Source organism: Triturus cristatus, chromosome 8 (assembly GCF_964204655.1).
Source record: "Triturus cristatus chromosome 8, aTriCri1.1, whole genome shotgun sequence".
NCBI classification, from domain to species: domain Eukaryota; kingdom Metazoa; phylum Chordata; class Amphibia; order Caudata; family Salamandridae; genus Triturus; species Triturus cristatus.
Genome location: NC_140591.1, coordinates 1651002420 through 1651146598, shown reverse-complemented (window position 1 = coordinate 1651146598; position 144179 = coordinate 1651002420). Strand labels below are relative to the sequence as shown.

The window sequence follows — 144179 nt, the reverse complement described above, 5'->3', positions numbered from 1 at the left end:
AGTTCGGGCTGGACTGTTCCCATGAGGCACAGGGTCAAGACTGATTTGCATATGGCCATGTCTAAACTGGGGTGGTGTAGTGGGCAAAAGAACGATGGATTTAACCCAGATCTCTTGACTGGGGGAGAATGTCTGCATTGTCAGCATTCCGTCCATCAATTGTTTGTTGTAACGCTTTTCGCCCTAAGTGGGATGGGTATTCCCAGACGTGGGACCCGTGCTCACTACGCCACTGGAGTCAAGCTATCCTGGCTGATGACGGCTGATAGCCAGAAACCGGTCCTAGGATGCTTGATTCCGGTCCAGGGAAGACATGGCTTGGCAATTCGGGCTGGACTGTTCCCATGAGGCACAGGGTCAAGACTGATTTGCATATGGCCATGTCTAAACTGGGGTGGTGTAGTGGGCAAAAGAACGATGGATTTAACCCAGATCTCTTGACTGGGGGAGAATGTCTGCATTGTCAGCATTCCGTCCATCAATTGTTTGTTGTAACGCTTTTCGCCCTAAGTGGGATGGGTATTCCCAGACGTGGGACCCGTGCTCACTACGCCACTGGAGTCAAGCTATCCTGGCTGATGACGGCTGATAGCCAGAAACCGGTCCTAGGATGCTTGATTCCGGTCCAGGGAAGACATGGCTTGGCAGTTCGGGCTGGACTGTTCCCATGAGGCACAGGGTCAAGACTGATTTGCATATGGCCATGTCTAAACTTGGGTGGTGTAGTGGGCAAAAGAACGATGGATTTAACCCAGATCTCTTGACTGGGGAAGAATGTCTGCATTGTCAGCATTCCGTCCATCAATTGTTTGTTGTAACGCTTTTTGCCCTAAGTGGGATGGGTATTCCCAGACGTGGGACCCGTGCTCACTACGCCACTGGAGTCAAGCTATCCTGGCTGATGACGGCTGATAGCCAGAAACCGGTCCTAGGATGCTTGATTCCGGTCCAGGGAAGACATGGCTTGGCAGTTCGGGCTGGACTGTTCCCATGAGGCACAGGGTCAAGACTGATTTGCATATGGCCATGTCTAAACTGGGGTGGTGTAGTGGGCAAAAGAACGATGGATTTAACCCAGATCTCTTGACTGGGGGAGAATGTCTGCATTGTCAGCATTCTGTCCATCAATTGTTTGTTGTAACGCTTTTCGCCCTAAGTGGGATGGGTATTCCCAGACGTGGGACCCGTGCTCACTACGCCACTGGAGTCAAGCTATCCTGGCTGATGACGGCTGATAGCCAGAAACCGGTCCTTGGATGCTTGATTCCGGTCCAGGGAAGACATGGCTTGGCAGTTCGGGCTGGACTGTTCCCATGAGGCACAGGGTCAAGACTGATTTGCATATGGCCATGTCTAAACTGGGGTGGTGTAGTGGGCAAAAGAACGATGGATTTAACCCAGATCTCTTGACTGGGGGAGAATGTCTGCATTGTCAGCATTCCGTCCATCAATTGTTTGTTGTAACGCTTTTCGCCCTAAGTGGGATGGGTATTCCCAGACGTGGGACCCGTGCTCACTACGCCACTGGAGTCAAGCTATCCTGGCTGATGACGGCTGATAGCCAGAAACCGGTCCTAGGATGCTTGATTCCGGTCCAGGGAAGACATGGCTTGGCAGTTCGGGCTGGACTGTTCCCATGAGGCACAGGGTCAAGACTGATTTGCATATGGCCATGTCTAAACTGGGGTGGTGTAGTGGGCAAAAGAACGATGGATTTAACCCAGATCTCTTGACTGGGGGAGAATGTCTGCATTGTCAGCATTCCGTCCATCAATTGTTTGTTGTAACGCTTTTCGCCCTAAGTGGGATGGGTATTCCCAGACGTGGGACCCGTGCTCACTACGCCACTGGAGTCAAGCTATCCTGGCTGATGACGGCTGATAGCCAGAAACCGGTCCTAGGATGCTTGATTCCGGTCCAGGGAAGACATGGCTTGGCAGTTCGGGCTGGACTGTTCCCATGAGGCACAGGGTCAAGACTGATTTGCATATGGCCATGTCTAAACTTGGGTGGTGTAGTGGGCAAAAGAACGATGGATTTAACCCAGATCTCTTGACTGGGGAAGAATGTCTGCATTGTCAGCATTCCGTCCATCAATTGTTTGTTGTAACGCTTTTTGCCCTAAGTGGGATGGGTATTCCCAGACGTGGGACCCGTGCTCACTACGCCACTGGAGTCAAGCTATCCTGGCTGATGACGGCTGATAGCCAGAAACCGGTCCTAGGATGCTTGATTCCGGTCCAGGGAAGACATGGCTTGGCAGTTCGGGCTGGACTGTTCCCATGAGGCACAGGGTCAAGACTGATTTGCATATGGCCATGTCTAAACTGGGGTGGTGTAGTGGGCAAAAGAACGATGGATTTAACCCAGATCTCTTGACTGGGGGAGAATGTCTGCATTGTCAGCATTCCGTCCATCAATTGTTTGTTGTAACGCTTTTCGCCCTAAGTGGGATGGGTATTCCCAGACGTGGGACCCGTGCTCACTACGCCACTGGAGTCAAGCTATCCTGGCTGATGACGGCTGATAGCCAGAAACCGGTCCTAGGATGCTTGATTCCGGTCCAGGGAAGACATGGCTTGGCAGTTCGGGCTGGACTGTTCCCATGAGGCACAGGGTCAAGACTGATTTGCATATGGCCATGTCTAAACTGGGGTGGTGTAGTGGGCAAAAGAACGATGGATTTAACCCAGATCTCTTGACTGGGGGAGAATGTCTGCATTGTCAGCATTCCGTCCATCAATTGTTTGTTGTAACGCTTTTCGCCCTAAGTGGGATGGGTATTCCCAGACGTGGGACCCGTGCTCACTACGCCACTGGAGTCAAGCTATCCTGGCTGATGACGGCTGATAGCCAGAAACCGGTCCTTGGATGCTTGATTCCGGTCCAGGGAAGACATGGCTTGGCAGTTCGGGCTGGACTGTTCCCATGAGGCACAGGGTCAAGACTGATTTGCATATGGCCATGTCTAAACTGGGGTGGTGTAGTGGGCAAAAGAACGATGGATTTAACCCAGATCTCTTGACTGGGGGAGAATGTCTGCATTGTCAGCATTCCGTCCATCAATTGTTTGTTGTAACGCTTTTCGCCCTAAGTGGGATGGGTATTCCCAGACGTGGGACCCGTGCTCACTACGCCACTGGAGTCAAGCTATCCTGGCTGATGACGGCTGATAGCCAGAAACCGGTCCTAGGATGCTTGATTCCGGTCCAGGGAAGACATGGCTTGGCAATTCGGGCTGGACTGTTCCCATGAGGCACAGGGTCAAGACTGATTTGCATATGGCCATGTCTAAACTGGGGTGGTGTAGTGGGCAAAAGAACGATGGATTTAACCCAGATCTCTTGACTGGGGGAGAATGTCTGCATTGTCAGCATTCCGTCCATCAATTGTTTGTTGTAACGCTTTTCGCCCTAAGTGGGATGGGTATTCCCAGACGTGGGACCCGTGCTCACTACGCCACTGGAGTCAAGCTATCCTGGCTGATGACGGCTGATAGCCAGAAACCGGTCCTAGGATGCTTGATTCCGGTCCAGGGAAGACATGGCTTGGCAGTTCGGGCTGGACTGTTCCCATGAGGCACAGGGTCAAGACTGATTTGCATATGGCCATGTCTAAACTTGGGTGGTGTAGTGGGCAAAAGAACGATGGATTTAACCCAGATCTCTTGACTGGGGAAGAATGTCTGCATTGTCAGCATTCCGTCCATCAATTGTTTGTTGTAACGCTTTTTGCCCTAAGTGGGATGGGTATTCCCAGACGTGGGACCCGTGCTCACTACGCCACTGGAGTCAAGCTATCCTGGCTGATGACGGCTGATAGCCAGAAACCGGTCCTAGGATGCTTGATTCCGGTCCAGGGAAGACATGGCTTGGCAGTTCGGGCTGGACTGTTCCCATGAGGCACAGGGTCAAGACTGATTTGCATATGGCCATGTCTAAACTGGGGTGGTGTAGTGGGCAAAAGAACGATGGATTTAACCCAGATCTCTTGACTGGGGGAGAATGTCTGCATTGTCAGCATTCCGTCCATCAATTGTTTGTTGTAACGCTTTTCGCCCTAAGTGGGATGGGTATTCCCAGACGTGGGACCCGTGCTCACTACGCCACTGGAGTCAAGCTATCCTGGCTGATGACGGCTGATAGCCAGAAACCGGTCCTAGGATGCTTGATTCCGGTCCAGGGAAGACATGGCTTGGCAGTTCGGGCTGGACTGTTCCCATGAGGCACAGGGTCAAGACTGATTTGCATATGGCTATGTCTAAACTGGGGTGGTGTAGTGGGCAAAAGAACGATGGATTTAACCCAGATCTCTTGACTGGTGGAGAATGTCTGCATTGTCAGCATTCCGTCCATCAATTGTTTGTTGTAACGCTTTTCGCCCTAAGTGGGATGGGTATTCCCAGACGTGGGACCCGTGCTCACTACGCCACTGGAGTCAAGCTATCCTGGCTGATGACGGCTGATAGCCAGAAACCGGTCCTAGGATGCTTGATTCCGGTCCAGGGAAGACATGGCTTGGCAGTTCGGGCTGGACTGTTCCCATGAGGCACAGGGTCAAGACTGATTTGCATATGGCCATGTCTAAACTGGGGTGGTGTAGTGGGCAAAAGAACGATGGATTTAACCCAGATCTCTTGACTGGGGGAGAATGTCTGCATTGTCAGCATTCCGTCCATCAATTGTTTGTTGTAACGCTTTTCGCCCTAAGTGGGATGGGTATTCCCAGACGTGGGACCCGTGCTCACTACGCCACTGGAGTCAAGCTATCCTGGCTGATGACGGCTGATAGCCAGAAACCGGTCCTAGGATGCTTGATTCCGGTCCAGGGAAGACATGGCTTGGCAGTTCGGGCTGGACTGTTCCCATGAGGCACAGGGTCAAGACTGATTTGCATATGGCCATGTCTAAACTGGGGTGGTGTAGTGGGCAAAAGAACGATGGATTTAACCCAGATCTCTTGACTGGGGAGAATGTCTGCATTGTCAGCATTCCGTCCATCAATTGTTTGTTGTAACGCTTTTTGCCCTAAGTGGGATGGGTATTCCCAGACGTGGGACCCGTGCTCACTACGCCACTGGAGTCAAGCTATCCTGGCTGATGACGGCTGATAGCCAGAAACCGGTCCTAGGATGCTTGATTCCGGTCCAGGGAAGACATGTCTTGGCAGTTCGGGCTGGACTGTTCCCATGAGGCACAGGGTCAAGACTGATTTGCATATGGCCATGTCTAAACTGGGGTGGTGTAGTGGGCAAAAGAACGATGTATTTAACCCAGATCTCTTGACTGGGGGAGAATGTCTGCATTGTCAGCATTCCGTCCATCAATTGTTTGTTGTAAAACCAGCTTACAGGCCCAGCACACAGAGCCAGCACACAGGCCCAACACACAGGCCCAGAACACCCCAGCACACAGACCCAACACACTGCCCCAGCACACAGCCCCAGCACACAGACCCAGCACACAGACCCAGCATACAGGCCCAGCACACAGACCCAGCATACAGACCCAACACACTGCCCCAGCACACAAGCCCAGCACATAGACCAAGCACACAGACCCAGCACACAGACCCAGCACACAGAGTCAGCACACAGACCCAGCACAAAGACAGCACACAGACCCAACACACTGCCCCCACACACAGAACCAGCACAAAGACCCAGCACACAGACCCCACACACAGACCCAGCACACAGACCCAACACACTGCCCCAGCACACAGAGCCAGCACACAGAGCCAGCACACAAACCCCACACACAGACCCAGCACACAGACCCAGCACACAGACCCAACACACTGCCCCAGCACATAGACCCAGCATACAGATGCAGCACACAGACCCACCACACTGCCCCAGCACACAGAGCCAGCACACAGGCCCAGCACACAGACTGATTTCAGTGCCAATGGCTAAATATTAAATTATGCAAGCACCACACCAGCAAAGCACGCGCGCGGAAGGGCCAGCACACCCCGAGGCCAGAGACAAGGCCCTAGCAGAGGAGCCTTACAAGACAGAATGCCACCACAGAGAAAGTCACCAAATGGCAGCTGAGCAGGAGGTGCCACCCACAAGGATATCATCTTATTCCTGCGGGCAGGGGCTGAGGAGATGATGGAGTCGTATGGTGTGGTCAAGCCAAGTGTCTCATTCTAAAACATGTTTCATCACCCCAGAAAGATGACCAACCAATGGGGCAATCAGCTGTTAAATAGGTGCTCTTTCCTCTGTATCTTCTCAGGGATCCCTCACTAGAAAAGAGGCAAAAGAAATAAAAGTAAAACCCTTTTCTAATCTTAGCAGCAGAGGCAACCTTTCCCTTCCTGCTTGGTCGCAATCCCCCATCACTGCAGGGAGACAATATATCCACTGGAGCCTGCAGAAGAAGGTAAAGTCTGTTAGGCATCCAGGGACGTGCAACAAAAGCTGGGAAGGGCATTATGGATAGAGGTGGGTGACCATCAAATTAACAGGCAGAGCCGAGCCAGAGCCGAGCCAGGGTGTGCTTGGCTCTTAGAACCCATGCACGAGTCGAGCCCTGAAAATGTTTGCAACGTGAACCACACATCAATGATCCTATCAAGTATGATAAAGTCTCTTCAAAAGTCAAAAGTGAGTTTTCTAACACGTGGAAGCTTTGACATTTCTATGCCACATTACCGCACTGTGATAAGAAGTACGTATTAAAAGTGATAGTTTTTATACGTGAGCCATTAGTGAACTAACATGGCCAGACTGTTGTCATGTAAACCCTGTATGTGGCCCAGATTATTACAGAGCCATGTGATTAGGAGTTAAATCAAACTCACATATTTGAAAGTGCTTTCATACATGATAATGAAGAAAAACGAGTTTGGGTGGAATAAAGGTTTTGCCAACGATCACACAGTTTAAGTGGGAGTCACACATTTTTCTGCCTTTTCTGGTTTTCCTGTGTACAAATAAGCCACTAAATGGGTAACTATTTTTCTTTCCTTTTTAGGCTAATGCTTTGTTTTTACCTCTTTGTGAAATTTTCCACAGTTTTCATACAGCGTGAACTCAACCCAAAGGTATTTGAGCACTTTACATGAGCACCAGTTATATCACACAGTCATTTTAATTTTTTTTGGGACATTAAGTGATTTTCCCTGTCTGCTCTGTCAATATGCAGGTTCATGTGGTCAACGGTGGTTTCTAGGAGCGATGTCATGCACAGTGTGTGGCTGGCCATATTAACACTTTCCTCCCCTTGACCTTGCATCCTTAACACGCCGCATAGACCTACCTCCCTAGACTGCATGGATCATAGAGTGTGACTTCAGAGGCGCAGCGGGGTTAGAACTCTCACAGAACAGCCAAAACTCCCAGAAAGAGTAGGGTTGTGAGACTGCTTGCATAGCTGCCAAGTTTTCAGATGGCTCATGTGTGACATGTTCATGGTTTCAGCGTACGTGTGTGTGACATTCAGTGACCAAACGTGGTACACTGAGAATGACACTTTCTTGCGAGAAAAACCAACCAATAGAGTCCATGGGAACTGATATATATGAGGAATTACATCCTTTATAGTTCCAAGAAGCTCTAAAAAGATCTTGAAACTGCTGCCTGTAGGAGAGTAGGATCTGCTTCTTATGGTTACCCCCACTTTTTGCTGATGTTTCACTGTTTTTCGACTTTAGTCTGGCTGGGGCCCTGCTATCCATAACCCCAGCCTAGCTGCTTCCTCTCTAAATGGATTCCTAGTACCTTAGGTACACCATAGATTGGATTCTGGCGTGCCCTTATAAGTCCCTAGTATGTGGTATACTATGTACCCAGGGCATAGGTACCCCAGAGGCCTACCAGGGGCTGAAGCATGTATTATGCCACCCTTGGGAAGCACTCCAAAATGACACCACAGGTCTGCTACTGTAGCCTTGGTAAGGTGGTGCATGACCCTTTACTGAGATATGGGTCAACTATATCTCACCCTATCACTGCACATATAAACCTGTCAGTCACCCCTATGGCAGGCCTTATCAATCCTGAAGGCAGGGTGCTGGGTTTTATGTGAGAGGGTGCCCATGCATGAGCAGAGCCCCTCTGCAGCCTTCGGAATCTATTCTCCGGGGATGTCTTTGATGCAGCCTGACCATATACTCTTAAGTGCATTATAACCTCGCGGTAAATGCTAACTTTGGGATGGCTGCACGGAAACATGTCGTGTTTGGTGTCAAACACCGTGGAATCTTACTCCCACACCAGTAACTGGTAGTATGATCCCACCATTCTAGAGGGAGAGACATGACAGCACCGGTATACCCGGTACCAGCTAACAGAGCCCTGGCATCACAAAATGGATGCTGCCAGCCACAGACACAAGTCTGGCCAGCTGCTGACCGAAACTCCGGCAGGGGAGGCCTGGACAATAGGTTTCCTGTCACAGGGAGGTGTAATCACCTCCCAGACAGGCCTTAGTGGATTGGGGCTGGGTGGGTGCACTCCAAGAGTGCTTTGAAGTCCTGCCCTGGGGGCACATTTGCTGTACCTGTGCATAGTCCAGTTCAAACCGGTCGCAGGGGCTACCAGCCCCTGCTCTGGCATGAAACTGGACAAAGGAAATGGGTGTAGCCACCCCTCTTTCCAAACCCTCCCATAGGTGGGTCCCCAGAGTTAGTCCAACCCCTTCCTTGGGTATAAAGAAGGAACCCCTGACTACAGGACTTTAGATTACACCTGGACGAAACTCTGCTACAGAAATCCTGGAACTTTGACGATCTACACGACTAGATGACTGTAGAATCTCCCATGGAGTAAAGGAGTTACTCCCCAGCTTGGCAGGCACCAAAGACACATCTGCCCCGTCTGCCTCTCTGAAGCTCCCGCCGGACGCCAAAGACTTTGCAACACAGTAGGAGAGTTTCCATACTTCCAAGAGGCTGACCCGAGTCCCCGGCAAAGCTGAGACCCGTAGCCCTCGTAGGTACCATGGAACCGTAACCTCTGGACACGGTGCACATTTACAAGTGAATCAGCTTCTCGATGGCCTTTGAGGCTGTGCATTGGGTTACTTATAGCCCAGACCCGAGCACCTTTTCCACCGAAGATTGCTGGCCTACACTCCACAAGTGTTCCATGAACCTGCCCTTTGTGTGTTCGCTCGAGGCTCCTTCGCGATCCCTGGTCAGTTGACTGATGGGTCCGTGTGAAGGCAACTCTTACTTCCCTGGTTGCTCCAGATGTGTCCTGACTCTCCATTGCTTGGGAAGTCCCCTGGACCTTGCTGGTCCGCAACGTAGCATCTTTACTCTTCCTGCATGGGTTGCTGTTGCCAAGGCTTGTTGTGTCCAATCTGGGAACCGATGCTGCAGCACTCGACATCCTATATGGGACAGCTCGACTCCAGCTCCTGGTCATCGTCGATGCCTCCTGGTTCTCGTGGCTGAAGAGTCAAGCTTCCCCTCTTCTCACCTGAAGCACCCGACATCGTGGGCATTCGACTATCGTGCCCCTGGTCACTGGCAAGTGACCCAGACTCTGTCCCCTCTGCTTTCAGGTTTTTCACATCTTCGATCCAGGCTTGGATTTCTTCGGACACTTCTCATCTTTCCGACAGCAGCACTTTTCAGCAAGCTGCCATTGAAAACGACAACACGACCCAACACCATTTGACACCTATGCCCCCGGCTTCCCTGGGTGCGGTAACATGAGTACTAAGGTGTTCCATGGGTGTTGGCCCTAGAACCATCTAAGTCCAAAAGGGTTTGTTTCTAATTCACTCCTAAGTGTTCTTAAACTTTAAAATTCGAACCGCGACTTTCCCCATAGAAGCTAATGGGAGCTTGCGGCTGTGTTCTCACACTGCACACGTCACCAGTGGGTCCTTTGTGTCCCTACCTTGGGTGGTTCCTTGGGGTCCCAGCGATTCTACAGGCTCTAGGCCTTGTGTCTAGTCAAGCCGTGGTTCTTATACCACTTTCTTAATATATGGTTTAGTTCGCCCCTAGGGCCTATCATATAAATTGTGCTAATTGTCTGTGTTACTTGAAGTGTAACGTTTGTACTTTTGCCTCTAGCCTCATAAAGAGACTAGAGGGGTATGTTGAATCTTAAACACATATATTTTGAATATATACCTGGTGTGGTCTCCTTTCATTTAGCCATTCAAGAGACTATAGACTGGTAAAACAAACTGCTTAATACTCCTTAAAGACTTAGCCTGAAGGCTGCTCTCCATAGCTACCACTAGGATAGCTTTCAAAACAGGTTGTCTTAAACCTCCCATCAATAAGGGGTTGTTTAGACTGGTGCAAGTTGCCCACTATAACTAGTGGACAGCATATACCAGGCTAACGTCTCACATTGCTGAGCACCCATAATGAACGGTCACTATTAATCACAAGTCTTGTTTGTTTTTTACAACTTGGTGTACTTTGTGTGCTGGGCTTTGTGTGCCCATACTGAATTATGGGAAAAGAGAAACTACTAGTCCCAGCATGCAGCGTGTTGAGGATTAAAAAAACAAAATCCACTGTTCATTTTATTTATTCCCAACTAGCTATGATTTTAGGCCCCCATTCTACTCAAACATTTAACCATCTTTGGTAAAAGGAGCTTATCCAGATTTCTGGAAGGAAGTGTCACTCTTACCCCTGGCAAAAAGGGATGGCATGAATGCACTGATCTTCTCCAATTACTGACCAATATCTCTTCTTCCCTAAATGCCCAACATTTCTGAGAAATTAATGATTAAACAATTGACCAATTTCGTGGAGACTAATAATGTGCTGTACACGACTCAGACAGGTTTCAGAAGTAGCAACAGTGCTGAATCCACGTTGTTAGTGGTGTTAGATGATATCAGGTCAGTAGTTGATCAGGCGGGGCCGCACCCCTGATCCTACTGGACCTGTCTGCAGCATGTGGGACTATCTCTCATAGATTGCTGATCGGCAGACTTCACGAGATTGAATACATTCTTATGCTCTGAAGTAGATAAGCACCTTTTTATTGAATAGGATACAGAGAGTGTATCTGGGTGTTTGCAGATCCTGCTATTTTATGTCTAAGGGGCTGATTACGATGGCGGACGAACTGGAGTCAGTCCCCCATCGTGGTGGTGACCGGGATCATCCGCAATATATGCGGCGGTTCCGCACACCATATTAGGATGCGAATGCCACCATGGCGGTCACATCTTGCATTTTAACATTGTGGTCTGTCCTGCTGACAGCAGCACCCGCCGCCATGTTAAAAGAGCATGTTGTGCATTTCAGTGCACTACGTGGCAGGCACCACACGGTGCCTGCCACTTAGTGCACTGAAATGTATGTAGTTACCATGGGTACCACCCAAGTGCACATACACCTCCCCCCAACACATTGGAGGCCAGCAAGGTGCCTCCGAAAAGAATCTCCGCCAGCCTTTTCATGACAGTTTCGCCTTCAAGGAAAGGCTGGATCACAGCGTGCATGATAATATGGTTGACAGTGCCTGTTAGGCACCACCACCATTTTATGCATGAAGACCACCTCACCAGGCAATTGGTCCGATTGCCTGTAGCGTTTGCGTGTCAGACGGTCTTTGCGTCTGCCACGGTTGCAGTATGGATCCGCCTGCCTTCCTAATCTGGCGGGCGGTCAATCCACGTTTGATGGCGGACGGATCGCCACTGTACGGCTGGCGGTGGCGGTCCTTCCGCCATCATAATGACCCCCTAAGTGTGGAGTCCCTCAAGGCTCCTCATTGAACCCCACTCAATATTTATGTAGCCCCATCAGATCTAATTATCAGGAACTGGGTTTTGAGGCTACCTCCTATACAGATTATACTCAGTTACTGATATCACTGAGGGAAGATCACACTGAGACTCATTGTAATTTACTGATTTGCCTAATTGAAGTAGCAGGTTGGATGACGAAGCATTGTTTAAAGCTCAATGCAGGGAAAACAGAGATTCTGCTGTTCGAAGGAGCACATCGGAAGTGGGATACCTCCTGGTGCCCGGAGATACTAGGGGAGATGCCCGGGCAAAAAATCAGCAAAATGTCTAGGGGGCATCATTGATGAGCAACTTTCCATGCAAGAGTACATCAGGGCTACATGCAGTAAATGCTTTGGCACCCTTAAGCTGCTGAGAAGAATGTTGTAATGGATTCCAATAGCTTGGAGAAAAACTATAGTCCAGGCCCTAATCGCAAGTAGACTATGGCAATGCATTATTTGCTGGAATGGCTGATTACCTCTTCACAAGGTTGTAGGTGATTCAAAATGCCGCAGCCAGGTTAATCTGCTGCATGGACAGGTTTGGTTCCGCTTCAGCCTGCCCAGACTCTCTGCTTTGGCTGCTGATGCAAAAGCAGGTACATTGTAAACTATTCTGCTGTGCACATAAAGTTTTGCACAATGAAGGCTGGGAGATATTACAAGCCAGAGTGGAATTTTATCCACCTACCCGAGACTTGAGATCTTGAAATACGGCCCGAACTAAAATCAATTGAATAAGGAAAGTGAGAACTGGGGGCCGATCTTTTCATATTTGGCTGCTGACAAGTAGAATTAGCTGCCTTTGGAGCTTCAAATCATTGACAACCAAACCGGGTACAGAAATAAAATGAAATCTTGTCTCTTTCCGGGCTAATGGATGTTAAGATGTATCTTGCTTAATGTAATCTCTCAGTGGCTAGGTTAGGCAACAACTCAGTCCCATGATATCCCTTTGGGGATAAGTGTTGTGCTTTAGAAATAAATAAAAATAAATACAATAAACTGTCCCTCACACAGTCGTCACCAGCAAGATGGTCTATGGGATTACCAAGAAACTCACTAGAAGATTAAAAATGTGGGAGTTGTTAGGACAACCTAGTCTCAGTCCTCCTTTTTAAATGTGACACCACTGTATACCACATGACATGTTGCCACTGTTTATTCTCTGTCATATTAAAGGACTCACAGGCTTTGCTGTAATAGGAATTAGAACATTGGAATGTTGGGAGTGCCATTGAAGACAATGGAGTGCTCCATACTTTTACGGGCCGGTAAAGGCCCGCACAGCAACATTCCAATGTTGTTTTCAAAGGCCTCTCGGAGACTGAGGAAATTTAAACCCCTCAAACTCCAAGGGGCCTTTGTTTTATTTGTTGGAACATTGTGCCCTCTAGTGGCAGAATGTTCTAATAGCCTTATAGCCCTTCGTAGCTGGGCTATACCGGCTATTAAAGTTCCGCTCCCTTGTTAAAGTCCCTCGCCTTTGGCTCGGGCCTTTAACGATGGAGAGGGCCTTTAATAGCTGTTATAACCTGCTACGGCAGGCTTTAAGTCTATAATATATTTTCCCAGCCAAATCGGATAAAATGTACGTTTCCAAGGACACGCTAACAATCCCAGACAGAATAGCATACTGTGTAACATTTCAGGTTCTATGTGCAAAAGCTGTGATACACCTGAACCCAAGGAAGTAGTGAACCACTGAATGTATTCTGTATCAAATGTTTCTCATTGCTTCCTTCCCATTGGTTAAAAGCCTGTTAGTTATGTATTACTGCAATGAATGTATAAAATCCTATTAAAGAGTGAGATTTCTCCATGTAACAAGCAGACCCAACCCCCAATCTATGACAGTGAATTTTTGCCAGATTTGGCATTGCTAGAACTCTACTGAGTTCTTTAACTTTTCTGCTCTTGACCGAACTTGTTTGCCCTCGATAATACTGACTGATGGCCCAGCTTATGTATTTCTGTTACTACTATACTTCAAGTAAACCCTTAAACTATAGCTCCTTGTTTGCCGTTCTTAGAGCAGAAATATTTTCAGTCAGCGTTCAGTGCTTTGAGAGACAGTTCCAATGGGGAGCACCAACGTCTGATAGGGACTACACTGCTCCAGGTCCAAAAGTTAGCCAGTGTGTTTAGAAAAGTAAAACTGAGACAGGTTGGTGTGTTGACACAAACCATCTAGAAATTGCAGACTCATCCTCAACCTCTCGCACAAAACTCACACCACACCACAGGGAGCCCCACTGGCTCCTGATAAACAAACACGCTCATTTCAAATTCCTCACACACACATTCAAGACCTTACAGAATTACTCACATCTCCTTCCACAAACCTCCCAGTCACCTCCACTCAGCAGAACTCCTGCTCGCACACATCTCACGCCTACACGGAATCAGATCTTACATCACTCCTGAAGTGTGGATCGGCCTCCCACTTCGCATCAGAGTCTCCTCCTCTCTTGCGTTTCACAAGAAGCTGAAGGCCAGGCTTTTCAATGAATCAACCTGCATAGACAGGGTAAGGCACACACATCTGCTCAGTGCCTGGATACCCTCGGGGTGATAGTGTGTTTTACACATTCACATAACATAATATAACATGCCTGCCTCCATGGTACGGATCCTGTGACTTGTGAATTGTTGCCAGATGGCTGCACAGTCCCCCTCTGATCGCCTGAGGTTTCCTCCTTAACTCTGGGTAGCGTGTGCTTCAGTCCAGTCCAGCGTGCAGTTCTGAGTCAAAGCCATCCATTGTGTGACTTCAACTCAGGATTCACCCTTCCGCTCACTTCCACAGCTGTCAATATTTCAGGTTCCCCACGTGCAATATTGTTATGGTTTCTATATGGATATGAGTGACATTCTAATGTCAAATATGTAACACTTCGAGTGACACTTTCTTTGGAGTAAATCAAAGCATTACTCAATATTTGAGAGACGGTGATTTTTCGGCTTCCGGATCCAGACATCACACAGCAATGACCATATGGCTAAAACTATCCAATCCTATTGACTTTACTAATGCTTGTTAGCAGTATCAGATCAATACGTAGTAACGATTGTGTTGTAGATGAATAGAATTACAGTGAGATGAAAACTGGTAGAACTGTGAAAAGGATATTGGACTGCAGAGTGTCTCAATCACTCTGGGCCTTTCCTTCATGCCACTTATGTGTAGCTTCTCCTTTCAGAGATGCTGCATCTGCATATCTCACAGGCCATCCTCTTCCTCTTCACCACTGTCTTTTAACTCTTTTTCTGCATTATTCCCTTGTGGTATCCCTTCACCGTGATCCCACACACGCACAGGCATGCATACACTCACTCTCTCGCTGACAATCATTCTGTGCACTTTTTAAAAGGGTGAGGATTGAATGAGCATGTAGCTGAGGCAACTTATTGCCCCGTTGAGAGGGACTGTGAGAAACTTCCACTGATTTCAGCCTCAACTCCACGGTAATCAATCGTGCACTGTCATGCATGTCACCTAGTGCTTAATTTGGGTTGGGGCTTTCCGGCACTAAGCACCGGCACTTAATTGGTTTCCGGTACTCGGCACCGGCACCTAATTGTCAACACCATACTTAGAACATCAACAATTTTTGAAACCGAGCAATAGGGTTCAAAGTAAAGTCCAAGTAATGGTGCTAGTGCACATCAAAAGAAATTTCAAATAGGTTCCAATTGTTCAAGTCTTGTCTTTATTCTTTGACAGAGCTTCTTCGATGTAAGCCCCCTGTCAGCCAACACGTGTTTCGTCCTGACTATGTTACGTCATGGACTTCATCAGGGCTGCAGGCAAAAAAATATATGATAACCATAATCCATAAGTATATATTGCTAGTCAAAAAAACATTCATACATCTAAGTTAACATGATAAGCTATAGTATTGATAATACAATTTGTAGTGCTAATTAACCTAATAGGTACAAATGATGGTCGGAGCAAAGCATATGGTTTGTGTGTTCACCGAAAAGTAAAGATTATATTCTGTGATTATAGGAAAGGAAGTGAAACGCCAGAAGGGGATAATTTTGTTAGGAAAGATAAAAAAAGAGCGTACCAGTGATTTCCAAACGGTAGGCTTATTGCAAAGTCTTCACGTATAACGATCTGTGGTATTCCGCACTATTAGTCAGTCATGTACCCTAAAGTAAAAGAAGAGACCGAACTTTAACTCACTTGTCCGATAATGCCACGGACTCTAGTTAGGAAAGGCTATCGTCAATAATCAATGAGCAAAAGTTAATCTCGCCAGCAAACGGCCAAGAGAGAACCTAATATCGATGTAATATCGTTAATGTAATTAGTTAACCCGTAACGTAATCGCAAAACAAATCAATGAGCCCTGTTTAGCTCCTATGCCATATCCAACCCAACTTAATACTTTTTTTATCTAATACTAGCGCTTAATATAGGATCTCTGTTTGAACTGAATACCACTTATGTCGATAATCTCCTGTTTATTTTTAGCAAATGAATGCAACATTAGGCTTCTGGATTTAATAGTTAAAGCCCTTGATCATACTTAATATTGGTGAGTTATATTTTTTTATGATCGAACATTATAGTACTAACCTAGGTAGCAAGAATACACTTGGGTGTTTACTAATAATTCTATTGCCGTTACATAGGAGACTAGTGGTTAAGATAGTGGCTGTCGTCTTTGAGGTTTATACAGCCTTTGATCTCTTTTATCTTTGATATTCACATCTATTGGTTCTTTATTAGGTTCTTTCCTAACAAAATTATCCCCTTCTGGCGTTTCACTTCCTTTCCTATAATCACAGAATATAATCTTTACTTTTCGGTGAACACACAAACCATATGCTTTGCTCCGACCATCATTTGTACCTATTAGGTTAATTAGCACCACAAATTGTATTATCAATACTATAGCTTATCATGTTAACTTAGATGTATGAATGTTTTTTTGACTAGCAATATATACTTATGGATTATGGTTATCATATATTTTTTTGCCTGCAGCCCTGATGAAGTCCATGACGTAACATAGTCAGGACGAAACACGTGTTGGCTGACAGGGGGCTTACATCGAAGAAGCTCTGTCAAAGAATAAAGACAAGACTTGAACAATTGGAACCTATTTGAAATTTCTTTTGATGTGCACTAGCACCATTACTTGGACTTTACTTTGAACCCTATTGCTCGGTTTCAAAAATTGTTGATGCTTGGGGTAGACTTGGTTTACCTAGATTACGACATTGGTGGTTGTCGTATTGCTTACCTAGTAGCAAGGGTTCTCTTTTTATTTTTAGCACGAATATTACATTTCTCTGCGCATTTTGTCCCTACCACTGTGGTTTCTTTTCTGTCATACTTAGAACAGTCTACCACCAGGTGGCGCTGCTCATCTAATTTAGAGATGAGCAGAACAACGGTAGTTTAGGAATACAAGGCCTGGGTTGAAAGGCACTAGGACCCTGCACCGGACCACAAGAACTGGACACCACTTCTGGTCAGGAAGTGGACAGGGCAGTAAGAGCGAGGAGGGCACGAGGATGGACGTGCATGTGGGCAGGGAACCAACCGAGCTAATAAAGAAAGTAAAGTAACCCTTACCTGTGTCCTGCCTGATCACTGGGCCAAGGAGAAAACGACAACTGGCGACGAGCAAGGTGGGACATCAAAGCGCCACCAAGCGCGTGCACCGAGGTCCCTCGTGAGTCGAGAACGGAGCCAGGAGTCCACCCTGGTCCGCCTTCCACCGAAAGGAACAAAAGAAGAACAGCTGCGACGTCTGGAGCCCACCCGGTCGCAGGAAAAACAGAGCCAGGAGCCCACCCTGGTCCGGGTGCCGAGGATCGAGGCATCTGCGAGGGAGCCCGCCCAGCCGCAGCGAAGACGCGGTAAGAGGCCCCCCCAACCTGCCTGAAGGCAAGCGGTGAACTAAACTGGCCTCCGTGTGGGAGCATCGTGCACCCGACTGTGTCCTAGCCGCCGCCACACCACGAAGAGCCCGCTTCGCGCGTAGATTTAAAGATAAATATCGCGTGAGCACAGTGGCCATCTTGGGGCCAGGCGGGAGCGGCCAATCAGTGCCCAGGAAGCCCCAGTGGCCATTTTAGGGTGTCAGGCACTGGAAATTTCGGTCTTGCGAGATTGCGGCCATCTTAAGGACAGGCAAAGTAGCCAATAGAAGAACAAGAAGGCCGGGAGACCATTTTGAAGTCAGGCAAAGGTGCAAACGAGTGAAAAAAAGGGAATTGAAAGGCCAGAAGGCCGGATTAAGGTGAAGCAGTTAGATATACATACAGAAAGGCGTATCAAATGGGAAAAGCCAACAAATTAAAGGCAAAGTGAACGTGAGAACAAAGACAATAAATCAAGAGAAAGAAAAGCAAGTACAGAAAAAGGCCTGTACGGAAGCTGCACGTCCGAAAATGGTTGACACAGAAAGCGACACAAAAAATCCACAAGCGATATTTCGCAGACCATTGCCATTCAGCCTGCCAGAACCACAATCTGGCATCAGGTGGGAAAGGTGGATTAGGCAACTCGAGCACTACATGTGTGCCACGGACATCCTGGACAGCAAACAGCTAGACCTCTTTCTGAATCTCGCAGGGGATGAAGTTGAGGACCTGCTCATAACATTTCCCAGTGATCAAACAAAGCCATACAAAGGGGTGATACAGTGCCTCACAATTTGACCCGCAGCGGAACATTGACTTTGAGAGATACACCTTCAACACAGCGTGTCAGAGAACAGAGGAGTCCCTTGATGACTTTGCAACACGACTGCGCAAATTAGTCACATACTGTGAGTTTGATAAGTTTGACAATGAGCAAGCAATACGACGGTGCATCATTGAAGGCTGTCAGTCTGTAGAGTTCCGTGAACGTGTTCTAAAGGAACTAACGACGCTGGAGAAGATATTTACCATGGCCCGCGCAGAAGCGAGAGCAATGGCGCATGCTAAAGAGATGGAGCTGGGGAAAGAGAAAGAGTGGAACAAGCAAATAACATTATGGGAAACGGCAAGAAGAAAGAATACCCGGCCGCCTAGCCAATGAGAAGAGCGAACAAACGTGCTATAGATGCGGACTTGACTTTCCACATGATGGTGCATGCCCGGTGATGGGCCAGAGATGCAGGAAATGCAACAGGGACAATCACTTTGCAAGCGCCTGCATGTGCAGGCAGTTCAGAAGCGAGCGGGGCAGAGCGGCAAGACCACAGGTGACCACCAATACCACCAGCAGGTATGCCAGACACATGGAAACAGCGAATCGCAGCTCCTCCGATGAGTCGGAAGAAACGGCAGCACCTGTGAGCGTGGCATGACTGTATCTAATGTCAGATGCCCCCATGGTAGACCGGATACCAGAGCAAATTCATCTCGTGGAGAAGCATCAAATAAAGAAGACTGCAACCGTGGACATTGAGGTAGGGCGACATAATACACGGTTCGTGCTTGACAGCGGATCCACATGCAACATCATGTGCATGTTGGAGTATGAGAAAATGAAAGTGAGACCGCCGCTATCACCGTCCACTGTTGATGTGTTCACGTGGGGCTCCAAGAAGCCGGTGGAGAACATGGGGAAGTTCACAGAGACCTTAACATACAAAGACAGATCGTGCCAAGAAGAGATACATTTGCTGAAAGGTGACATCCCAGCACCATGCCTGCTAAGCAATGTCACAGCGCAGGTGATGGGTCTACTAGCGATGACATACCACATGTCGGAAAAAAAGAACATTCTACAAGAGCATCTGGCCCTACTCCAGGGCCTAGGAAAACTGAAAGGGAAGCAGAAAAGATTGCATATCAACGAGGCGATCAAGCCGGTAGCACAACATCATCGACGGGTACCAATACACCTACAACCGCAAGTTGAAGAGGAAATTCAAAGTTTACTGGCCCAGGACATCATGAGCCTGCAGAAGGGTCGACGCCATGTGTGTCTCCAATAGTGGCAGTTCCAAAAAAGAACACCTCCAAGATCCGCATATGTGTGGACATGAGGATATCGAACACAGCAATCAAGCGGGAGCGCCACCCGGGGCCACATCTCAATGAGATAATCAGCTGTCTCCCTGGGGCTTGCCGATTTTCACAGCTATACTTGTGCAAAGGGTACCACCAACTAGAGCTGGACCAGCAGTCAAGATACATTACCACATTCTAGACACACATACGTCTGTTTCGCTACAAGAGACTGAGTTTTGGCATTTCATCGGCTGCAGAGATATTTCAAGAGACCATAAGGCAAGTGATAGGGCGGTGAAGAACAGACTCAACTATAGTGATGACATTCTAGTATTCGGGCGGTCAGATGAGGAACATGATAGTGCCCTGCATCAAGTATGGCTACAGCTGAAACAAGCGGGATTAACATTGAACGCAGACAAGTGCGAGGTGGGGAGAAGTGAATTGGTATTCTTCGGATACATTTTCTCCAAGAAGGGAATGAGGCCAGATCCCAGCAAAGTAAAGACACTGAAAAATGCGAGTCCTCCGAAAGATGTCGCAGAAGTAAGGTCATTTCTGGGGCTTGCCAGCTACTGTGCTCGCTACATCAAGGACTTCGCTGCAGTGAGCACACCGCTCAGAGAGCTAACAAAGCATGGTCAGAGGTTCCTCTGGTCACATGAATGCAGTTGGGCGTTTGAAGCCATCAGAGAGGCTGTAATGACAGTAGATCATCTTGCCTATTTTGACCGTTTGCTATGCACTGGGCTGACGGTAGACACCAGCCCAGTCGGGCTAGGAGCCATATTAGCGCAGCACCTGCCGGGGAGAGACACACCAAGAAAGATTGTTGAGTATGCAGCAAAAGCTTGTCTGACATTGAGAAGACTTCCTCCCAACCAGAAAAAGAAAGCCTAGCAGTGGTATGGGCGTGTGAACACTATCACATGTTCATATATGGGAAGTCGTTTGCCATCATAACAGATCATCAGGCTCTGGTGACGATATATGGAATTCCGTCGGCAAAGATACCACCTGGGGCCCACGGTTGATGGACTATGACTGCAAAATAGTGCACAAGCCTGGAAAGGAACACAACCCGGCTGATTACATGTCGAGACACCCTCTACCACAGTCACCAGTGACCGCATCAATGGCTGAGGAATATCTCAATTTTGTACTAAAGCAAAACACTCGGGCGCCAATAACATTAGGGGAGATAGAGCAGAAGACAGCGAAAGATGCCACCCTGCAGCTGGACAAAGAAGCGACAAGGATGCAGAGATGGCGACACATCAACAACAACTACACCTGGGGAGAAGAAGCAAGCAAGGAGGAAATGCTAGCACTAAAGAAGATACATGAAGAACTGTCGGAGACAGAAACAGGAATAATGTTGCAAGGAACAAGGATAGTAATACCGAGGTCACTAAGGCGACAGACTGTAAATAGGGCACATGAGTCACACCGCGGAATGGTGGCAACAAAAAAGCTGCTAAGGGAGAAAGTCTGGTTCCCTGGCCTGGATAGAATGGTGGAAGACACCATCGTGACGTGTAACATCTGTCAAACGACAGGACAGCCAGCCAAACCGGAACCGCTATAAATGTCAGAACTCCCGAGGGCGGTGTGGACAACATTGGCAACTGATTTCTTTGGGCCACTAGACACAGGCAACTACCTGCTTGTGATCATTGACGAGTACTCACGATTCCCAATAGTGCGACACGTATCATCAACGTCAGCAGCAGCGACACTATCAATCTTGGATGACATATTTGATGCCTGGGGCTCCCCAGAAATTCTAAAGACAGACAATGGCACCCAATTCTCAGGAGAAGAGTTCTGAAAGTTCATGGCCTACCTAGGTATTCATCACAGGAAGAAAACACCACTGTGGCCACAAGCGAACGGCATGGTAGAACGATTCATGGGGAACATAAAGAAAGCTGTCCAACACGGAAACTGGTGCAGGTCTCCATCGGACAAGCTCTATGTCAGGCCCTATGAGACTATAGAAACACACCACACAGCTCCATGGGGAGATGCCCCGCTGAGTTAGTATTGGAGAGGACAAGCAGGACGAGGTTTCCACAGATAGAAGCAGCGGCGTCACCGGAGCACAGCAGCGTTTCAGTCAAAGACAAAGAAGCTAAAGGAAAGATGAAAGCCTATGCAGATGTAAGGCGTCATGCCACCCCAGCGCGCCTCAAAGAAGGAGATGATGTGTTAGTGCATCAGCGACAGTAAAGAAAGTCCGACAGTCTGTTCTCAGAGGACCCGCTAATGATCGTAAACGTGAAGAGGCCAATGATCATGGCTGCGTCAGAACATCACCGAATAACACGGAACAGTTCTCACTTCAAAGGACTGACGACACTGAATGAAGACGGCAAGATACTTCGACAGGAGGTAACAAAGTGATGGATCACAACGGAAAGGAAACGGACAAGGATGAAGGGCCAGCAGAAGGATTACAGGGAGAGACTTGTCGAGCGAGCAGAAGGCCGAAAAGACTTATTGAAGAGATGCAGTGATGGGGATATACACTCATCAGTTCTTTGTTCTGAGCTATCTCTTCTTTTCCTTTATCTCTATCTCTACAATTTCTTCTCTCTCTCTCTTCTCATCATTTCTTTGTGACAAAAGGGGGAGATGTAGTGGCCTGGGATGAAGGGCACAAGGACCCTGCACCGGACCACAAGAACTGGACACCACTTTCGGTCAGGGACTGGACAGGGCAGTAAGAGAGAGGAGGGCACGAGGACAGACGTGCATGTGGGCAGGGAAGCAACCGAGCTAATAAAGAAAGTAAAGTAACCCTGACCTGTGTCCTGCGTGATCACTGGGCCAAGGAGAACACGACAAATACCAGCCTCCCCAGCCATTCCTTTAGCTCTGGGGACCTGGAATAATCTGAACTGTCGCATTTACATGCTGATGATGGTTAGTAGTTGTTTGGCAGCGATGACAAGGGCGGTGGGTGGTGCAAGCTGCAGTGGCCTCCTGGTCAGAGCCCTGGCAGTCAATATTTTACAAATTAAGCACTGATGTCCCCACATATCCTGAGCGTATCCAGAGATCTAGAGGCAACTACAATAACTGCCTGGTAACTTCCAGAAGCTAATGGGTGAAAGAAACAGAGTACTTTAACATGAGAGAAGAAGAAGAGGGGGTTCAGCTCAGCGGCCCTAAAATATTCTGACTATTAACCCTGTATTAATCAAAAATATCTTCTTCAATTAGTTGAAAAATGGGTAATCCTGATTCTAAAAATCTATTCCTCCCTCCTTCCTCTTCTCTGCAGACCAGCCAGTCTTCGCATCCTCCCCACCATCACACACAAAGCAGCCATTGTGAGAGAGCCTGATGCATTCTGGGGCTGTTTAGGTTGGACCTGATTAGTACCTGATTCAATTAGGCATGAAGTGCTAAACTGCACGAGTAAAATCATTATTCTGTGAGTCAAAAACTGAGGACGCTTTATTTTTTTAGAAATGCCAAATCTCTGTTACGAAATCGCTAAGAAAAAAAATGCTATTCGAAGTAGCAGAATTGGTGATACGACTTCTGATGCTTTGCAAAAAAATGTGATAAAGGAGGCCGTTCGTACATCCAGAATACCTACTTTAGCGATAGGTTACCAGTTTGCGACTCATTAGTGAATCTATAACGCTTTGTACATCTGGCTCCTCCGCTCCAGACTTCATAATGGATTTGAATTGTTGAGACAAAGCCTGAGTTTCATTCCCTGCCTTGTGTTTAGCCTTGGTTCTCTCCGTTATATGGGGGCATATTATCAAGACAGACGATAAAATTATCGCCGCTTTAGCGGCAGTAAACTGCTGCTAAAACGGCGATAATGGGCTTGATAATATGCTCTATGGCATTCCAATTGAAACTCAGGTTTGATGTCCCTCATATCTAACATGGGCTTCAATTGGAATTCCATAGCGCATATTATCAAGACCATTATCGCCGTTTTATCGCCTGTCTTGATAATATGCCCCATAGTTCTCTACTTTAAGCCTCTAATGGAGGTTCTGTAAAAATGTTCATCTTTGCAGATGTGTTCTTAGCGGCCTTTGCCACAGTGAGGGGATTCGACAGGTGGGGTCTCTGTCCCATCCATTCTGAAGGGTCTTCGAGGAGAGAATAGTCTCATGTCCCCTCCAAGATGAGCTCTGCTCGTCATGGCCCAGTGGGCTGTCCTTCCTTCCTTGTGTGCAGCTCCTCGGCGGAGCCATTGATTCATCTTTGGGATGTTTTAGGGCTTTGAAGATTTAACTGGAGGAGACATCCGACCTCGGTGAGACTGGTCAGTGTTTGAAGGGCTCAGGGAGGTTGGGAGCCTTCCAAAGACTGTGAGCAGGTGTGTGAAGACAGTGGGTAATATCTGTAGCCTTTGCTGACTCCAGCGGGGCTCTGCCGAGCTCACTTCTGCTCTATTCATTTATTTATTATATTAATAATGTATTGATATCATGTACTGTTAGATTGCTACCCTAAGAAAGGCCCTGCTGGCACTTGCGGCAGGACCCACAGGCAGAGACAACATGACGCGATCAGTGAAACTGAAATATTCTGCTCCGGGGAGTTCATGTTTTTAAAGGGTGAGGTTTTGATGGTTGATGGAGGAATGACGGCAGGAGATCCCAACTGATCGCTGTTGATTAAGAAAAAGAGCCCCGATTCTGTTTTCTTTGTTTTTGGTAGATGTTTATTGAGAAGTACATGTCAGTTTATAAACAATACATTAAAAAATGAGTATAAACAAATCAATTTATGGCCACACAATAAATTACTATGAAATGTTACCTTCTCAGATTTTTAAATATAAAAAAAGATAATACAGATATCAAAAGATACAATATCTGAGATACTCATAAAACCTGGCAAGGAAGAAATAGGAAAGGTGGACTGGGGAGGAGATGATACAGATAGGATGCGATATGCAGTAAACCATGTATTATAGATAGTTGGAAGATAGTAGCGATAACATCAAACAAATATAATATTTCAAGTGAAGATATTCCCACTAACTCAACAATTTCCAATAGGTGAACAGTAAGGCCTAATTCAAATAACAGCGTTACTGGCTAAAGCGTCAAAAGTCCTAATGATAACAGCAACAGCATGAATATAAATAATGATGGTAATGCATTATTAAGGAAATGAAAAATGAAGTGATTCCCTTATTGTAGTTCCTAATTAGAAGAAACATCTGACATATTACCAGAAATAGAACATTTATTAGCTAGAAAGGGGTTCCAAATTTGGATGAAAGTTCCAACATTGTCCTGCAATCTATAAATGAGTTTTTCATATGATGCCATTTTATACATTTCAATAAGCCATTCATCATGTGTCGGGCATTGTGGTGTTCTCCAATGTCTTAATATACACATTTTTCCTACAGTGAGTGCTATAGCTGTCAATCGTCTTGTATGGTTTGTGAGGTTTGGAAGATCAGTAACATCATGTAATAGAACTAATTTTTCTTTTAAAGGGATGGACACATGTATAGCTCCCTGTAGAGAGGCCGTTATGGAAGACCAATATTCCTTCAAAACTGGGCATCTGAATAAAATGTGTAGTATATCGTAGTCCTCCTGTGGGCACCTCCGACAGGTAGATTGGTGTAGTAAACCTGCTGACTTGAGTTTTTGTGGAATAAGCTACAGTAATTATAATTAACCCTTGCCATTTGACATGAAGCTGTGCAGGTAATGGGTATGAGTGTAATTTATGCAATATGAAGTTATAAAATCCAGAGACTGCGCCTTTGAATATCCCCCAAATTTTCGAGTATTGTAACACTGGGGTGTCCTCAACTATCCAAGGAAATGGTCCTAGTCTACGAAATAGCGCTTGTTTTAGTTGCGAAGATATTTCCCTTCTTGGGAGGCAAGGAGTTGAAATTCTATCTGAAGCATTTCAAAGGTTTTAGGCCAGAGGTATTCAAACGTTTGGGTGCCGAGACCCCCCTGTCAACATTTTCAGTCGTAAGGACCCCCTCCTGACAAACATTTCTAAACCTGTAGGAAGGGCTTCTGGAATTACGAGGCAGGTGAGGGCCGAATTACACGACAGGCTTGACTAAATTGTGTGGGAAGAAAATTTAAATAATGTTATGTGATGCCGCGTTATTTTGGGATCAGAAAGATGTCTAGTCAACCTTTGTGATGGGCCTTCCACTCTGCAGGAATACGTGCTGCCACATTAGAAGCTCACCTGGCCCTGGCCTGGAGCAGCAGGGGTCCATTAAAACCCTGGCGGTCTTGTGCAGAGTTAAGCAATTTACCCATGTCGCTTTCCTCTCACCCCTCCCTTCCATCCCTCTCTCCTCTCCTCTCCCAATCCCGATCCCTCCCTCACTTTGCAGGCCATTTTCTTTCACCCCTTTTTACAACTTCTGAACTCTCCCCATTCAACTTCTCACTTCACCCTTAATCACCTCTTGCCATTCTGTCTTTTCACTGCCCTCATCTCTAACAGTTTCTCACATTTATCTCATGGCCTCTCTGGCCCCGTCACCTCCCGTGCCCATCTGCACTTCTCATTCACCTCATTTTCTGTTTTTTCTGATATTTATATGTGTTGATCATCTTCATTGCTTAATTTTACTCGCAAGAAAGTGTCACTCATAGTCGTTGAAATGTCACTCATAATTACACTGAAATTATGAAAATGTCACACATGGCAATCTGAAACCTTGGCAGCTATGCCCCCAGCAGCCCCCGTTTTCCAACCTCCAGGGGCCCAATCAGCGCTGTTGCGCACACGGGCAGCAGCGTTAGTTGCACCAGTGAGTTGCCTCATAACAGTCCTACTTCATAAATTGTACATTTACTGGTGTAGTGCGAGAATGCATTTCATGAAAACGAATATAAAGTAGGGTTGCCAAAAGAAAAATGCCAGCCATGTGTTTAAAGAGCCTGGAAAGACCTCGTCTTGGCACTAAATAGGGTTATAAATAAATAAGTATGTAATCATTTGTAATGTGACTTTTCTGTCTTTGTTCCCTTTAATTATCATTCATGGATCTCATCATTCAGGCAGCCCCAGAAGGCAATTAAAGTGCATTCTATTTATGTTTGCTATTAGAGGTATGCACAGATAAGTGCTGAAAATACGGCTTTAGGTGACTGCTTATTTTTGTTGGTGGGGCAAAGTGGTAGGTGGTGGGCTGGGCCGCTGGGGGGCCCCCTCATTGTGCTTTGCAGGGGGGCCCCTTCAAGTTTCGTTACGCCACTGGGCCGAGCACTGGGGCGCCGGTGCCAAATCAAAGGCAGCTGGCTTACCACTAACCGCTCAGATGACCCATAGCATAACAGCAATAAAAATAAAAAAATCCACAGATGACAGCCTACAAGTGTTTTCCTTTGAGCCCGTTTCCCTCGAAATCAAGGACCCTCGCGTGATGAAGGAGACGTACAGCAGTGGGTGAAGCAGTGATACACCTAGGAAGCTGTGGGCATCGACCTGCCCATTCAGTTTGTCACACACACACACTAAGTGCAACAGCCCTGTGTGGACGGTGGAAACGGGGCTTTCCTATCTTTCACTGACACCTCTACTCCCAACCACGCCCCCCTTTTCGTGGCATCCTGGATCTGGCAGTGTTGATTTTGGACAGCAAGGCTTCAGTCAGCCCCTCGGGTGAGTACGGGAAAACATTTGTTGTTATATGCAATAAAAATCACAATCCTTCCCCGCAGCTAACAAGAGTTAGCGCCGAGAAACTAATCAGTGTTAGCGCGCTTAATAAATGATTTAATAACATAACATAACATAATAACATAATGATGGAGATGCGTGCTTTAACTGAGTAAACTGAAAACGTCAGATCGCACAGTGTAATATTCACGGCATGGAGTAGTGACCGCTCCACCGCCGCAGAAAGCACCCTGGTAGTGGTTACCTGTCGTGCCTTACTCCAGTTCTGCTCCGTCGTATTTGACATATGGCAGATTTGAATGTGACGTCATCCAGCTAAACGGAGCGAGTTGCACCTAATGCAGACCAAAATATTAATAATCTTAAAATGCACATACGGAATCTGATGAATGCACAGTTTCCTCCCATGTGTAAATGCGACCAGACGGTTGCGCTCGCCTGCCTGCTTCACAGTACTGCGGGGACAGCCTCAGTAACCAGTTTACAAAAGCTATGTAAACATGCAAATGGTCTTTAACGACCTGTGAAAAACTCAGGCGTGCCGGGCTGTGCTGGAGATAAGACTGCAGACACAGCCCAGAGCCCACAGCGGCTCGAGCTGAGATACACTACGGGGGAGGAGGGGGGCGGAATCCTTTGTTGTCCGATGGGCCTGGGCAGAAGTGTGACCGGGAATGCACGACCCCCTTTCCATCACTTCACGGCCCCCCTGGGGGTCGCGCCCCACACTTTGAAGACCCCTGTTTTAGGCACACCTTCTAACGTGAGTAAGTGATCCAATGTTAGAATACCTGCTATCTCCCATATATCCCAGGATATAGTCTGTTTACCTATTCTAATATCAGCGTTATGCCATATGGGGGCCTTTGTGAGAAGTTGGCCTGATGTATGATGTCACTAGTTCTAGTGTACACCTTATATCAGTCCAAACAACCCTTATGGTGATTGGTTGTAAAGTCAACCTTATAGACCAGCTATCCTGTGGTAGCATGGACAAGAGCAGTCTTAGGCTAAACTCTGAATGGCATGTGAAGCCAGCTGTGATACCATATATAATCCCTTGAATACCAAATGAAAGGACACCACAACAGATATATATATAAAATAAAGTTTATTTATTCTAGTCAAACCCTCAGCACTCTTTATGAGATTAGAGGTAAGTACAACACAGTCTTATTTAAGCATACATTAAGTCACACAGGTAAGTAATACAGTTAGGCCCTAGGGGCCACGCAAACCATATACTAAGTAAGTGGTATAAGGACCACTGTCACGGAAATAGGATAGGCCTAGGCCTAGGGAATTGCTGGGGCTACACTGTACTAGCAATAGTTAGGAAGTGGGAGGCCCACGGGATTCAGGTGCAGAGTGGAAACACTCACGCTTAATGCGTAAAAGTCGATAGAATTACTAGCAGTTAGAAATTAACAGTTTAAGGACACTTCTGAAGCAGCTAGAGAGTCGAGACTCGGAAACTAGACACTAGGATAGTCACTACCCTTGTGAGCACCGAAGTACCCAAGTTACCTAGCCCATGGGCTGCGGGTGCATAGGTGTGAACTTGCGTCGGGTTTCGTCGTGGACTTCTATGGATGCCTGAAGGAAAGTTGCTGACAGGCAGTCAGTGAAGAGTGTCCGGTGGATCCCAAGGCTGGGATCAAGAAGAGAGGAGACCTGCAAGCAGAAGGGACAGAGTCAAGGTCACTAGCCAGTGACCACGTGGAACCAGGAAGGAACCAGGCGATGTCGTGAAGATTGCAGGTGAAGGTGAAGCTTGTCGCTGCAGCCACGAGGACCAGGGAACGTCGAGGACGACCAGGACCAGGAGGCGAGCTGTCCCACAATGGCTCTTGCTGTCGGCGGCGTCGAAGTTGGACTAGGACTCACCAAGCCTTGGCAAGCGGAACCCACGAAGAACGGAGGACTTGCTTCTGGTGCAGACCAGGAAGGTCTGGGGTGCTTCTCTTTCGCAAGGAAGCGGGGGCCAGTCTGGAGGAGCCAAACCAGCAGTGAAGATTTCTGGATGTGTCGTCACAAAGGCCACTAGCCAACGGGCAAGCAACCGGACAGGCGCGGCAAGCAGGAAAATGCAGAAGGGCCCCACGCAGGACTCGTGCAGTGTGGGGGGCTGATCTTCGGTGCAGGTGGTGCTTGGGGTTGGGGCTTCTCAATCCCCGGTGCACAACTTCGAGGGTAGCTCAGAAGCTGCGCTGGAAGATACTCGCCATTTTTCCCAGGTAGCCGGTCCCACGTCTCTCGTCGCCTCCACGGATCTCAGCTCGGCTGTGGATGTGGATCAGGGTCGGAGAAGTCTGGAAGTCAAGGCTCTGGTTGGGCTCAGCAGTCGGTCCCTCGTAGAACTTCAGCAAAGCAAAGGGTAGTCTCTTGATGGTGCCTGTTTGCACAGGGTAGCCACTCCTTGGCCACAAGGGAGATTCATCAGTCTTCTTCTTTCGTCGAATGTCGAAGGTCCAGAGTTTCTGTTCAAGTTGCAGGTTCAGGATAATCTAATCTCCTGGGGCCCAGCTACCACTCTTATCCAAATCTGGGGGGCTGGGTTACCTGCTAGGTCACGCCTTATGGGTGGAACCTGGGAGGGGGGTGGTTACACCCCCTTCCCTTTGTCCAGTTTCGCGCCAGGACTGGGGCTGGAGAGCCCCAGCACCGGTTTGAACTGGACTATGCACGGGACACCTTGTGTGCCCCAGGCATGTCTCATTCTTTTCATCCCTCCCTGCCCCAACACACTAAGGCCTGTCTGGAGTGGTGCTCGCACCTCCCAAGGCAGGAAACCTATTGTCCAAGCCTCCCTTGCCGGGATCACTCCCAGCAGCAGGAGGTCAGACTCGTGTCTGTGGCAGCAGCATCCATTTTGTGATGCTGGGGCTCTGGTTAACTTTAACCGGGTAAGTAGGTTACAACATGTCTTCTCACTCTAGAAGGGAGGGATAATATCCTCATCCCCAGAAATGGGATGGGGGTATTATTCCAAAGTGTTAGACACCTTACACGACATGTTTTGATAAAGCCAAACCATAGTTACCATAACCGTTTAAGATTATAAGGCAATTTAAGAGTATATGGTAGGCTATATCATAGAACAGCTATAAGGACATGGTTCCGAAAGCTGCAGACAGGCTCAGCTCATGCTAGAGCACCATCTCACATGTTACCAAGCCTCCAGGATTGTTAAGGCCTGCCATAGGAGTGGCTGATAGGTACACATGTGTCTATATGTAAGTTAGGTATAGGAATACTACACCTAAGCAAGGGGTGATTACACGACCTTGCCCCAGCTGAGTGATCAGCCAGGTGTGTCATAATGGAAGGCCAGGCCAGGGGTGGCATAATACATGCTGCAGCCCCTGGTAGGCCTAGGGTACACCTATGCCCTGGGTACCTAAGGTACACTGTACAGGGGTCAATAAGGTGATCCTATCCAAATGGGTTATGCACCTAAAGTACATAGTATTAATTTAGAGAGAGAACAGCAGGGCTGTAGGTCTGATTAGCAGGCCCACAGCCACATCTAAGTCGAAAACCAGTAAAGCAAAAGCAAAAAGTGGGGGTGAACATAGAAAGCAGACCCTACTCTCCTACAGCCTTTCCATGCAGTCTTGGGTCACTCTTAAGGAGTTTGTGGCCATGTATCCACATCTTAAGTATAGCTTGAATAATAGGAGAGCCCCGATGCTGCTCAATGGATGTGAGGGACAGCAGCAAGAGTCACCTGGAAGAGAGGAGAGCACGAGAACCGAGCAACAACGAGAATGCATGTCTTGAGATAAAAGGGACCAACATTATTAGGAGCATTAAGGGCCAGGCAGAGGGCATTTAATAGGGGAGCAGTGAAGTATTCAAAGGTGTACTGAAATGCGCGCTTTACCTGCAATGTTAACAAGCATTTGCAATGCAATCGGTCTCGCCATTGGGACCGTCTAAGTGTTTAGCCACAGCTATTGGCTCTGCCAATGTGTTTAAGTTATGTTATTAAAAATTACTTAATTTAACGACAGCCTACAACCCACTCAGTACAGACTTCCCATTGCAAGGGCTACTAGAATTATATGACAAATGTATGTAAATAATCTGACACGGTGACGGTACCTTTTTAGTGCCGACTGTCGGCTCATTAACATCTAGATTGGTCTATTTTTTTAGTTACGCTGGAATTTCCGCATTAGGCATGTCCAGAGAGTGTTAGAATATGGAGGAAGGGAGTAAAAATGGATATACCTGCACCGCCGGCAGTCAGGGAGTTAGGCACCTCTCCACGTAATAAGTACCCATTTTTATTTAATTGCAAGTGTAGTAAATGTGATTTAATACTTCACCCCCCAGAAGGCTGCTTGAAAATCACACACACCCTACAGTGAATATTTAGACCCAATATCCATGTACACCCCACAGCACCAACACAATGCCAGTTGGGAGTATATCATGGTGCCCTCAACACAGACACCTATACAGCCAGCAACACTAGAACTAGCCTACTTCTAACTGCGGCACAAAGGGAAAGCTACTCGCCTGGGAGACAGCTGATGATGACACAGAGACCTACCAAAGACGGAGCAGAACACAGTACCCAGAACATATTATCACAATAATATTACAGGAAGACTCAGGGTCTGGTTTGCAAAGGAAGCCCCGGAATGGTGTGCTAAGGCGCCGTCCAACAGACGGGGAGCTACAAGTACATACTAATGGCAGACGGTGCACTATACAAATTCACAAAAGCATAATACACTACTTCCTGCGAGGTGCTATGGAACTGTTAAAGAAAATTGTGATGCCCTTATGTACCATGTCTGCTGCTATGTAGTCCGCACTTGCAGGAGTGCGATTTAAGGAACGCATTAAATACAACTTACAAAAATCACATTTGAAGCGCAGATGCTTCCAGTGAGATGTTTCCCTCTTGTGCGGATCACTTCACCAAATCACACGTACAATTGAGTAGATTTAATAACTTGTTTAATTCCATGTTCATCTCATTGAAGCCCAAAAATATGGTATTTCTTCGACGAAGTGGAACCTTACAATCTTTTGCACGTTCTCCTGAGCTTTAGCGTTTTAACTCAAAGACAACTCGCGCAAACAGAAAGCAGGAGCTGAATGGAAGCGTTTTAACAATCCTTAGATGGGAGAGAAGAATAATGAGAAAATAAAATGCAAATATGTCAGCTCAATCAAGGCGCTATCTCGTTTTTTTTCGTTTTAACACAGGATTGCTCATAGCCACCTATGTATGCAAACACAGAGTTATTTACTGATATACTGATATAAGAAACATACCAGCCCGAGAGGGGTTGCGGGTGTTGTGGCGCTGTGATGACGTTGTAGTGATCGTCAGTCTAGTGTTCCAGCATGTTGTAAGACACACTGAACACCCACCCACCACAGGTGCCACCAGTCAGGTGACCCTGGCAATAAAAGGGGCCGAGCGCACGTGCTCTGGGCCAGTTATCCAACTACAATGCCAGTGTCTGCGTCCATCATTTTACTAGCATGAGGGCCTGAGGCCCAAATACTACAGACGTGAGTAGTAGTATGTCGAAGGCGGCGGGTTTCTCTTGTGTAACCAGAGGTTTCATAACACATTTTTTGCTGGCGTCCTCTACCAGTCATCTGCTGCCTTCAGCTGGTTGCTCGGTGCTTTCATAAGTTTCACGGAGGAGTGTGTTGGGCTGGACAAAGAGCCGGCGCCATGGCAACCAAGGATGCTGCGGAGGGTGGCAGGTCGCAGGTAACACGGGCGGAGAGCTCAGGGGGGTGCGCACACCGGAGGGGAGCAGCGCTTTCGTTTTGTGAAACATGAGCATTTTAGATGCTGTTTTAGACCACTTGAGTCTGTAACGCCTAGAGAGGTTCACACATACTACTAGATTGTTGCCCTTGATGTATATATAGCATTCATCATTTAACTGGTTGGTAAAGTCGTTGTGTGACATTACAGCGTCACAGCACATTAGAATACCTTACTGCTAGCAAATGGGAAGCAGGAGGCATGTCTTAATGAATGTCGTGAAGTTGTTCTTTATTGGAAAAGTGGATTTATAAAACGTCCCGTTATGCTCTCAGTTTTTGTGTTAATAAAGAAACACATAAAAAAAAATCTAGAAACGGAGTAGAGAGTGACTTTGTTAGCGTTTAATATCATTTTAATAGTTTGACCGGGTACTTTTCTAAGCGATGTTCCCGCCCCCTCTTTAATCCTTGCCTTGTCATCTTGAGACAGATCTCCCAAAGGTGTTAAGTGGATGTATTGATGCTTCTCGTCCTGATGGTAGCTCACCAGTGTGATGTGATTGACATGCTTTGTGGGCAGTGACGCTCCACACTCGCCGTTATCATTATTGGTATATTATCTAGGTTTGCAAAAGTGTGGTTTGCTCTTTAGGGCAGCTTTGAGATCTGATTGAATGAAAGCCTTTTCTTCACACCTCTGCCTCACAACACCAGTCCCGCACACCAACTTTTACCTCGGAGGCACTTAAAACCCCTTTGAACAACACAGTTCCACAGTCCCAGGGACTGAAAGGTGTGCGCATGCGTGGGTACAAGTCAGTGTGCTCTTGCAGTCTCATGACCACATTGCATGATAGTACGTGCTTCTTCATGTCTTGCCGACACACATTCAGAATATGTGGATAGCAGCCTATGTGCTTAGATAATCCTGGGGAGAAGGAAGGGAGTACGTGGGTTGTATATTGGGCTTGCTGTATGTGACTTGCCGCCGGGTGGTGCAGCCAATAACCGCTGTTGATAGAATCTCCAGCTCAGCGATGCTATGGACTTCGTAAGCATGAAAGTCTGAGTTGGCACTGCTGGTATTCAAGGTTAGAGCTGCTGGCTGTAGTGGTACACATCTGTAAAGGCTTTATCCCCTGAACCACCACACTGAGCTTGTATTCCCTAAACTACCACACTGGAAGCGAGTTGCAGTGTTGGGTCACACAACATTGTAATACCCACATGTTCCCTGCATTGTATGTCGTTGGCCGGGTAATGTGCGTCTGGTTATAAAAAGCTAAAGGTAATCCCAGCTCGTGCACAGATTCACTTTCACAACTGTTAACATACGAGTCACCACAGAACCAATGCTCTAAAATCTTTCGGATTTTCACTTTACATGAAACCGCACTTGCGGCGTTCAAAGTGTTCACATGATTTATGTGGATAACTACATCACCGAGTTCCGACCAGTTTAGTTTGATGCTCCGGGGATGCTTCCTAGGATTTTTGTTACATCTGTAAGCGCAAATTAATCAAAAATGGCCCACACACTCACCTGTTAGATCAGCCCGCCGGGCACTGCCAGATTTCCCTGCAGACCTACCCCGAGCCTGTTTGCTACTTTTGCCGGTCATGCAAGGAAATATTATTCCATGACGCCGGTTTTTGTAATGTACGTCCTAATCATTTTGTCTAACCTTTGCGCCGAAACTGTCCGACAGTTTATTATATATTCATCACAATCTACATACAAAGGAAAAAGCACAAAGCAACTTTACATACGCAATAAGCAACATGTAAAATCTAAACTGCGAACAGCTGAAATGACACTACACACTGGCGGTTTTCCCAGTACAACCACTAAAGCTGGTCCTCGGCACTGCAAGGACTCTGTATGTGAAGCCTCGGGCCCGGCAGAGTACGTATCGTGCTTGGTCTCACGTCTATACACCACTATGCAGACCACAGCCTCACCGATGGTGCTTAGGACACGGAAGGAGTGGCGTCGTTAGCTCGGTGAGGATATTACAGAACAGCAGTGATGCCCCGATTACTTACCATCTCGGCCATCCTTACACTTGTGATGCCAACATATAGGGGTTACTTTGGTATTGAAGCAGTGCTTCAAATGGAAAAAGAAAAGTGCAGGTACTCGCCAAATTGAGATGTGGGCTAGGGGGCGGGGCTATGGGCAGCGCAAAGGGATCCAGCCAGGGTCACCCATTGAAGCATAGATGCAGGCAGACAGGGCATTCAGTACATGTATTTTAGACACGCTTGCATTCGCTGCTGCCCATATTAATAAACCTTGATTCTCATCTGCTGTGCTACAGCATTACTATCGCCACCTTCCTCCTCTGTCTGGTTGCAAACAAGTGCTGCCAGCAGGAATCCTTCTCTTCGATTTCCCAGAGTAGCGAAATATGTCTGTTAGCAGGCCCACGTACAGTTCAATGCACTCCACAGAGCCTAAGTGGACACTGCGCAGGCGCGCAACGCCCATTGGGCTCAAAGGGCTTCAGCCCCCCCCTCCCCCCTCTCGTGTGTGGCACCCTGGGCTAAGACAGCTTCCCGGGCACAAGCACAGCTGCCCCCGAGTACTTCACAGGTCTTTAAAAGACCATTTGCTTGTTAATGCCCCGATTACTTACCGGTAATCTTCATTACTCCGAGTATAGTCTTCCTCGCCACATGACTAACATAGTGAGCTTCAGCTCCACAACAGAACCCTCCAAAGCAAAAAGTCATCCTCCCATGCCTCCCATCCCTTCCCAACATGGCCGCCCCATTACACCTATGACCCCTATAAGAGGCGGGCCGGCCCAACCCATCAGCCTGAAACTACCAAGCACAAACATGAAGCCGATAGCCAGACAGGGAGGGAGGGATGGGAACTCATGTGGCGAGGAAGACTATACTCGGAGTAATGAAGAATACCGGTAAGTAATCGGGGCATTACCTCCTCGTTAGTCTTCCTCGCCACATGACTAACAAAGTGAGCATATACCAAAGCCAAGCGGCTTCATGGAAACTCACAACGAACCAAAGGACCAGAAGGGAAACCCACGAAAGAGGGGAAACCCAACAGCCCAACGAGCGGAGAAACCACCCAGGAGAGAGGTACCCACGGGCAGGAGGAACCAGCCCGGGACAGAAAAACACCAGAAGGGCCGAAAACGCGGACCCCCCCAGACAAGAAGTGCCACCAGGGAATCGGCCCACCAAGGAAAAAAGGAGGACAGCGAAAGCAAGGTACCAGACCACACAGTACCCAAAGGCAACCGAAAACAGGCCCACAACAAAAAGCAGCAAGCCGGGTCAAAACGCCAAGACCGGCCAACGGACAGCCCAAAGCGAGGGGGGACCCAAACGGCCCAGGAGCCACCGGAGCCCCACAGGAAATGAAGAAACAGAGGGCAGCCCCACCACAGAGACCCAACAAAAAAAAAAAAAAAAGGCCACAGCAGCAAGAGACCCAGGCCGCCCAAAGCCCAGCCACGCGCACGGTGGACCACCAACAGCGAGAGAGACAAGCCACCCCCAAACCAAGGAACGGAGGGGAGGAGAAAACCAAAAGCCACCAGAGCGGGAGGCTAACAGGGGCAGATGCAAAAGGACCGACAGGAGCCGGAAGAACGGGAGGAGGCACAGAAAAGGAAACAGCACCCCACCCGAACAACAAAACGAAAGGCACCCAAGACCTACCAGCAATGAGAGACAGGAGGGACATGGACCACAGCCGCCCAAAGGAACCCCGGACGGGAACGCAAGAGCAACGAGAGATCCCAGACCGGAGCAAGGCCAAGCGCCCCCGTCAGCAAGGCCACCGAAGAAGACCAAGGCCATGGACCCGGAAGGGATGGGAAAGTGGAACGTACGAGCAACCTAGCCCAGTGCAGAGGACAAGCAGAACGCCCCAGCAACAGGCCACAAGGGAGCCGACGAGGCAAGCACACGGGAGGCAAAACCAACCAACCCCGGGACACAAGGCCAACAGCAACGCAAACCAACCCCCAGGCGAGGCAGGGGAAAAACCAAGCCAGGAAAACGGCCAACAGAAGGCCGACGACACACCGTCAAAAATGGAACACCCAACCTGGCAGAACAAAAACAAGAGCGGAAGAGCCCAATGGAACCACTCAGTTCAATCACCCCCCACAAGGAAGCAAGCAGAAAGGACAAGAAACCACAGCTGCGAAGTGCAACAAGCACCTGCCAGGTACTCCAGGCACCAGAGGCCGACGGGAAGAACAAGCAAGCAAAAGCCCAGTTACAAGGTGACGTGCAACACAGCAGGGTGTCAAGTAACGTACGGATGAGGCCGGCACAAGGGAATAGGGTCCAAAACCACCGGACACGGGTGATACGGTGTCCCATCCTATTCTTATCACCGCATTACAAAAGGCTGGGGTGGTTGGGCCAGCTCTGTCCTGGCTAGCCTCGTTCTTGTGTCAGCGCTCATTTCAGGTCTGTTCATCAAGCTGCTCCTCCTCCATTCGTACAACTGCCTATGGGGTTCCTCAGGGGTCTACATTAACCCCTATGCTTTTTAACATCTATGTACGACCCCTGGCCTCAATAGTGGAGGAGGCGGGACTATCTCTTTATTCTTATGCGGATGACACGCAGATCATCTTCTCTCTGTCCTCCAGTAAGGAATGCCCCTCTTCAACACTTCAGGAGGGACTTGGTCGCGTTGCTGAGTGGATGCAGGCTAACTTGTTAAAGCTTAATGGTGATAAAACCGAGTTAGTCATTCTGGGCAAAGATAAACATCTTTGGGGCCCTAAACACTGGCCCTTGGTAATGGGCCCGGTACCTCAACCAGTTACGCATGTACGCAACCTGGGCTTCTTGCTGGACAATTCTTTATCTATGCGTCAACAAGTTGTCAGTATTTCAGCCACCTGTTTTACCATCTTAAGGTGGCTTCGTAAAATTCTCTGGCTACTTCCTGTCCCAACAAGACGTACTGTGGTCCAAGCTCTGGTAACCTCCCGCCTTGATTATGGCAATGTACTCTACCTGGGTTGTACACAAGAGGTACGCAAGAAACTCCAGTTGGTGCAGAATTCTGCAGCTCGGCTTCTTTGCAAGGTCCCGAAGAGATCTTCCATCACTTCTGGTCTGCGGGACCTACATTGGCTGCGCATAGAGAGCCGTATTAAATTCAAGGCTCTGTGCGTCATGTTTAAATTCAAACATGGTGCGGCACCTCAGTACCTGCGTTCACGGGTCCACCCATACGTCCCCTCGCGCGCTCTCAGATCTTCCTTCCAGGGCAATTACGTTATCCCCAGATTCAAATTGGCGAGAATGGGGGGCTGCTCCTTCTCTTATCTGGCCCCTAAGCTTTGGAATTCCCTCCCTGTATCCCTAAAATGTCAATCTATCTTTGCACAGTTTCGTAGGGGTCTGAAAACTTGGCTCTTTGCGCAGTAGACAATTATCCCAGTTAACCTCCTCATCGCTGGTGCCGGGAGACCCCATGGTGGGTAGCTGTGCGCCTTATAAATTTAGTTACAATACAATACAATACACCAAAGCAACCCACACCACACCAGCGGAAAAAAACACCCACACCAGAGCCCATGGAAGGACTCAGGAGAAGTGAACACGCAAAAAAGAGGAGGAAGGTGCAAGGGACGCGCACCAAGTCAAAGAGCAGGAGGAGGATGGAACACCCCCGCAGCAGCCCGAGGAAGGCAAGCCAACCGGCAACAACCGGAGCAGAACAGGTAAACAGAGTCCCAGCAGTCAAGCCGGCGGCCACAGCACCCTAAGACCCCGAAGGTCACAGCAACCAGTACAGACCAGGGTCAACAGCGGGGAGCTGGCAGGTACAGGGGAACCCAGGAAGGAAGGCGAAACCCGGGAACGGGTCCCCCCGGCGAACCGCCCAACACCAGGGCCACAGCCCCAGGCACGTTCAAGGCAGAAGAAGAAACTGTGCCGAAACCCCAAAAAGCACCAGGGACCGAACCAGGGACCCACAGACAACGCTCATAAACACAGGGAACGCATCGCGGAGGTGCATGACACCTCGCGCAGGGGCCATAATAAACCTCCGCATCGCACCAAAATAAGAAACGTGCTGCCGAAGCGAGCACTCCCAACTGAGCAACTACAGTCAGGTGGCCCGCCAACCAGGAACCAACCAGCCTGCACCCGAGAAAACACGAGAGCAGGGACTACAGGGAGGAACGGCCGCAAGACCAACGCGACAAGAAGAGAACCCAGGAACTCGATGAGTCAAATGGGAGGCGCTGCCACATAAATCACAGAAAGCCGAAACCGAAAGTTCGCCAACTTATGACACTGTGACAGCGCTTGTGGGACTCAAACCCCTGTCCAGTGAGATCCTATATAACCACAGGCTCAAGACTTACCAGTGAGCCAAAGCTCCTGGTAGTAGTCAGCGGCAGCGGGACACGAACCCACCACCTGTGAGAACCATCACAACCACCGGCACAAGACGTACCCTAGAGCTATAGCACAAGGTCAAGACGGTCGCGAGCCAGGGGAAACTAATCCCCGCTGCCCGCACGCAAACAAAGAAAGGCGGGCGGCGAAGGTAAAAAAAGACGCGGTGACCCGCCCCCCCCCACCCTGAAAACACACGGCTCGCTAAAACAGAGCCTCACCGGCACCAAGGAAGTAACCGCCACAGACACCGGGGGCAACAAGCAGGGGAAACAAACAAGGTCCAAGCCCCAAGGGTCCGCTAGAGCAGGACCTCCAACCCGAGACCCACGTACCCGCAACAGCAGGCACCACGAACCTGACGCACTCAGGAGAGACGGAGCCGACAAGCGAACTGAGGCACACAGCGACAAGGACGACCAACGAATGCAAGTAATCCACATAGCAGGAGACAAACAGCATCCACGAGGGCAGAGCGACATCCACCTGTCAAGAAGAGAGCGAGGACCAGGTCCGGAAACCCTGGAAATACAGGAGAAAACAAAATCGGACCCAAAAGTAGCGCATACATGCAGACAAGGAGGTCCCAACACGCAAAATACCAGCAGAGAACAGCAGTGCAAACAAGAGAGGCCCAACACATACCCGAGGACCAAGCGCGCACAGAGACCAAAGTCGCGGGAGCCAGGCCCCGCCCCTCAGAGGCGGACCAGAGGACGCCTGCCGGAGACCAGGAGGAGAAGCCCCAATCAACGGAGCCACGAAGCAAAGAAACCCGCGAAACTCCCGAGCCGACCCTGGTAGGATCGGCCAACCGAGGAATGCACCAGCCCCTGCACCCGAAGGTAAGTGGGGGGAGACCGGGAAACGGGAGTGCGGACGCGCGCAAATGCAGCGAAACCTAGGGAACCCCAGGGAAGCGGGGAAAGCGCAGGGAACCACCGCCAGGCTGCAGGCAGCAACCGCAACGGAGACGGAGACGGGCCGGGGCAGAGCACTCACCACCAAGAAATGCTAAGTGAGAGTGGAACTCATGGGGGACCTGCACGGATCAAGGGAGGAAGGTCAAACACTCGAACCCACGAAATACAGTAAGCCAGGTCCCCTAGCCCCCGCCCGCCATGCAGTGATTCAAAAACAAAAACAGTGTAAAGTCGGGTGTGTCGCAGTAGAAAACATAACCCGTACCATCGGAGTCAAACCATCTTACGCCGCAGCTGCAACTCAGACTGGGCTCAGAGGCACCGATCTCGGATCTCGACTTGCAGAGCCGCCTCCCGCGCCGAAGCAGGAGGCGCACGCTATCACGGCCGAAATCAGTCACGAGAACCCCCCGCCCGATCTAGAGACCCGGGGGAGGCACGGACAATGCCTTACAGACGCCGCCCGCATCTCAAGGAAAGGCGGGCGGCGGATACCTGAAAAACGCACAAAGGGATCGCCCGCATAAGGGGCTGTCGCAGGCGAGCACAGAAGGCACGAAGCCCAGGGAAACACAGAAAAGGGCATGGAAACAACTGCCCCCACGCATCCCCGCCCCCCCTGAAAAACCCACGGCTCGCTAAAGCAGAGCCAAACCGGCATATGGAGGAAGTAAAGGAAAACCAAATCCAACCTCCCTACCAGGGGCTAACAGCAGAGGGAAACAAACAGAGTCCAAGCCCCTAGGGTCCGCTAGAGCAGGACCTCCAACCTGAGACCCATGTACCTGCTACAGCAGGCACCACTCACCTGAAGCGCTCTGGAGAGAGTGCAGAACAAAAAAAACAGGCTGATGGGTTGGGCCGGCCCGCCTCTTATAGAGGTCATGGGTGTACTGGGTCGGCCATATTGGGAAGGGATGGGAGGCATGGGATGCTGACTTTTTGCTTTGGAGGGTTCTGTTGTGGAGCTGAAGCTCACTTTGTTAGTCATGTGGCGAGGAAGACTAACGAGGAGGTAATGATACTGATGTTGGACATGTGCGTGCTGCGGGCGGAACGGGTCAGATTTTTACTACTAGCGCGGCATTGGTCCTGCCATGAACTGCTTTCACCTGATCACCAAAGTCTTCTACCTGCCGAGTGAGTCGAGGCGCTGCGTTGAGGAAACTACCCCGCTGCGTTGAAGAAACTACCCTAAATGTCACTCATCTACGTGACCCTACCTACCACCACTGTCTAGGAGACGCGTCAGAGTAACCAAACCTACACAGTAGCCTGTTCCGGGATTCCACCTGTCATGTGACTTGATGCGTCATCTGTCTCCTTGGATACACGTCCTACCACTTCCTTGTTACTCTAGGTACTGCTTGTCACTGGGAGCGCGTGCAGTTGCTCTCATGGCCACCCTACACCTTAATCTGCAGCTAACTCACCCATGTGCTTCAGGCCAGGGTGTTCCTCTTCTTGGCACCAGATGACATAGGGATTGTGACCCAAGTAGATGTTTGCCAAATATTATACAGACAAAAACATTTAAGTCAAGGGCATGGCAAATAACGTTAAAATGTATTTCATTAAATGCTTGTATATACAAAAGGGGCCTTGGGAATGTTTTTATCCGAAGCACTTCTTTCCTGTTACCTTTGTGCCTAGAGAGAGTGCGCCCTCGGGTTTCTTCTTGCACATTCACTCCTGCGTGTGTCACATGGCTCACCATGGCTCGCTGCCAGGTTTGGAGGGCTCGGTCCACTGAGCTACGATAACCAACGCCCGATGTGGCTCAAGGTGAAGCCCCCCTCCTTACCAATGCCGTGCCAGGGCGGCCAAGGACACTCTGCGCTCGGGCAGCTTACACGCTGCAGCCTGGGGCCAGTGGGGGGGGGAGGGGAGCGGAGGGAGGGAGGGATCGCTCCTAAGAGAAGCACTCCACGGAGCCCCTGGCGGTGCGCCTGGCCTTGGCACAGCTATAGACTGGAGTCGAGCTGCTTCTGAAGGAGAGCGGAGAGGGAAACGGACCGCCTGGCACTGCTCGAGCACTGCGGGCAAACCTCTGTAATGCCGGCGGAGTGCGGCGTCTGCGCTTCTTCGAGGCTCCTGGTTCCGTATCCTGTATTTGAGTGCTATATGCCTAATCAGCGGACTCTTGAAACAAGAGACGAGAGTAGGGGGGCTGAAGGACAGAAAGGCAGGGAGATAAGCGAGCATCTATGGAAAGAAAACACACACCGCCGCCTTTCTCTGAGGCGAAGCAGAAATGCCTCGAAGAAACGCAGCGGCGGTTTCAGATTCGGGGGCGTGTTTTTCTTTTCTCTCCTCTTGCCATTGGCTGGAGGAGAGAAAAACATGCCTAAAAAAGGGCGTGGCTAAAAAGTGGAAAGAAGAGCACGGAACACGCCCCCGAATCTGAAAAAGACGGAGCCTATTTGGAGGGACGGCTCTCTCCTCCAATGGCTGGCCTCCGTTTAGGAAGCCAGCCAATGGAGGAGAGGCAAAAAGAGAGGCGGGCTAAATAGCCACTCTAAGCATCATAAGATCTCCGGACTTCTGGTTCTGCCTTCGGCAGACCGGACGGTCCCTCGACCTAAAAACGGCACTGGTTTGTCAGTCATGCGTACGATGTAAGGCATGAAACAAAGAGTGCAATTTGGGCCACCAATCAGAAAACAAACAAGCACTGAAAATGCAACAGGACTCGTATTTACGCAAGCCCTGTTGCATTTGAAACAGAAGTGCGGGCATTAAAGAAGGCACGAATGGGAGGGGGTGGGGGGGTAGTTGTGGTGAAAAAAATTACAGACTGCGGGAGGGAAGGGTTAGAGGCAGGGGAACAAAATGTTTTTTACAGTAAAGGGGCTGATAGCCTCGGAAGAATAATAATGACGGCATGGCCGTCAGGAGGCGGGACTAAGAAGCTAAAAACCAATCAGAATGCTCAATTTATAATGGAAGCCAATGAAACTTATAGATGGAAAGTGGGCGGAGCTTCCCCCAGCTATAGTGTATACTGCATGCTTCGCAAAGCGATGGCAGCTCTTTCGCGCTGCATCACTAGGTGAGACCTAGAAATCATGTGGCTGCAAAGTTTTGTCTGTCTGGTGGCAGAAAATGGACAAAAACGTTACTCAGCATATTTAGGAGGTCAAAGCAAATGGCTACAAAGGAAGTCACTTGTTGCGCTGTAGAGAGAGCTTGGTCGATTAGAACAATAAGGTAAATGGGTGGAGTGCCGGTCTGACATTGGAGGCACCAGGAAGAGGCTCAGGTCTGAGGTTGGAGGCACCAGGGGCTGTATTACGTATTGGCATTGTTTTCATCCGGCCCCCCTTTGAAAAGGTGCACCGGGCGCAAACAATGCCAATGCACCCCATTATGGTAAATGCGCTGCCCTCAGGAAATGGGGAACTCCCCCTGCAATCCAGCTCTTGAACAGGTTTTCCCTCACTGGGATTGGTGTCAGTCTGGCTACTTGGACAGAAAATGGCAGGGGAAAGCTTAGGTGTGATTTACATCTACCTATGACAGCAGATGCCCCTTTGAAGCTTTTGCCTTTGGGGGGCACAGCCCCCTGGCTACCCTGTCAGAAGGAGATCACACCTCCTCGTAGCCAAGATCCTATTGTTCCCTTGCATCATAGCCATTCACACCTCCCAGCAGGCTGCCAGGTCATAGTTGAGCATTAACTCTGAAAAGGTTAATGGAGGTTTTAGGCAGGAAAATGCCATCTTTCTAAAAGTGACTGTTTCAAACTAGTAATTTAAAATCTGACTTGACCATTAGATTGGATTTTAAATTACTATTAATTTGAGTCCTTGAATCATATGCCTACCTTTTCCTAAATGGAAACCAGGCATTATAAGGCGTTATAATGTAACGCAGTGCTTTTGTATGGAATAGCCAGATTTTCCACAGTGAAAAACGACTTTGGAGATGTTTCACTGCCAGGACATATAAAACTTGAATAGACATGCCCTACTTTTTAAATACTATGCATACCTTAAGGATAGGGGTGACGTATAGGTATAAAAAAAGGAAGGATTAGGCCTGGTGAAAGGTTTGATTGACCAGGTCGAATTTTCCGTTTTAAAATTGAGCCCTGAGGCTACAGAAATGCTTTTCTTTGTCACTTTAGTGGTGGAACAATAGGCGTTGCAGTCCACTAGTGACATTAAACTTACAGGCCCTGGGTGCAGAGGACGATATGCTAGGATGGTATACGCAAGTTAAATATGCCAATCATAGCTTAACCAATTCTACATTTTTTTAGAGGTCAGAGCACCTTCACGCTGTGCTAGATAGCAGCGCCCTAGTAGTCAGCAAAATTCAGCAAAATGTGAGGGATGACCACGGAAAAGGGATTTTCTTACAATGCTCATCAGCAGGATTACATGGAGTCTACCCAGTAGAAAGAGGTGGGCAATCTACTGCCACAAAGTTCTCAATGAAGTCTACCTGGGCCCAACAATGGAGATCCCAATAGGGCACAGTGAAACCACATAGGAGTATTGTGTTGAAGGTACCCAGGAGTGACAGACGAGTAACTAATTGGAGGAACTGTTAAACCACCAGAGCGCATGACTTAGAAGTGTCCTTCGGTCAGAGTTAATTTGAAGAAGGGAGAGGCAAATGGGGGCTGATCAGACGCCAGCACATAACATAAGGAGACCACCCAGTGGGACTGAGGGCACATCCTGGAGGCACTGCTTAGCCACCAGAGACACTGTATAAGGTTAAGCTATTGTGGTGAGTGATGGATCACTGGGTAAAACACGGTTACTTTATTATTTGGGTAGATGCTGTCATTAGCAGTGGTCCTGTCTGTGAACGTGTGTGGGATTTGAATAACTGAAGAGGAGGGCAGGGACAGAGATTCATGGGGTTGGTCTGGATTCAGACAACCCAAAGCAAACCATATATTGTTTCAAACAAGAGAATGTATAATGCTTTAAAGTGTCCAGTCATGAGTGAAGTGAAGTGAAGGGTTTTTATAGAGCACGTCAGCTGCCCGCGGGCGTCCAAGCGCTAGTAGTGGAAAGGAGACTCTGAGGAGGGGCCAGGGGGGAGCAGGGGGGATTAGTGAAAGGGGGCAGGAGAGGATTAGTTTCTGAATAAAAATGTTTTCAGTTCTTTGCGGAAATGAAGAAGGGTGGGGTTGGATCTAAGTGAAAAAGGCAGAGAGTTCCAGAGTTTGGCAGCATTCAAAGAAAAGGACCTACCACCTGCTCTCGCTTTTTTAATTCTTGGGACTACGGCGAAAAATGCATTGGTGGAACGGATGTAACGGATGCTAGTGGGACCTGAAAAGATAGACAATATTAAAGACAAGCAAGGTATAAATATTTACTGTATGTCATATCAAGAATTTACCATGTTTTAAGTATCCCAGCGAAGTACCGGATGGCAGGTTTGCTCATGCACCGCTTGTATGTCCTCTTAGTAATGAGTCAGATTGGTTTTGGGTGGTTGATTGCTGCTATGAGACTCTATAGGGTGTTCTCTGACTTTTCTGTCATTGTTAAGCTCTTGGCTCATACCAGAGAGAAGATCTGCGTAATTTCATGCAATACATCTTTGTGGACTGATTAAGGACAACAGGAAGAAGGTGTCTGAAGGTGTCCAGACAATGGTGAGGAGGAGGGAAAGACATCTGGGCAATGTTCTGGATGAAGGGCCTTGGTGCTGGTCCATGTCCCTTTCTTAGCCATATCAGCCTCAAACATAGTGGACACCCTTAACCTTTCCCCACCTCACCTAGACTCCCTGACTGGATGTCTTTGGAGGGAAGTTAAAGTAAGTAAAAAACTGGGAGAAGCAAAGACAGTTAAGAGAGAAGGAGGAGGAGGAGGACAGATCCATGAAAACATTGGACAGTGGCGGCTGGTGCAACTTAAAAATGGTGTGGCGTAAATGCATGCCCCACATTCGATTTAGTGAGCGAAGCACACCAGCCCATCATTTTCAGGAGGGCACTGGGGCATTTTCTTGCAAGACAATGCTGAAAATGAGAGCACAAAAAGGTGCATTTTACAGCACAGTTTGTGCAAACAAATGAGCCACAGGGGCTTTGCATCTCTCTCCATGGGCTGCCATTGGTAGGTGGCTAATGGATCCACACAGTAGCCACAGCCCCTGTCTGTGTAGACCTCTTTGCTTGTGCCAACTCCACCACTCAAGTAGGGGTAGAAAGTGCTTAAGTGGAGTCAGTGGTTGCAGATGGGGACCACCCGCACTAATTTTCGTTATCAGACTTTGACCCAGAGCAAGACAGAGAAAAACACACAAGAGGAAAGGAGAAGAAGAGGAGAAAAATGAAAAAACGTGTCAAGCCTAAAAGGACTAGTTAAATGGGCCGGGAGTGCCTGCTTGCGGATTATAGAGGCATGAGGCTGAATCAAGACTACACATCCTTGGTATTTAGGACACTGATGTTCAGTAGCGCTGACTGCAGGTTTCTGAGGAAAACTTTGTGTCCTTGGCACCCTACAAATTGAGTACTGGGGAAGTACTACCCTGGCACGTATTTTCTAAATAATGCTTTTCCCTGGCAAGCAGGTAGTTGGCAGTACTATACAATGGTGTGTGCTCCCAGTAGAAGTTATGTAATTAGAGGAAAATATCACTTTGAATATATCCACATAAGAACCGGAAGCCTTAACAATACTCTAACCAAATGAAAATGGCCAGTGCTTGAAGCTGAATCAACCTGAAATTCCTTTAACGCGAAGAGTGTGACTCAAATGACACGTGTAGTGGTACCTCTAAAGGGTTACTTATTTGTTCCTTCACAAATCACATTTTACTTTTCTATTTTGCTGATAAACAACGTACACCAAACCCTGTACCTTAAGCACCTGAGATGACAAATTAAGACTTTCTAACACTAATATAGTGACACAGTTCATTTTGCAGCATCTAGCCTTGGCCTGTTTGCCAAATACACAAAGGCACGTCCCCTTAAGTCAGAGAGATCATCTGAATGAATAGATTGCTGTGCTTGTAATCTACGAGGGAAATCCCAAAAATATAAATGTGCAACTGCTGGGACGATAGAAGCGGGGGAGGATGAAGGGAGCGAGGGCTGGGTAGGAAATGAAAAAAAACGAAAGAAAGACGCATCTCCGGACTAAGGGACATATTTACAAGGCGGCGATAGAAAATTATCGCCGCTTTTACGAACGTTTTCGGCCGAAGAGCGGCGATAATTTTATCGCCTAATTAGCAAGGTCACGCTAATGCGTGAAACCTTGCATTAATGCACGAAATCTTAACGCCCAGCTTTGCATCTCTAATGAGATGCAAAGTGGGCGTTCCTGACCTAACATGACAGAAGAAATGTCGCTAAACCACATTTCTCCTAACATCAAGCCCCACGCTATGAAGCATAGCGTCAGGATAAGTAGCTATAACCCCTGTTATCACTACTTTCCTTACTCCTGCTTCAGGACTGATTTAGCCATGATATCCTATGGAAGGTGGATATCATGGCTAAGTTTGTGAGTCCCTATCATCAAGCTAACGCCACATTGCGTGAGATTATCACTGGGTTTCCAGTGATAATCTCACGTTAGGCAGTTAGCGTAAAGATTTTTATCGCTTTCGATAATTATCGCCGGTTGTTGCTGATATGCCCCTAAATATTTTGCCCAAAAAATGTGCACAGCAACGAAACAGGATTACAGGAACACAATGTGCAAGCGTTCATGCCCAGAAACAAACAGCCAGACGGAGAGAGCGAGGTTGTATTAACAGAGAACCGATGTACGGCCTCCTGGAGACTGCGAGGTCATTCAGAAGCGCTTGACCCAAGTATATCCTGTGATTCTGGACAAATCACTTAGCCTTCTGTTGCCTTAAAAAGTATGATGTTGAGTAATGTGGCAGGCGCTCCTGTAATGCGCGCTAATACCTTTGAGTTGTGTTTAACTACAAACTCTTCTGCGTGAAAATCACATGGCTGCTCAAATGCACGCAAATAAAAAATCCACAAAAAGTTAGTTAAGTGTATTAAATAATTACAGCTTAGAGTGAAAATAGGCACCTACCAGCCTGTATTCTTTTGAGCCTACGCTGTGAGTTATTTTCAGGACAGTTATGGGGTCTAATGCAATACCAAGCTATTCAAAACTGTTTACACAAGTGTTGGAAAAGGATAAAATTCTACCTAATCAGAGATGCAAAACGTATTATGTGTGTGTGATACCCGATGCTGAGAGGCGGGCTTTTGGATGGTTGACTTGTGGAGAACCTCATTGTGAGGCAGTGTGAAGCTGCTGCATACACAAGTATGAGCTGCAGATCAGTGTGAGCTATTAAAGTTATGCAATAAACAATGCTCATTGATATGCTTGGTCAGCAGAATTTATTCAGCACAGCTTCACACTTGGAGACATCTTGATGTTCTTGTTAAAATACATAACTGCAACTGAATGCTGCCTGCACATGGTCATAACCAGGTTTTGGACCCTCCTAGTCTTCAAGTGATGTGTTTATAGTCTGAGCTATGCATAAAGGGTATTCCAAATCTAGAGATAAAAGAACAGGACAGAACAGAAAAGCATCTGTATCTAATGCAAGCCTTCCTGGTGGCGGGAGCAACCATATAGGTAATGGCTGTAGAAGAAAGGGCTTGAAGAGGATGTTAGAATTTGAATGATGGAAAAAATGACGGTTTTGAGAAAAATTCCAAATTCACCCCACAAGAGTGAATGGCGGCAAGCATTCTTCTTTTCAAGGGGGTATTGCATTCATAATCCAACTCTTTTCTTTTCATGTTCCTGCAGTCTAACAAGTCAATACCAATATTATTTCTTTTTCTTAGCTAGATGTGTTTTTCCTGCCCGGAGTTCTCGAGTACTGCTATTGGGTATCACTAGAATGATATAACACTTGGGGAAGAATACGCATCCGAGCAGTCCAGCACTGGAGCACAGGATGGCAAACACCTCCACCGCCACCATGTACTTCCCCCGTGTGCTGAGGTACGCCGGGATGAAGGAGATCCACACACTGACAAACACCAGCATACTGAAGGTGATCAGCTTGGCCTCGTTGAAGGTTCCAGGGAGATTCCTTGAGACAAAGGCCACAATAAAGCTGACTGTGGCGAGGAGGCCCATGTATCCCAGCATGCAGTAGAAGAAGATGGTGTGTCCTTCATTACACTCAAAGATTATCTTCTCATTGTAAGACTTCATGTTCAGTTCTGGAAATGGAGGAGACTTAATCAGCCAAACACCACAGATCACGATTTGGATGGATGAACACAAGAACACTATGAGGATTGGTGTCTTTGTTCCCAGCCACTTCCTTGCAGAGCTGCTGGGATTTGTTGTCTTGAAGGCAAGAACAACTAGAATAGTTTTAGCAAGAACACAAGAGACACTGATGGAAAAAATTATCCCAAATATGGTTTGTCGGAGCATGCAGGTGAGCGTCATGGGACTGCCAAAGAAAAGGAAAGGGCAGAGGAAGCAGAATATGAGCGCAAGAAGGAGCACGTAACTGAGACCTCGGTTGTTGGCTTTCACGATTGGAGTGTGTCTGTACTTGATGAAGATTCCCAAGACAGAAGCAGTGAAGAAGGCCAAGAGGGTGGCAGCAATGGTGAGTGTTTGTCCCAGGGGTTCGTCATAATTTAGATACTCAGTCACTTTTTGGATGCATTGATCACGCCTTTCATTGGGCCACTGGCTCTCTGGACACTTTAAACATTTAACAGTTCCTGTAAAAGAAAAAGAGTTAAGAGGCAAGGAAAAAGTAAGGCTGCAACAAAGTGCTAGAACATAAAGAAAGGTTGGGTCACCATAACATGTCATCTGTGGCAAAATATTGAGTGACTTGTACAAACACTTTCACCACTAATTCATGAAAGTGGACTTATGGCGAGTGTTGGTATATCCCTAAGCAGATGGAGTGCAGTGTATGTAAAAAATACAACTCAGTCACACAATACACCAACTCATGAATACAACCCAGTACAACCACACAACTATGCACCATCTCAACCAAAAAATGTAACACATCATTGCACAACAGTTGGTGATAAAATGTTGCTTCCCCTTGTTTTAGGCAACATCTTTTGCCATAAACTCAGAAGTGTGTGGTGCACTAACATAGACCAACAATTTGTATCACAAAATCTTCAAACACCTCTTGATGGAATGAGGTACCCCACGATGACCAGGGAGTCATTCTCATGGTTCTAGAGGATTAAATAGCACATCACTGCAGAAGTGTGTCTGCATCATGAAGGAAGCAGATCCTCTATGTTTTGGTGTTTGTCCTGGAAGGTCTTCTGGGCTCTTGCAAACATTGACAGGCCCAAAAACTCTAGGCTGCTAAAAAGCACAGGTTCCTTTAGATGGTTCAGAATCATTAGCACATAACTAATGTTTTAGGTTGGGTGTTTAATTAGCTTACTATCATTAGTTCCAACTTACTAACAACTTATTATTATTATTATTATTATTATTATTACATTTATATTGCGCTCGAATCATCCCCAAAGGGATCTCTCGGCGCAGATGAGGCAGGCTCGGAATGACCGCAACAAATCAGCTGAACAGCCAGGTCTTTAAGTGTTTCCTGAAGATGTTTAAGTCTGTTCAGGAGCGCAGATCCCAGGGCAGCTGGTTCAAATACTTGGGCGCCAGATAGGAGAAGGCACGACCTCCCAGTTTCTTCTTCCTAATTCTCGGTGTTTGAAAGAATTTTAGGTCACTCGATCTTAGGCAACGCACCGGGGAGTGCCAGACTAGTTTCTTTGTGAGGTAAGCCAGCCCATGACCGACCCGTGCTTTAAAAGCTAGACAAAGGAGTTTAAAGAGAGCCCTCTTTCTGATGGTAGCCAATGTAGCTCTCTCAGTAGAGGGGCAGATGGCGTACGTGGAGGTTTATTCAAAGCCAAACGCGCTGCCGTATTTTGTACGACTTGTAGCCTTGACAATAGATCTTCCCTGACTTCTACCAGAAGAGCATTCCCATAGTCCAGTCTGCTCACTAATAGTGACTGGATCAGAACCCTTCTCGCAGAGAGGGGCACCCATGGAAAAATCTTCCTTAGAGTGCGCATCATGCCAAAACATTTACCTGTTACAGTTTTGACATGCTGTTCCATGGATAGATTCCTATCCAAAATCAGCCCCAGATTTCTTACCCATTTTTTTGGGAGGGGTGAAGGGCCTAATGCCTCTGGCCACCACTCATCTGACCATACGTCCTCTGCCTTCCCGAACAATAAAACCTCCGTCTTAGTGGGATTAAGTTGGAGATAATTGTCTTTCATCCAGCTGGAGATTTTAGTCATGCAGCTCTTGAATCTTTCTCTAGTCAGTAGGTGATCCTTTTCTATAGGGATAAGCACCTGAGTGTCATCCGCATAGGAGATGGTTTGGAAACCACAGGATTCTATGATGGTGGCCAATGGGGCCACATAGATGTTAAACAGAGTAGGACTCAAAATAGAACCCTGTGGTACCCCCTTCTCCACTACTATCGATATCACAGTTGTTGATCTCTGTGACACCCTCACATTGCTCACATGCTAGGTCCTGTTGTGATATCAAAGATACATCTGTATTAGCGAGGGTCTGCGAGGGGTGGGAATACCAGTTCAGGCCACACCAGAGCACTGCCTCCTGGGGCTAGTTCCAAAACCCAAAAAATGGAAGATGGCTAATAAATTGCTGAAATTAACCCTGGTACTTGCCAAACGGAGGGTAGCTATATGCTGAATGAGCACACGGGCCCGACATTAGAGAGCTGGTTAAGGGATGTGGGTGAATGGTCTCTTGCAGAAGAATTGCACATGAAAGCCTTTCGGAAGGATGAAAAACTAGCCAAGGACATTGCACTCTGGAGAGAGTTATGCAGGGAACTTCTAAACCCAATGGGAAATGGAAATGGTCAGAACGATGGTTCTGATAGTAACAGCAACACGTAATGTTGAGAATCGTGTGGTGCCGTAATTATGTATGCTGTTACTCCCCCGCCTTGTCATAGATAAACATGCAATATTGATGTGTGCTTTGGACTCTGCCACCAACTGGAAACTAATGGATGGAGCTATGGTTTTGAAGACTGTGCATAACCGCTCAGTTACTGTTTGAAAAATTGAATAAATAAAGTTTAAATAGAAAAAAAGATACATCTGTATAAATGTGCCATGAAACTGAAACACACCTTCACTCCTAAATCTCTGTAATGGACTCTCACACATCACCCACATTAAAAGGTAACGTCAGGTGAACAGAATTCCAAATAATCAGTGTGAGAAGCATTCTAAGGTCACAATGTAAAGACTCTGTAGAATAGGTATGCATCTACCAGGGGTACCCTTGAAAGGCTGGGGCCATGGGCCACAGTCCACTTTGCATTTGCCTTCAAACCTCCATGTGCACAGGACATGTGAATTGAAGTACATCAGGAACAACCAATAGCATAATCAAGTGCCATGCATATGTGGGAAATGTGTAAGTGCAAGTCGTGTAAGCAAACACAGCACTAACAGTATTTGTCACACATTTAGATGAAGTAGGTGTAAGGTATACACACGATAATGGACACATGTCCATAAAAATGTCTACAAAGGTATGACAATTTAACACCCTCCATGTGTGGATAAATAAATATCTTACTTGCACACATCAAACACATATCCAGCCTACATCATAGGGAGAAGTGCAAGCTAAATTAAGTTGACATTGGCCACGCCAAGCTGAAATACTGGCCATATAAAATACCACCAAATGCAATGTTAGCCCCAAATGGAATTAATCCTACATATCCTCCCATTGAACATGTCCCCGTGGCCTGTGTAACTCCAGCACTGGTTGAAGGTCAGATCATACTAACCACTTCAAATGGATCAGCATTCAGGGATGAAACAAACACAACTGTAGTCACACATCAAAAAGTATGTTATAATATCAAATTGTTCAGACTAATGTGTTCTAATCAATCAATCAGGGATTTGTTGAAGCACGACTACTCACCCGTAAGGATCTCATGGTGCTAGGGGTGGGGGGGCTGCAGGTTCCATTCCATCAAGGAAGGGGTCTGTCGAAGAGCCAGGTGTTGAGGTTCTTGCAAAGATGGGGAGCGATGTTGTCTGTCCGAGGTGGAGCAGAAGGGCGGTCCATGCCTTGGCCGCGAGGAAGGTGCTGGGAGGTGTGGCAGTGTTTTGGCAGGTTGAGGACTAGTCTTGTGGCAGCATGCTGGATGTTCTGTAGCTTGCGGTGAGGTTTTCGTTTATTTCGGCATAGAGTGCGTTGCCGTAGTCTAGTCTGCTGGTGACCAGGGCGTGAGTGACTGTCTTTCCGTGTACGAGGGGGGATCCATTTGAAGGTCTTACGAAGGAGGCGGAGGGTGTGGAAGCAGGAAGATGATACGGAGTTGATTTGGCAGTCCATTTTGAGCTTGGAGTCCAGGATGATTCCGAAATTGCATGCGTTGTCTGTGGGGGTTGGCAGGTTTCCGAGGGCGGGGGACCACCAGGTTGGGCCCATGATGAATACCTCTGTCTTGTTGGTGTTTAGTTTTAGGCAACTGTTTATCATCCATTTGGCGACGGCTTCCATGCCTTCTCGAAAGTTGTGTCTGGTGGTGTTGGGCTCGTTGGATAGGAAGAGGATGAGCTGGATGTCGTCTGCGTATGACATGATGTTGAGTCCGTAGGTTCTGACGATGGGGTGAGTGGAGCCATGTAAATGTTCAAAAGCATTGGGCTGAGGGTGGAGCCCTGGGTAACTCCGCAGGTGGTAGGTGTAGGGTCCGGGAGGAAAGTGGGGAGTCTGACCCACTGTGTCCTGCCGGAAAGGAAGGAGCGGATCCAGTCGTGGGCCTTGTCCTGGTTTCCTGCATCTTACAGTCTGCGTATTAGGGTGCGGTTGGCGACTGTGTCAAATGAAGCTGAGAGGTCGAGGAGGATGAGGGCTACTGTCTCTCCTTTGTCCAGTAGGGTGCAGATGTTGTCTTTTGCGGCGAGGAGGGCGGTTTCCGTGCTGTGGTTTTTTCTGAAGCCGGAGTGGGAGGAGTCAAGGATGTTGTGTTCTTCAATGAATGTGGCGAGTTGGCTATTGATGGCTTTCTCTATGACTTTCGACGGGAAGAGGAGAAGGGAGATTTGCCAATCGCTGGTTTCCGGGCGTCTAAACAAAGCAAATGTTAAATTTTGCAAATGAAATGAGATGTGGTAAAGCAAAGACCAATGGCCAGTCCATTTTCACACTGTGTGGGTCAGCACACTGCTGTGCCACTAGACTTGCCCTCTGTGACACTGCCAAGGAACCTCCTCACAAAGGGGCATCTAAAGGGCAGTCCAGTCACCTCAATTATGTCACTTGGGAGGGGTGGGGTCGGTATTGGGAGGGTTAGGTTCGGTTTTGGGAGGGGTGGTCCTGACTTTGGGAAGGGTCTCCTTGGTTTTGGGAGTAGTTTTGGTCTTCTGAGGGGTACGCCTAGGTTTAGTGGTGGAGGGGATTAGTTTTTTAAGGGGTGGATTGGGATGTGGAGGTAGGTGTTAGGGTGTGGAAGAGGTTCTTTTGACTTTGGAGGAGGGGTTGGGTTTGACGGGGATAAAGGCAAGGGCAAATAACACACTTTCACAGGGAAAATGGGCAGGATGTTCTGGAGGTGGTAGGGGTTGGGAGGAAGAGGGACTGGAAGTGTCACTTGTGGGTAGGTGTGTTGTTGTTGCAGGTGTCAGTGGATCTGATGTATCATGTTTGTGTTTTGTAGGTGTGTGTGAGTGTGCATTTACGTTTGTTGAGGAGAATGATGTGGATGTGCTGGGTATGCTGGTTGTTGCAGATGGGTCTGGTGGTGCAGGTGTGGTGCCTGGGGGAATACTGGGGGTGGTTGTTGGGCCTGGTGGTGCAGTTGGGGAGTGTGGTGTAATGCTGGAGGGTGTGCATGGGTCAGGTGATGCAGGTAGGGTGTTGGGGAAATAGTGGGGGTTGTGGATGGGTCTGGTGGTGTGTAGGTGGTGTCTGGGGTAATGCTGGGGGTGGTGGATGGGTCTGTGGGTATGCGTGTTGTGTCTGGGGGAATGCTGGCTGTTAGGTAAGGGTCTGTGGGTACAGGTGTGGTTTCTGGGGGTATGTTGGAGGGTGGTGGTGGCGAGGGGGTTAGTATCAGGTTAGTGGTTGTGTGCTAGTGTGTTTCTCAGGCTGTTGAAGTGTGTGTGGGCATATGTGTGAGTGTGCTTAGGACACACATGGGAATAGGGAATATGGCTGGAAAAGAGGCAGGGCTGGAAGTTTGTGATGAGTGGAAGGCTGCAGTGAGGAAGAAGGCCAGAGCCTGAAAAGATCTCTGTAGGTCAAGCATAGCACTTTGGATGCCTTTCAGGTAGGCCACCATCTGTTGCAGATGGCTGCTTTGCCCCTGGATGGCATTCAGTAGTGCCGTCTGACCCACAGAGATATTTCTCAGGGGGTCTCCTCACTCAGGGCAGGTGGGTAAACAGGGATAGGGGTTGATATGCATGGAGCAAAGGAGGCCAACTGGGTGGGGAGAAATAGGGAGGGTGGAGATGGAAGGGGGGGTGGCAGACAAGGATGGTGTGGGTACAGGTCCTGTGTGCTCTGCTACCATTAGGGAGTGTCTACTGGAGGTTGACTCTGAAGATGATGATATTCAGTCTGTGTCCTCCGCGGCACTCCCCTCCCCCTCTGGGCCACTTGCTCCTTCTGTGTTCATGGTGTCACAATTGGAGCCCCTGTGGCCAGCTGCTTCTCCAACAATGTTGGCCCTGTCTCCTCCGCTTGCCTGGGATGATGCTGAAATTACATTTAAAATAGGTTTATTGAATGTGCCACAACATACTTGACCAACAGCTTTGATCATAAAACATTAATAAAGTGTACAGAAGATTCCAGCTACAAGGTTCATTATAAGTGGCTTCAACATTAGCATTGCACATGACCTTCTACATGACCTGTAAACAGATGCTCACAGTGAAGTTAAAACCACAGACAGCTCCAGTTTCATGAGTGAAGTTGTCTGATCAAAACAAACACAAGCAGATGATGGACGGAGCGCCATTCTTTTCAGACACTCACCCCCAGTCACAGATCCGGGTTGAATCCATCATCATTCTTTAGCTCACTCTGCCACCCTAGTTCAGACCCAGCTATATGCAAATCAGTCTTGACCCTGTGCCTTATGGGAACAGTCCAGAGATGACTGCCAGGCCAGCTCTTCCCTGGACTGGAAACAAGCATCCTGGGTCCGGTTTTGGGGTAACACCCCTCATCAGCCAGGCTAGCTTGAATCCAGTGGCAAAGTGAGCAAGGGACCCGCGTCTGGGCATACCCTGCCAACCTAGGGCGAACAAAGCAAACACAAGGAGATGATGGATGGAGCATCAAAACTTTTCAGACACTCGCCATGGCCCAGACTGGGCACAACTCATTGTCAGGCCTCGCTCTCTGCAGGCTGAGCATACTGATCATGAACATCACATTTCCATCTCTTCAGTATATAAAAGTACATCTTGTAGCATTCCAATATGTGACCTCAAGGTTGTGTGGCACTCTGAAGGGGTCTGTGAGGTATAGATAGATCTCAGACAACAGTTTGGCGAGGCCTAGTGTGGGCTGAGTGCTATGTAGAACTGTACATATAGCTAATATCATCCTTAACTGCTTCTTACAGTATACATACACAGCTCATGCTGTAAAGCCTACACGTCTTTGCCCATTTACCATGATCTCATTAGGAAATATATCATAGGTACCATGAAATGTATACATGCATAGATATGTGCATTCAACACAAGTAGGATCTAGGGCATATCACACATCACAATGGTGATGTTAAGTACACAAAGTACACTACTCCACAATCCACTACATGATTGTCCTATATAGGGACCACAAAATGTTAAAACAGTAATCTGAATTCACTCTGGGACTCAGAGGCATATTTTAGCCTGTGGGAATGGAAAGGATGGAGTTGAACAGAGTAAAATATATATATGAGATAGTTACCTGTTCCTCTGGTGAGCTATACAGTTGGACTTTCAGGGGAAGTACTTCTTCAACCACTTTCTCTGGCCCCTCTGGAGAGAAGGCAGGGGTTCTTTCATCTGCTTGGCCTGGTGTGATTGCTCCCAGAGGCAACAAACAGCAGCTAAAGTGGAAGAGGTGTTGATAGCAGCAGTGTGACATGTACGCGGTCATCAGCCTAGGCTGACACAGGCATTGGACCGTGACTGTAACAATTACCAACGTTAGCCTATGGTTGCGTTCGCCGTGGATGAAACCGCCCACCAGGAGGGTGACTTCCGCTTGGTTCTGTCCAATGTGCATGTTCAGGCATCCGCCATTTTAGAGGTTGGAACTACAGTATTGGTGACTGTTAAGTGCATCACCACCACTACGAATGTGTTGTAACATGTTTATAGCTGTAATACTCCTTTGTGCTGTTATTTCCTTTGCACAAACATTAATGTAATGCATTACTGAGCATAAACACTATATTACTGCGGCAAACTGTAAACCTCCCGGGACAGTATTTTGGGGGAACAATTCAAACTTCACAATATCAGGGTGCTCATGACAAATTTTTGGATGCATAATATGCACATTTCTGTGACAGACACTAGTGAAGACCACAATAGGATTTATAGGTGGATGTTGGACAGTAGACATTTATTATGTGAATTATCTGCTTTCTGAAGCAGTCATGTTTTGTCACATGACTTTTGGCTTACTCTTCATATATGTTACTATGGACACTGTGACCAATGTTCTTAATTGTTTTTACTCCACACATATAGGTACCTTGTCAGAGGGAGGAAATTACAGCCTCCAGTGTACCGCCCATTTCCAGACCTTCGAACCATGGAAGAAAGGGGTCATCAATAAGTTTTGTTTGAAAAGACAAACAATACAGGATTTATGTTATCATTGGAGACTGATCTCCTTCCTCAAAACACTAATCCCACATGTATTCCTCCTACTGTGAGGTTTACGGTAGTATTTCATTTTCTGGCCACAGGTTTCTTTCAAACATTGTGGCTATATCAGGTGGTATGTCACAATCAATGCTCTGTGGTGCAATACAAGATGTGCTTTCAGCAATGATGAGACACATTGACAGCTACATCCAGTTCCCCAGACGTGAAGATTTAGCAAATGTGAAGGTTGACTTCCATGGATTTGGTCGCATCCCACATGTGGTTGGAGCCATTGATGGCACCCATATTGCCTTAGTACCACCGCAAGCCAGTGAAGAGTTTTACTGTAACAGGAAACACTTCCATTCTATTAAAGTGCCAGTTGTCCACTTACCCGATTTGTACATCTGAAATATTTGTGCCCAGTTCCCAGGATAAGTCCATCATTCCTTCGCACTGCAAAAAAGCACCATGTCCCAGTTGATGATGCAAATACTACCGAAGCGGGCTCGGCTTGTTGGTAAGTTTGATCTGTCCTCATTTTGTGTGGGTGATGTGAGGTAGCAAGATTAGAAAGTGTGCAAGTTACTGTTGTACTTATGTCTGTCTTCCATCCAGGAAACCCACTGTATCGCAACCATCCATGGTTGTTGGTACAGCTAAGGAACCCAACCACACCAGGGAAAGTCCGCTTCAATGAGGCCCATTGACGAACACAGCAGCCTGTGGAGCAGGCTATTTGGCTCCTGAAGGCAAGATTCAGACGTCTGGACAAGGCTGGGGGAGCCCTCCTCTACTCACCCGGGAAGGCGTATTAAATCACCATGGCCTGCTGCATGCTCCACAACATTGCCCTGCAATGGAGCATACCTTATATTGCAAAGGATGAAGACCATGAAGTGCCACCGGTTGTGGATCCTGAAATGCCAAATGATGATGATAGTGGTGAAGAGGAAGGAGCTGACGTATCAAGATCTCATCAACAACTTCTTCTCGTGTGTGTGTGTGTGTGTGTGTGTTGTGAGATGCCATGGCTTTGACTATTTAAGCAACTATTGTAGTGATGATGCGAGGAGTAAAGGTTTAGGAAAAATATTAGGAAGCTGATGCTCTGAAAACTTCTAGTGAAAGGTGTTTGCTGAGGAAGGTTTTGAAACATGCTCTTTTTGTTAGTGTTGCTTTGTTTAGCTTAGAGTCTTGTCATGGACTGTGTTCTCCAGAAGCTGACTATGTAAATTCAGTCATATGTATGATTTCATAGCTAATCTCTTTGTTTTAGTCAATCTTTAGTAACTTCATCATGGCATCTTTATTTGGACAGTTCAGAGTTGTGACTTTAGCAAGTATATGATGCTGTTTGGACATTAGAAGTGGACATGGATTGTTCCTGGGAATGTCTGTCACCGACTTTGGAAGTACAATACCTCCACGAAGACAGCTTACTCAGTGATAGGATGGAAGTTAAGAGCTATCCATTGAATTTGTTTGTTGTCATGTAGTGGTCCTAATACAATATATGTGCCATAATGTGCTCCAACAAAATGTTGTCATGGACGCAAATCATGCTAGTCTCCCTTCACATTAGCTAAATCCTCATTGTGTATAAACTGTATGTAGCTATTGATGTGTCTCCTCATTGTAGGCCAAAGTGGTGTGGTACACCACTAAAATTGTTTTGCGACATTCCACCAGATGAAGCAACACTGGATAGGAATGATCCTGTGATCAGAAACTGTTGTACTGCTATGTGTTTGTTTATTGGTTTAAATGATATTGGATTCCTTCTGTGAGGTGGGCGATATGGCTCCAGCTGATGACATAGACACATTTTATTTTGCCTATTCTATAGGGAATTGTCTGAATAATCCCCTCCTTCCATGTTGTTAAAGTCTGCTCCTGAAAATGTGATCACTGACAGAATATTTAAGTCATGTTTGATTTGCGTTGATTCTGACATCATGCCAGCCTATGATTGGAACAATAAGATTAAAGATGTTATAAGATAAGACACTTGTATTTATGTGTTGGTTTGCCATGGTTGTGATTCTGAGATAAACATTGTGTAAATGCCACATATCCATGCTTACACAAGTAGCTTGTTTTGGCATTATAAAGTTCACATGGGAGTGCTTATATACATTGCTAGATGTGAGATTTACTACAGCAGACAATATGTTTGTGAATTGTGTATTTATTAAAGTGGTAAAGGTGAAGAGATACATTGTACAAAAACAAACATAACAAAAACAGTTACGTAGTCAGTCATGGTGAATGAAACCATAGTTGTAGATGCCAAATTGTTTGAATTCCAAAGTCTAAAATGCTACTCAAATCAGAAAGGGAAAAGTGTCCAGATGTAGTCCACAGAATGAATGTGTTACACACACAGGAGGAAATTAAGGTAGTGGTTTCTAGCTAGCAGTGGTGGGTGTCTTGCCATCTGCGCCTCCTTGAGTTTTACATGAACATCCCCACTTGCAACCACGGGGGGATCTGCTCCTGCAGAGACAAAGGTGTCTGCAGGCGTTTCTTTCTCTGACAGGGCCTTCTTTTCAGTGGCTGCCACAGATGTGGATGGCCCAAATGCAGCTGGACCACAGGAAGAGGTAGATGGTAGTGGAAAAGCCCTTGACAGGGTTGTGTTGATGTCCGGCAGCACCCCAATGAGCAGGCCCATGTTGGTGTTGAGGGAGGCCAGCTCCTGGTGTATGTCCCTCTGCAGCTGCTTCATCTCCCACATTTCAATCAATACCTGACCCATCACGCCTTGGCTTTCAAGACTTGGTCAATGGTGGCCTGGGTGTGAGTGGCCTTAGCGACTTCATTCAGCGGGCTCACAGTAGCCTTCCCACGAACCCTACCCCCACAGGCATGTGCCATTGGCCAAGGGTACACTCTCCCACTGGTTCCTCTGTGACTGGGCTTGTGATTGTCACCTCAGAATCCTGGACAGGGCTGTTGCAACTGGATAGCAGGCAGGTGGGGTGGCGGGTGTGGGGGTCCCAGAGGGGGAGGTCACAGGGGGGTTATGCGGGGGTCGCAATTGTGGGAAGAAGCATACCAAAAAATAAAAATAAAAAATGTACCTTGCCACTGGGTCCCGCGTCTCTGCTCCTGCTCTCCTGTCCCCAACTTTAGAAACAGGAAACAGGGGGCCAGGCTACCTCCCCTAAGCCAATCAGAGCGCTGTAATGCAGCGTTGTGATTGGTCTGAGTGCTGTGACACGGTGCTTAGCCATGGGCTGGAGGGGTGGGCATGTTCTCTAATCAGGCTGTAATGCAGGCAGGATCGAAAAACGGCAGGTTCATTTAAACAAGTGGGCCAGAGATCATGGCCAACATCGTCTCAAGCATTCAAGCCAAGGTCTTCAAAGGAGAGGCGGTCCTCGTGCCGACAGTAGAAAATGAGGCAGGCCGATGTGGAGTAGAGTGGGCGGAAAGGCACCGCTTGAACGAGGCCACTGAGAACCAGAGCGGTTCTCGTGGAACAACAGGAAGAATGAGGCCGACGTACGGCTGGCCGGTAAGATGGAAGCTGGCGAGTGAAGCGCCCCGTCAAGCTGCCCACTGCAATGGCAGCTTGAGCCGATGTTGGCCATGATCTCTGGACCACACGTTTAAACGACACAGCCGTTTTTTGCTCCTGCCTGCAATTTTTACAGTGCATTCCACGTGGACAGTAATTGGTTCTTTGCTGCCACACCAGCTTGATACTCCTGCAGATATTACCTGGACAGTCTTCCCTCCCTTGCCCTTTGACTTGGACCATTCACTAACTATTCAGCACTATAGCAATTTAAGTAACCTGGTCCTGTTGATGACCTGAACTCAGACAGGTTGAAACGCCGTCGACCACCCAGCGTTACCTCTGGCATCAATGTGGTCAATCTAAATATTTTAAAGCAGAATACTTACCTTGTATATACCTTCATTTTCTGTAATTGACCACTAATTTTGTCTTATTTTTAAGCTGTTCACGCTGTTTTTTCAACTTATTGTGTCATTGCGCCGTTCCCTTTCACAAGCACGATTAGTGCACAACCCACATGTGGTTACTTATACATACAATGTACTATAGTGCTGATATAACTTCTTGCAAATAAGGCACTTTTTGTGTTCTTACAATTTCTTTGGGGATTCCTTTTTTCCATCTTTCTGTTTGATTAATTTTTTTGTTTAATTGCCTTGTGAATGATTAAAGGTTGAGACATTGTTTTTGTATGCATACTCTACCCAGGTCTCGACTGGGTTAACAAATGTACTCCTGTTTTTTAGATTCCATAGCTTTCTAAAAGTGCCATTTTCTGAATTTTAACTAAAAATCCAACTTTACCATAAGTTAGGATTTTAAATTAAGAATCCAGAGACACCAAATATGAACTGATTAACTTTACTCAATTGGAATTTACACTTATAAAATGTAATAAGGTAACTCCAATTTCAGTCTATAGGAGAGGTAGGCCTTGCAGTAGTGAAACATGAATTTTTCACTACCAGGACATGGAAAACTCAAAAGTACATGTCCTACATTTGCCTTTTAAATACACTGCAATATGTCCTCTTGGCTGTCCAGGTGCTACCTTTGGGGTAAATTCTAAGTATAAAAAGGGATGGTTTGGGTCTGACAAAAGGTTCATTTTTCCAGGTCAAAATGGCAGCTAAAAACTGCACACACAGGCTGCAATGGCAGTACTGAGACATGTTTGAAGGACTACTGACCTTTGGTCAGCAGCGGTAAAGTGTGCAGAGTCCTAAGGCCAACAAAAAGGAGACAGCAAAAAGTGTGTGGGGGTAAAGGCAAAAAGGTTGGGTGTGACCCTCCAGAGAGGACCAGACCCACCACGCCTTATACACAAAGCTTCAGAAGTGCTTGTTCGAGTAACCACAGAGTTCCCCTTAAGGCTTTCAGATATCCAGAGATGGCATCAGTAGAGGCTCTTCAAAGGTCAAAGCAGGCATGGCCTAAATAGTACAAGAAGCGAAACCATTCTTTACCTTTGTTAACTTTTACCAACAGTTTACACAGATTTTTCCTACGTCATTCAACCAATCATTCAGTTAACTGAAAAAAGTGAACTCTTTGTTTGGAAAGAGGGACAAAATCAAGCTATCAGGAAAGTAAAGGCAGCTTTCTTATCACCCTCATACTGAGAAACCAGATGTATATTCGCCCTTCGTGGCAGAACCTGACACATCCTCATTTGCCATTGGAGTGCTACTATTGCAACCAGATCATGAGACGCAAGCCCTGCCTCCTGCGGCATTCTTTTACATACCCTCTCAGAATTAGAAAAATAATGATGCCAGAGAGTTACTGACAATAACAACATTTCTTCTTCTGATTCAAGTATTTAATCACAGTTAGGCCAGGAAATAGGCACTGAAAATCAGATGTTCTCTGCTGTCATGCAAAGGAGAACAAGATGCCTTTGACTCCACCAGCCTGAAGCTTAAGGCTATCAAAAGCCAATTTTGTCCATTTACCAAGAACAATGAGGAACAAATACTCCAAATCTGGCTCAACAACATGAACCTGGACGGATTTGAACCACAGATTGTATTAGATAGTGTTTTATAGTAGCAGGATACAGGGTTTTTAGGGGATAAGGGTGGGGACATTTGTAAAATGTAAATATTTTAATGTTAATTTCATATTACATTTTTGAAGTTTGAAGACATGCAAATTAATATTGTAACATTTTGAAACAGTTTTATTTAAATTAGTTAATTAATATATAAATATGCAATCATTAATTTAAATGGATTGTTAAATAAAATGTCAAAAAAATGTAAAAGTACATTCCAAAATATTTTTCCAATTACATTAAAAAAAAATGAAAAATATTGGTTTAAATGTTATAATGAAAATGTTAATATTTATATACATTTGATTTTGTTAATTATGTTTACATATACAAATTGTTGCTCTACATCTGTAAGTATTTTTTATTTGCAATGGATTTTGAGATAAAATCTGGAATATTTCACTTTCATTTAAAAAAAAAAAAAATCAAATTAAGTAAAATTAAAGTATGCAATTCTAATAAATGTGGATTAACTATGATGTATTTATAAACATGCATTTTTAGTTGTATATTTGACACTGAAACTTATTGTATGGTAATGAAAAACCACATGCATATATATTGTTGCTATAAAATGTGTTAGTTGAAATATATCTTATATTGACAGGATGCTTGTTTCTGGTCCAGGGAGGACCTGGCTTGGCAGTTCGGTCTGGACTGTTCCCATGAGGCACAGGGTCAACACTGATTTGCATATGGCTGGGTCTAAACTGGGGTGGCATGGGTAGCAAAAGAACAAGGATTTAACCCAGATCTCTTGACTGGGGGTGAATGTATGATTTATTCAGCATTCTGTCCATCATTTGTTTGCGTAGCACTTTTCACCGTGAGTGGGATGGGTATGCCCAGATGTGGGTACCTTGCTTACTGTGCCACTGGATTTGAAGTAGCCTGGCTGATGAAGGGTAATATCCAGAAACCAGTCCCAGGATGCTTGTTTCTGGTCCAGGGAGGACCTGGCCTGGCAGTTTGGGCTGGATTGTTCCCATTGGGCACAGGGTCAAGACTGATTTGCAAATGGCTGGGTCCAAACTGGAAAGGCATGGTGAGCAGAAAAAGATGGATTTAGGCCCAGATCTCTGCACTGGGGTGAATGTATGACATTGTTCTGTATTCTGTCCATCAATTGTTCTTTTTGCATTTGTCACCCCTAATGGGACTGGTATGCCCAGATGTGGGCCCCATGCTCTCCATGCCACTGGAGTAAAGCTATCCTGGCTGATGAGGGCTGGAAGCCCGAAACCGGTCCTACGATGCTTTTTTCCCATTGGGCGCAGGTTCCAGACTGATTTGCATTAGGCTGGGTCCAAACTGGAATGGCATGGTGAGCAACAAAACAATGGATTTAGGCCCAGATGTCTGTACTGGGGTGAATGTATGGCATTGTTCTGCATTCTGTCCATCAATTGTTCTTTTTGCTTGTATATATTCTAGCATTTTTAGATTTTGCTTATATATCCTAATTAATGTTTGTTTCCTAATGTTAAATATACATTTAGATACATTTGATTCTATCTATCTATCGATCTATCTATCTATCTATCTATCTATCTATCTATCTATCTATCTATCTATCTGTCTGTCTGTCTGTCTGTCTGTCTGTCTGTCTGTCTGTCTGTCTGTCTGTCTGTCTGTCTGTCTGTCTGTCTGTCTGTCTGTCTGTCTGTCTGTCTGTCTGTCTATCTATCTATCTATCTATCTATCTATCTATCTATCTATCTGTCTATCTATCTATCTATCTATCTATCTATCTCTCTATCTCTCTATCTCTCTATCCATAGATAGAGAGATAGATAGATAGATAGATAGATAGATAGATAGATAGATAGATAGATAGATAGATAGATAGATAGATAGATAGGTAGAGAGGTAGATAGATAGATTGATAGTTAGATATAGATATTCACTGAAATAACCAAAGGTTACAGGGGCGTTATAGTTAGACTCAGATTTCATACTTACAAAAATAGAAATGACCATGTCATGAGTGATGTAATAAGTCATAAGCAGTGCATTGTGTGGGCATAAGTTATAGTTAGCCCAGGTAACTATAACTGGTGAATTTCTATGGTTTTGTATGTGCGAAATGTGAGCCTAACTATAAAGTCCCTACTTTTTTTTATGTTATTTCCTAACTATAATGTCCCTGTAACCTTGGAATTTTTTTGTGAATTTCAAAGGTTTTAAAAAAAATTGTATTTCCCAGCTGTAAACTGTAACCTTTGAGAGTGGATGTGTGAATGGCTGTATGGGTCTGTGAATGGGTGTGAGTGGATGTATGAGTCTGTGAGTGGGTGTATGAGTGGCTGTATGAGTCTGCGAGTTGGTGTTTGAGTGGTTTTGTAGATGAGTGAGTGGCTGTAAGGGACTGTGAGTGGGTATGTGAGTGGCTGCATGAGTCTGTGAGTGGGTGTATGAGTGGCTCTATCAGTTTGTGAGTAGGTGTGTGAGTAGCTGTATGGTCAGTGACTGGATGTGTGAGTGGCAGTATGGGTCTGTGAGTGGGGGTGTGAATGCCTGAGTGAGTGTGTGAGTAGTGTTGAGTATGTGTGAGTAGGTATAGGAGTTGATTTATGAGTTTGTGAATGGGTGTGTGAGCAGCTGTATGGGTCCATGAGTAGGTGTGTGAGTAAATGTGTGAGTGCGTGAGTGGGTTTGTGAGTGGCGGTATGAGTCTGTGAGTGGGTGTGTGAGTGACTGTAATGGTCTGTAGTTAGTTTGTTGGTATGTGAGTAGCTATATAGGTATGTGCATAGGTGTGTGAGTGGCGGTATGAGTCTGTGAGTAGATGTGTGACTGCTATTTCTGTCTGTAGGTGGGTATGTGAGTAGTTTGTGGGTGTGTGAGTGGCTATATGGGTATGTGAGTGGGTGTGTGAGTGGTTATGTGGGTGTCAAAAGCCTCACTGGTCAGCGTGGGAGTAGAATGTCAGCAATTTCCCAACACCCACTTCAGAACCAACCACCACCATCATTAATAGGATGACAGATAGATTTAGAGGGGGGAAAGGGGAATGGGATTGAAAGAAGAGTCAATCGAAATTCGTGCTCTTCTGTCTTCTTTTTTATATTCCTTCAACTTCGTCTATCACTGATGTTTTCACCACTTGTTCTAGTTTGGTGGAAATCTCTCAGGAACTCTCAATATCTGCAAAATAACATTCCAAATTGTATCACTATGTCTCTAAACTACCTTTTCTTTTTAAGAATTATCTATTTTGCTTTAAACATTTACCAATTACTTTTCGACTGAGCGCCCTTTCTATATGTGTAATAGTATCTTCAAATTCATTTATTCACAACTGTATAGTATCTTCTCATTCACTTAATGACAGCTTTACATTCTATTATTATATATTAGATAACACCTTTTCTTTTGGTCAGTAGTCAATAATATTTCTCTTTTCCTTTTCATGTACTTGCGTGAACCATGGAAGACCCAACCGAACTGATTTCATTCCGGACTTCAGGTTTGAAGGATTTCTATCTTTCTCTATCACTCTCTGTCTCTCTCTCTCTCTTGTACTTGTTTTACACAATGCTCCTCTCGAAACCCTCAAGTTTTATTCTGATAACTGCCACAGACTTCCTCTGAATTGCTTGTGCTGACTCCGCCGAGTGCACGGAATAGAGACACTATTCCTCCAATAGTTTAGTCACATGACCAAACTCTGCTTCAGTTTTTGGAAATGAAGTAATTGTTGTCTCGTACCTTGGCCACTAATCGAGGACTATTTTTGTGATGTACGCAGCGAAACTAAAACGTCGAATTTCAGTGAAGAAAAACTACCCTGAGTAAATTTTGTGGCGCACCCGGAATATGCTGCCTCTCATGGAATTACCTATGGGGAAGTGCGCGAAAACAAGGGTGATCGTGCTGGTTGTGCCTTCACTGTCTTGCACTCTGCAACACTAGAACGCTGACTAAAGTGTGGAATTTTAGCGGCTATTTTGGAATTTTGAGAACTCCATCCTTGAAGCCAGCTGATTCTTTTTAGTTTCTTCTAAGCCTGGTTTTAGCTCTTGTTTACAACTACATTGAAGAACTGACCTCGTGAAGCTCTAGGATTCAGTCAGGTTCTGACAGTGGGTGTGTGAGTAGTTATATTAGTCTGTGAGTTTTTTTGTGAGTTGTTTCGTGCATGTATAAGTGGGTGTGTTAGTAAGTGAATGGGTGTGTGGGTCGGGTGTGTGAGTGGCTGTGTGGGTCTGTGAGTGGATGTGAGAGTGGCAGAATGGGTGTGTGAGTGAGTATCTAAGTAACTGTTTGGGTTTGTCTGTAGCTGTGTGGGCCAGAACAGCACCTCACATGCCCCTTTATCCAACAAAAGTCCACAGTATGCACAAAATGTCTACCCAACTGGAGTACTTTCTGCTGGTTAATTAGTAAGTGCTAACTCGTTGGGTAAATGGCAAGTGCATATTTTACACTACAACTGTGTAATGGACCTGAAGGAAATGTCTCTAGTGACCTTCTGTGCGTTTAATTTAGGCAATGTGATTTTTCCTCATGTGTCTTCTTCCGGAAATGTGTGATAACAAGAATCCTCATATAGACAAGACAACACAACTACAAAGAGGTGAATCTCCACTAAACAAGGGTACTTCCTCTTAACTATATAAAGTAAGTACTCCTTTATTTGGTGGAGATACCCTCATATTCTACGCCTTCAAGAACGCGTCACCACAATTGGCAGGAAACATACTGGGGACCTTTTGGTAAGCTGTCTCATCAGCTTGGCAAAAGGCGGAAAGGCCCTTGCATACTGCTAAGTTGGGCAGGGCGGGGTCAAATGGATGTCTCTTCCAGGGGCCATATTACGGAAGTGCCCAGGGGGGTGCAATATACCTTAGTGCCCGCTTTGCATGCCCCCGGGGCACTTTGGTATTACGGAAGGGGTCGCAGATGCTTGTGCACCTTCTGTAAAACAGATAGTGCTGGAGCACATATAGCACTCTGCACTCTCGGCCTCTGCACCCACGCCATAATATAGACATGGGCACACAGCAAAGAAGCTGTCAGTGAGACCCCTTGATGGCAGCCCTCTGGAGGTGGGAAAGGGGGTCTTATGGACCCCTAGACATCCCCTTGCAGGCAGGTGCAGTCACTCACTGTACCCACCTGCAAGGGGATCTCTCTCCCCTGTTAAAAGTGCAGGCGGATTGCCGCCTGCACTGTGAAACATGGATCGGCTGCAAAGCCACTCAGTATTTCACTTGAACGCACAGCCCTGGGGGCAGCGCAAGTTCGCAGCTGCCCTGGGGGCAGCACATTCAATGTAATAGGATGCCCTTTTCCTGTTTGCGCCCAGCGCACCTGTTTAAAGATGTGCCATGGCAAAAACAGGGAAAGTGGCCTTATCCATAATACGGCCCCTAGTTGGCAGTTCTACTGGCAGGTGATTTTGCACATTTGATAACTTGTAGTAATTAAAAGGAAGATCCATGGACTCTGCTCTCACCAGGAAAGGACAAGAACGAACTCACTCATCACAGCACTCTTTCTGGACAATGATCTGGCTTTCGGCCAAATTTGGTGAAATTCCGTTCAGCAGTTCGGTCTGTAATCATGCCTAAACTCCCTATGGGAAATTGCATGGAGAAAACGCATTTTGGAACCCTGCGTCCCAGGCCTGTAACCTGGGTTCAGGGCCTTTAACAACCGGTGTAGCTTTTGGCAGCAGACTATAAGGCTATGGTATATTCATTTACTTTTGCCAGTAAAGCCAGTATGAGTTCCTGGCAGTAAAACATTGGGTATTTTAGCCCTTAATGTATATTTTAGACAGAAAATACCTTTGTGAAAAGTCCCCACTGTATCTAAACCTGCTTGTTAAAATGTGTATGAATCTAAAAATCAGTTGTTACCTGTGCCATTGCTGACCTCTCCGTGTGAACAAGGAACACAGTCAAAGCAGCACGCGGGCTCCCCCTGTCTGGCAGCCTTTCTGTACCCAGGAGGACAACTCTCACTGCAGACAGAGCGCGGAACCTGAGGGAGGTGAAAAAAGACATTTTAATGGAAGACAGAGGGTGGATCCTGCAGGAAGAGGAAATATAAACTATTGGAGGACAGAACGCAGAACCTGAAGGAGGTCACCACTACTGTGCAGTTCCACATTGGGTCACAGTTTTCACAGGACGAGCTGTTTTGCTAATAACTGAAGCTTGATGAATCTTCACAAAACTTTCCAAAACAAAGTTCAACCAACTCAGCTCCTTCCTGGAAGGTTTTGTGCTGATTTGTTAAGCAGGGGCAGAGAAAATGGTGGGGGGGGGGGTCATAGGACATCAGTTTCTAATGTTAATTCCCACACAAATGATGGTAAGCGATACAGGAAATACACTGGATTAATAGGTGTTGTGCAGGTAGGTGTTCCTTCCTGCACAAAATCAATCACCTCCGCAACACAGTCACCCTTGCACCATGGCGCAAGGGTGCCTGCATTGGTGCATGGCAGCCATTGTGCATCAACGTTTGGGAAAATACAGATGGGCTTGTTCATTAGCTCCCTCCAACAGTTTACCGCCACCAGTGTGTCATTTTCTTGATGTACTTGCAGTGTGAAGTTTGCACCACGTTGCGCCGTATTTACAAAGTGACTCATCTAGGCATATGCCTGACCTTGTAAAGCCCTTTGCCACATTTTACCTGGCTTAGGTATGATGTATGCAGGGTGGGCATTCCCACGCAACAATGCCGGATTTCACTGCAACATTTCTAAGACGCCATTGCATCAAAACCTCAAGCCTGCCTAATGGCAGCAGCTCAGATCACAGTATGTGCTAAACAAGACTCATGTTACAAAAAAACTGCACAACATCTGTGTGAAGAAAATACTCTTAAGAAAAAGGAGCAGGTATATCTTGGGACATAAAGTAACATGTGATAAATGTAAGAGTGAATGCATCACTGGCCTCACTCACACATCCATCTTCTCAAGAAGGCTGAGATCAATGGTTCAATCAAGGTTTCTATAGACAAGCTTCTCACCCGGATTGGGTCTCAAAGTGCCAGGGGAGAGGAGGGTGCTGGGGGGGGGGGGGGGGGGGGGGTGCCGCAGAATCTGGAGAATCACTGAGTTCCATCGAAGAACCAGGTCTTGAGGGTCCAGTCTGTCGGAGGTGGAGAAGGGAGGGAGTTCTTTGCCTTGGCGGTGAGGAGGGAGAAGGAGCGCCCTCCTGTTCTGCTTTTCGTGATCCAAGGTACCGTTGTAAGTGAGAGCTGCGCCAAGCGGAGAGAGCGCTGGGGAGCGTGGTACTTGAAATGGATGGCCTCCTGCTTTACATCGCAGAGTATCACAAGGCCTGCACTGGCAAGCGCACTCCCAGTCACTGCTCCGAACCCATGGATTTCAATTCACGTTCACCTGTGAGTGGTATGGAGCCTTCTCCAATTTAAATGGGGCATAAAAGCCTGGGGCAGGCATAAAAAGGGTTCCCCCCACTTCGAATTACAAGATGAGCAGAGCTCCTAGTGACCGTACCGAACCCATGAGGATTAGATGTGTGAGGTCAGTCATTAAAGTAGGGTCCCTGCTCTACAGCACTCGGCTGGATGACAGGATGATGGGGGAGGTGGTAAGCAATGCGGTGTCTCTGGTCTGGAACACAGGGTTGATGAGAAAATGAGGTATCCATGTAGTCCAGGATGATTGGCAGTGCCTACAGTAGAGTTCAGTATGCTGCCATTTCTTGGAGAAGGTGGCATCAGCAGCAGTTAGGTGGACAACATGTCTTGTAGAAGGTGTGTGGCATCCTAGGTATTCATCATGTGATGGCATCATCACCCAGCAGTGAAACAGCTTGAGGTTGCTATGTGCATTAGAATGTGTATGTTTGAATGCTGGGGAGTTGTTGAGCCTTTAGACGGTCCTGGTCATTGCTGATGAATGGGTCGTGTATTCTCTACCTCTTAATAAGCTCTTTTGAACAAAATTTGAGGTGGAGAGTCTTACTTTTACATTGGCGATGAGTGGGTTCAAGAACTCAATAAAGCCTCAACATCAGCGCGTGATTTCTACATTACAACCAGCGAACATGGGAAAGATTCACTATGGATCTTCAATTAGACCTGTGTGTGAACTGGCTTCAGTTTCAAGAATTTAAAGAATTGGGGGCATAATTACCGAACTTAATGCTGCCCAAGCATACATTTTTTGACTCTACGGCAGCTTTATTTTATCACCGTATTTACAGGTTGCAGCTAACTCGTGTTAGCGGCACGTTTCCAGCGTAAACCTGAGTTTAAAAGATCGCCACTTCTGTTAGCGGGACTTAACGAAAACAAAATGCAAGGTAGGCATTCCCGTGAAAAAACTGCTGCTAAACACACAACCCGACATTTACAAGGAAACCCCAGTCCATCGATAAACCCTAAAAACTGCAGTTGCGTCGGATTAGAGTCCGTTTTTTAAGGCCAGGAAAATGCTGGTCTTAAAACTGATGTAAACACTTGAGCCCACATATAAGATGTCTGGGTGCTGGACAGCACTGCAAAGAATATTGCTGCACTGCCTTGCTCCAAAACAAAAGGTCAGGAATTCTCCCTATCAATAAGTGCACATTCCTGGACCCCATTCATGATAAGTGTCACATCACTGTGATAGAACAACAATTGGATACTTTTCACTGTGCCCTTCTTGCGGCACCATGGCAGCCCCATATTTTCTGAATGCCGCTCCATGTCGCCATCAATGACAGATATGTCTGGAATATGTCAGTGCTAAAGTCATGCATTGTTGCAGTTGTGTCACAAGCATGATGCAACTCCTGCGATGCATGGGGCCAGCCAATCCATATGGCACTGCGTCACCCTTACACCTGCCATTAGGCAGGCTTGAGGTTTTGACGCAATGGCCTCCTAGAAATGTTGCAGTGAAATCTGATAGATTTCACTGCGCCACTCCTACGAGGCATTGTTGCGTGGGAACGCCCACCCTGCATACATCATACCTAAGCCAGGTAAAATGTGGCAAAGGGCTTTACAAGGTCACGCATATGCCTAGATGAGTCACTTTGTAAATATGGCGCAACGTGGTGCAAACTTCATGCTGCAAGTATATCAAGAAAATGACACACTGGTGGCGGTAAACTGTTGGAGGGAGCTAATGAACAGGCCTATCTGTATTTTCCCAAACGTTGATGCACAATGGCTGCCATGCACCAATGCAGGCACCCTTGCGCCATGGTGCAAGGGTGACTGTGTTGCGGAGGTGATTGATGTTGTGCAGGAAGGAACACCTACCTGCACAAAACCTATTAATCCAGGGTATTTCCTCTTTCTCTGTGTGCTGCAGAATGCTGTACACATAGATAAAGTGAAATAAAGAGGAGAAATGAAAACATTTATCCTTGTAGCACCTCCTAAACATCACCCTTGGGCTGGTATTAGAATCTGACGTATTCTGAAGGTTTACGGTTTCTCTTAAACCTGGGAATGCTTCAGAATCCATTGGTGTGTTGTGGGAACGCCCACAAAAGCACTCATTTAACGCCCCTTTCACACTATTTACAAGTCCATGAAAAGTCTCGTAAAGTGGATTTGTGTGGCCTTGTAAACAAGCTGTGGCACATTACGCAACAGGAACGTCAAACATGTGACGTCACAGCATTGCAAGAGTTGCGCTAGGGCCTCATGAGGCCCTTGGATATTATTAGAACTCCCACAATTAATGCTTGGCAAGGTCACCTACGCCATGGACCTCCTGCCATTGCAGCTCGGAGCATCAAGGAGACCAGCACCACCAGCCCTGACAAGCTCCACTCACCTGAACAACAACTCTGTTCCCTTTGGGTGACAACTGGACCTGATCCCCTCTAAGTGCTGACTTCTGTACACCAGAACTTAAGCAACAGCTAGCCGGAGACCAGGACATGCAGAAAACCAGAGACTTCCCAGAGCTGTCTGTGACTGTGGAAGAAGAGACCCACAACCAGTCAACATTAATTTAGGTTATCTGCCATCTGAGGAGTCACATCCAGGGGCTGCACAGACTCTGCACCAGATGACCACATTGCAATGGAGCCCACGTCACTGGGGGAGCGTTTGTTGGTATCCTGTCTTTGAATGCAATTGCACATCGTCGCTGCCACGTGCAGCACCTTCGCCTCTCTTGTATAACCTGCTGCAGATTGGGGTTGGCTTGTAGTTGTGCCGGGGATGCCTGCTCCTCCTACGCCTCCCATTATGACTGGTTCCACAAATGACAGCTTGTTGTGCAGACCCTTTACTTCCTGTCCGCTGCACCTGGCGACCAGTAAATTGCAGCCAGGTCCAGACCTGTTCAGCGGTGTCTATGATTTGCGTGTCAACATCTGAGATCACCAACTGCCTTTTCTGGTAGAAGAAAGAGTATTTGATGCCCAATTCTCTGAAGCATCGCTTAACCACTAGAGACAAGCCGCTCTGCACCCCCAGTCAGGGAAGTTATCTACTTTCACCTCCTCCAGCTTGCATAGCTCCATCAGGACAGTCTTATGATCCCTTTAGGAGCCAGAAGAGAAAGGGTCAAGGACCTGTCCCCGTCAGTGGGTGGCTCACCAGTCCTCCATGGACCTGCTCCACAACGAAGAATAGGGAGAGTGCACCTGGTGGCAGTAGGTCACGCAACCATGTCTCAGTATATGACACTACATCAGCCCCTTCAGCTCCGTCAGGCAGACTCAACACCCTCACGTTGTTACGCTGGGAACGGCCGTCCACATCCTCCGCTGGTCTTGCCAGTGACTTCACATGAGCGATTAGCTGCTGCTCCTCCAACGCTGAGCTCAGCGTACTCGGGGGGACTTAAGGCAATTAGTGCTCAATGTTGTATACCTCGTAGGTCAGCTTGTGACGATCTGCGTGCTCCTGGATAAAGTCAACTGTGATTTTGTCTATGCAGCCCTCAAAGGAAGTGCCTGCTTGTTCGAGGGAGGCACCCACTGTGTGTACAGAGTCTAGTTTGGAGTCCAGGCTGTCCATTGTCACCCGGCGGCCAGAGATCACCAGCTACTCGGCTCACCACCACAGAGGAGTGGCCAAATAATAATGACGCCCTCGTCTGCAGGCGGGCCATCGTTACACCTGACACCCAGACACTATGTATGACATGCGGTGCAGTGCAGTGTGGTCAGCCAACCATTCTCCTCCAGTCAGGTGTATGCTAGCCAGGAATCTTCATTCAGGCGGCACTTTTGGCAATCCTCCATACACCCAAGAGCTCACTACCAGGGGTTGAGTAAAAGGGTTATGTGGTAGAACAACTCATGCCTCCACAACACATGAATGAACCATGCCTGCTTTTACCATGCACATTTGTGGTAAAGTTATGATTGGTAAAGGGACATGTCTGATAAACATCACACTCCTGCCCTTCTGCCCTAAAACTCAGCCCCCTAAAAACTACTCTGACCCCAGCCCCCCACCCTGAGCCCTAAAACCAACCCCCACCCCTAAAACTACCCCCTGCCCCAGCCCAACTGCCCTCTTAGCCTGCTAACTGCCTCTTTAATGTCCCCTGCCTGTGCCCTAAAAACCGCGACCCCCTCCAAGCCCTGAAAACTACCCCCAATCCCTACAGACTACCCCCACTGCCCCACTTACCACATCGCCTCATCCCAATCTTTCGTCTTCCTACTCTTCTGACGAGCTGCAGCCAGCAACTAGACCGTGCATATGCTTTAACCATGCATTTTCATGGTTAAGGAATATGCGTGGTTAAGGCAAGTGTAGTTACGCTTGTGATGTCGGAACACGTGTGGCTGAGACTGCGGTGTTGCTCAAGGAAAGGCAGCACCACCCGGTCACCTCCTCCGATCTAATTGTGGTGAGCAGATTCTGTGTTCCCCAGTGCTCCAGTGAGTGATGGCAGAACAGGCTGCGCGCCCAAGGGCCTGGGCCTGACTCAACTCCTAGGCCTCCTCCGCTCCGCGTCCCACCTTCTCCTAATCTGGACATTGACACTGGGGCTCAATCCGCAGCGCTCTCTCCAAATCTGTGACTCAGCCAGTAGGATTCTCAGACAGGCAGGATTTCACAAGCCTGAGTGCAGCTGTGGCCGCAAAGTCTGCTGGGGATCCTCGCGATGCAGGTGATGCAACTGGGGCCCATTAGGCATGAAGTTGCAGTGCTTCCGCCACAGAAGCGCAGCTCAGGGGCCTCACCCTCCACAGCATCCAGGCAGCACCACATCCTCTGGCCTGTGATGCAGAGAGGCACAGCCCACCATTGGCAATCTCTTCTGTGCACCCCGGTGTAGTGGCGGCGTGCGTTATGCAATGCAGACCTCCTTACGTCAGTACGCAGCAGCACCTCTACGAATCACAGCTCCAAGGGGCGCCAGGCAGTCTTCTCTCACAGGTCAGCACCATGTCTCCATGTGACCTGCCAGACTTCGCCACCAGCTAAAGGCGATCACCGACGCCTCAATTTCTACCACCACAGAACACAGGCTTGGGCCCGACGCGGCCCGCCTCCATCGTTAGGCCGCAGTGACTCCACAGTACTGCCACCTCCCACTCTGGCTCTCAGGCGCAGGCCCAGCGGGGCCCTCATGCCCCGGAGACTGTCCGCACTTCCAGGCATTGGCTGCAATGGTGTCGCAAGGATGGCGCTATGAAAAGTGCTGCATCACTGTTTTTCCCCAGCGATGCGCTTCTTTTAATATATGAGGCCCTCGTTCTGCATTTCATCTTCCTCTGGGACTCTGGCTGGTCAGCCTGGCTGTTGGGGTCAGGGGGGGTTGTTGACCTGTGCTGAACTTGGCCATGGCTGCTCCATTCAGCATTCCATTGTTTTTATTTTATTGTTTTCATTAGAGGTGTATTTATAGGCTATTCTGCCTCTAGAGGCTGAAAAATGACGTTGGGCTGACTGACGTGAATTTTTTTGCGGCTATTTGGCCTTTTGTCACTTTTCTCTCGCTAACATCAAATTTTTTATCGCCTTGATGCTATTGTTAGCGGCAGTTGTCGTCGCGGCTCGCTGATACTATCGCCTTTTAGTGACATATTGTAAATACTTTGTAAACAGTGCAATAGTTTTCAGTGATAGACCGCGCTAAAAAAATTGCAGCTAACTACCACTAAAACTGGTTAGCTGCAAATCTTGTAAATATACCCCTTGGACTCTGGCAAAGTGTCCTATGAGTTTTGCAGTACACATACCCTTACAACAAAAGTCTTTGGAGGAGGATGAGTAATATCGGAGTCATCGGTAAAGGCTGAGTAATTGTGGAGTCTTCGGATAAGGGTATGTGCTTTGGTGTTCTGCGTTGACTCAAGCCCTGTCGTCTCTTTGAGGGTGGCGATTTGGCAGTGCTACTCACTACTTTTTTTTGTATGCAGTATTATACATGTGCTTCACCTGTGGGCCTCATATGCACTACTAAAATGTGCGCTGTCTCTCCATCTTTCGTACATATGAGTGTTCTGGCACTAGCGCATGCATCTGCTGGCACATTACAATGTATTAGTCCGAGCTTCTTCTCACTGAACCTTCAATAAGGAGTGTCATAAACAGCACATTCATGACTATGTAGTAAGGACGTGATCCAAGCCCCTATTACAGAGCATCGGGTCACAGTGCGTGACTCAGGGTGGAAGCCATTTGTAACTGGCTTTCTGCTGCATCACGTTTGACGCTCAGGGAAATAATTTTTGGTGATCTGTTGAGGAGTTACAGCTATACACCATATGCTTAAACAAAGTGGATGTCGAACTACAGTGACACACAAGAATAAGTTTCGTGCTAAATAACAGTTACTGCAAGAGGAAGGCAGATGAGTGACTTAGATTCAGGAAATTCAGGCTATTCACGGAAATCGAGTGATCTTTCAAAAGTCTGACTTGGTGGCTGCTTTTGCTAAAGACTAAAACTGAGGCAAAGCTGTAACACTCATTCAGCATGGACAGGGAATAAGAGTTTAATTTAACATGCATTCCTTCTTTCAAAATATAGGTGCTCAGGTATCAGATTGTATACCGGGGTAGTGTGTGTGATAAGGATGTGGGTGGTGTTATGTGTCGTGCCTGAAACACTACAAAGTGAGCAACATGCAGAATGTTAGAGCAACTAATTTCTTTCCATCTTCACCGAGTGAACCTACAATGGAGTAGCAGAAGTGGAAACATTTCTTCAGTTACTATGCCAGGGTGTGTGGAACGTCATTAAATAAAGAGAGGAAAATTTCAATTTTTTACAATGCGTAGATATTTTTGAACATTTACCAGACTTGACCAATGATGATGATAATGGAGTGAATGAGTATGAGATTTGTCTTAAAAAACTGTATTTGGATTACCTACCTAAATGTATCTCCTTTCCGAAAAGATATCATTTTGGAAGAAGGATGAAACAGGTGGGGAAATCGGTAAAAGAATACCTCTTGGTGTTGAGGAAACTTGCCTCAGCCTGTAATTTTGGAGAAGCAGCTAATGGGAGATTCCGTGACCAAATTATGCTGGTTTGTCTTCTAGACAAAGCAAGAGAGACCATGTGGTTAAAAGATAACCTCTTATTAAGTGGTGTATTGCCAACAGCAAACGCAACTGAGCACTCACATCATGTGTGGATGTGATTTGAAGAAACACGAACGGTGAGGAAAAAATAAGATGGCATATAAATCATAATAAATGGTGTGGGTGTAACTTCGGGAGCTATCTCAAGTGCCAAAAACAAGAGATGAGAGGTGAGAAGTGAATAAAGAAATTCCAAGGTAAATGTTTCAGGTGTGGAAACGTGGGACATTTGGCCAACTACATGGAATGCCCAGGGTGGAAGGTCACATGTAAAACATATGGGAGGGAAGGTCATTTCACATCTTGTTGCAAATCACGAAAGGTGTGAACAAAACAAGAGAGCTGTTGTTTGACGCTGAACTATAAAGTAATGAGTATTTTTGCAGATACAGGAAGGCTCATGTGATGATCCCTACGATATGGTAAAAATAAATCGATATCCGATCAATATGTTTTTTGACTCTGGCTCAAAAATAACTTTGGCCCCTGAAACAATCTTTTAAGAGAACTTAAAAACAGTAGTGAGCTTGAGAAAACCAGACATAAAACCTAAGGGTATAGAGGAAGGCCAATAAAGTTGCTAGGCTTCTTTTGGGGTATCATTGAATTAAAAGGCTGGATAATTTTTGGTAAGATCACTCAGAAGAGATTCATTGATTAGCTGGTTTCATCAGTAGCACTTAGCAGTATATCTAGACCCAACTGAAACTCCATCTATAAAATTCAAGGAAAAGGAAACACAGGTTGCGAGAATGGGTGATGATCCATGGAAGTGTTGAGCAACAATTTCCAGAGATTTTTAAGAAAGATTTAGGATGTTTGAAAGACTACGTTCACCAAAATAATTGAGACCCAGGTATGTACCCTTCGAATTTAAAGTGAGAGGTGTATCCATCATAGTAAAGGAATCAATGAAAAAGAGTTAGAGAGCCTAGCGAGTGATGGAATCATCCAAGAGGTAGAAGGCACTGAGTGGTTGTCACCAGTAGTGATGGCAAGGAAAGTGAATGGTGATGTAAGATTATGCGTAGACTTGGGAGAACTCAATAAGGCAGTAGTAGTAGACCACTATTCTCTACCGAATATGACAGAAATGCTGTGTAGCCTAGATGGTGAAAGGTTTTTCTCCTCGCTAGATTTGATTACTGCGTACCATCAGATTGCTTTGCACCCATTGTCCCAGGTTCGCACTGCATTCATAACTCAGTATGGAACATTTAAATATCTGCGTATGCCGCTTGTCTTTATTTCAGCGACAGCTGTGTTTGAGAGAGCCCTGGGGCATGTGTTGGGAGGTGTCAGTGGTGTAATAATTTACCAATAAGATGTTCTGGTATATGGCAAGACACAGGATGAGCATGACGAGAGGCTGCAGGATTTTTTGAGGTGGCTCAGTGTGAGTGGCTTAAAATTAAAACATGACAAGTGCAAGTCCAGTGTCACAGAGATTGACTATCTAGGACATGTGATTACAGGCAGAGGAATGCGACCCAAAGAGAATCTGTTAAAGGCAATTGCAGGGATGCCAAAGCCATGAAGAAATTGTCAAATTTGTAGGGACAGCTGAGTATTACAGCAAGTTTGTCCCTAACTTTGCACAGATGTGTGGTAATATGAGGAGGCTATTAAAAAAAAGGTATGGATTTTGTTTGGTCAGGGGTGTGTGAGGAAGAGTTTCAAGGGATAAGGGTGAATTTGAGGGAGGCATCTAATCTATGCAGTTTTGAACCAGGAGCCAAAACCATCTTAAGGACTGACACCAGTGCCCTGGGTATTGGAGCAGTATTTGAACAAGTAACGGAAGGTTGGCTAAACCCCATATTGTTTATCTCGAGAGTCTCACGTGCAGCTGAGATCAATTACTCCATAATTGAAAAGGAGACGCTAGCAGTGTATTGGGCAGCAGGAAAACTCAGAAAGTTTGTTTGGGGAAGTCCATTTAAAATGAAGGCCGACCACAAGCCCTTAGTAGAAATTTTGGGGAAAAAAAGGGATTGATGCAGTGTCCAATAGAATAAGAAGTTGTCTAGTGGCACTACAAGAATTCGAGTTTGTGGTATTATATTTACCAAGGGTGATAAACACTGTGGCTGATTGTTGTTGGAGGCTATATGTGACGAGTGACAGAAATTGTGAACAGGAAAAATGTGAAGATGAATTGGGGATGAGAGTGTGAAAGTTTGCCTATTGTCCAGTGGTATTGTACAAGAAGAAGAATGGAGGAAAGAACAAGAGAGAGAAGGATGAGGGATTGCTGGTGGTGAAGAACAAATGGAAGGATTGATAGTTGATCAACGATAAGGATAGTAGCAATATCAAAGGATACTGGAATGTCAGGAACAAGCTCTCTTCGGAAGGTGGGTTGATCATGAGTTGCAATAGATTGGTACCGCCACTTAATGTTAGAATGAGATTGTTTGAGTGTGCCCATGAGGGTCATCCGGAAATTTGAAAACCTAAGGAAATGATTACAGAAAGTGACTGGTGCCCTGGTATGGACCTAATTATTGAAAGAGTGGTAAGAGAGTGCATAGAGTATAAGCGGAGTGACACAATTTTGAAGTAAAGGACTCAACCCATGGTTGTCAGAAATAGGGCATTTGGTCTGTGGCTTGAAATGCCACTTAACATAATTAGACCTTTAAAGATTTCTAGTACAAGCAAGTTTATAATGACATGCATTGACATATATTCCAGATGGCCCAAGGTCAAGATTGTGAACTCAGTAGAGACCAATGTGAACATAGAGTGCTTGGAGGATGTTTTTGTAAGGGAGGGTTTTCCTGAATCTCTGTTAATGGATAATGGGGAACATCTGACATCCAAATCTACAGAGATATTTTTGTGGGAAATGGGCAGAAAACACACAACAAATCTTTATATCACCCAGAAGCCAATGGAATGATTGAGCGCTTTAATAAAGTTGCTTTAGTCACCAAGTTAAATTAGGTGAAGGAACTTAAAACCAAGTTGTATGTGTACAGGATGACACTGCACTCTTCAAACCGTGTTACCCCTTTCTTTTTGCCAAGGAGAGAGCTCTAAACAATCAAGTAGGTTCCACAAGAGTGAATAAGACGAAGGAAATTGGAGTATGTGGTGAATCTAAAACAAATGTGTTAGGAGGATAGGGAAACAGAGGTAATAAAGAAAAGGAAGGAGAATTCTGAAAGGAGGATGGCTGTAAAGAAAACAAAAGTGTGCATTGGAGATTGGGTGAAAATAAAGTATCCAAGGAAAGGGTATCTGACTGAAACGTTTAGTAAGCCCATTAAAATCATAAAATTGTTCAAGAATGCTGTCAAAACCAGTGGCCATCACATTTGGAATTTGGAAAGAATAGCAATGTGGGAGGAGTGTGAGGATGTGGTAAGGATGGTGACAGAGTCACTAGTACAGTGGAGAAGGGACCTCAAGAAGAGAGAAAAAGGAGTATGAGGATAATAAAGATACCAATTAGACTTAATGATCATATGTAATTACCACTGTATTTGAGTGACCACAGTGCACTCAATACTGTAAGATGTATATATGACATTGTTCATTTTGTTAAGTTATGTGTTATATAGGGAGGGAGGTGTGTGGTATCCTAGGCAGCATGTGATGGCATCATTACCCATCTCTGGAACAGCTTGAAGAAAGTGGTATCAGCAGCAGCCATATGGAGAACATTTCCTGGAGAAGGTACTATCAGCAGTAGTCAGGTGGGCGACTTTTCTTGGAGAAGGTGGTATCAGCAGCAGCCATGTGGACAACATTTCGTGGAGGGGCTATAGTATATGATGGTTACATAAATCAGTAGGTTGGATTTGTGGATCACCGTGAAACGGTTCTTGATGAACAGCTGGTAATTGTGTATGTTTGGTCTGCATTGACATGCTCTAGTTCTCAGCCTTCTGTTTGACACTTTCTACTCTCCTTTGTGATTTGTAGATTGAAGGGAGCAGCATCTCTAGGGTGGCATTAATGTTGCCTGAGAACCTTGCCTCTAAATTGTAGAAAGTGAAAGTTTATTTTGTTCAATAATATTATGAATTTCAAAAGAGCTTCACTTTAACCATTATGTTGAATATGATTTGGATGACATTTATGTATAGTTGAGACAGGCAAGGTGCTTCTGTTTATATCTTCTGGTTGTTTTATTCTATTATTATAGCGCCGTTGCAGTTGTTAGTTAATTGATAGATTACTGGTGAGATAGGGTCACTGCTCCATTTCTTGTTCTTTTCTTTGTCCAGTTTTGCTGTGGGTGGATGAAGTAAGGCAGTGTTTGGTTGCACAGTTTGGGTCTCTGATGTCATGCGGTGTTATTGACTCTTGGAGATTCTGTGGATGCTTAGGGTGAGGGAAGTATGGGCCCAGCCAACTCCCTCATTTGGCTGCTGTTGTTTCCACAGGAGTCTTGGGGGTTCCTTCTGTAGTTAATGAGCTTGGAACAGATGCTGTTGTGAATCTCTGGTTCTTGAGAGGTGGTTATAAGCCCCGGTGTGAGTTCATCACTGGTGTGAGTTCATCGCTAGTGAGCCCTATAGTCTTGTCCTTGTCATTCTTTCATGGCTTTTAACCAGTTAAAGGTTCATTCGCAGTGTTCTAATGCTTCATCTTGGAATCATAGTCACTGTAGCATTGTATGCTTTACTGAGCGGAGTTATGGGCCCTGCAATAGGTTAGTTCTGGCCCGCGTTAGTCAAGGTTGGATTGGTTTGCAGAAAATGTGAGAAATTCCCTGGTGGGGTGCCTCAAGAGGGTTCAGTTTTCCTGAAACTCTGTAATAATGACCCCAAGTTGTGGAATACTCTGGAGAAAGAATCAGCTCATGGCTCTGTAGTTTAAAACATTGCTTATGAGGCTGGCCATGCTCTGCGCTTCCAAACACCCTTTCAGAGGGCTGGACTTGTCATGGTGCAATGGTGTGCTGTTCTTCACAACTTTCAAGGTTCTGGGCCTCAAAGCAGCCCTGGATTCATACCGGCTGCTTTCTTGGCCGATTTGATGACTGGTCCTGTTGCAGTGGTTTCTAGTGTGTGGTATGAGCGGTGTGGTACAGGAGTGTGGTTGCTATTCAGTGAGGTCTACTTGACGGCCTAGCTTATAAATAAAGATTCTGGGTGCTGTCTTTATAGCATTCTCTTTTAATTCTTAGGTCTGGCTTGAAATCACAGCAGGACCTACTGTCAGCAATCCTTTAAAATATAAATAGAGGGACATATTTATGGGAACGCCTCGCAGTGCAGCAGTCAAAGTGCCCTTTGTGACTGGTAGAGGGCAGGAATGTGCCGCATTTAAAAGAATACGGTGCATTCCTGCCTTTGTCCCTGCACTGGCACCATTTGGGCTGCTTAGCACCAACGCAGGCACCTTTGCACCAGGATGAGAGGATGCCAGCATAGCATGAGAGGCATATCCCTCCTTTTATTTGTGCTGCAGAATACAGCACATATGGAAAGAGGAAGTAACGAGGAAAACAAAGATATTTCTCCTTTTGGCACATTCCCTGGTCTACCTGCAATGGTAAATCTGAGATTGCGTAAAAAACATGGAAGTTGTGTGGAAACACCCACGTAAAGCCCATGGAAAGCCTCTCCATGGCAGAGTAACGCAGCGCATGTTTTTTTGCTGCGTTTTCTCATTTCAGATTTATGAAGCCACTCTGGGCTATCCAAGATGGCCTTACATGGCTGCATAAATTGCATTTTGGGCTTGCGTCATGCTTGCACAACGTTGTGTGTTGCAAGCGCGACGCAAGTCCCCTCATAAATATGCCCCGGAGTATGCTTCGGCTCCAACATTATTAATCACTCACCTCACGCTATTGCTGGTGCACCATTCCCCCTTCCATAGGAATACACGAGGAACTATTTTACATCTAAAAGGCACATTCATTATTTAAACATGCCTTGGCACATGAAAGCCAGAAGGATTGACTTTGTGAATGTGTGGTTGTTTGATGTGGTGCTAGGGTAGTTGATTGAGGCTGCGCCTGTTCTGAATTTTATTATAGAAATTATTAAATAAAGTACCCCCATGTTGTACAATAAAACTATATTGAGCGACATTAAGGAGTTGACTGGACTTTTTTCAGGCTACAGGACACTGAGGTGACTTGCAGTATCCTTAGAACATGCATCACACGGTATTTTATTTAATACCTGGTCACACAATCATCCTTCCCATAAACTGCTTAAACCCTTGGTGCCTTGCTCTTTCACGTCAAAGTGATAATGGTTGCAGGGATAGTAAAAAAAATTGGAATCTGTAGTATAAACTTAAACACATAAATATGAGTTAGTAATTTGTTGGATTTAACGTATGTTGTAACTAAGAATGTGTAGTAACATGCAGAGAGAATGTAGCTTTTCTGTAATGATGTGCAGTGTGTACAAATTTAACATGGTTGACATAAATATCTCCTTTCTGTTGATGACTGATTATTTGTTTAAAACAGATCAGAAGAAGGAAACACCAGGGTTCATTTTCCTTGTTTCAACTGCAGCTGTAAGTTAGCTCTAAGTCCTGCCTTACACCTTGGCTGCTGGCAGCAGGGATTCCAACATCACTACTCGACTGGGATAACTTATTATAGTTGAGCAGCTATGTCATTCCATTACTGCAGGCAACTAGATTAAGGATGCCATTCAGGGGCCACCAGGGGTCTCAGGTGTGACCCCTGTCTCACCATGTGTGACCCCTAGCACTGGCTTGCTGACTGCAGGCCTCCAAATTGGCAAAATCTGTGCCAAGAACAAAGGGGTGTCTTGCCCATATTGGTGGGTCTGAGAGCTCCAGCCTTCTTGTTTTCAGCCCATTTTGTATTACACTAACAGTGAATAACAGTCTATTTGGAATCTTAGTGTAAGAAATAGAAAATGGAACACCGGGAGCTGGAAGATGGCCTTCACTGGCAGGTGAGGTGAGTAAAAATGTTTTTTTAAATGTATGTTGTGTCTGTATGTGTGAGCATGTGTGAGTGAGTATATGTGAGCATGTGTGAGTGAAAGCGACAGAGTGAGTGGCAGGTGTTGTGCGTAGGGTTGAGTGACACATAGTGGATGTAAAGGAGTATGAGTGAGTCATAGCGAGTTAGACTGACTGAGAGAGTATGACTGCAAGTGAGTTAGAGTGAGTGAATATGAACAAATAAGAATGAGTATGAAGGAGAGTCAGTGTGTGTGTTCAATAATAACAGAGAGAGTAACTATGAGTGGGAATGGGTGAGTGAGAGTGAATGTGAATCAGTGAGTGAAAGTAAGAGTGAGAGAGAAAGTATGAGTGAGTGAGAGTGACAGTTAATGTGAGTGAGAGAGTGGGACAACATGAGTGACAATTAACAGGAATGAGTGGAAATGAGTAAGTAGAAGTAGGAGCGAATGCAAGTGAGTGATAAAATATGAGTAGATGAGAGTGAGTATGAATCAGAATCAATGAGAGTAAAAGTGGGTGCACGATAGTGAGAGTGAATGGAAAACTGATTGTGAGTGAGAATGAGTGAGAGTGAGTGAATGTAAGTGAGAATGAGAATGTGGCGCTGTGCTATGAGCCGGCTGTTGGCCCTGGCACACTGGAAGTGAATTCTTGGCATACGGAGGCACCCATGGAAAGATACTGACACCAACCTACGGGAGGGAATTCCTAACTTGAAGGGCAGCTGTAACGAAATATTGGCACTGGTTTATGGTAAAAGTTGCCATATGAGAAACCCACGGTTAAATGATGATGCTGGCACATTAGAGGTCATTCTTGGCATCAGGGCACCTATGGTAAAACGCTGGCACATTGGAGGGAAAGCTAGGCATAAGGGAGGACAAATAAGGCATGTGGGATGCTGGTCCTGACAAACTAGAGGAAATTGTTGACATACGGGTCACCCATAGCATAGGAGCAGCATTAATGGTATAATCCCTGTACTGCCTTATTGTATGTGATGTTGGCATTGGGGGCACCCATGGCAAAGCCTGGCCCTGTCAAAAAGGAGAATTATTGACATATATGAGCACTCATAGCACATTTAGAAATGGGGCCACCTCGTGGGGAGCGCCAAGCATGACCTTTTAAATCCTATGTCTTTTGAGCAAATTTGCGTAAAAATGTGCTTTAAATGCACGATTTAAACTCATTTTTCACATTTTTACCGTCGGAAGAACCTTGACAAGCTCCCCAGAAGAGGTGGGCATCCATGGCTATATGTGTCTTTATTGGAAATACATGAAAATGATGTGATTTAATGAAACTGTCCCCTCTGCGCTTCGCACTAGTGATAGTAATAATCCACATTTGTAAAGCGCGAACAAGCACCCGTAAGGGTCTCTAGGCGTGGGGGGCCGTTGGGAAGGTTAAGCAAGCTATTGCCCAGAGTCACATGGTGCAGGGCTAATCTGCCGCTGGCGCCGGGGATCGAACCGTGATCCCCAGATTCCAGCGTCATTAGCCCTGGCCGCGGCGCCACACCTCTTCCCGTGATAGAGCATAGCAAAGGAACACACATCAAAATATAATAAGAACATGGAGTAATTTAAGCCGATAGCATAGTTCAAATTCAATATATAGTCTATTTCAATTACTACATGTGAACTTAACTATGACTGCCATTTTAAATCTTTTTCCTGTCCTCTCCCTGTGGTTTATTAATGCATTTAATACATAAACAGTTTGAGGTATAAATTATTCTAGTTTCCACCACTGTTCGGTGTTTTGTCGCACCATAGCCTTTTCAGACAACCCCATCCTTTTCGTGTCACACAAAGAGAAACAACGAATGTTTCCCTGGCATAATATGTCAGCATCCTCATATAGGTGCTATTTAAAACTGAGGGTCTGCTTCACAAAGGGCCTCTGACCTTGTCGCAGAGCCCCCCCTGCTGTTGTGAGGAGGTCTCTGCACTCTTGGCGGCGGCACCATATCCGTGGAGGAGTCTCTGCACTCGTGACAGAGGCCCCACTGTTGTGGGGGAGTCTCTGCACTTGTCGCAGAGCCCCCCCTGCTGTTGTGGGGGAGTCTCTGCCCTCATGACTGAGGCCCCACTGTTGTGGGGAAGTCTCTGCACTTGTCACAGAGCCCCCCCTGCTGTTGTGGGGGAGACTCTGCACTCTTGGCGGAGGCCCCGCAGCTGTGTGGGAGTCTCTGCACTTGTGGCAGAGGCCCACTAGCTGTGGGGGAGTCTCTGCACTCGTGGCGGAGGCCCCGCAGCTGTGTGGGAGTCTCTGCACTTGTGGCAGAGGCCCCGCAGCCGTGGGGGAGTCTTCATACTCGTGACTGAGCCCCGCAGTCATGGGGGAGTCTCCGCACTCGGGTGGTATCTTCGCAATGCGAGATTCCGCGAGTGAGGAGACTGCCCCACATCTGCAGGGCCTCAGCCAAGAGTGTGGCGGCTCTTTGTGAATCGGGTCCTGAATTCTGTCAGTGTTATATTGTAGCAATCATGTATTTATAATGGAAAGCTAGCAGTGCCAATAAATGGGCTGTTGTCAGAATTTATTTTTTACAAGTGTTTTTATTAAATTATCCAGTTATACACAAACCGTCGTGGTCAGCAGCAGTAAACAAGATACAGATCCACCACTAAAGTGTGAGAATTTCAGTACAATGTTCAGATCACAACCTTTAGCGTGTTGCTTCTGGTGGGTCCACCCAGCTATCGCCTAGTGTCTTTCAGGCTGTGCATCCTACCCTGAGGGCGCTGCGCCACCTGGGGCGACCATGCATTTACCAATCATTGCACCCCACATCTCCAAGTCCTCTCCCACCTTTTCATCTCTCCTAGTGAGCTGGATATGCTGTTGCTCTAACCTTCTCTAGGGGGTCCCGTTTCCGGGGGCATAGCTTCAGGGGGGTGGGGTGTTACACTCCCCAAATAAATGTATTTTCTAGTGAATAGTTGGGTACGGGTGCTTTCAGTTTGATATGATAAGGCGACTAACAAATTTCACTTAGGAGTTTGACATGCATACCCACACACACACACACACACACAAAAACATACATAAACACACTCTTTCCTCTCCGTTTTGAAGTTTTTAAAACTTGGTTATTTTACAAGATTTGCAGGCACATCAACCACATAACCGGTCGCAAACGGGCAGATTCTCAGAATCTGCCCCTTTGCAACCGGTATTTTTGCATTTGGGATGCATCATCCAAAATAGCTATTCCTTAAATAGCGATTGCATTTAAGGAATCCCTAATTGAGATTCCTTAAATGCAATCCATTAAAGTTTAAAAAATAGCGATTTCGCTACTAGCGGGAGCAAATTACCATGAAGCTGGACTTCATGGTAATTTGCTAAAACTTAGAAAAATGCACTTATTTGCATTTTTCTAAGTTTCATGTTGCGCACACACATGCCCTTAGAGCATGTGTGTATGCAACATGTGTGCAGAGTTCAAATACATGGTTGCAAAAGGGTGTCATTTTGATACCCTTGCACCCTAGAAATTGCGGGAGCAATTTGCGAGTACCTACTGGTACTCGCAAATTGCTCCCGCAATCTCCAATGCATTCCTATGGGCCTGGAGGCCCATAGGAATGAATGGGAAGCCATTCATTAATTGCGACTCGCAATTTGTGAGTCGCAATTAATGAATGTTAAGGAATCGCTATTTTAATAGCGATTCCTACATGCATAGGCTTTTGCGAGTCCTTAATTGCGATTCCTTAATATTCACAATTAAGGATTTGCAAAACCTTTCTTGATGCATGTGCCTGATTGTCTCTTAAGTAGGCCTGGGTGGTGAACTCCAATCTGTTTGTGGAGTTTGCCAAGTTTTCTGCAATCCACAGAGCACAAGGAGTTGCAAAAACGCGGAGCAGAGTTTTCATCATTCGCGCTCACCAACGTTAGGTTGGTGAGCGCGAGCGAGGAAAATCCAACGCTAGCGACTCCCGGCGACATTTCTCAACGTGGGTGGTCACGGATGGTCGCAACTGCTCGTGTTGAGAAATCATCCATTCGTGTTGAGGAAGCTAACAATCGTGTAGAAAATCTACTCGAGCGGCAGACCTCTTGCTCTGCGCATGGTACCATTTGCGCTGACTTCCCAGCATGGGACAAACATCCAGCTCTAAACATCAGTGTGAATGGCATGACCTAACGCACTCCACCGCTTGCGGAACTCCATGTAGCACGGCTGCGTTTTTTTGTCACTTTGCGTAATTCCATGTGGCGAAACTCTGCGAAATCCGCCCAGGCCTACTTTTAAGTAAAACTAACAATCCGCACTGGTATCCCTTCCCACCGCCGCTTAAGCCCCCTCTTGATCGGCTTCTCAAATAATGTATTTTGCCAGGATATGCAAGCATGCTTGTTGGTAAATTTGAAGGTCCAACCCCCAGTCTTTCTGTCCAGGGCACAACCCTGCCCATTTCCAAACAGCTTTCTCTGGGGCTCTGGGCGTCATCCAGTGTATTGTGACCCACATTCTCACCAGTAGTATACCTAGTAATAGCATTCATATTTTTGACCTGACATCACTCGAGCAGGGTGCTGTCATCAGTGCTACGATCATGTGACATCACTTCTGGGGAACATTCAGGACAAAGGCCATTTCCTATGATGTAATTAAGGTCAGAGCATTTGTGATGTCACTTCAGCTACCCCTGGAATTGAATCAACATCAATGAAGTACCAATGTCACAAGTCACCTGTAATAGGGAAATTTGAGACAAGGTTTTACACAGAACAGCAGCTCCCATGTATTATATACAAGTTCATTCAAAATGGCCGACGGGTGAGGAGCCTGCAAGGGGAGCTCGGCTGGATAGGGAACGAAAAATGCTCTTATATCCTTATTAGCCCCAGCAATCGTGTTATTGTCCTGTCGTGCAATCGAGCAACAGTGCAACAGTGAGCTCTTACCTCACTCGGAAACTTAACGGGCTGATCGATAACACTCACCCTCCTGCGGGGTGCGTAAGTTCTGCGAGGACCCGGAGCAGCATCGGCACCTCAGGGACCTGATCACTCCGTCCGGGGACAGCGCTATCAGAACATGTCGAGCGGTGCAGCTCTACCGGGTATGAGGAGTTCCTGTGCCTCACAGATCCACCCAAGATAGGGTCCGGTCACTGGATGCGTCTTCGACTGAGACACGGCTCCGAGCTGACCTGGGCTTCTCGTCCCCGTCCCCCCCGCTAGCAGAGGCAAGTGGGTGGTTTGTTGGTGACGGACAGGCGCCCTCTCTCTCCCGGGCCCCTTCAAAGCATCAGGGCCAGACGGAGCAGTTAGAGCTGATACGCGACACTCCCTCGCTTACGGGAGAGCACCCAAAGCACATAAGGACACCAACGGTGTCGAAGGCTAGGAAGACCCGCTCATGAAACGAACACTAAATGCAAGGTGATCGAGGTGAGTGATTAAGACCCTTGGGACCCCTATTTACTACCTCGAACTGTGAAAGGGTGGTATTTATTCCATCTTTCTCTACTGTTTCTTTTTCCTCTATGACTAAAACACCACTTGCTGGTGGATTGCCAATCACATACCCTAAATGCAAGAGAGCATTACAGGGTTCCCAATTTTGGAACTCATAACGCCGACTTTTAACAGATCCCTTTGCGGGCAAAATGGCACTCATTCTGCCATTAATAGCAATAGGATAACTCTCTCCACATAAAAAACATAAAATGGAAAGAGACAGAGGACTTTGCCTCACAACTCATCAGAAAGGACCAGTTTCAAGAAATAGCATACAGAGAGGGACATAAGACTTTGGCCCAAAGCTGTCCCATTCATAGAAACAGTGATAGGATTACCTCGCAGAGCTCATGACATTCGTCAAAAAATTTGCCGCCATATTGGACTGGCTTCAGTGCCTATAGGATTGAATCATTCCCGAGCAGACACAAACAACTTCCAATGTTTTGGACTCAAGCTCCCATGTACATAGGTGAGAATCTTACCTAGCCCTATCCCCACTACCCTGCTACGACACCATCCTTACACCTACCCGACCTGTCAGTGGCTCCACTTTTTGCCCGCCGCGACTGCCAGCCCTCAGCCCCCCCTCTCATCACCTCTCTCCACACCACTGAACATTATACAATTACAGCCCTGATGACACAGTTCTGGCCCCTCACCAGTCAATAAGCATGATCGCTCACAACTCCTCCCCCACACCACTGCACTTTACATATTCGCATCCCTGGTTACTCAGGAATGTCCCCCTCTCACCTGCCAAAATGCACGACTGCTCATAACTCCCCATGCCGGACATCTCCCTTCTAGCTTTAGCTCACGCCTCCCACCTTTCTGCCTCCTCAGGTTAGTGTTCTATTTCACGATGGGACGCTCAGGTCAACATACATACACAATCAAGTACCCCCTAACCTGGGGGAAGGGAGATATGGGTACCAATACCGGTCTGCGTTGTGATTGTTAGATGTTAATTGTTCTTATTCTGGGGCATATCAACAAGCAGGCGATAAAATATTATCGCCGCTTTTGCGGCCGTTTTCGGCCGAAAAGCGCGATAATTTTATCGCCTAATCAGCAAGGTCACGCTAACGCGCGAAACCTTGCTTTAGCGTCAGGATTCCTAACGCCCAGCTTTGCATCTCTAATGAGATGCAAAGTGGGCGTTCCTGACCTGGCATGACAGGAGAAATGTCGCTAAGCGACATTTCTCCTATCAGCAAGCCTAACGCTATGAAGCATAGCGTCAGGAAAAGTAGCGATAACCCCTGTTATCGCTACTTTCCTTACGCCTGCTTCAGGACTGACTTAGCCATGATATCCTATGGAAGGTGGATATCATGGCTAAGTTTGTGAGTCCCTATCAACTAGCCAACGTGAGATTATCGCTGGGTTTCCAGCGATAATCTCACGTTAGCCAGTTAGCGCTAGGATTTTTATCGCTGATGAGATAAGCGTTGCTAATAGCACGCTATCTCAGCGATAAAAATCGGTGCTAGCCGGCGTTAATTATCCGAGCGCTAAGTGCGTTCAGCGATAATTATCGCCGGTTGTTGTTGATATGCCCCTATATTCCTTCTGTTCTCAAGTCCACGATGAAGCAGCTGAAAGACTTTACTTAGGGGACTGCTGCCACTAAACAGTCACCGACCTGTGATGCATCGCTGGAATGAAAGAAGCCATATGTTATCCTTGTGGGTAATCCAGTGCGGTAGACGCGCCGTGTATGTTTATTGGGCTCAACCTTCATGGAATGAAAATATGTTTCTATTGCTGATACGTGCCATCATGCATAGACAGTACAAAAATATGCTCCTTTCCATGTACTTGTAAAATTCAATAAAAGATTTAAACAAAAAAAGTACCCCCAACCTCTCAAAAAAAGCAGCTAAACGTTTTAAACATTCTCTGCTAAAAATATACCCTGAGACCCCAATATCAGACCCCTACTACTCTACAAACAAGGGCTCTATAACCAATTACATTATTTTTTACACTAAGAGAAGAGCTCAATGGAGGAAAGCTTTTTACGCCCTGTTCGTAGTTTCCTCGTCCAGGAAAACAGCACATGGTCTCAAGATCTCTAAAATCTCCTCCCCTCTTTACAGTGCAACTGCAACGATCAACATTTATCATAATGGGATTATCCTCATGCAATCTTCAGACCGAAATGTAATCTTACTTAATAACATCTTTCCTCTCATCAAGGATAAAGTCCTCAGAACCTCTCCCCCCCCACAGGCACCCCTAATGCCATAGCGCCCCCCTTGTTCACTCCGAAATCACCCCCAAGGCACTACCTCATATGAACCAATCATTTCACACTCCCATCCCTGCGCCAGCAGACATCCCTGGTTTTGTGAACCACTCCCACAACAACTACATGACCAATCCCGCACCCAGTACCCAAACAAGTAACATTTCTTACATTAGACCCCCGAACACCAAGAACTCTCTCACACCATCAACTTCGGATTCTCCCCCTAAGCACTCACCTCTTACGAACCAATCTTCTCACACTCCCATCCCTGCGCCAGCAGACATCCTAGGTTTTGAGAACCTCCCCTACAATATCTACATCACCATTCCCTCACCCAGTACCCAAACAAGCAACATCTCCTACAATCGACCCCGAACAAAAGGCACTCCCCCATTCCACTAACCTCTACGCACACACTTCCGATACATACCCCCTCCCCGGATAGCCTGACTGGTAGTTCTCACCTTGCAGACTCAGCTCACTGCTACTCTCCTATCCACGTCCCAAACCCATCCACCCCTCCTCTATCCCCAGACCAAACAATTAACACACCCCCCACCCCTGACTCGAGACTCAATGAAATCCTACTTTCACTAAAAAATACCAAAGACGACCTCCAAATGCTACGGAACTTGATCTGGCAAAAATCCAAGATCAGACGACATGCTGAGGATGCGAATCAGAAGCCCCACTGCAACAGCCCCACAAGCCAGTACCAGTTGCAATTTCGATCCCCTAATCAACCACCTCCAAGATGGAGAACAGTTCCTTACCACAATACCACAACCTGACCGGTCCACAGGAAGAATCCTCTATCCGCCAAGGATATACACTCTCTTCTCCTTTCTTACGATCTCACCCTTCTCAGCCAGAACACAGAAAACTTGAACAATCTGAATAAACTCTCCCTAATCGAAACCATCCATGTCAATACTCACGGAGCCCCTAATCATATAACTAGAGGTATAACCCTAGAGAATCTCGTGCAAGTTCCGCTAACACAGGAACCTTCAACCTCCACCAGGCCGCATCTCAAATGTATACTTCTAAATTGTAGATCCGCCTCAAAACATGCAGCTGGCATTGCTGATCTTATACTCACTTACAAACCTGACCTCCTATTCCTAACCGAAACATGGTTAAATGAGTCATCCACGCCTATCCTCGACATACTTATTCCCCCCAACCATGACATCACCAGACTAGACAGACCCGATAGACCAGGAGGCGGTATTACCTGCATTCACCGGAACAGTCTCTCAGTACACCGCTCACTTTCACCGGTTCTATCCTCATGTGAATACCTCTGTTTAGTGATCACAAGTAACAACAAACCAATCTGTTCACTGCACACATTCTACCACCCGCCAGGTGATAACCTCACCTTCATAGAGCAATTTATAGAGATCGTGACCACAAATATTGGCCAACAAAATATCCAAATATTTCTCGGAGATTTCAACCTCCATTGGAATGACCTTAACAACCCAGCAGTAAATAGCCTCAAAACATTCCTCTCGGACCTTGACCTTATCCAAATCTGCAATAGCCCCACACATGTCAAAGGCTGTATCCTTGACTTGGTTATTGCAAATCCGGAGGCCATTCAGCTTAACACGATCCTACCATGTGATTGGTCTGATCATCATTCCATCACTTTCTTCATCAAGGAATCAGTTAAACTACGCTCAGCACAATCTACGAGACCTAAAATATGGAAGAGAAACCTAAAAAACTCCCTCACTAACCTATCCTCATCGACCAACATCAACCTCCTGCTCCCTTCGGAAGACCTATCTGATGTTCAAGCTTTGACAAACCACTACTTTAACTCAATGACCACAATATTAGATACAACGGCTCCACTACAACTGAAGAGGCTCACCACAAAAGACTCTAAACCCTGGTATGACGGTAGACTCAAGGAGGACAGACTGCTTAGAGCCACCAGAAGCTCTTATTATAGAAAGACTAGTTAGACCAAGCCAAGAACCGACCCAAAAAACTATTTAAACTAGTTAAAATTCAATCTACTGGTGTACCTCACCCTCCCCAAGCTGGTCAACGCACACCACCTAACTGTGAAGAATTTGCCTCCTTCTTCACGAATGAGACAGAACTCTTGAAGATGGACCTACTTAAGGCCTTAGTAGCTCAGACTGACACTGAGATGGATACGTCATTACACACTCTAGCAACCCCAATCTTTTGCACATCTAAGCTCACCCTAAAAAATAATGCCTCATGGTCCTCCTTCACAACTTACAGTGAAGAAGCAATTTTAAAAACACTCATGTCCTTGAACCCTTCCAACCCCTTCTCAGACCCTCTACCTGCAAACTAACTAAAAGACTTCATACCGCTGCTTCTGCCACTTTGGACAAAGATTACCAATGCCTCTCTACTCCAAGGAATGATTCCAGAAATTCTGAAATCAGGACAGGTATCCCCATCTTAAAAAAAAATGACAGCGGACCCCGTGGACTTAAATAACTACACACCAATTTCCAACATCCCAACTCTGGCAAAACTCCTAGAAAAATGTGTACTCATCCAGTTGGACAACCACATCACCAACTTCAACCTGCTCAATAAATTCCAATCTGGCTTCCATGCAGTGCATAGTGCTGAATCAGCTATTACCCACATAGTAGACCACCCGCTAAAAATCCTAGACCAGAACGAATCCTGTCTACTTATCCTGCGTGACTTATGTTCGGCCTTTGACACCATCAAACATGATAACCTACTAGACCTCCTGAAATATAGAATGGGCTTATCAGGGTTAGTACTAAATTGGTTTACCTCTCTCCACCTAAATAGATCACAAAGTTTCAAGGTCAATCAATCCTTGTCCATGGCCGTCCCAGTCACATTAGGAGTCCCGCAAGGCTCCTCCCTCTCAACTACACTTTTCAACCTATTCATGGAGCTGCTCTCTGCTAGCCTCAACTCATCAAATATCCACTTTCACATGTACGCAGATGACACACAACTATATCTAAAGATTAACTCTCCAGAGGACATCAAATCTCTCAATGTAACATTACAAAAAGTCAGTCTTGGCTGACGGAAAACCACCTCAAACTCAATGCCCTCAAAACTGAATTCCTTCTAATCGCTCCACCTAACCAATCTGCCATCATACAAGAATGGCTTAAACAACTTACAGCCCTCAACTGCCAACATCTTATAATTGGTTCAGCAAAATCATTGGGAGTAACTCTGGACAGTAATCTAACCATGCAAAAACACATCAGTGCCACAGCAAAAGGAGCAAACTTTCAGATGAACACCTTCAGAAAATTAAAACCTTCCTTCCAGCAAGCGAATTTAAACTGCCAGTCCAAGCTCTAGTAATCCCTAGACTAGAATATGGTAGTGCAACTCTCTGTGGGCTCCCTAGATCTACAACTGCCCCCCTAAGAGCATCACTCAACTCAGCGGCCAGGCTCATAACTGGTTCCAAAAGAAATTGCCACATTTCGCCCAACTTCAAAGCTCTCAACTGGCTTCCCTTCGAAGCAAGAATTCAATTAAAAATCACATGCATGTCGCACAAAGCCCTACATCACAACGCCCCGAGGTATCTGGCCCAGAAGCTTGAGCTCTTATGCAGAAACAGATCCTCCAGGAGAGCCAGTAACCTTTTTCTGAAGCCACAAAGATTTGCCCAAAAGAAAACATACAACCGCGCCTTCTCTGGAATTGCCCCAAGGATCTGGAATGCATTACCCCCAAAAACCAGACTGAATCCCTCAATTGCCTCTTTCAAAAAAGAAGTTAAATCTCTTCTCATGACGAAATTCACTTGATCTGTGTATCTGACGCTTAGAACAACTAGCTACAACGTAAGACATTACTTTGAAATACGTTTCTTTTGTTCAATTATCTCACTTGTAAAGCGCTCTGATACCCGCAAGGGTCATGTTTGCGCTATATAAAACCTTAAAAATAAAATAAATAAATAAGACACGCTGCGGCTTACTGGGTTAAAAAGCCACCAGAATATGTATGAACAAATGGTTGAAAAGTCAAGTAGTTATCACTATACAGTAACATATTATCTTTTCTCACAATGGCAAATGATGTTAACCTTTGGTTGTAGGTTCAATTCACTCCTTGGTGCAGTGTGTGCAGTTAACACCAGTCCACTGTGCACTCCCTACCTGAGGCTGCCCATCACTCCACAGGATGGTACCAGCGCTGACAAGGATTTCTCTGCCTTCTGGTGCATTCGGGTCTATCTTTCCCACTTTTACCACCCGGAATTCCTCATCCGGGGATATCTGTACATTCAGGATGTCGTAGGTGGCGGGGGCATCTCCGTTTACGTCAAAGGATATTTCTTCACCGGTGCGAGTCTTGAAGCGAAGGTTTTTCAGGTACTGAAGGATCTGAAAGATTAGAACATTATTGAAGTTCCCCTCACTTATTTATTTGCTCATACCTGTTTTATATGTTTACTATACATTTGAATAGTGCCTTGAAGCTTGTTTTCCAGTACATGTTGAGCTGTAGAAATGTAATACACAAACAAGCAGAGGCTTCTAAATGTTCACATTGTGAAGAGAAAGAGCTGAGATCATGTTGTCCCACGTGTGCATGGCCTGCTCCATGTTCCTCCCAGGGAAACATTAGGTTATTATATTACCCCCACTTCTTGGAACTATTAATCTTAGTACAAACATCTAAGGCCGTCCCGCCTCAGACAGGGACCGCTCACACAAACTTATGAAGACAAGTGAAAGCCAGAGCAGAAGCACATAATAGTTCCTCCCGACCCACTCACTTCCTGTTTCCTGTTCCTGTCTGGAAGGGTTGGATACTCACTGTCATGGAGGAGGCCGAGATCACAGACAAGCCGAGGTCTCTGTAGGCAGTCAGCGCCATCTCTCCCCGCCCAGGTATGTGCCGCTGGCTTTATTTAAGGAGAGTATTGGAGCCGAGAACCCGCTCCTAACTTGGTTCACCGCTGAGGCAGGCACACACTAGGTGTCCCATCTCCAAATTCTTGGTGTTCAGTTATACCCATACCTCTATGACCAGCTAATTGTTGTGCAAAGGCAGAAGCTCAAGCAAAGCTGGTGTGTGCCATTCTAGATTCACTGGCCACATCCTCAACAAGGAGAAATCACAGCTCCTCCTGGAATGCCAGTAGAAACTGCTCAGGTTCTCTCTTCGACAGAGACAAGGTGTCAGTTGTCGCGCTGTACAAACTCTTATTCTTCACTTTTGCTCTGAAAAAAACTACAAACAACCTTGGAGAAGGGATGCCATGATGGTCTCTTGGCCCCAAGAACTCCTTCATTCAGTCCCTCCTATGCATGTCCTGCAGAAGCCACTTCTGAGGATTCAGTGGAAGAAGAACATAGTGGTCCTAATAGCTCAGTACTGACCGACTGGGCCATAGTTTCCTCTCTTGTCTCAGCTGGCAATGCTCTGCATCTTCTTCTCCATTCCAGGCTCCTCCAGTTTCTGGATCTAACTTCCAATGTATTCAGTTGTGACTGATGGCCTGAAGGTGGAGAGGGTTGTGTCACAACACCTAGGTTGTTCAAAGGAGGTGGCACGTGATATTCAAGCCTTTAAAAGGTTTTTTACTCTTTAATCAAAGGCTAAGCATTGGGCACATTTTACTTCCTGGTATAAAACATTGAACTATGACCCAGTTTGTGGGGACCCATTTCAAAAGTTAGACTTCTTGAGGGACGGGTCAAATATCAAATTAACTTTATTCGATCATAGTAAATAGACCATAAAAGCTTATAAAAAACAGTACATCATACAATAAAATAAATCAATTTAAACAGCGCCCCTCCCCCCCCGGGGCATCACGTTACACAAAGAAAGTCCAGAGGAATCATTTCTATATGTAGTTCTACAAAGTTCAAGCATCTATCTTAAAAGGATAACAATATATGGAATTAAAAACAAATCTGCCCAAAAGCCATGCAGTCAAGACCAAGAGGTCACTTTTAAGAACAGAAAAAGGTCACAGGTAAAATAACACTAAAACGTTATCACTATTGGCCAAGCTGACCAATACATTTCCTTGTTTTAAGCACCAGCCACAAGAAGGAGTACACAACAAAAGCAATCTCTTCGGAACCCAAAGATTGTAAAAGGTGTATGGCTTCCATACAACAGTGCAGGAGTGCTTAATTAAAAATGGTTTTAGAATTGTAGCTCTATGAACAGCATAAAAAGTACAAAAAGACTGACTCCTGACAGCATGGACAGGTCACTAAGTTGCACGATCAGTCATTACACTTAGAAAAGGTAACCAATCTGTGGAATATGTTGAGGCGAAACCCAAGCAGAATAATGTGTATATAGTGTTGTGAGTCAAATGTTGCATACACCTTGAAGGTTCGAGGAACAAATATTGGGTAACAGAGGGAAGTACAGACACCCTAACCCTCCTTTTTCCCTCCCAGAACGTGTAGCATATGTCTCTCAGTGTCTTCTTAGGTATAGTGGGTGACACTCACAGGAGCTCTTCAAATAAATCCTGCCTGCCCAGGTACAATGTCAGACCTCTGATACCCCAAAACCAGAGGATCTCTAAAGCTTGTGCGTTAGACAGGCAATCCTTAATTAACAGCCTATTTAGGGAGAGAGCCTTGTTCACCCAAATCCCATGCCACAATAACAGAGGACAAGACCTTAAGATATCCTCAAGGTTTGTGAGGTCAAACTCTCTGTGTGAGATAACAGAGGAGGCAGAGGGTGGGAGACCCAGAAGACGTTGTGTGAATTTGTTTTCAGTGACCTGTAGTGGCATTAGCACCTGAGATCCTCCCCACCCCAGTGACATAATTGGCCAGGCCTACACTTCACAAACCAATTAATGCCACTGCATTCATAATCATCTGGGTCAAAGAGGTAAGGGTAATATGATATTTAATCTCATCTGGAAGACGATTTACAACATTCATAGATACATATGTTTCATTAAGGGTGAAGTCAGGAGCTTGAATTTGATGTGCAAATTATGGTTTGAATGGCTGTTGTGGGAGTTATGGATTGTGTTTCTAAGGAGAAACTGTGAATTTCAGTTTTTCTTGCTTGAATTTGCAACCATAGGTGTATGTTTTTTATGAATATATAGAGATTCAAAATTAATAATTGATGGACAGAATGCTGATCAATGTCAAACATTCACCCCAGTACAGAGATTAGAGCCTAAATCCATCGTTTTATTTGCTCCCCATTCCATTCCAGTTTAAACCCAGCCATATGCAGATCAGTCTTGACCCTACGCCTGGCTGAAGAGCGGTGTTACCCTGAAACTGGTCCCAGGATACTTGTTTCCAGTCCAGGGAAGACCTGGCTTGGCAGTTTGGGCTCGACTCTTCCCATAAGGAACAGGGTCAAACCTGATTTGCATATGGCTGGGCCTGAATTGGGATGGCAAAGTGAGCTAAAGAACAATGGTGGATTCAACCCAGATCTGTGACTGGGGATGAGTGTCTGAAAAGTTTCAATGCTCCGCCCATCATCTCCTTCTGTTTGCTTATTCGCCCTAAGTTAGCAGGGTATGCCCAGTCGTGGGTCCCTTGCTCACTTTGCCACTGGATTCAAGCTAGCCTGGCTGATGAGAGCTGTTAGCCCGAAACCGGTCCCAGGATACTTGTTTACAGTCCAGGGAAGACGTGGCTTGGCAGTTTGGGCTGGACGTTTCCCATGAGGCACAGGGACAAGATTGATTTGCATATAGATGTGTCTGAACTGGGGTGGCGAAGTGAGCTAAAGAACGATGACGGATTCAACCCAGATCTGTGACTGGGGGTGAGTATCTGAAATGTTTCAGCACTCCGTCCATCCTCTCCTGTGTTTGCTTTGTTCTCCCTAAGTTGGCAGGGTATGCCCAGATATGGATCCTTTGCTCACTTTGCCAATGGATTCAAGCTAGCCTGGCTGAAGAGGGTGTTTCCTCAAAACCAGTCACCATGATGCTTGTTTCTGGTCCAGGGAAGACCTGGCTTGTCAGTTCAGGCTGGGCTGTTCCCATAAGGAACAGGGTCAAGATTGATTTGCATATTGTTAGGTCTGAACTGGGGTGGCAAAGTGAGCTAAAGAACGATAATGGATCCAACCCACATCTGTGACTGGGGGTGAGTATCTGACAAGTTTCAGCACTCCGTCCGTCATCTCCTTGTGTTTGCTTTATATATACATTCAATACATTCCCACAGTCATCATAAAAAATAAACAAGGGCCTTCTTGTTACCTGCCATGGCTGGCATTTGTTGATGTCAGCACAGGCCCCATTTGTGGACGATCCCTGCCCAGATGTGCTGTTTATCAAAGTGTTCAATGCATGAGCAAAGGCGTAAATTGCGGTGTAAGCTTGATAAGTATAGCTCAGGTCATTCATTTCAAATAAAGTCATGATCTGGTCATCCAATGTTTCGTTCCCTGAGCAAAGTGTCTGCTCACTTTCCTGGCCCCGAATGGCCACGTCTCTTGTCCCATTGGCCTCTGGAAAATTACAATGAAATGCTTTCTCATAGAAGATCTTTATAAATATATCATCAGGGTAGCTCATTGGTTCCAAGCTGTGCAAAAATTCCTCAAATCCAACCATGTGATTGGTGTAAGGAGCAATTCCTAGAGATCCATTCAGGATTTTCCAGGCCTGGTTGTCCAGTAGTCCAGGTGTAATTGTGAAGGCGGCAGTGAAGATCCAGACCTTGCCACTTACTTTCAGCATGTAAAGGGTTTGTAGTAACATCTTGAGGTGCACCTCTTGGCTGTGAAAAATGATCACTTTTGCTTCATGTCCCTTTATCATTTCTGCAATGCGAAGGACCTTCTCCTTGGAATAGCGAAGGTTGACCTGCTCCATGAAGGCTACACAGCTGCCACTATCTTCAATGCCTCTCCTTATTGCTTGTCCTCCTTGAAGGCCAACCTCCTCATCAGACACAACCATTCCCACCCATGCCCACTGGAAGTGCCCCACCAGCCGTGCCAGGGCTGTGTTCTGAAACGTTGAAGATGGCACTGTACGCAGAAAGGAGGGGAACTGGAGCTTGTCGCTGAGGGAAGAGAGCACGGATCCATGACTGATCTGTCCAAAATATTAAACAGCATAAAAACATTTATGGGAGAATAAATGTCTGCCTTTTATAACCACCAGTGAGACAGGAGAATATAAATTATTGAATGTGTAGCCACACTGACATCTGTAACATACAGTTTGTACTTTCACACACATCAGGTGGAGTAGCACACTTTGTAGAACCCATTCAGTGAGGTAAAGTGTATTTAGATACTTCTAAACTGTGTGATGGTTGAACTCAGCCACAAAGACAAAATATCACTTGCCCAATGTAACACAGTTTGATCACAGGTGCTACCTGTTTACCAGGCTTTGCTGCTCAAAGCTCTGCTAAAGGAACTGTGCTAAAGAGCCGAGTGCGCCAATATTCAGGCTCATGTAGGGTACATGTGCTGCAGTGTGTTTATAAAAGTGTTTTTCCTCACTCCTTTGTGACATAACAGAAGACTGGGAACAATTGGATTTCAGGCCTAAGCTGTGCCACTTTTACAGGTCTTTTTAAATTAAAAGGTGGGTGACAGGTTATTGTCAGACAAAAGGTTACGTGCTTTGTAGAAAAGTTAGAAAATCAACTTGGCATGTCTTCAGTTGAAGCAATCATGAATTTATGTTGGAGGCAAGAGTGGTCAATTCATATATCACTTCATCAGTGTGTGCTGCTTAACAATACACTATCATCAGTGCAAGCAGCCCTGAGAGAGCAGGTACAGCGTGGCACCAGCAGTGCAAGAGTCCCTCTCTCATGAACAGGTACAATACACTATCATCAGTGCAAGCAGCCCTGAGAGAGCAGGTACAGCGTGGCATCAGCAGTGCAAGAGTCCCTCTCTCATGAACAGGTACAATACACTATCATCAGTGCAAGCAGCCCTGAGAGAGCAGGTACAGCGTGGCACCAGCAGTGCAAGAGTCCCTCTCTCATGAACAGGTACAATACACTATCATCAGTGCAAGCAGCCCTGACACAGCAGGTACAGCGTGGCATCAGCAGTGCAAGAGTCCCTCTCTCATGAACAGGTACAATACACTATCATCAGTGCAAGCAGCCCTGAGAGAGCAGGTACAGCGTGGCACCAGCAGTGCAAGAGTCCCTCTCTCATGAACAGGTACAATACACTATCATCAGTGCAAGCAGCCCTGAGAGAGCAGGTACAGCGTGGCACCAGCAGTGCAAGAGTCCCTCTCTCATGAACAGGTACAATACACTATCATCAGTGCAAGCAGCCCTGACACAGCAGGTACAGCGTGGCACCAGCAGTGCAAGAGTCCCTCTCTCATGAACAGGTACAATACACTATCATCAGTGCAAGCAGCCCTGAGAGAGCAGGTACAGCGTGGCACCAGCAGTGCAAGAGTCCCTCTCTCATGAACAGGTACAATACACTATCATCAGTGCAAGCAGCCCTGAGAGAGCAGGTACAGCGTGGCACCAGCAGTGCAAGAGTCCCTCTCTCATGAACAGGTACAATACACTATCATCAGTGCAAGCAGCCCTGAGAGAGCAGGTACAGCGTGGCACCAGCAGTGCAAGAGTCCCTCTCTCATGAACAGGTACAATACACTATCATCAGTGCAAGCAGCCCTGAGAGAGCAGGTACAGCGTGGCATCAGCAGTGCAAGAGTCCCTCTCTCATGAACAGGTACAATACACTATCATCAGTGCAAGCAGCCCTGAGAGAGCAGGTACAGCGTGGCATCAGCAGTGCAAGAGTCCCTCTCTCATGAACAGGTACAATACACTATCATCAGTGCAAGCAGCCCTGAGAGAGCAGGTACAGCGTGGCACGAGCAGTGAAAGAGCCCCTCTCTCATGAACAGGTACAATACACTATCATCAGTGCAAGCAGCCCTGAGAGAGCAGGTACAGCGTGGCACCAGCAGTGCAAGAGTCCCTCTCTCATGAACAGGTACAATACACTATCATCAGTGCAAGCAGCCCTGACAGCCGGTACAGCGTGGCACCAGCAGTGCAAGAGTCCCTCTCTCATGAACAGGTACAATACACTATCATCAGTGCAAGCAGCCCTGACAGAGCAGGTACAGCGTGGCATCAGCAGTGCAAGAGTCCCTCTCTCATGAACAGGTACAATACACTATCATCAGTGCAAGCAGCCCTGAGAGAGCAGGTACAGCGTGGCATCAGCAGTGCAAGAGTCCCTCTCTCATGAACAGGTACAATACACTATCATCAGTGCAAGCAGCCCTGACAGAGCAGGTACAGCGTGGCACCAGCAGTGCAAGAGTCCCTCTCTCATGAACAGGTACAATACACTTTCATCAGTGCACACAGCCCTTACCGAGCAGGTACAGCTGGGCACCAGCAGTGCAAGAGTCCCTCTCTCATGAACAGGTACAATACACTATCATCAGTGCAAGCAGCCCTGAGAGAGCAGGTACAGCGTGGCATCAGCAGTGCAAGAGTCCCTCTCTCATGAACAGGTACAATACACTATCATCAGTGCAAGCAGCCCTGAGAGAGCAGGTACAGCGTGGCACCAGCAGTGCAAGAGTCCCTCTCTCATGAACAGGTACAATACACTATCATCAGTGCAAGCAGCCCTGAGAGAGCAGGTACAGCGTGGCACCAGCAGTGCAAGAGTCCCTCTCTCATGAACAGGTACAATACACTATCATCAGTGCAAGCAGCCCTGAGAGAGCAGGTACAGCGTGGCACCAGCAGTGCAAGAGTCCCTCTCTCATGAACAGGTACAATACACTATCATCAGTGCAAGCAGCCCTGAGAGAGCAGGTACAGCGTGGCATCAGCAGTGCAAGAGTCCCTCTCTCATGAACAGGTACAATACACTATCATCAGTGCAAGCAGCCCTGAGAGAGCAGGTACAGCGTGGCATCAGCAGTGCAAGAGTCCCTCTCTCATGAACAGGTACAATACACTATCATCAGTGCAAGCAGCCCTGAGAGAGCAGGTACAGCGTGGCACCAGCAGTGCAAGAGTCCCTCTCTCATGAACAGGTACAATACACTATCATCAGTGCAAGCAGCCCTGAGAGAGCAGGTACAGCGTGGCACCAGCAGTGCAAGAGTCCCTCTCTCATGAACAGGTACAATACACTATCATCAGTGCAAGCAGCCCTGACAGAGCAGGTACAGCGTGGCATCAGCAGTGCAAGAGTCCCTCTCTCATGAACAGGTACAATACACTATCATCAGTGCAAGCAGCCCTGAGAGAGCAGGTACAGCGTGGCACCAGCAGTGCAAGAGTCCCTCTCTCATGAACAGGTACAATACACTATCATCAGTGCAAGCAGCCCTGAGAGAGCAGGTACAGCGTGGCATCAGCAGTGCAAGAGTCCCTCTCTCATGAACAGGTACAATACACTATCATCAGTGCAAGCAGCCCTGAGAGAGCAGGTACAGCGTGGCACCAGCAGTGCAAGAGTCCCTCTCTCATGAACAGGTACAATACACTATCATCAGTGCAAGCAGCCCTGACAGAGCAGGTACAGCGTGGCATCAGCAGTGCAAGAGTCCCTCTCTCATGAACAGGTACAATACACTATCATCAGTGCAAGCAGCCCTGAGAGAGCAGGTACAGCGTGGCACCAGCAGTGCAAGAGTCCCTCTCTCATGAACAGGTACAATACACTATCATCAGTGCAAGCAGCCCTGAGAGAGCAGGTACAGCGTGGCATCAGCAGTGCAAGAGTCCCTCTCTCATGAACAGGTACAATACACTATCATCAGTGCAAGCAGCCCTGACAGAGCAGGTACAGCGTGGCACCAGCAGTGCAAGAGTCCCTCTCTCATGAACAGGTACAATACACTATCATCAGTGCACACAGCCCTTACCGAGCAGGTACAGCTGGGCATGGCTAGATGGATTAGAAGACGTTTCTGTATGTAGAATGTATATGAAAAGATCATGTCTGGTTTGATAGGTATGTGCGCAAAGGGGAGTGATGGTCAGTTTGTGTGTTTATAGCTGTATTAACATTCACTTTGTGTGTGAAGTATACATGTATATCTATGGTGTGTGGGTGGATATATGTGTGGACAGATCGTGTGTGCATGCCTGATGGATATATGGATGCTGTTTCGGATCCTGGGTCCAGAGCTGGAGAAGACTTCTGGACCGATTGTATATAAAAGACTTTTTAACTACAAAGTCAGTAAATCTAGCAGCAGGCAAAGCCACAAGCTCTACAGTGCAGCAACTTTCCTATGGTGCATCTAGCCTTTTAAATCAATAGTCTCTCAGTGGGCTAAAGCTCCAAATGCTGTGTTTTCAATGAAAACCTGTAAAAACCCTTCACCCTAAAATACCACCTCCCAGAAAACAAGGGTGTAGCCCTCTTAGTGTCAACGGTGGAGGTTTAGGGAGAAAGGAGTGTTGATTTTCAGTTTCATTTGCTACCTGGTATTTTGTAACTAGTATGTAGTTAGAACACAATTCAGTACCGAGACCAGTGAAAGGTTAAAAAGGATATTAGGGAGCTTTTTTGGACCCAGATGTTTTAAAGAGACATCACCTTTTACAACATTCCCGCGGGATACCACCTTTCGGGCTGTATTTCAATAATGGTCAATTGTACTAATGATTTTCTGGGTCTCCCAGAGGACTGAGATATCGAGTGCATAATAATAAAATAATAACCCAGTATTTTTAAATAGCAAACTAATCACCCCTAAGGGTCTGAAGGCGCTTGGGGCTGTCAGGGAGATTAAGCAAGCTATTGCCTAGAGTCACATGGTGTTGGGCTGAGCTGCCACCAGCTCCGGGGATTGAACCGTGATCCCTGTGATGCGGAGTCAGCCGCCCTGGCCGTATTACCACACCGATCCCAACCACATGGCTTCACCACCAGTTCTAACTGGGAGCTGGTCTTTATGGCAGGGGCCAAACGTGTCTCAATGGGATAACCTCTGAAGCCTAGAGCTGGAAGCATTAAGTAGTCCTGGGTTTCTCTAAGCAAAGAGCTGGTCCATCCCTTAGGGCTTATGTGCACAGGTTCAACAGCAGGTGCAGCCCTTCTTCTTCTGTCTTCCACAGATCCAAAGGTGTGAGGGTCTTGAGGGACCACTTTTATGCCGAGTGCCAGCCTGTGGGTGAGGGAATCTCCTTGACACTCCCTAGCCAAAGAGGTAAAAGTTCCCAGGGGTGCCCTTCCCATTTGTGCTTCACATAAAACTTTAGGCCCTGATTTATTAAGCCTTTGCGTTGTCCTTCTGTCGCTAAAGGCCAAGAGCACCAGGTAGGTAGAGCTGCAAAAGATCCTGAGGGCATGGGCAGAAGTTTATTCTGAACTGGGTGCAACCACAGAAGATGAGAAGGAGGAGGGAAGGAAGGGCCCCCTGAATTGGAGCTTCCTGACAGGGCAGGGAGTGGTGTCTCTTCCCGTGGCCTCTCTGCAGAGGAACTAGCTGAGAGGATGGAGGAGAAGGAATTCAAGATGCAGGTGGCAAAGTTAAAAATAGAGGAGAAGAAAAGAGCTTTCAAAGAGAAGAGACTGGACATGGAAGAGTGGAAAATGGCCCATGAGCTCAGTCTCAGAGAGCTGGATTTGAGATCTAAACAGATGATTTCCAGCCGTAGTGGTGGCAGCATACCTACACTGTCCAATGGAGAAGGGAGGGTCTGCCTACAAAAGGATTTGGTGCCCAGTTATGTGGTGGGGAATGGCATTAACAACTGGTTTTCATTATAAGTAGTGGCTCTAAGGTTGCACAAGGACCCTGAGGAGTCCTGGGTGGAGGAGTGTCTTGTGGATACCCACAGTGGGGAGGAACACACTCCTAGCACTAGAGGTTGAAGACCAAACTCCCATGAAGGCCATACTGGTCAGGAAATTTGGTTGGACCCCTGAAAGCTAGAGACAGAAGTTCAGGGGCAGACACAAACTTCCCACACAGACCTGGGCGGACTTTCTTGATTAACCCAGCAAGGTACTAAAGGGCTTGGTGAGGGGGCAGCAAGGTAGAGATTATACTGGAATGAACAACTTATTCTTGAAGGAGCACATGCTCAATATTTATTTTACGGAGCTGCACAAACACCTGATTGATAGCAAGCTGACTGATCCCTGGAAGCTTGCTGAGGAGGCAGACTTCTGGGACAGCGCTAGAGTGTCCAAGACGTTATCTGAGGGGAGGGGGGGTGCTCTGAAAAGGGTGGAGACAAAAATAATGTGTTTTCGCAAGGTCACCAAACAGGTCACAAGAGAAAGGGGCCTATGCCCAATCTGGCCACTATAAAAATAGCTTCCCTGACAAGAGTCAGAACAAAACCCCCAAGTGCTATGAGTATGTGCATTACAAGGGGAATTCCAAATGTCCAAAAAGGGGACAGCCTCCCACTGGAGGTAAGACACCAGGGTTGACAAGTGTTGTGTTTGGGGAGGAGTTTGTCCCAGTCAGTGAGGTTACCCTAGTATACCTGGGTGATGTGGCGATGGTGCCTAAAACCCACATTCCTTCCAACACTGCAAAGTATAAGCATAGGGTTGTCACTAACGGGCAAAGAGTTGAGGCTCTGGGGGACACAGGAGCCAGTACTACTACCGTAAGGAGTCATCTAGTTGCCCCAGTGCAGAATTTACGCAATAAATCCCACCAGGTTGTTGCAGTTGACAACCGGGATGGTCACTACCCAGTAGTGGGGTTTGAGGTCTCCTGAAAGTTGCTGTGAGCACTACTATGCCTGTGGACTGTTTGTTAGGGAATCATCTTGAGCACACTACCTGGAAGGAAGTAGAGCTACGGTCACACCTGGAAATGCTGGGTTTGCCTGAGTGGATTTGTGCAACCACCAGAACCATGGCTGCCCAGGAAAGGAGTCAAGGAAGTCTGGAACATGGAAAAATGCCCAAGACCGCAGCCAAAAAAGGAAGGGCAAGGGGTATGGAAAACCAGCCCTACTTCATCAGCACGCACGCACTGACCTCCACCGACTACATCCTCCTCGGAGACCTGAACCTCCATTTGGAGAACAACGACGACAGCAACTCCTCCACCCTGATAGACAACCTCGCCAACCTCGGACTGGAACAGCTCGTCACGACGCTGACCCACATCGCCGGACACACGCTCAACGCCATCTTCTCCTCAAGCCCCCACGTCTCCTTCAGCCACGTCTCTGAACCCACCTGGACCGACCGCCACTGCATCCACTTCACCTTCCGGAAACCCGTCCCACATCACCGCACCCTACAGATCCCCCATCGCTGCTGGGGCAAAATCACTGAAGTACAACTACAGACAAACCTCGCACTCAACCCAACGACCAACCCCTTCAACCCCAATGATGGTGCGCGCACCCTTAGACGATGGATGGACGACTGCGCCAACACCTTAGCCCCGCTGAAAACACAAACCCCCAGAGACACCAGCAAGAGAGCCAACTGGTTCACCCCGCAACTCCTAGCGTCAAAGCGCACCTGCCGGAAGTTGGAGAACTTAAGGCACAGTGAGAAGTCGCCAGGCAGCCGCGCAGTTCACAAAGATGCAATCCGCAACCACCACCACCTCATCAGGACTGCCAAGAGGACCTCTTTCAAAGACCGCCACAACAACAACGCACACAACAGCAAGGAGCTCTTCAACGTCGTGAAGGAACTCTCCAACCCCAGCTCCAACGCCAACGACATCCCGCCGTCGCAAGCCCTGTGCGACTCCCTCGCCACCTTCTTCCACGGCAAGATCGCCGACATCCACGACAGCTTCATTCCCCAGATGACCCTAACAGGCCCCAACATGCCGGACCCACCACACCCTCTGACAACCTGGGCCAACGTGAGCATCGGAGACACAATCAACACCATGGGCACAATCCACTCCGGCTCGCCGTCTGACCCTTTTCCACACCACATCTTAAACAAAGCCGGCAGCTCCATCGCACCCCACCTACGCAACATCATCAACCTCTCCTTCGAGACCGCGAACTTCCCTGAGAGCTGGAAACACGCCGAGATCAACGCCCTACTGAAGAAACCCAAGGCGGACCCCAGCGAACTCAAAAACTTCCGGCCCATCTCCCTGCTTCCATTCCCAGCTAAGGTCATCGAAAAGATAGTCAACATCCAGCTCACCCGCTACCTCGAAGACAACAGCATCCTGGACTCCTCCCAGTCAGGATTCCGCAGCAACCACAGCACTGAGACCGCCCTCATCGCCGCCACAGACGACATCAGGATCCTACTGGACAACGGCGAGACGGCGGCCCTCATCCTTCTGGACCTCTCCGCCGTCTTCGACGCCGTCTGACACCGCACACTACGCACACGACTCCATGACGCAGGGATCCGAGACAAGGCCCTGGACTGGACCTCCTCCTTCCTCTCCAGCAGAACCCAGAGAGTCCGCCTCCTCCCGTTCCGATCCGAAGCCTCCGAGATCATCTGCGGCGTCACGCAGAGATCCTCCCTCAGCCCGACGCTGTTCAACATTTACATGGCGCCTCACGCATGCATCGCCCTTCATCATAAGCTCAACATAATCTCCTATACCGATGACACACAACTGATCCTCTCCCTCACCAAGGACCCCCTCACCACCAAATCCAACCTCCACCAGGGAATGTATGCCGTCGCCGACTGGATGGAGGATAGCCGCCTTAAGCTGAACACAGACAAGACGGAGATCCTCATCCTCGGGCCCAACCCCTCAGCATGGGATGACTCCTGGTGGCCCGCATCTCTTTGGACACCCTCTGCACCTACTAACCACGCACGCAACCTGGGAGTCATCCTCGACTCGAAACTCACCATGACCAAACAAGTCAACGCTGTCTCCTCCACCTGCTTCAACACCCTCCGTATGCTCCGCAAGATCTACAGATGGATCCTGACAGACACATGGAAAACAGTCACCCAGGCCCTAGTCAGCAACAGACTCAACTACGGAAACGCCCTCTACGCCGGAGCCCCGACCAAGCTCATCAACAGACTGCAAAGAATCCAGAATGCCTCTGCACGCCTGATCCTCGACATCCCGCGCTGCGACCACACCACCCCCCACTTGAGGAACCTGCACTGGCTCCCCATCGACAAAAGAAACTCCTTCAATCCACGCACACAACGCACTCCACAAGACTGGCCCAGCCTATCTCAACAGCCGACTCTCCTTATACATACCCAACAGGAAACTCCGCTCCGCAGACCTCTCCCTGGCTACCGTCTCTCGCATCTGTAGAACCACAGCGGGAGGCAGATCCTTCTCCCACCGCGCCGCCAAGACCTGGAACACCCTCCCCCTCAACCTACGACAAACCGAAGACCTTCTAACCTTCAGGAGACGACTCAGGACCTAGCAGTTCGACCAGTAGCAACAGCACCCCCCCCCCCACTCCCCACCCTCAGCGCCTTGAAGCCCTTGCGGGTATGTAGTGCGCTTTACAAATTATTTGATTGATTGATTGATAGAATGTCTCCCAGTTATAGTCTGTTAGATTAGTGGACTAATGTGTCCACTGTAGGGGCCTGTGTTTGACCTCATGGTCACAGGTTCAAATCTCAGTGGGGACACTCAGCCTTTCTTTCTTCTGAGGCTGATAACATAAGTACCATTGAGTTGAGTAACAATAAACGTCTGTTATTCAGCACCAAGATGTCCACGGGTGAACATGTGGTTTACAAATACACATGTTATATCATGTTAGGTGGAGGATGTGCCAAAGGAGGATACCCCGGAATCCACTGAGGAGAAGATTGCCTCCCTTGATGACCTACCTGAACTTGCTGGATGGCAAGTGGAAGAGGGATCCACCCGGCAAGAGTTTGCCAAGGCACAGAGAGAGCGTGCAACCATGGAGGACATGAGGCAACAGTCTGAAGCCCAGACAGCAGGTGATGCCTCCGGTAATCACTGCATTTACTGGAAGGAAAACCTGTATAGTGAGCCTAAGGCACCTATGCATGGGGCAACAAGGGCACTTGTCATTCCCCAATGCTTCAGGACCTTCCTACTGGAGCAGGCTCATATGATATACCTTGCAAGACATCAGGGTTAGGACAAGACCTTTGCCAGGCTTGCCCCATATGTTTACTGGCCCCAGATGATGATTTCATCGGATACATTCTGTAGGACTTGCATGACCTGCCAGGCCAGCAGGAAGACAAGGCAGAAGCTGAAAGCTCCCGCAAATCTCTTGCCTGTCAGTGTTACCCCCTTTGAAAGGGTGGGCATCGATATTGTAGGGCCCATGTATCCCCAGGTACTGGTGGACCATGCCACAAGATACCCAGAGGACAAACCTCAGAGGACTGCAACTGCACCTGCAGTGGCTAAGGTCCTAATGAAGATTTTTACTAGAGTACGTTTTCCCAAGGAAGTGGTGTATGACAGGGGCACCAACTTCATGTCTGCTTATATGCAGTCGATGTGGAAGGAGTGTGGAGGTACTTATAGGTTCTCCAACACTTACCATCCACAAACCAATGGGCTTATTGAGAGATTCAACAAGACCCTCAAAGGCATGATCAAGGGCCTGCCTGAGGCCATGAGGCATAACTTGGAGATCCTCTTACCATGCCTGCTCTTTGAGAGGTACCACAGAAGGGTGTTGGATTTAGCCCCTTTGGGCTTCTGTATAGTCATTCTGTAAGGGGATATCTCATTCTGGTTGGGGAAGGATAGGAGCAAACTCCCAGGAAAACGCCCCTGAATGTGGTTAGCTATATGCTAGCCTTCCGGAGTCAGATGGCCAAGTTTTAGAAGCAAGCTTCTGAAAACATAGAATCCAGTCAGGCGGTAATGAAGCAGAAGCTACTCCTGTGGAATTTCAGCCAGGAAAAAAAGTGTGGGTGATGGAGTCCGTGGAGCTCAGATCCCTCCAAGACCATTGGACTAGGCCTAATGAGATTGTTGAGATTGTTGAGAGGAAGGGGGAAGTCACCTACCTGGTGGACCTCAAGACCCCCAGACACCCCCAGAGTGTGCTCCATCTCAACCATCCCAATCCACACTTTAAGAGGAATAAGGTCACTATGTTGTTGGTGATAGATTGAGGGGAGAAAATGAGAGTGAACCTTTCCCTGACCTAGCCTTCAAAGAGAAGGATGGGTCAGTGGAAGGTGTAAACCTTTCCTCTACACTCACTTCAGAACAGCAGAAGGACTATCACTAGTTTCTGGGACAGTTCTCCTGTTTTCTCTCACTCCTGGGACTATCCCTCTATGTACCCATAATGTGGACGCAAGAGACATCCTCCCTGTCAAGAATACAATCTATAGGCTGTCTGACAAAGTGAGGGGCAGCATGAAGGATGAGGCATCTAAGATGTTGGAATTGGAGATTATTAAGCTCTCCAGTAGCTCCTGGTCCAGCCCTGTGGTGCTGGTACCAAAAGCTGCCCCACCGGGTCCCACAACAGAACTCCAGGTCTGTGTAGATTACCTTGGGCTAAACTCAGTCACCAAAACTGATGCTCATCCCATCCCCTAGGATAATAAGCCGGTTGAAAGGCTAGGGGCTGCCCAGTTCCTGAGTACCTTTGATCTCACTTCAGGGTATTTGCAAATTGCCCTAACTAAAGAAGCCAAGGAGACGTGAGCCATCCCTACTCCAGAGGGCCACTACCTGTTAAAGGTGTTGCCCTTTGGATTAAAGAACACAGTCAACCAGGTTTTAGCTGGTGTGGAGGCCTTCAGTGCTGCCTTTTTGGATGACATAACTGTCTATATTAGCAGCTGGAAGGACCACCTGCAGGAAGTGCTTCAGCACTGCAGAAAGCAGGTCTGACTATCAAGGCCAGTAAATGCCAGATAGGACAGGGGTATGTGGCGTACTTAGGCCACCTGGGAGGCAGGGGTAAGGTGCAGCCACTCCAGGCCAATATAGAGACTATCATGGGTTAGGTGCGCCCAAAAGCTAAAACCTAGGTGAGAGCCTTCCTGGACTTCACAGGTTATTACAGGCTTGACACAGGATATGGCATCATTGTTGCCGCCTTGACTGAGTTGACTTCTAAGAAGCAGCCCATAAATGTGTTCTGAACAGAGGCATGCCAGAAAGCATTTGACTCCCTAAAGCAGGCCATGTGCACAGCCACAGTGATCAAGGCCCCTGACTTTTCCAGGGAATTCATTGTACAAACGCATGGCTCAGAGCATGGCATTGGGGCAGTTCTTCACAGCTAAATGATGAGGCCCTCAACCAACCTGTAGCTTTCATCTGTAAGAGGTCACTTCCCAGGGAACGGAGGTGGCGTGTTATTGAAAGGGAAGTCTTTGCTGTTTTATGAGCACTGAGGAAGTTAAGTGCATACCTGTTTGGAACTCACTTCTGGATTCAGATAGACCACAGGCCCCTCAGGTGGCTAATGCCCATGAGGGGTAAGAATCCCAAATTGTTGAGGTGGTCCATCTCCCTACAGGAGATGGACTTTACAGTGAAACAGTGACCTGGGGTAGAACACACCAGTGCCGATGGTCTCTCCATGTTCTTCTGCCTTAGTAAAGAGAGCTCCCCGGAGGTAAGGTAGCTCTCCCCACTTTCAGCAGGGGAGGTACATGTTAGACATGACAGCCTTGAGGTGGTCTTCCACCAGACGTTTTGCCAGCTTGCCTCCAATTTAGTTGTATTTGTTTTTTGTTGGCCTTAGGACTCTGTGCACTGCTGACCAGTTCTAAAGTGCTCGTGCTCACTCTCCTAAACACGGGTTGGTTGACTTATCCACAGTTGGCAATTTTAATTTACCCATAAATCCCTAGTAGAGTGTACTATATATACCAAGGGCCTGTAAATTAAATGCTACTAGTGGGCCTGCACCACTGATTGTACCACCTACACAAGTAGCCCTTTAAACATGTCACAAGCCTGCCACCACAGAGCCTATGTGTGCAGCTTACACCACCATGTCAACTTGGTATTTAAAATCCCCTTGCTAAGCCTTAAACTTCCTTTTTATCACATATAAGGTAGGCCCTAGGTAGCTGTTAGTTCAGAGTGCTGTGTAATCAAAAGAAAGGACATGTACTTTTAAGTTTTACAAGTGCTGATAATGAAAAATTCCCAAATTTGTTTTTCGCTTCTGTGAGGCCTACCCCTCTCATAGGATACCATTGGGGTTTCCTTATTACACTAAATTAGCTGTAATTACTGATTGAGTGGGAGCAGATCTGTCATGTTTAATACAGATGGACTTGTCAAGATAAAGCCTCTATAATGGTAAAGTCAAATTTTAGAACTTTTACAAAGTTGGCATTTTCCTGCTCTTAGCCCTGTGTGCCTGCAGCCTGTCTCTGACTACTCAGGGGTGGGTGACAGATAGACTTTGTGTAGCCACACATGTTCTACTGCCGAAGTAGAATCAAAGCATTCACTTTGGAACCAGTGCATCAGCATTGGAACCGATGGATGTGTTTCGCTGTGTGGACTGTTGCCGACGCATCGCTTTGTGTGCACCCTACATCTTATAGTCATCATAGACTCAACAAGGTACTTTCTAAGCAGGACATGCCTGGTCCCTGTAGCTGTCCCACACTCCATTGCGGTCGGCCTGAACTTTTGCCTTTGTCCCAGTCCAGCGCGACCAGACATCCCAAATAGGTACTTATCTTCTAAGCTCTATTTTACAGTAACAACTATTCTACTTAATGGATTTTTGTCATTTTGGTAGTTTTGTTTATTAAATTAATCTCTTTATCTTTAACTAGGTGTTGTATCCTTTAGTGTGCTGTTTCACTGTTTTACTGTTTGAAGTGTTGCACAAAGGCTGTACACATTGCCTCTTAAGTTAAGCTTGACTGCTCTTTGCCAAGGTACCAGAGAGTGAGCACAGGTTAATTTTGGGTGTGTTTGTGACTTACCCTGACTAGGATTGTGGTTACCGCTTGGACAGGGCACATACATCTGCCAACCAGAAATCCAGTTTCTAACACTTGCCAAAATGTTTATTCGGCCAGTTCGAATTTGGGGTTTTAAACCTGCACACTTCCGCTGCAGGGGGGACCTGAAGACATGTTTTGCATTGTCACCATTCTATAAGCTAAATGTGCCAATTAGGGTTTTTAACCAATTCAACAAGTTTTCAGGGGTCAGAGCACCTGCACTGGGGCTTCGTTAGCAGGGTCCCAGTGTGCAGAATCCAATAGCCAACAGCATCCGTTAAAGAAAATGGGGGTGCAGAATAGCTCTGCGTTGTGATTGTTACACTGTCGTATTGGAGTTAAAATTCAAGTGCAGGACAGGTAGGGCAGGCATGTTGTGAGACTTTAAATGTTTTTCTCCTCGACTCATTGGACAGGAGCTCCATCCGTAAAGCGTAGCCGACTCCATCTTCACTAATCAAGGAGAAATATTCCCAGATCTCATAACAGAATCTTCAATTACCTCAGTGTGTTTAATTTGTAAGCAGAGAAAGTGAGGCTTGGCTCACCAGGAGCTTCCTCATGTCATTTATATTAAAAACGTTTAGGCTGGGAGTTCGATTGACTGCAATATTTTGTATATAAATAGTTGTTTTTCCATTAGTGTTCTATAAATGACTGTTTATCCTTCATCAACATTTGAAAAGGTTCAATGAACTTTGGTCTCGATACCAGAGTTTCTTTAAAATCTTCTAATAAGCATTTTGTTGAATTGTTTCTGATCTTTACCTGTGGGTAATGAAGAGGTCCCATAATCCTGGCCATTGGGACACTCAAGGATGACATTGTTTCCCCTACGAGGCCAGCCAGTGGGGGACGTGGTGGGCACCGGTATCCGGGAGTTGTCGCTGCTTCAGCAGAGAGGAGATCCAGCACCCCTTGAATGGCTCGGCTCTCGGACATGCAGGAATCAAATATCCGGAAACCAAGGGTGATGTTTGGCAACAGATCAGGTGTTTCATTGATTTCTTTTATTGCAAAAACCATGGCCAACAAATCCCGATAATAACGGACATTGAACCTATGTGATGATGTAGAAAACAATCAGTAATATTCTAATCACAGGATGTTCTCCATCATGTCAAAGTATGCTTCAAAAACTACTGCATAGTCCTCAAGATAATTTTTTTAACATACATTATAATTTCAAACATTTGATAGAAATTGGGTCTCTAGTTGCAGAGGTATACACCCTGTCCTAGTAGGGACCACAATCCTAGTCAGGGTAAGCCAGATGCACACTAAAAGATAGCCTGTGCTTGCCATCTGGTAGATTGACACAGAGCAGTCAGGCTTATCTAAAGAGTCTGTGCTACACATACACACAGTAACACACTAAAAGCACCACAAAAAGATTCCACACATGGTTAGAATATAGAGAATATGTTATGGGAAAATCAAGACCAAAGTAACAAAAATACAATAAATAGAACGAGAATTATGGATTTTTTTTACAAATAAACCAAAAATAGTGCTTAGAAGTCAATAGTGCTAAGGGGTTACTTGAAGTTGCTCTAGACGGTGGTAAATCAACAGTTCAGGCCAACAGCGATGGATGCAGGCTGGCTACAGGACTTACATAGGTCACACTGACAATACTTTAGGTAGAGCAAGTGTCGGCATTGAAGACTCGATGTCAGGAAAAGAGGAGACGATACATTGTTGTCAATCACTTGAATGTAGCCGATGCGTTGGTTCTGAACCACGCAGTTGAAGAATGCTTTGGCATTGGGCCCGTTTACGATGCAGGTGCGGGGATGCCCTCGGATCAGGACTGAATTGGAGTCGAAGGGCACATCCGCGGTTTTGATCGGCGTAAAGTTGTAACTACATCGATTTTACAGCAAAACAGCTGCAAAACCCACTTCTAAGGCCCAGGACTGTATTGGTACCTCAGGCAGGGTAGGACTCACAGATGGCAGAGTCCAGCAGCAGCAGGGGTGTAAGAAGTCTTTCATGACCCTGAGACTTCAGAAACAGGGGGCAAGCCAGCAAGCCTTGGAGTCACTTTGGGTTCAAGTGAGATGGGTCCAGTTCTTGTCCTCAGCTGGGCAGAGATCAGCAGGCAGCAGGGGCAGCTCAGCAAAGCAATTCCTTCAGACCAGCAGTCAGGCAAAGTGGCAATCCTTGAAGCACAACAGTCTTTACTCCTGGCAGAGTTCTTCACAAGCCCAGTAGTATCCTGTCTTGGAAGAGCCAGAGCTTCAGAACTTATACCCAAAGGTGCCTTTGAAATGGGGGTGACTTCAAAACAAGCCGATGATGTGCACAGGTTCCCCTTTCATCCCAGCACTGTCTGCCAGGATATCTGTGGGGGTAATCAGCCTTTTGTGTGGGACACCGGGCAGTGCCTTTTCAGGTGTAAGTGTCAGCTCCCCCCCGCGCTTCCTGCCCAGGAAGAGTTTTCAGAATGTAGATGAATGGAGATGAGTTCTCTGTTGCGCTAATCCTTCCTGTGTTTGTGGCTGTCTAGAGGGAATCCACAAAGTGTAGCTGTCACCGGTCCCCAGATGTGTGTTGGAGAAAGCCGCAAAGCACGTAGAGCAGTAAGAGCAGAGACATGCCCAGGTTCTAAAGTGGCATTCCTAAAACAGTAATGTTAAATCCAACTTTGCCAGTAAAGAGGATTTATCACTAACATTCCAAAAGTATGAAAAATGATGCAGCTATACCTTTCTAATCAGGAATTACAGCTCAAAAGTGTTTTAAGGAATTTTCAGTGCTAGCCTTTGCAAGGAGTAGGCCTTACAATAATGAAAAATGAATTTAGCTGTTTGTCACTACCAGAACATGTCAAACTTAAAAGTGCATGTCATACCCTGTAGTTACACAGCACCCTGCCATTAGAGCTACCATGGGCCTACCTTAGGGGTGACACATGTAATAAAAGGGAAGTTTAAGCCTTAGCAAGTGGTTTTTAAGGTCACATTGAAGTGGCAGTAAACTGCACACCCAGGCCTTGCAATGGTAGGCCTGAGGCAGGTGTGAACGGCTACTTGTGTGGGTGGCACAACCAGTGCTGCAGGCCCATTAGAAACATTTAGATTACAGGCCCTTAGTATATGGTATTCCACTTTTCAAGGGACATAGAAGTAAACAAAATATGCCAATCAGGTGTACACCAGTGTCACCATGTTTAGGGGAGAAGCACATGCACTTTAGCACCGGTCAGCGGTGGTGAAATGCCCATAGTCTTAAGGCCAATAAAAAGATACAACAAAAAGTGGCGGTAAGCAGGCAAAATGTTTGCAGAAAGACCACCCTAAGGATGACAGATTGAACAACTTTGATTTTACTTATTTCTGCCACGGTAAAAAAATATAAAATGTATGCTGTCTGGAAGCACAGATTCACATAGCTGTTAAATAATTTGTGTAAATGGCAATGAAAACTGTAACTCTTCTAATGCTATTATTGAATGAAATGCTATATTAAAACTAATTTAAAAGCCTCCTCACGTCAGCATCAATTATTTGTTTCAAGTATTCTTACATCTCATTTTATGTTAAAATACTGAAAATGTACATTACATCCAGGCCAAGGTTTGTTGCTGATGTGTGTACATCTTGCTTCACTTATCATAAACAGCACTGGCCACAGCAGTATTGGAGCATCAGCCCATCTCCTTTGAAAGTAGCAGCACACATGTCAAGGTCTCATTGAAGAGCCTGTGCCCAGACACTTGAACAAAGATGTGAAAGGCACCTGCAGAGCGTGCTCTGCATTGGCGATGAAGAAGGCGAATAGGAGATCAAAACAGATCCCAACTCATGGGGTTTAAATGGGGCGTCTTTCTCTCAGAAACACTTTTCATAAAGTGAACATTATGTACAACTGTAGCTGTGAAAAAAAGAATGTAAACCCCTCTTACCGGCTGATGCCAGACAGAGGTCCCACGTATTGGTGTTTCTTAATAAAGTATTGTTATAGGTATTGGTAGTTTGGAAAGAACCCTAATTTAGAGTAGACCTTTGTTAATATCATTTTTTTTATTCATTCTAAAATGTTACCTTTAAAGTAACCTGCAAACTCTTTCTTTCAATGGGATTGGGACCATCCGTAAACGAGCCAGTGTTTTTAAAAATGATTGTGCAGCTTGTTTAGCACAAAGCAGACCCAAGGGAGTCAAGGCGCTTTACAAGATGAGCAAAGTGAACATTATTCATAGGGTTACAAATTAAATGTAAACTGGGAGTAAACCGTCCCCATCAAACCAGATACAGAATTCTATTAACAAAGAAGTAAACAGCACAACAATAGAGGTAGCAGGCATCCCTTAGGAACCTTGGAGCCAGTAATGCCGGCTTTAGGTCTTTCCTGCATGATGCAGATGTGGTGTGTTTGTGGATGCTGCTGGGGAGCTGTATTCCATATTTTGGGAGCACTTCCAGTGGAAGATTGAGAGCTGGTCCTTGTTTCTTGAGTGAGGGTCATGTTAGAAGCATGGACTCTGCACTATTGAGAGAGGGGCTGCCTCCACATGGGGAGTGTATTTGCAGCAAGTGTTCCAGGTTGCCACAGTCCAGGGCTTTGTGCCTGATGCAGACCACTTTAAAATGCTATTGAGAGTCAACTGAGGGAAATGAGCAAAGGAGTAAGTGACTGAGGCCTTTCAAACCTGAGATCAGTCTCCCTGCAGGATGCAGGATTGCCTCTATCTGACCTAGATTTATCTGGGAACACCTCTGAGTAACTCATTACCATTGTCCTGTCTCCACATAACTATAGGTTGAATCACCTTTTTAAAATCTGATTCAAGAATGAAAGATTTGATTCTTTGGAGAAGTCAGAGTTGGTCATAAATGCTCTTTCTTATGATGTTTATGTGTGTTTGTAACCTATCATAAAATATGTATTGGTAACGCGCCAAATCACAGCAAAGGGTATGTTGGCACTGAATAACAGATGTTTATTGTTACCCAACAGTACTCTTTTTTTCGACCTCAGTAGGATGAAAGGCTGAGTGGACCCGCCGGAATTTGAACTTGCGACCAGATGTCAAACTCAAGCTCCTACAGCGGATGCATTAGTCCAATAAGCCGCCAGACCCAGCTTGTAAGTTTAGATTTATGTCAAGAGGGATGCCAAGGCATTGCGTACATTCAATGAATTTAGGTTTGCAGTCTAGTATATTGAACGAGTTCAGCCAATGTTGGACAGAGCTCAAGCTTTGAGAATAAGAGATTAGTAGAAGGTCAGTCTTCACAAGATTTAATTTCAGGTGGTGAATTAACTTTTAGTTTGTCCTGGAAGTGAAAAATCTTATATAGAGGAGACTTTCAACTACAGCTGTGCACTCTCTAACGAGATTTGATGCAAGATGGTTGAGTCTTTTAGAAGCATAAGGATAATCAGCTTGTGATGAGCCTTATTTGAAATGGGTCTCTAGTTGGCAGAGGTATGCACCCTATCCAAGTAGCCCCACAATCCTACTCAGGGAAAGTATTTAACTTGTGCTCACCCTCTGGTAACTTGGCACAGAGCTGGCAGGCTTAACTTAGGAGGCAATGTGTAAAGTATTTGTGCAACACAATGCACAGTAACGCAATACAAACACCACAAACTGAAACCACACTAGGTTAGAAAAAAAGGTATGGTTTTTTATAAATAAAACAAGACTAAAATGACAGAAATCCAATGAGTAGAAGTTGAGATATGAATTTCTAAAACATAAAGGTATTCTAGCGCATAGAAGCAATAAGTGCCATTTGGGTTATATGGTTGCGCTGGACCGGGGCAAAGTCAAGAGTTCGAGCTGACCATGATGGAGCACAGCCCGTATACAGGAGCCACGCAGGTCAGCTGAACACATTACCTTTATCCTGCTAGTAACAGCGAGATTCAGGATGCAGCCAAGCTATGCGTAGGTGTCGATCTCGCAGTTGAGGTGATGCGTCAATTTTCTTCGCACAGTGGCGGCAATGCGTCAGTTCTGAAGACGATGCACCAAGTCAATAGGCATTGGTTCTGTAGACAATGCACCGATGCATCGATCTTCCCACACTGTAGTGGGGAGGATGTTTTGGTTCTGATGCGTCGTTTAGGACGATACACTGGTTACAAGTGTGATGCACCTGTTATGCTTCTGCAACAGCGTTGATGCTTCAGTTCTGCTACAAGCAGACAGGAGATGCATCGGTTCTATTGGAGCACACACGTGAGTCCACGGCCAATGGACTAACCTCAGGATAAGGGGTGAGGCTTTGATGGCCCTGGCTCACAGAAAACATGAGGCAAGCCAACAAGCCCTTGGAGATCACTATGGGTTCAAGGCAGAGTCCAGCTCTTTCTCAGCCGGGTCAGAGAGCAGCAGGAAGCAGGGCAGCACAGCAGAAAATCAGTTCTTCCACAGCAGCAGTCCAGCAGAGTGGCAGTCCTTGTAGCAGCACAGACATTCTTCTGGCAGAGGTTGTTTACAGGTCCATAAGTGTCTGACTTGGAGGGATCAGAGACCCAGTACTCATACCCAGTTGTACCTTTGAAGTTGGTGTGGCTTCAAAAAAGGTCTTTGAAGTGCACAGAGGTTCTTTCTTCCTAACCTCAGACTCACTACAGGGTATAATCAACCATTTTTGTGGGGACAGAACACTGCCTATTCAAGGGTAAGTGTCAGCTCCTCCCTCCCAACCTCCCAGGATAAGCCATCAGGATGCAGATGGGCACTCAGACACACCTAACCTTTATTTGTGTGTGGCTGTCCAGATGGAATGCATAACGTCAACCTGTCACCCACCCCATACATGTATTGGAGAAAAGCTTCAGGCACACAGGTTTTAAGAGCAGAGAAATGTCCACTTTCTAAAAGTGGCATTTCTAAAAAAGCAATGTTAAACCCAACTTTACCAGTAAGGAGGATTTTTTATTACCATCCCAAAGATATACAACATGACAGAGCTACTTCTTCTCAATCATAAATGACAGCTTAAAAGTGTACTAAGGAGGGGCGTGGCTTGGAGGGCCATCATGGCGGACGCAGCCTAATCGGGCTCCACGCCATTATCCTGCTGAAACCTTGCCTAAATCCTGCCCGGATGACACTTGAGGGGTGACGTTTACATGTAAGCATATTTTCTTTTTTCCGTTTGTGGCATATTCTTGTAATAAGAATTTTGGAACAAAAAGGTACTGTCCCACCAGACCTATTGGCTTGGAAAGTGCTTGTTTCAGTTTCTGGGCTAGAGATTTTATGGTTTGAAGTAGAGAGCTGTGCAATGAGTGTCACTGCCCTCATAGGCTCACAGTAAGATGTCTACTCTCTTCCAGGACATGTCATGTTTCCCTAGGTTCAGAGCACTCAGGGGATATTTACAAAGAAGTGGCGGAGTGAGGTGTTATCTGTGATGGCTTAACACCTCTCTCCGCCACTTCAGAAATGCAAGTCTGCACCATATTTACAAGGATATGGTGAAGCCTTGCATTTCCCCCTGCACTGGCGCTCCTCTTAGCAGTGTAGCGCCAACGTAGGCACCCTTGCACCATAGTGCAAGGGTGTCTGCGTGCAGGGGAAAATTGTTTATGTACAGGAAAGTCCCCCTTCCTGCACATAAACAATCATGAAATACTATTTTGTCACTTCTATGTGTGGTGCTTAATGCAGCACGCATGGAAGTTACAAAATGTCCCTTGTTAAGGAGTGTTTATGTGCAGGAAGGTCCCCCTTCCTGAACATAAACAATCCAAGGCAGTTTGCTTTTTTCCATGTGTGCTGCACAAGACAGCACAAATGGAAAAAGCAAAAACGAGGAGAAATAAAGTATTTCTCTTCATTTTGCCAAGTTAAGACCAGGTTTTCCCTTTTTTGGGTGCTGCCTCCTATTTACGCTGCCCTTGTAACTAGGGGGCTACGTAAAAATCAATGGGTGTTGTGGCGGAACGCCCACTGCAGCAGCCACCTCACACCTTAAATATGTTAAGTGGCTTAACGCTGCCTTGTAAATAAGACAAAGCTACTATCACCACGGAAACGTCACAGAAAGTGACGTTCTCGTGGTGATAGGGGCTTGTACATATGCCCCTCACTCACCAGAGATGGCCTCGAAGCGCTAGCTTGTGTGCTCTTCACCCATGCAGGATTGATTCACATGTGTGCTTGACACTGTCCTGCTGCCATGATTCACAGGGTGGGAGCACAGGCTCAACACCCTAGTCCCTGAGGAGGGGAGACAGTACTTCTACGTAATACACTTCTCAAAGTGAGTGGTGTATACATTTTAATGTATAGCATACATTCTATCGTACTTCACACTTTTGACCGAGCGAGTCTCCAGGACAGGCACTTGTGAAAAGAAACAATGACACATGAAAACCCAGACACTAGAGCAGAAAGACACAACATTGGTAAACTGGAGCACAAAGAACGAGGTGGAGAAACACAGGCACAGGAACAGGGAGGCACAAACACTAGGGCAGAGAGATACTACCAGAGGGACACAAACTCTGTGGTGAGACACAAACACAAGGACGAGAGATACAAACACTAGGACAGAGAAACACTGGCACTCCGAGAGAGAAACAGAAAGACTATGACAGGAAAACACTGACACTCATACCGAGAAACACAGACAGTAGGACGGAAAAACAGAAACACTGGGGCAGGGATATACTGATGCTAGGACAGGGAAACACTGACACTAGGACAGGGGAACACTGACACTAGGGCAGAGAAACACCAACACTAGGACAGAGAAACAATGGCACGTGGACAAGAAAACACTGACACTGGAACAGGTAAACAATGACACTAGGACAAAGAAACACTAGGACAGGGAACCACAGGCACCAGGACATGGGTACACAAATACTAAGGTACAGAGACACAACAGCAGGGAAACAGGGACCCCATCTCTGTGGTTAGAGATGCAAACAATACGGTACCGTTACATAGTCACTAGGAAGAGAGATAGAAACACTGGAACAGCGAAAAGCAGATGATAGGACTAAGAGACAAAAACTACAGGGCAATATAACACACACACTGTGACTGAAAGAGGGAGAAAAAGACACCGGTCCTGGACAGAAATACTGGGCCGGGGAAAGACAGACATTATGACAGAGGAGTGCAGACACCAACACAGGAAACACTGACACTTGGACAAAGAAACACAAATACTAGGACAGGGAAACAATGATACTAGGACAGAGAAACAATGACACTAGAACAGGGAAACACCATCACTAGGGCAGGAAAACACCAACACTAGGACTGGGAAGCACTTACCCTCGGACAGGAGCACACTGACACTCGGACAGAGCAACAGTGACATTCGGACTGAGAAACACCAACACCAGGGTAGAGAAAACAATGACACTAGGACAGGGAAACAATGACACTAGGACAGGGAAATAAAGTCACTCGGACAGAAAAACACAAACATTGGACAGAGAAACACAAACACTAGGACAGGGAAGTACTGACACTCGGACAGAGAAACACAAACACTAGGGCAGAGAAACACAAACACTAGGACAGAGAAACACCAACACTAGAACTGAGAAACTAGGACAGGGAAACAATGACATTAGGACAGTGAAAACTGGCACTTGGACAGAGAAACACTTACAATAGAACAGGCAAACAGTAATACTCACACAGAGAAACACAAACACTATGATAGGGTAACACTGACACTAGGACAGAGAAACAAACACTAGAACAGGGAAACACCAACACTCAGACAAAGAAACACAAACACTAGGACAGGGAAACACTGACACTGGAACAAGGAAAACACTGATACTCGGACAGAGAAACACAGACACTAGGACAGGGAAACAATCACAGTAATACAGGAAAACACTGACACTGGAACAGGGAAACAATGACACTAGGACAAGGGAACACTGACACTAGAACGGGGAAACAATGACATTTGGGAAGAGAAACACTGGCACTAGGACAAAGAAACACTGACGCTAGGACAAGGAAACAAAGGTACCAGGACAGGGGGGCACAAATACTAAGGCGTAGAGACACAACCACAGGAACAGAGGGACACAAACCCTGTGGTTAAAGATGTAAACAATAGGACACAGTTACACTCTCACTAGGACGAGAGACAGAAATACTGGGACAGCAAAATGCAGATGTTAGGGCTAAGAGCCACAAACTATAGGGCAGTCTACCACACACACTGTGACAAAAATAATCAAACAATGGGACAGTGAAACAGACACTGGGGATGAACAGAAATACTGGGACATGGAAAGACGGACATTGTGACAGAGAAACACAGACACCACAACAGTGAACAATGACACTTGGACAAAGAAACACAAATACTAAGACGGGGAAACAATGACACTAGGGCACGGAAACACCAACACTAGTACAGGGAAACAATGACACTTAGACACAGAAACACTGGTGCTAGTGCAGGGAGATAAATACTAAGACACAGAGACACAACTACAGGGAAAGAGAGACACAAACACTGGGATAGGAAAGACAGTGTGGCAAAGAAACAGAGACAGCAACAACACATGTATTTAGACAGAAGGACACAAACAGCCGGATAGGTAGAGACAGATCCTGCATCAGTGAGACTCACACCGTGTGATAGAGTAATAAGGAGACTGGAACACATGAGATGCAAACACTGGTCAGGAGAGACACAAATACTCAGCCAGAGAGACACAGGCAGACATAAATACTGGGACAGAGTGATACAGATACAAAAATATGCAGATAAAGAGTCAGAAACATTCGAACAGTTAAATGTCCACCCTGTGGCAAGAAATACAGACAACCAACAGGGACATTGGGAGGGGAAATATGGACACATGGTCTGGGAGAGACAGCTACTGGTAGAGCTAAACAGCACCTGAACAAGAAGCACACACAATGCAACAAAGAAATATAGACACAGACACTATAATACACAGGCATGGACAATACCACATATGAATGGGAGGACAGAACCCACAGACACAGCAACAAGCAGGGAAAGACACGGGAATACAACCGAATAACGATACTGAGAGAATAATATTAGAACAGAGAGACATATGCACAAAGACACAGGAACATACCTGGACAAAGAGAAAAACACAGGAACACAAGAATAGAGGGACATGATGATAGAGACACACAGCTGGAGAAAGAGATAAAGAGATAGGAACACTAGAACAGAGATACATGAGCAAAGAGACACAGGCACACAAACTGACTAAGAGAAAGAACCAGGAACACTATAACAAGCAGAGAGACACAGGGCACAACTGGACGAAGATACTGGGAGAGGAACACTATAATAAAGACACACAAGCAGAGAGACACATACACACAACTGGACAAAGAGAAAGAGATGGGAATACAAGAATAGGGGGACATGAGCAGAGAGACATAGGCACACAACCAGAGAAAGATACAGCGAGTGGAACTGTTAAAACGAAGAATGATGCGCAGGCAAGTCTTGTAGGGAAAGGATAGTTGATTTATTCTTAAGGTTACTTCATAGGTTACAATTTACAGGAAGATGTTCTGATCCATAAGAGTGCTTAGTTCCAGGATAGATGAGTAGAAAGGATATAAAAAGATGAAGTGTAGCCCCACCAGTAGCAGCCTCCCTGCTGCTCAGCCTCTGTTCACCAACTGACGCTCCACACACACACACGCACCCAAACATTATATGAGGAACACTAAAACAAAAGAGACATGAGCAAAGGGACACAGATACACAGCTGGACACAGAGAAAGAGACAGAAGCACAAGAACATAAAGACACTAGGAGAGAGGCACAAAACTGGACAATGAAAAAGAGAGGAACACTAGAACATAGAGACACCAGCAGAGAGACTCAACCGGACAAACAGAAAGAGATGAACATTAGAACAGTGGGACATGAGCAGAGAGACACAAACACTCAATCAGACAAAGATAAAGAGAGACGGACACTATGACATAGAGATACAAACAGAGAGACACAAACACACAACCCGAAAAAGAGAAAGAGAGGTTAACACTATAACATAGACACACAAGCAGAGAGACATAGGCACAACCAGACGAAGAGAAAGAGAGAGGAAGACTATAGCATGGAGATACAATCAGAGAGACACAGGAACAATCAGAAAAAGAGAAAGAGAAGAACACTACAACATAGAAGTACAAGCAGAGAGACACAGGAACAATCTGACAAAGAGAAAGAGAAAGGAACACTAGAACATAGAGACACCAGCAGAGAGACACAATCGAACAAACAGAAAGAGATGTACATTAGAACAGCGGGACATGAACCGAGAGACACAAAGACACAATCAGACTAAGATGCAGAGAGAGGAACACTATAACATAGAGATACAATCAGAGAGACATGGGCACAACCAGGCAAAGAGAAAGAGAGAGGAACAATATAACATAGAGATACCATCAGAGAGACATGGGCACAGCCAGAGAAAGAGAGAGGAAAACTATAACATAGAGATACAGGCAGATAGACACAGACACACAACCGGAGAAAGAGAAAGAGATAGGAACACTATAATATAGGGATACAAGCAGAGAGACACAGGCACACAACCAGGCAAATAGAAAGGAACACTATAACTTAGAGATTTAAATAGAGAAACACAGGCACAACTGGACAAAAAGGAAGAGAGCGGAACACTCTAACATAGAGATACTAGCAAAGAGAAACATGCACACACACTGACAAAGAGAAAGAGAGGAACACTAGAACAGGGGACACCAGTATAGCAGTAATACACAGGCACTTAACCGAATAGAGAAAGACAGAGGAACACTAGAACAAAGAGATACAAGGATACAGAGATTCAGGCACACAACTGGACAAAGATACCGAAAGGGAACAGTGGAAAATCGGGACACAAGTCAATTGAGGCACAAGCACCAGTACAAAGGAACAGGACAAACAGAAATCAGGACATCTAGTTTGAGCTAAGGGAGAGTACAAACAGAGGTGAAACTAACATAATCCAGTCTACCCTCAGTGTCGCGGGGCTAAGACACTAGCAGAAGTAGTGCTATGCAAATACCACCTGAGTAAAAAACACACAATAGTGCATCATGAAAAGCATTACTCACCCCTCACACAATATCTGCTTTGGCTCTTCTGCAAGGTTCCGCTCAGGGGCAGTGAATCCCGAGTGTACCACAAACACTCCGCCAATGAGGATATCTCCATTCGAGGAGTAGGAGTCCTGTGTCCAGCCTTGGACACTACACCCAGGCTGGAGGCTCCAACCCCCTCCAACCAAAGAGGTCAGGAGAGATGCTGTGCAGAGCCACAGGGCCATGGATGGTCAGGCAGATTCCTGGTGCCTTTGAGAGGGATTCACCTCAGGGACCAGTTCGATGGGACAGAAGGACTCACTATAGAGCCTCGACTGGACACTGGTTCAGGTCACTGGTCCTCTCTGGGTCTGTTCTACGTTCTGTTCTGTACAGGGAAGGGCTCATTGCACTTTCTACCTTCTTATGTCTACAGTGACAGTGTTTGCAGTCTTTTATAGTGTCAGAGTATACCAAGAGCAATGAACATATTAAGTGTCAGAGGGTGGATCCATGTGTTTGATAATAACGGTGTTTTAGATAATAACAGTGCATGGTATAACACTCAGGAAGATTACAGTGTGGCATCCTTTACCTGTAATCCCTCAGCATCTGGTGTTCTATAAGAATCTGAGAATATCCGAATGAGAAAATAATGTGGAGTCCAGAATCCCCGAATCACTTTTCTTTTTTTACACCTCATTTTATTGAGATTATAATCAGGACTGGCGCATAAACAACAACATAATATCATTATTGTTAATAGGAAGAGACCAATGACAGACAATCATTTTTACAGCATGCCAGGGCAATGTCTGCTGGCACCCTAAATGCTGCCTAGGATTTGACCAATGTTTTTCCCCCACAATCTCCATACTTTCTGCTGTCTCTTGGGACATCCCCTGGCTTTGTGCACAAACTTCTTTGTGTTTGCTTGGTTGTCCATTCATTGGTGGGAGGACTGTAGCAGATCTCATTGCTGCAAAGTGTCTCTTTTCACTATCATGCCAATACCAACCAAGAGGTATGTTCATCCATTAGTGGCATTTTTTCTGGGTCCACTGTGATAGGTCATCTCACGATCTGAGCCAGTTTGGTGTGTATGCACCACCAGTACAGTTGTATCACTGGACCAGTCTATGTTGTGTGGAATATAGTGCCTTGATTGGCCTCACATCTGAGACAATTCGATTTGGGGGGCCTGTTCATCTTTCACAATCTGGTGGGACCCCACGTCAAAAAGGAAGATCTTCCTGGAGTCATTCTGAAGTCATCTGACTTCAGCCGGGTTATTTCTGTAATTATCTGGGGAAGTCATTACAGATCATCCTGAAGTATGAGTATACAGGAAATAACTAAACAAGGTGAAACGAGAGTCACCAGAAAAACTACTCTTGGATGGTGTTGTGATGATTTCAAGATGACGATCAATCACTAATGCACTTCGGTGAAAACGTGTGATGATCCTTTACTACTCCAGGATGATTTCGGGATGAGGGGGTATCACACCAGGATTATTCTCTGATGACTTCAGGGTGAGGATTTATTAGTACAGGATGATAACTAGGCCTGGGAGGAGTTCAGTTCAATTTACTTATTATGATTTGGGACTCCGAAGAGTTCCACATAAAAGACAAAGATACATATAAAAATCAACATGGCACTCCATAAGAAGAGAGAAAGTAAACTACTAAATTCATCATAGCATATTATACAAGAACGAGGAAAAACGTGAATATAGGAACCATTCAATAAACTTTCCGTTGCCAAGAGGATTGATCCATAATAAATCAGATTACCATCGATGGGTACTTAGGGGACTTTTATGAAGATTATAATCTAAAACTATCATAAAAACTTTCATAATTAAAATCATGGAATAAAAAGTGGGGATTTGTCAATTTGAAATACCCTACAAGGTAACCAGCAGCGTAACCATGTCGTGGAGAGCGGGAATTTGTCAATTCACAATAAAGTACAAGATAACCAACAGCATAATAACGGAGCAAAAATATTTAAAACTTCACAGAAACATTTTTCAACTTACTGTACTCGACAGCTAGCAGCAAAAAAGGTTGGAAATGTGCAAATGCTCTGATACATACAACATTTTTCCAGCTTACGGTACTCGATAGCTAGCAGCAAGAAAGTTTGGAAAAGTGCAAGTGCTCAGAAACATACATAGTAAATCAATCAATACTGTTCTTATATATGTTTAAAAATTGTTTACAAAAGTTAACATTTTTAAAAGAAACAAGTTCAGATGGGGGTGCCAGCAGACAGTTTAAGGCCTCTTCTGCTGTGGTAATATTGTATTTTAAAAAACAATTCTTAAGGTATCTGGGATGTATTGATTGCAATGTCGGGCAGACAAATAAGACATGATTTAAGTCTTGTATACAAGAGTTACATAAGTGACAAAGTCTTTCCTGTCTAGGAATGCCCTCCCAAACTCCTATTACGATTCTTAGAGTAAATTCAGTCTAAGCAACAGAATAACTCTAGGTACTCCGTGTTTTGATTCCATAAAACATAAGGTTGTTTTTTTGTTGTAAATACTACTCCCCACAATAAAATCATTATTTCTATTCTCTGCGCACATTTTAATATCTCTTTCGCGAGAAACCCCATAGATTGTTTTTTTAATTCTGATTTTCAAGGCATGCACCGCAGCACAATCCCTATCTAAGCCGAACATTGTTAAGGCTTTTGAATGATTCCTAAAAAGAGCACTCTGTTCTTTCATACTGACAAAGATTTCCTCGCATAACGCTACCTGTAACCTATTCTCGGAGCTGTTTACTAGAGCGTTACCCCATCTTAGGCATGCAGCCATAGATAGCACGTAAGTGGAGAGTAGCGGGAATTCAAGTCTAATCGCTGAGATAGAACCAGTGCAGTTCAAATTACATATTTGGCGCCAGATCCGTCCCTCTACTTTCTCAAATTTATCCCACTCTTGTGCATCTATTGTTTCACAAGCATAGCTCAATGTTGGTGGTATCTTTCTTTTAAGGACTGATAAGGTGTGTGTGAAGTTTCCTTCAATGTGTATACAATCAACTGATTGCAAAGGCTTGTAAAATTGCCTTGCCTTTACAATGATCCATGTGATTGCTGCCGGAACACCTGTTTGAAAAGATTTTTCCTAAATATGGATAAAACTTTACTACTTCCAGTTTCTCATTTCCCAAGAACCAATGCAAATTTTTTCTGACTTTACATTCCCGATGACTAAAAATCATAACTTTACTCTTTAAAATATTTATTTTTAAATGGTATTCTTCTGTATACCTAATCAACTCAGCAAGGCGTCTTTGAAGTCCGATTGGGGTTAAATCCATGATTATGGCATCATCTGCGCATAGCAGACAGCTCAACTTTAAATTTACTAATTTGGGGGGATCCCCTTTGCTGAGCCCCACTCTTTTTGGCAAATCATTAATATAAATAGAAAAAAAGAAGAGGGGCCAAAAGGCACCCTTGCTTCAACCCATTATTAGTTTCTATTTTTTTCGAAAGACCCTGTGTTCCCCCTAGTAAAACCTGCGTCCAAGTAGAGGAGTAAAGTGCAATAACTAATCGTAATAGATTCTCTGGTATCCCCATTATGACCAGTTTTCTCCACAACGTCCCCCGAGCTACCCGCTTGAATGCCGTAGAGAAATCTTTAAAAGGCGCATATAACGGCATGCCCTGACTCACTGGATATTTTTCAGTTAAAGTTTGCAAGGCAGTCTTATTATCCAAGGTACCACTGTTTTTATGAAATTCTGTTTGTTATACAGGAATTAGATCATTTCCAAATGCCCAATCTTGCAGATGGGTGAGGATGCTCTGCACAAATAATTTGCCAGTCGCAGGCAAGGAGAGAGATCTGTCAAAAATTGGCAGGGGATTTTTTTGAACCCTTTTTATAAAGTGGAACAATTGTACTTCCCTTCTAGGATTGTGGGATGTCACCATAAGTATAACATTTGACACATAGTGGATGTAAAAATGTAGCGCATGCTTCGCCATCCTGTTTTATTATGGCTATTGGAACATCGCACTAGAGTGTCTTGCCCCTTTAATATTACCCTCTATTTCAAGGAATGTTGGTGCTCCATATTCGCTCCCCATAGACGGGGCAGAGCCAACATCTTCATTCCATCCAACTGCGTAATTTAAAGCATGCTGCTAGGAAATATACGTAGACCATTCTGCTTCTAGAATCGAAATGGGCTTTGACTTCTTTCTCCCATCGCAAAATTTTGCTATCAGTGCCCAATATTTCCTGGTATCACCGGATTGAGCAACCTCTCGAAGTTTAACCCAATTTGAGTCTTCGACCCTTCTATGTTACGATACAATTTTCCTTTTCCATATCTGTTTCAGTCTGTTAATTTCCCTTTGCCTTGGTATCGTGGACAGCCTAAATTGTTCTCTAATTAAAACATTAAGGGCCATATGTAGAAAGCAAAATTGCGATCGCAAACGCCGAAATTCGCCGAATTTCGGCGTTTGCGATCGCAATTTTGCTAAGTGATATGTAGGAAGGCAAATCTGCGTGCAAAATAAGGAATCGCTAAATTTGCGATTCCTTATTTTGCAATTGCATTTAAGGAATCGCAAATTTTGCGATTCCTTAAATGCAATTTAAGAAGAACCAAAAAAGTGCAATTTGGCCTTAAGGAATCGCAAATTACCACCAACTAAAGGTTGGTGGTAATTTGCGATTTCTTTCAAAAATGCATATTTTTGCTTTTTACAAAGTGGCATGTGGTGCACACACATGTCCTTAGGGCATGTATGTGTGCCACATGTGCACCCATGCTCATTTCAGGGGTGCAACAGGGTGTCCTTTTGACACTCTGGCACACTTGAAATTGCATTCTCAATTTGCGATTCTCTAATTGAGAATCGCAAATTGAGAATGTCTTCCCATTCTTTCCTATGGGCCTCTAGTTCGCAATTAAGGAATATGTAGGATTCGCAAAATTATTTGCTAATCCTACCTACATTCCGTTTTGCAATTCTCTATTTACGATTCCCTAAAAATTGCAATTAGAGAATCGCAAAACACGTTCTACCTACATATGGCCCTAATTTCCCAATTCAATTTTTGGATTTCCCATGGTATAGTCACTGATGGTGCAGAACTATGAGCTTGCTTTTTTCTTCCAAAAGATCTAATTTTAACCAAGATTCTCTCAATCCTGTCGATGGGGTTTGCTTGGGTACTAATAAAAGCAATATTTTTTAGAAGTCTCTTAAAGGGGGGGGGGGCAGAATATTTAACCAACATGTGCGCCCATTACTACGATTATATAAAAACTTTTTATCCCTATGATTCCAGAGATCAGGCTTCTCAATTTCTATATCAACATTAACAGCCAAAATTCCATGATCACTCATGCTTGTAGGAAATACCCTAAATTGTGTACATACACTAAAATGTTCGTAAAATACCACCATGTAATCAATTAATGCGTGACCATATGGGCCCCGATAAGTATAAGAGGCTGGGGAATCCTCTGGAAATCTGCCATTTAACATTACTAGGCCGAACATTCTCAGATTATGCAGAAGTAACTGATCTTGTTTATCTGATCCTAAATGATCGGGTAGTAAAGAATCTGGAATGGACCATACTTCCTCCAATTCAAGGTTTGAAAAAGACATGTCTGCACCGCTGGATAATTTGGCATTAAAATCACCCACCATCATAATCTGCGAGCATTCATCTGCGCTACTTATCCTTGTTACATAAGCACAGATCGAATCAACCAGTGAGTTGGTTGCTCTCGCTGGGGGAATATACACGTTTACCTGGAGAAGAAAAACAGCTTGCCCTGATTTATCTTCCCCAATCCTCAACTTCGCACTCATACAACACTTTGAGGGATGAATGTAAATCACAGGATCCCATCTCATGGTACTGCTAAGTAGAGTAGCTAACCCGCCACTAGCACGCCCTTTTACAGAAGATTTTGCTGCACAACAATATACATAAAAGTTCTCGAACTGAAAGTCCCCACCCTGCCAGGTTTCCTGGAGGCAAATTATTTTAGGGTCATAATCTAATAACGATTTAAGCTTACAATTAGTTTTTCCTACCCCAGCTAAATTCCAGGATAGAATTCTCCCCAATTGGATACCCCCGCAATAAGGGCATTTTTGTTGTTTCTTTTGAACCATTCAGAGTACCGGCCACCCAGCTCCACTGGGCCATCTCATCCTCCATAATGGGACTACAGGGCCTTTGAACTTGCGGACTTATAATATTAATTTCTCTAAAGTTTCTCCCTACTGTTATTTCAATGTCTTTAGGATTTGTAGAGGTTATAACGCCCATGGGAGTGGAGAGCCCACTACCTGGCACCTAGTGGATCTTTCCTGGGACAAAGGTTCCCGCGAGAGAGCACGTCTATTCCTCTCTTCCTGAAAGAATCTACATTAGCTAGTACTAACATTGAGACTACCCCTGACGTGAATGTGACTCTAGTACTTGGAGGGGCACTCCTCAGGTATAAATAAACCAACTCAAGGTCTTTGCTTGTTACCATTCACAAGTCCTCTATTTCTGATAACAACTGTAAAAGGGCGCTTCTATTCAGTGAGTCAGTGTCGAACATGGAAACAAAGAGCAAAGTCCTGTTCACCTACCCGACACCCGGCCCTGTATGCCATAAGGGCCTTTAACCAATCTGCCTTAAGACCAATCCTCTCTCTGACCTAACCCTCTTACTGATACAAACTGTGGTTAAGTCCCCCTCCCCGACCTTCCACTGGCTGGGATCTAACCGTACTGGGAAAGTAGCCCGTCCACCAGGAGGAAGAGGGGCACCTCTGCTAACCAGTCCCTGTTCTAATACAGAGTCTTATGAATCTGTCACTATATTTCCTGGTATAGGGTCTCTACTTGATTCATAATTAGTTAAAATGATGCTGTGGGAAAATCTCTGATTCTCAATGTCACCCATGTTGACTTTAGGGATCCCTCTTTCTTCCTGTCCCTCTTGGTTCCGCTGCTTAATCAGCACCAAGTTCGAGCACAGAGTTCGAGCTGGTCGGCTGATTGCCATTATCTAGCCCTGCATTATAACCAACATTCAATATAGATTGCCCCAAGGGCCCTGGATCCTTTCTACTTGATGGTGATTTTGTTCTATTTGACTCCTCAATTACGGATGGGAACCGCAGTTTTTTCTGTTTCCGTTTAGGGATACGTCGAATCCTGTTCTTCTTCTTACCCCTTCGAATATGTTGGGTGTCACTTTCTCTCGATGGGGCGACCTCCCCTAAAGATGCAGTGATTAAAGTATTAGCAGTCTCTTCAGTTAACTGGGATTTAATCATAGGACCTGCCATGCGTGAGTTGTTTGAGATACTTTAAAATGTTTTCACCTTTCTTCTGATGTTGAATAATTACGGTGGGATAAGGGGCCACTATAAACTCTGAGATAGCGAACTGTATGCCCTCCTCATTCTCCGATTTTTCATGGGTGTCCATCTCCTGGACTTACAGGACCTCCTTTTCCTCTCCCTTACCACGTTTGGAGCACCTTACACCCTTTGTGAGCATTGACATCACCCATGGATAATCTTTCAGATGTGAGAGGTGCTCCCTATTTCTCTTTCGCTTGATAGTTTTTTGGAGTTTAAGGGGACTGCGATGGTCCGTGGAGCGACTTGCTGAGCTCGCAGAGGGCCCTGACAGTCCTGTAGCTGATTCTATTGGTGCGTGTGTGTTTGAGCGCAAGCACCGGGATGGCATTACAAAATATTCAATTCTGTTATGATATATACTATTCCTACAAGGTTCACTTGCGCTGATGCCGGCTCTAGGCAAGCTGGCAGGCAAGCAGCAGGCAGGCAGGTAAACAGGTGACATGATAGACAGGGGGTCTGGGTCTCTGCTCCTCCACAACAGCTCTACTTTCTTTACAGACTCCACAGGTTCTCATAAGAGGTTCAGCCTCACAGCACCACAGCTGCTCTCGCAATCACTAGCCGCTCCTGGTATAAATTATTGTACCTTACCGGCCTGCTTAGGGGAAGCGGCGGTGGAGAGGTGCCCTCTGCCGGGGAGCACTCAGGGAAGTGCTGCTCAGAATTGGCTGCCGAAAAACACAGGCACCTCCCAATGCCTCCGGGACTGGATGGGATAGGGTAAGATAGAAAAACAGGGGAACAGCAAACAGCAGCGAGGAGCAGAGCGTCTTCCACTTCCATGCGCTCGCTCTCACTCGCTCTTACCCGGAAGCAGCGTCTGGCAGCATCTGGCAGCGTCACCGCTAGAACCTAGGTTGGATCCTATATTGGATCTTGCTCACTTGTTCAGCTGCTTTCCCCCGACTCTGACCGCTCCAAACTCCAAACTCGAGGCTGCTCCAGGTCAGGTCAGGTCAGCGTAGCAGCACAGTACACAGTACACAGTGAGCCCTGACCCCTTGCGCCCTGCTACAGGGGTTCACCTGGCTTGCACTGTGGCTTGCACCCTGGGTCAAGTGGGTCCAGCTGCCGCACAAACGGTGAAACATAGTGAAAAACGGCTGCCGCCACCACTCCGCTGTGACGGGGGGCTGGGGGCCGTTGCGGGTCAACTAGAAAGTGGGGTGAGCCAAGGCTAGTGTATGGGAAGCAAATGCCCGCCCCAATGCAGTCAATGCAGTCCTCAGCCTTCACAACCAAAATCGCACCTGAAAGCAGGGTGGAAAAGCAGAGAACCGGGCACATCGAAAGCAGTGCTGGGGGCAGCAGGACGGCCCCTTGGGAGCCACTGGGGAGCCAAATCGCACCGGAGAGCAGGGTGGAGAGCACGAATCTGGTCACACTGGGAGCAGCACTGTGAGGAGTTTGCAGAGTTCCTGTACGCGGAACTTGATGAAGTGACAAAAAACTTGGCTGCCCTAAACAGAGTTCCACAAATGGTAGAGTGCATTTGTTGCAGGGAAGTTGCTGAATAGCAGAATTCTTCCGGGTGTGATTCACGAAGGCGACTCCCCCCATATCCGAGTTTGAATTCATCATATCTGGAGCCGCCATTATAACAGCCCTCGTCTCCCCACCCAAGTTTCCCCGCTGTAAAGGTGTTTTGTAGTGATTTGTTCTTGTAAGACTGTATATCCTCCTTGTGTAACAAACCGGAAAAGCTTTGCCTGAGCCCCCTATTGTTCACTTTCTGGGGACCACTGTTGTTGAAAACAATTGTCTCCCAAGGTCCCTGGTCGACTTCTCTTGGGTTCCCTTGTTGTTGCAGAATATGTGAAGGGTAGGTACTGTAGCTGGCTTTGGAGAGTTTTGCATGAGCATTCATGGATATTTGGGAAAGGTGTTACTGATTGGCTGTGGGTTAGTGTTGTTAGACGCTGTAGACGAGTGGTTGTGCTGCTGTTAAGTTGAATGAGTGGTGTAAGTAGCTGAGGTCAATGTTCTGGGCAGCAAGTTAGGTTGCACAAGGCTGAAAAGGACTACATCTGACTGTGGGTGAGATGGGACTGAATGGCATGAGTGACTGGTTATGATGAGTGAGAGTTTTGTTTCAAATGGCCGATGGTGAGTGAAGTTCTGAGCAAGTGGGGAGTGTGAATGGCTGCAGGTGATTGCATAAATGAAGGGTATGATTTAATATGTGCTGCTTGTGGGTGATGGTGTGGCTGGTGTTGCAGAATACCTGTGGGTGTATGCTTAAAGTGTCTGAGGTGAGTGGTTTGATAAAATGGTGCTTCGGCTGCGCTAAGGGATGCAGCTGAAAGGTACTAAGTGTTCTACGGAATGGGGTAGTGAACGAGTACTGTAAGTGACAGAAATTAGTAGCCTGGCAGGTAACTGGGGATGAGAGCTGTGTTTGAAGTGGTTCTGTGAATGGCCACATTATGACAGTGGCAAGATAGTGCAATCAGTGCCTGAGTTATATGGGGTTTAGTGAAGTGTGTTGAAGTGTGGGCAAGATATAGTGTGCTTATGTTATAGTGTGAGTGATTGCTGCTGAAAGGAAGCTCTATTAACCATTTAAGGGGTGTGATTAGTGTTATAAGACGCAATGTGTGTGTGCAGGTTGTTTTTCCTCAGTGGATGACTGATGTTACATGTGGATGAATGTGTAGTGTGTTGTGTGGGAAACAGCGTTTACAGCACTGTCATCATATCACGCTACTATTATAACGCAGTCGTTACAACGACCGCGTTGTTAGTACATGATGCATTTACATTGACTTGCACTAGGGGGCGCTGAGGTATTGGAAATTAATTCCAACACCTTCCCTACTGTTGCGCAAACTGGAGTAGGAATAGTAATTAATACTATTCCTAAGTCCAGCGCGCCCCCTAGTGCAAGTCGTTGTAATGACTTGTGATGTAAATGCACAGCGTACTAACAACGCAGTCATTGTAACGACCGCGTTGTAAAAGCACATGATGTAATACATTGAGATGTAATGAGCCATATTCATGTTGTGTGGTTGAGAGTAAATGGGTGATGGCATAGATAGGTGATATTGCATCTGGTATGTGCGCTTGGTGTTGCAACAGAGTGGTATATGTTGAATGATGGTGAGTGAATGGTGTAAACATTTAAGTGTTGTGCATTTTGTTAAACGTTTACCATGATAAGTGTCATTTAGTAACGTTGCAGGTGGTTGTTTGGTGTTGTGTGAGGCCAAGTGGTATGCTGAGAATCCAAATGGTAGCAGAAGTGAGTTATTTTGTGAATTAATGAGATGAATGATTAATGTTGTGAGTTATGCAAGTGGTACTATAAGAGGATAAGTTGTGTCATAAGCATGTGGGTGGCTGAGCTGGCGCACATGCCTGAGAGTTTGTGTGTGTTGTGTGTGTGTGAGTGTGTGTGTGTGATTTGTGTGTTGTGTGTGTGTGTGTTTAATGCTTGATGTTTGATGCTTGAAGTGAACAGGGGTATATTAGTGATATATACTGTGAAATATCCATTTGGTATTACCATTGAATGGAGATGAGTGGATGGTGAGTAAATGATGCGAAAGTGTGAGTGTGTGAATCTGAAAAGTAAAGTTGGGAAAAGCTTGGTTGAATAGGAGTGCTTGTGAGAAAGCAGAAGGTGTGGTAAAAGAGTGTGGATGTGTGGTACTGTGAATAGACAATTAAGTATGCTGGTGACAGAGTATTATGAGTTAGTAACTGTAAGAGTGAGCAATGTTTTCAGAAAACCAATGTTGAGTGATGTGTGTGAGGTTGAGTGGCTTCAGGGATGGAGAGTGAGGCATGATTCAAGTGGCAGTGGTGAGAGTCAGTTGGAGGTTTGGCAGGTTGTGGGAGACTTATGCATGGGAAGGTTGACGTTGATTGGATGCAAGTGCTTTGATCATGTCTAGTGTGGCTGTGTTATGAGTAACCTTTAGTTATGTCAGTAGTATTTCCAGAGTGACAAAGTAGGTAAGGCAAGTGGCTGGTGAGGGGCCTTGCACATGGCTTCATACAAATGTTGTTGCAGTGGCTGGAGGTGAATGGTCGTGTGAGTAGTGTAAACAGCAGAAAGTTATGGTGTAAGTGGCCACAGGCAAGCGTGTGTGGTAAGTGATGATGGGTATTGTGAGAGGCCAGTGGAAGTGGCAGTGTGTGAGTTTGAGAGGTGTGTTGTAGTTTGTCAGTGTGTGTGGTTGAATGGTAAAGCGAATGACAAACTGCGACTGAGTGCTATTCGCCAATACTATTACAAGTAACTAGAGAACACGTGGTGTTCAAAATAATTCTAGATGGATGATATTGTGAGTGAGAGAAATTATATCAAGATGTGAAGAGAGGTAGTGGTGTTGGGCAATAAATGTAAGAGATCCTGGGTCCAGGCTGTGAGAGAAAAACAGAGAAAGATGGGTGTCATGAGGATTGTGAAAAGTTGCTGTAAAAATAAGTTTTAGAGTTTTATGGGGACAAGGGTGAAGGGAGCATGGACAGTGAGGAGTACATTCTAAGAATACTGCAGATTATGGATAGTGAATCACTGGAATGGAATCTGAAAGGAAGATTGGAACAGGAGAAAAATCCTAGCCACCACCTTCCAACCCCTATCTCCTGGTTGTGTGGTAGGAGGGAAAATAGGAGGACTTGGACTGCTCCTTCTGCCTTTTCCTCCATCCCCACCCTCTGCAGAAAAAGTGTTGATTTGTAGAGAAGAGTTGCTGGAGTAATAGCTGCCCTTACCTCCTTCTGGAGCTCACCCACCAGATTAGTGCTTGGATGGACCTGGGAGGGGTTAGGGAATCCTTCCAAGCCACATCTATTATGGATGTGGGTTAGATCACAAAGCAAACACAAGGAGATGATGGACAGAGCGCTGAAACTTTTCAGACATTCACCCACAGTCACAGTTCTGGGTTGAATCCATCATCGTTCTTTAGCTCAATTTGCCAACACAGTTCAGACCCAGCCATATGCAAATCAGTCTCGACCCTGTGCCTCATGGGCCAGTCCAGCCCAAACTGCCAAGCCAGGTCTTCACTGGACCGAAACAATCATCTTGGGACCTGTTTTAGGGTAACACCCCTCATCAGCCAGGCTAGCTGGAATCCACTGGAAAAGTGAGCAAGGCACCCATGTCTGGGTTTACCCTGCCAACTTAGGGCGAACAAAGCAAACACAAGGAGATGATGGACAGAGTGCTGAAGCTTTTCAGACACTCACCCCCAGTCACAGATCTGGGTTGAATCCATCATCGTTCTTTACCTCACTTTGCAACCCCAGTTCAGACCCAGCCATATGCAGATCAGTTAGATCACACACATATTAAGAAAGAATCATTGTTTTTTTTACCCATTAGTTTCTATTAGATTTCAAAACCTAACTATAACCTCACTTTAACCCAGGATTTCCCAGCCTTTAGCTTTCCATGGTAGGAAACTTGAAAGTGAAAGGGTGGGGACTGGGGAGATGCTCAAGCTCTGGGCCCAATGGGCCTGATTCACAAAGGTAAACTCAGACCTGAAGTCTATCTTTAGATACGAAGCCTAAAGGCCTGATTCACAAAGAGCATCCACACTCACAAATAAGCCACTCTCATAAATAAGCTTTATGTATGAGAGGCTTGCGCCGGCGAAGCATCTCTTTTTTTGATGATCACAGATATGAAGTACGACAAAGCAGCTCAAGTCGCTGCCTTGCCTTACTCTTCGTCAAGGAGGCTTTCCATGGATTTTGAGGTGGGATTTCCCACCCAGCACCCTTGGATTTTGATGTTGCCTTAGATTTGCTTAATCATATAAACCTGGGGCAGCACCAAAACCTTATGCCTCCCCAGAGCAGGCTTAACAAGGAGAAATATTTGTATTTCTCCTCGTTGTTTCCTCTTTCCATGTGTACTGCATTCTGCAGCACACATAGAGGAAAATGCTTTGCGGGAATATTTTTGTGCAGGAAGGTGCTCCTTCCTGCAGAAAAACAATTCTGCCTGAGATGTGCAAGGGTGCCTTCCTTGGTGCTAGGTAGCAAATTGTGTGCAAGCACAGGGGGAATGGACAGATATGCACTGCATTTCATGAACACAGTGCATTTCTGCCCTTTGACATTGGTGTAGGGCAGCACAGCAAGAAGACCTGCGGTATTGACCTACAACAATTCCTCATAAATGTGGCCCTAAGTTTCTTAGGGTGTCCTTCATACCATAGATACCATACCATACCATAGATAAGACCACTCCTTCCCTTTCCGGCAATCCATCTAGAGATTCCTCCCTCTTCAATGCATGGCTGACCTCTGCCCTAGACAAGATAGCCCCGATCAAATCCTGTAAGGTACCTAGGAGGAGGCCTTCAGCACCTTGGTTCAACGCTGAACTCCAACTGGAAAAAAGTCTTTGCAAAAAGCTGGAACGTATTTGGAGGAGAAACTATGAAACCTCAGCAAAAGATACCTATAAAGAGGCAATGAGGAAATTTCATACCCTCAAACGTAAAACCATGAGAGACTTCTTGGCTAAACAAATCATGGAGGCTGAAAACTCCCCAAGGGAGATCTTTAAGATTATGGAGAGCTTTTTGAAACCGCAGTCCCTAAAAAGCACTATCCCGGCGTCTCTTCCGCTGTGTGATGAACTAGCCTCTTTCTTCCATGATAAAATTGCGGACATTTACTCCACATTCCCGACTACGGATGAGCAGATGATGCCACCGATATGCCATTCAGTTAAATGGTCAGTCTTTCGTCGGTATGAGAAGGACGCCTCCTTGAAAGATTTAATGAAAGTCAAGTCGGGATGTCCTTCCGATCCCTGCCCGGCGAGAATACTCAAACTCCTTGCCCCCGTAGTCAACAACACTCTGAATAATGTTTGGAATACCTCTCTGGTCACTGGAATCTTCCCTACTGAATGGAAGAAAGCCTTTGTTCGTCCTATACTTAAAAAAGAGGACGCTGATCCTACTGAACTGAAAAATTTCAGACCTATCTCTCTACTCCCCGCACCTGCGAAGATTCTGGAAAAGGAGGTACAGAGACAGCTGTCGGATTTTCTTGAATCCAATAGCTGCCTGCATGATTCACAATCAGGTTTTAGGGCAGGTTACAGCACCGAGACAGCTCTCTTGGAGGTGGTTGAATCAATTCGGGAGACGATGGATACAGGAAACTGTGCCATGCTCGTGCTGCTTGACTTGTCGGCAGCTTTCGACACGGTCTCCCATAAGATCTTGCTCAACAGACTCCACGCATTAGGAGTCACAGGGACCGTGTTACGCTGGTTCCAGTCATTTTTGGAAGACAGATCCCAACAAGTCTTCCTTCCCCCTCATGTCTCCAGCTCTAGGACATTGCTACAAGGGGTCCCGCAGGGATCCGCACTAAGTCCGTCACTGTTTAATGTGTATTTGGCCCCGCTGGCATCTATCGTGGAAGATCTGGGTGTCCGTGTGGTTTCCTATGCTGACGATACTCAACTTATCTTTTCCTTCAAAGAGCAGAGTGAGAATGCTTTTATCAACTTCAGACAGTGCCTTCTTAATATCTCATCTTGGATGACAGATAACTGCCTGAAGTTGAACACTGATAAGACTGAGATATTGTTTTTTAATCAGCCACTCCCTCCCCAATCCGAGCTCTGGTGGCCAGCAGAACTAAACCCTCCACCGATCCCGGTCAACTCTGCCAGGAATCTGGGTTTTCGAATTGACACCCAACTAACTGGCAAAACTCAAATATCGTACATATCTTCACAATGCTTTTGGAAACTGAAGGC

The 144179-nt window shown here is 46.3% G+C and overlaps 1 protein-coding gene across 1 annotated transcript; it reads right to left on the bottom strand.

Moving 5' to 3' along the window:
- Positions 1 to 48786: 48786 nt before the first annotated feature.
- Positions 48787 to 102034, bottom strand: LOC146808491 (extracellular calcium-sensing receptor-like). Its single transcript, XM_085623960.1, has 6 exons — positions 101330 to 102034; positions 97263 to 97490; positions 94525 to 94715; positions 90318 to 90339; positions 69795 to 69918; positions 48787 to 50161 (listed from the first exon to the last, which is right to left on the bottom strand). The coding sequence occupies exons 1-6, from the start codon at positions 102032 to 102034 to the stop codon at positions 49242 to 49244; spliced, it is 2190 nt and encodes a 729-aa protein (XP_085480086.1). The 3' UTR covers positions 48787 to 49241.
- Between the last annotated feature and the right edge of the window lie 42145 nt (positions 102035 to 144179).

Coding starts and splice junctions, on each gene's coding strand:
- LOC146808491 (XM_085623960.1), bottom strand. CDS start 102,034: ATGGTTGTGTCTGATGAGGAGGTTGGCCTTCAAGGAGGACAAGCAATA. Junction 97,491..101,329: donor ACAAATGCCAGCCATGGCAG/GTAACAAGAAGG, acceptor CTAATCTTTCAG/ATCCTTCAGTACCTGAAAAA. Junction 69,919..90,317: donor CTTACGCACCCCGCAGGAGG/GTGAGTGTTATC, acceptor CACCTCCCTCAG/GTTCCGCGCTCTGTCTGCAG.